General features: G+C 38.6%; 3 protein-coding genes and 1 non-coding gene across 16 annotated transcripts in view; 1 reads left to right on the plus strand and 3 right to left on the minus strand.

The window, feature by feature from the left end:
- Nucleotides 1-49,266, minus strand: part of CFAP44 (cilia and flagella associated protein 44) — a 133,832-nt gene extending 84,566 nt beyond the window's left edge. Inside the window, exons 1-15 of the mRNA XM_060298054.1 lie at nucleotides 49,225-49,266; nucleotides 44,797-44,898; nucleotides 35,719-35,874; nucleotides 35,064-35,223; nucleotides 31,082-31,244; nucleotides 29,167-29,269; nucleotides 25,262-25,478; nucleotides 23,461-23,575; nucleotides 20,401-20,565; nucleotides 11,045-11,200; nucleotides 10,174-10,221; nucleotides 9,423-9,522; nucleotides 8,651-8,745; nucleotides 5,792-6,001; nucleotides 5,058-5,168 (exon numbers count right to left, since the gene is read on the minus strand). Of these exons, the coding sequence (XP_060154037.1) occupies nucleotides 5,058-5,168; nucleotides 5,792-6,001; nucleotides 8,651-8,745; nucleotides 9,423-9,522; nucleotides 10,174-10,221; nucleotides 11,045-11,200; nucleotides 20,401-20,565; nucleotides 23,461-23,575; nucleotides 25,262-25,478; nucleotides 29,167-29,269; nucleotides 31,082-31,244; nucleotides 35,064-35,223; nucleotides 35,719-35,874; nucleotides 44,797-44,893 (1,896 nt within the window). The 5' untranslated portion in view covers nucleotides 44,894-44,898; nucleotides 49,225-49,266. The remainder of the gene's footprint in view (nucleotides 1-5,057; nucleotides 5,169-5,791; nucleotides 6,002-8,650; nucleotides 8,746-9,422; nucleotides 9,523-10,173; nucleotides 10,222-11,044; nucleotides 11,201-20,400; nucleotides 20,566-23,460; nucleotides 23,576-25,261; nucleotides 25,479-29,166; nucleotides 29,270-31,081; nucleotides 31,245-35,063; nucleotides 35,224-35,718; nucleotides 35,875-44,796; nucleotides 44,899-49,224) is intronic.
- A 3,783-nt stretch (nucleotides 49,267-53,049) lies between these two features.
- On the minus strand, nucleotides 53,050-116,217 carry SPICE1 (spindle and centriole associated protein 1). 3 transcript variants are annotated; one of them, XM_030836803.2, is made up of 18 exons: nucleotides 116,109-116,217; nucleotides 109,335-109,433; nucleotides 106,282-106,329; nucleotides 102,087-102,230; nucleotides 97,655-97,757; nucleotides 96,728-96,834; nucleotides 93,383-93,498; nucleotides 84,764-84,906; nucleotides 84,415-84,552; nucleotides 83,797-84,062; nucleotides 72,913-73,044; nucleotides 69,502-69,643; nucleotides 68,349-68,573; nucleotides 61,594-62,084; nucleotides 59,329-59,512; nucleotides 56,819-56,921; nucleotides 55,952-56,039; nucleotides 53,050-54,499 (listed from the first exon to the last, which is right to left on the minus strand). In XM_030836803.2, exons 2-18 carry the CDS (start codon nucleotides 109,431-109,433, stop codon nucleotides 54,446-54,448), a joined length of 2,583 nt encoding a protein of 860 aa, XP_030692663.1. In that variant the 5' UTR covers nucleotides 116,109-116,217; the 3' UTR covers nucleotides 53,050-54,445. The 3 variants fall into 3 exon arrangements, with proteins under 3 accessions (XP_030692663.1, XP_030692666.1, XP_060154048.1); XM_060298065.1 differs by lacking the exons at nucleotides 53,050-54,499; nucleotides 55,952-56,039; nucleotides 56,819-56,921 and adding an exon at nucleotides 56,992-57,178; XM_030836806.2 differs by lacking the exons at nucleotides 106,282-106,329; nucleotides 109,335-109,433; nucleotides 116,109-116,217 and having other exon boundaries at nucleotides 102,041-102,145.
- LOC115842177 (U6 spliceosomal RNA) lies at nucleotides 90,635-90,741 on the minus strand. The gene has a single exon (XR_004035108.1). It is a non-coding gene; the product is annotated as a U6 spliceosomal RNA (small nuclear RNA).
- Nucleotides 116,218-132,827: 16,610 nt separating the features above from the next.
- The window catches only part of SIDT1 (SID1 transmembrane family member 1), a 79,131-nt gene continuing 67,779 nt past the window's right edge, over nucleotides 132,828-144,179 (plus strand). For 4 of the 11 annotated variants that reach the window (XR_009563699.1, XR_009563697.1, XM_060298068.1 and 1 more), the window contains exon 1: nucleotides 132,828-133,647. Coding sequence is in view for 6 of the 11 variants with exons in the window: in XM_060298068.1 (XP_060154051.1) it covers nucleotides 133,435-133,647 (213 nt within the window). In the remaining 5 variants the exon portion in view is untranslated. The remainder of the gene's footprint in view (nucleotides 133,648-144,179) is intronic. The other 7 variants (XR_009563700.1, XR_009563701.1, XM_060298070.1 and 4 more) reach the window with 3 other exon arrangements.

Here is a 144,179-nt window from a genome sequence, read left to right on the forward strand (position 1 = left end):
AAAGGAAACATCATTACAGATCCTGTGACATTAAGAATATTATGAAAATTACAGACAAAAAAATTGAAAATTCAAAGGAAATAAACAAGTTCCCTAGGGGGGAAAAATGTACTTACCAAAATTAAATCAAGAAGAATACATCTGATTGGAACCACAAGAGACCCTGAATAGCCAAAACAATCTTGAGAAAGAAGTCAAAGCTGGAGGCATCACACTACCTGATTTCAAACTATACTGCAAAGCTATAGTAATTAAAACAATATGGTATTGGCATAAAAACAGTCATAGAGATCAATGGAACAGAATAGAGAACCCAAAAATAAATCCACGTATATATGGTAAATTAACTTATGACAAAGGAGCCAAGACTACACAAGGGGGTTAAGACAGTCTCTTCAATAAATTGTGCTGGTTAAACTGGACAGCCACACGCAAAAGGATGAAACTGGACTACTATCTTATACCGTGCACAAAAATTAACTCAAAACAAATTAAAGACTTGAACGTAAGACCTGAAACCATAAAACTCCTTACAGAAAACATAGGCAGTAAGTTCCTTTACCTTGTCATTGGTCCTTTGTGATGAGTTTTTGGATCTGACACCAAAAGCAAAGGCAACAAAAGCAAAAACAAAAATAAAACAAAGTGAGACTACACCAAACTAAAAAAGCTTTTGCACAGCAAAGAACTCAACAAAATGAAAGGCAACCTTATGAATAAGCAAAAATATTTGCAAATAATCTATCTGAATAGGGATTAATATCCAAAATACATAAAGAACTCATACAACTCATTAGCAAAAAAAAGCACAAAGAATCCAATTATAAAGGGGGCAGAAGATCTGAACAGACATTTTTCCAAAGAAGACATAGAGACAGACAACAAGTACATGAAGATATGCTCAACATCACTAATCATCAGGGAACTGCAAATCAAAACCACAATGAGATATCACCTCACACCTGTTAGAATAGCTATTATCAAAAAGACAAGAAATGTTGGCTAAGATGTAGAGAAAAGGGAACCCTTGTGCACTGTTGGTGAGAACATAAATCAGTACAGCCACTATGGAAAACATTGTGGAGATTCTTCAAAAACTTAAAAATAGAACTACCACATGATCCAGCAATCCCACTTCAGGGTATTTATCTGAGATGAAAACATTAACTGGAAAAGATACATGCACCCTCAAGTTTATCACAATATTCTTTACAATAGCCAAGATATGGAAACTATGTGTCCATTGAAGGGTGAATGGATAAAGAAAATATTCCATTGTGATTATATGTACACAATGGAATATTATTCAGCCATAAAAAAGAATGAAATCTTATCATTTGCAACAATATGGATGGACCTTGAGGACATTATGCTAAGTGAAATAAGTCAGGAAAAGAAAGACAAATATTGCATGATATCAATTGTATGTGGAATCTTTAAAAAAGAAAAAAACATTAGGCACAGTAAACAGACTGGTGGTTGCCAGAGGCAGGGGTTGGGTAATGATAAAATGGAGGGGTTCAAAATGTACAAATTTCCAGTGATAAAATAAGTCATGGGAATGTAATGTACAGCATGATGACTATAGTTAATAATACTGTACTGCATATTTGAATGTTGCTCAGAGTAGATCTCAAAAGTTCTCATGTATAGTAATAGATGTTAACTAGACTTATTGTGGTGATCAGTTCTCAATGTATACAATTATCAAATCATGTCGCATATCTGAGACTTATTTATGTCAATTATACTTTAAAATTTAAAAAGAAGAATTATAATCATTAAAGGCATTGAATTAATTTTTTTAAAGCACCTCAAAAAAAAAACCCCTATGCTCTGATGGCTCTACTACCAAGTCTGCCAAAAACTCAAAATTCTAATATATTACAAATTCTTCAAGAGAATAGAGAGAGAGAATAGTTTACAACTCATCTTAGGAGATGAAAAAAACCTTAATAACAAACTTGATGATGAACTATGAAGACAGAAAATATTATCCAAATCTTTTTTATAAACATAGATGAAAAATACTAATGTTAGCAAACTGAATTCAATGACACATGAAAACTTTGCTAAACCGGCTAGTTCAAGACAATACAGAGAAACCAGTACAGCCACAGCTCTAAGAGCCAAGATAGCAGGAGAAGGGAAGCTAGGTGAGGTGAGCTGGGCATTCTCTGCACTTCTTTCTCCTAAGGGCATTGGTCAACTTACTGCATGGGACCTAGAAGCCAAACAGAATGCAGTGTTCTAAAGTTTTAGGCATTCTCTCAGAGATGAATAGACACTAGCTGAAGTTCAAAGCGACAAGAAAGTTAGGACCTGATGGCACATGATACCAGAGAAAAGGGAAATGCAGAAAAGGGAGCCTGACATTCTGCTGGGCCTTTGCCTTTAAAACATTTGCACAACCCTAAGCTGCATGAGAACAGGAGTTGCTCATTTCATCCAAAAAGTCACATTATTGTTTACTTACTTTCATTTTTGAAAGATACCACCACTGGGTATAAAATTGTGAGTTGGAAGTTATAGAACTATAAACTGCTAAAAGAAGACATCTACTGAAGAAATTCTATCCATTATTAAAAATCCTCCTACAAACAACAAATCAGGTCCAGAGAATAGAAAAGACTATTTTTTAAAAAAAAAAAAAAGAGGACAGAAATACCTTGATTCCAAACCTGGCAAGGACATTACAAAAGGGGGAAATTATCACTCTGTTATGAATGTAGATGCAAAAATCCTTAATAAAATATTAGTAAACTGTGTGTGTGTTAAAATATAGTGAGTTGATGTGTGCTAGGATGACAAGAAGGAGGTCATTTTAGGCAGAGAAGATCAAGTTCAAAGCTTAATGCATGAAACAAAGAGGAACAAGACAACATAGAGGAAGAGACAGATTTAACAGATGTTTAGGGTGCATAACCAATGGGGGGGCTTGGTGAACCACCAAAGCAGGGTGGTTAGAGGTAGGGAAGAGATGGCTCTAAAGATTTTCTGGTTTAGGTAACAGGGAGAATGGTGTTCTCAGAAAAATGCAGGAGGAAAAAAAACATGTCTTAGAAAAACTCTAATGAATTTCATTTAGACACATCAAAATCACCCCCAGAAATTCAGAAGATCACCAAGTTCAGTCAATTCTACCTATCTCTTATCCACACGGTCTTTCACACTTTGGTCACATCTTCTCTGGAACACAGCTGTCCAATAGATCTACCTGCCTCTCATTTGGCTCCCTTGTAACTTCTCCACACTGCTGCCTAAGTGATCATGGTAGTGACCACTGCAGATGGAATGGTTCTGTGTGTGATGCAGCTTTATTGGAAACCAAAATAAACCAAAAAGCAGAAGCTTAATGCATTCAGAAAGGTAGGAGGTCTGACCAGTGAGCTGGTAGGGGCTAACAGCTATTGCTATTTGGACAACTGAAGTGTGCAGTATCAGTTACACATGTTAATTTACTTTTTTCCCTCAGCTTCATTGTAATATAACTGACATAACATTGTGTAAGTTTAAGGTGCGTAACGTGATGATTTGGTGCATGTATATATTGTGAGATGAGAGTAACTTACATTAGTAATTCCCAAATAATACTAGATATATAATTGCTGATTGGCACCACTGCCTGAAATGACTTTTGAATTGTTTTTTTGGGGGTGTGTGTCTTTTCTGCCTTAATTTTCGTTTTAGTTTCTTATTTTGAAGTAACTATTAATACATAGGAAGCTGCAAAGATAGTACAAAGAGGTTTATACCTTTTGCCCAGTTTCTCCCACTGGTTACTTCTTCTGCAACAATATCAAAACTAGGAAATCAACATTAATATAGAATGCGTGTATAGTCCTGTGTCATTTTATCACATGTGCAGATTCATGCAACCATCCACAATCAAAACATAAACTATCCCACCACTACAAAGATCTCCCTCAAGCTGCCCCTTATAGTCACACCCACCCCCTTCTCACCCATCGTTTCCAACCCCTGAAAAATGCTGGGTTTTTTAAAACTTTGTTATATAGGGAAATGATTGAAGGATGCACAAAATATTATATGTTGTGATACAATAGCTCATGCTTTAACACAGAGCATCCTTTGCAGCTCTCTTTCCTTCGCCTACACAACTTGCACTCTCCTCCTCTCAACTAACTCACATCATGTGTTAACTTCTCCCTTTCTTGATATTCCCTTTCTTGATATACATGCTCTATATTCACAGCACGTATTGTCTATACCACTGATATCACTGATAATTTAGTCACCCATTCCCTTGTGAAATCTTAAATAATTCTATCACAGATCAATATAACTTCTTAAACATGTGTATTTTTTTTTCTCCTTCAGAAGATACTGTTATATACTGCTTATTGAATCCATTGCCAGGGCCTAGCAAAGATGAAAACAATGAGTATTTGTTAATTAAAAAAATATTTTTTCTAGGTACTACTATATTTTTATAGCCATTTTCTTTAGAAGAGCTTAAAATAGATTACAGATGTTACCCCCCACCTCCAAAATCCTGACAGTACCTCTACACAGTTCATCAGCATTATTATTATGCTGGAACCCTAGTACAAGTACCTGGTTTAGACATTCAATCAATATTCAGGTGACTGTATTATCCTATGCTCAAAATTAGGGAAATTAGGGGCATTAAATAAGATTAGTAATCAATACTGAATCCCCAATTGTTATTAGAAAAGAGGCAACGGAAGATTAGAAGAGAAAATGGAGCTGGAATGGGAGCAGAAGGGAAGTAAAGAGATTAAACATGAGGACAAGTACACCCAACACATTCTGACATGTTGTGTTTTGGGCTGAAGTCTCCATTGTTGAAGCAAAGTCTGATACAATAATTAGATTATGGAAGAAGGAGGAGGTAATGGGAAGGGCTTGAAGCTCCTGGGTAATGCTCCACTAGTAAAGCTGAGCAGCTTCCCTGGCCCCTCACAGCGGGACCCAGGAGTGGAGCTAATAATTCCACCCACTATTCTCTATCTACCAGATCACTTCACTACGTAGTAACTGAGACTTAAACACGAAGACAAATAACTACTTACATGAGAGGCTGTAGACCAGGTTAACTGGCAAACAGGTCCAGGAGTAGTAATATAACCGATTGGCTTATAACCCCTTTCCACTTCAAAGAAGAAGACAGTTTGATCTTTACTCTAAGAAAAAGAGAGATACCGAAATATATATTATTATGAAACATATTGCATACAGTACAAAGAAGCATTTAACAGCTATATTACACCCACTGTATACGTATACCTACAATGATCATATTTCCCCAGGTTATTCTGGGAACATTCTTGTTTCAAATATTTGCTTCATTTTCCCCATGAGAACACTTGACAAACCATGTTTTCTTGTATGTGTTTCTGAAAAGATGCTCACCATACCTGTATATAAGATTCACAAAAAATTCCACAATGCATACGCTCACCTATTTATGCATAAAGCATTTACATGTTTATTCTCTTCATTTAGGCCAATTCCACATAAGAACATACCTAGGTTATAAAACGTTCATTATACATAAAACATGTTGCATGATTCCCAGTTGAACATTTCTGTTCATTTAAAATAAGCATTACAACTCAATTTGTAAGAATATTTTTAAATGTCATGCACAGACTATACTGAAAGAATCTGAATACAAAGAAAACAAAATAGGGATATATTCTCAGAAAGGAATATAAGCAAATAAGGCATCATTAAGTAGGAAGACTAACAAGGCAGGGTTAACCAGGAAAATTCAACAGGAAACACAAGGAAATCTACTACTTACCCCTGTGGCTAGAACTTCTCCATCACGATCATAAGCTAAAGCAGTGACAGGAGAAGTATGAGGTTTGAAAACCTGTTTCAAACAAATATCTGCATCTGAAACTCTCTTCCGTCCCACAAAACTTGTGAGCCCTTCTGGATCATAAAGTTCAAGAATTCGAACAACGCCATCTTCAAATCCTGCAATAATCTGTGCTCCACTGTTGCTTACCTTGGACAAAAAAGAAATGCAAGGTTTCTGAAATTAGTTGATTAAGAAAGCTGTACTACATAACAGATTTCTGTATTTTATTTAGACTTAAATTATTTAACTAAATAATTAACTAAAATAAATGCTAATCAATAATTCCTTATACTACTTTCTGGTAACCTCCATCTCTTCTATGACAGTTCCTTATCACTGCAGACCATGAGACAGGTAAACAATGACAATCCAAGCATTCAATGAGCAAAAGTTGGTGGAGCGTCTGTCTACTATGTGCCAGGCACCCATCACCAGCAACCCAAGTGTGAGCATAAACAGTCTCAACCCCTGTTTTCACAAATGTATGGTCGAGCGGGAGGACAGACATTAATCAACCGCACAAATGAATATGGAATTATGAACTGAAATAAGTAAAAGGAAATAAACATTCTGAGAGCACACAGCAAAGAAAGCTGACCTAGTCTGCAGCTTAGAGGAGAAGTCTGGGCCAGAGATATAAATCTAGCAATGTCTTAATGTACTACATCTGCTATCTCAGAAGGCATTCAGGAGAAGGGCAAGAGCCTTGGTATTCTTTAGAGCAGATTGATCATCCCTGAAGCCAGGCAATTATGAAAACCTTGGGAATAAGAAAACTATATTCCATTCAATTCCAACTGAATGTTTATGCAAACATTTACTAAGTGTCTAAATGTACCAGTAACCGTAGAGGCACTGGAAGTACAAAGATGAATAAGATATGGTGTCGCCATGAAGAACAAACAGTCTGGTGGGAAAGACAGTCAATAAAGCAAGTCATCTTAGTACACTGTGATAAGTGCTATAAAAGAGGTATATACACAGTCCTTAAACAAAAACCGCAAAGGAAGAAGTACGCAGCTCTACTTGAAGGTGGGGTCATGGAGGGCTATGCAGAGGAGATGATATCTGACCTGGGCTAAATTGTAAACAATGATGTGCAGTTTTCCAGAAAGGCAAGAGGGTATGAGGAAGGGGCAATTCAAGCATAATGTCCATATGATCAGTACGTGGATATAAGGCTAAAAAGAAAACATTCTATGGACATTGCCCAAGCATCTGAAAAAATGATTCAATTACATAGGCTGTATTTTAAAGAATTTAGGTAAGAGTGTAAATAGATTAGGATAAAGAGTGATCCGTGTTTGGTAATCTAAATACTCTGTCATTTCTACTTAATCCAGCCTCATCATTGTTCTGCTTCTATTCCCTGGCCTGAGTTCTCCTTCTGGTCTTGATCCCATCATGAAATTCCCCTCCATTCCAGCCACCTCCACATCTACTTTGGGCCTGGAACATTTTCTCTTTGACTTCAACCCAAAACAATAAGGATAAAATATTCCCCAAATATTCCCATGACACTTTAAAAACTTGGCTGCAAATTTTTTGCTATGCCTCTCATGGAGAGGTGGGGTTTAAGTCCCTCCCTCCTTGAATCTGGGAGCGGGGGGGCTTATGACTGCTTCACCCAACTGAGTATGGTACAAGTGACATTATGTGACTTCCAAGGCCAGGTCATAAAAGGACAGCAGCTTCTGCCTTATTTGCTGGAACACTATATCTTGGAGCCCTGAGCTGCCATAAAGAAGTGTGTGACTGCCCTGAGGCCACCATGCTGTGATAATGACCTCTCCATGTGGCATGGGCTTCAGGTAAGCACTGCTGTTGACATCCCAGCTTAGCTTAACCTTCAACCCAGGTGCCAGACCTGTAACAAAGAAGCCTTCAGATGACTCTAGGCCCCAACCATTCAAATCTCCCCTACTGAGGCCCCAGATACTGTGAAGCAGAGATAATCCATCCTTGTTGTCACCTGTCCGAATTCCCAAACCAGAGACTGAGCAAAATAAGATGATTGCCGTTTTATGCCACTACATTTGGGGTAGTTTATTACACAGCAATAGACAACTAGAACAATGATCTCTAAGTTTTTCCATAGCTCTTATCATTATCTAACATAGCACATAAATTTATTTATTTTGTTTTTTGTCTGTCTCTGCCTCCTGTCTCCCACTCTAGTGGGAGATTCATGAGGGCAAATATTTCTTTTCTTTTTGTTCATTGCTATATTCCCAGAATCAGGACTGGCACGTTACAGACATGCTGGAAATATAAAGAATGAATGAATCAGAGTCAGGCAAAGGACAGATACACAAAGTTCTGTCAGGTAATTACTTTTTTTTTTTTTTTTTGCGATACGCAGGTCTCTCACCGTTCTGGCCTCTCCCGTTGCGGAGCACAGGCTCCGGACCCACAAGCTCAGTGGCCATGGCTCATGGGCCCAGCCGCTCCGCGGCATGTGGGATCTTCCCGGACCGGGACACGAACCCGTGTCCCCTGCATTGGCAGGTGGACTCCCAACCACTGCGCCACCAGGGAAGCCCATCAGGTAATTACTTTTTAACATGGAACTATTTCTAAACTTTAGGTGGCATAACAATAGATTTTCATTAAAACAGAACCAAAAGCACAATAGCAAAGTCATGATATGATTTCTATCACATTCTGAGTGAACTAAAATTTTTGTTCTTCTCTAAAATCCAGAGTCATAAAATATCTGTGTTTCTAAGAAATAGCACTAATATACCATATTTACAAATAGATTCTAGTAGAAATTCATTATAACAATAAGCTTACCCGTCGTGGTACCCAAGCAAGGGCAGTACCTCCTTGTTTGAATTTCATCTGAACCAAAGGAGTTTTGCTAGCAAAATCATAGAGTCTAACAGAGCCTACAGAAAGACAGTTTTAAAAGAAACATTTATATATATATATAAATATCTTTAATAACTTTAGCTCACTTCACATTTAAGCACTAAACAAGAAACATCATAAAAATTATATCAACTGATAATCTAATGGAACTTTCTTTAGTTAAAACTTTACATGTATACCCTCAATCAGGTAATTTATAAACATGAATAATGTTTATATGCCATTTTATATATATATATATATATGCTATGCCATTTTATATAAGGGACTTGAGCATCTGTGGATTTTGGTATCAGTGGAGTCCTGGAACAAATCCCTACACAGATACCAAGGGATGACTGTAGTAAAGAAACAACTGATGACTGACTAGTGGATCAATTTCACCTTGCACAGTCCACATAGATTCACTGTAAGTCAAGAGGAAGAAAGGAGATGGAAAGAAAAGGAAAAGCATGAATGTGGATAACACCAAGATGAATGGTATTTTCACGAGTAACTTACTGATGTGTCTTTATTTTAATCTCTCGCAATAACCATGGTTGCCATATTTTGGGCCCTTTCCCCTCTCCTGAAACTCACCTCACTTGCATCAAGAAGCTTCCCTTTTGGAAAAATTCTCAAATACTTTAATCAAACACATTAAAAAATGAATTGAAAACAAAACACAAAGGTCCAGATATGAGTTCCTACTTACAGTCCAAGCCAGTAGTGGCCATGAGATAAGTGAGAGGAGAGACGGCCAAGGCTTCAATGGCTCCAGAATGGAAGGAGAAAAGGCATTCTGGATCTTGGGTCTGATAGCAAAAAAAAGATCCTATTAGAGCTCAAAGATAGGTAAAAAGATCCTATTAGAGCTCAAAGATAGGTAAAAAGATCCTATTAGAGCTCAAAGATAGGTTAACACAGAACTAAGGCCAAGTTTAAAGAAATGCAATTAGAACCCTGTATCATGTGTGACTTTATCTGAACAGAAATAAGAAAAGGCATAGTAAGATAGAAAGGGCGCTGAAGTTTGGAATTAGGAGAGACAGATGATGCAGTTGATGGCTGTGTGATTTGGCACAAGTCACTTCAAATGCCGGTTTCCATTTCTTCATCAGTAAAATGAGATGATGGCAACTGCCTGTCTACAAAACAGAGTAGTTGTGAGGATTATATGAGATAATAGACATTAAAATGCCATATGTTTATGAAACCTGTAAAGCACTGTATAATGTTAGGCACTGTCATTGCCACTTTTCTTGTAAATTCTGTTATGAGATAGATCCTTTTTTATGTAAAGTCATAACGAGAGAAAGAGACAGAGACAGTATGAATTCTTTGAATATGTTGAGCAAGTTTTTGATGACAACAATGATCAAATATGGAAAAAGAGTATCTTTTAAAGAATAACAACAAAGGTCTTTACTATGAGAATTAGAAAAAAAGAAAAATAGGCAACTTACAATATTTGAAAAGCTAAGGTCAAGCTTCCATATGGCTCCATTGGAATCCTAAAAAATTAAATACCTAATAGTATTTTGTTCATCGTTTTAGACTTTTATCAAATTAAAGGAATTTTTTTTATGATTTAGTTAAAGGACAAAACATACCAAAAACTTACACATATTTTAAAGTGTGATTGAAATTAAACAATAGCAACTTTCATGCATCTTAGAACACAACGACACAATAAATGAAGCAATCTCATAAAACTTATAGTCAACTTAACATAATAAAAATGCTAATTTGTTTTCTGTGTATAAAATACAAGTCAATTAAATATCAAAATTTATGGAACTCTTCATTGTAGTATCAACAGTAGTCTTAATAGTACAATGGATTTACAGTGACCATAAATTATACTACTATTTTAATTTTATGTCCAAATAACTTTTTTTTTTTTTTTTTTTGCGGTACGCAGGCCTCTCACTGTTGCGGCCTCTCCCATGCGGAGCACAGGCTCCGGACGCGCAGGCCCAGCGGCCATGGCTCACGGGTCCAGCCGCTCCGCAGCACATGGGATCCTCCCGGACCGGGGCACGAACCCGTGTCCCCTGCATCGGCAGGCAGACTCTCAACCACTGCGCCACCAGGGAAGCCCCAGATAACTTTTTTTAATGTATTTTTTTAAAGCCTTTATTGAATTTGTTACAGTATTGCTTCTGTTTTATGTTTTGGTTTTTTGGCCATGAGGTATGTGGTATCTTAGCTCCCCAACCAGGGATCAAACCTGCACCCCCTGCATTGGAAGGCAAAGTCTTAACCACTGGACCGCCAGGGAAGTCCCAATGTCCAGATAACTTTAAAGAGCAAAGAGAGAAGAATGCATCTTACCTGAGACAACCAAAAGTTATTTCCAATTTCATTCATTTTTATCATAGAGAAGAGTCTGACATTCTTGTCTACTTGAAGTTCATTAATGGGCTCTATCTCTAACAATCCAGTCTCGTCTATAGTATCAGCAGTGTCTATTGTCTCAAAATCCCATATCTTAAAAAATAAGAAAATACTTTAATCAATCAGCAGTTTCTGAATGTATATTTTATAAGCCAGAAAAGGCCCCATTTTTTTTCAAAAGTCATTTCTTCTTGTTTCAGGAAAATAATGAGTAGGTATAAATTAAAACACCAGACAAAATCTAACCCTGGGATTTTGCTCTGAAATGGGAATAATGAATTATTATAATTTCCTTTGTATTTATGGAGATTAGTGAGAAAATACAGACCTGAATAAGAATTCTAATTTGCCCAAAGTAAACTTTATTTCAAGGTTTCTGTCAGGCCTTACTGCATATATAGCGGCTGCAAGGAATAAATGGTTCAGTCATCCACTGAGACATCATGACGAGCCTCGTCTTACATTAGATTCGTGGGCTCCTGGAGAGGGGACACAGACCTTCTTGCTTAATGATTCAAGCACTATCTTCATTATAAGCAGAGAAAAATGGATGTAGGTAATGTCTTCATGAGATAATGTTTCTCTTCCTTATCATAGATTTAGACTGTACTATTCAGATAAGGATTGTTGTTCTTGCGATAGGAGACCAGAATAGTACTAGGGAAGGATGAGGGAGCACAGTTTCACTTTATGTGGTGAAGAGACTCGGAAGGACTTCCTCTGTGAAGTGCCAAAGCCCAGCCTGGATGGTTCTGTAGCCACATCCTGCTACGTCATCCTAGACTCAACAACTCAGACTTTGGGAGGATTGGTGGTGTCCCACAGAGTAGCATTGTGGAGGAGAGTCCCAGATCCTAGGGTCAGACTAACCCCTGGGAGTTGGAGTAGGTTTTTCCTAAAGGGTGAGAAGTAGAGATTTACAACATAGAGGACTGAAGAGATAAGGGCAGACTTTGAAAGGGGAAGCAAATTAGTGATGTCCATGAAGGGATCTTCTGTGAAGTATTTAACTTCTCTTCTCTTGAGGTTTTCCTCCACTTGGTATTTTGACATATTTGGGGGTGACCTATGCCTTGGAAGGATAGTGAATATGTTGTATGACATAATAAAGGACAAAAGATTCTCAGAGCAATGAGTAAAATAGAACAAAATTAAATTTAACATGACTCAAAAAGCCAATGGTAAGAGGACAGACTGTGGAAGACATGTCTCTAATATATTGTGGGAGCCATACATAAGCTCAGTAAGTATCAGAGTAACCATACTAGTAAAAAAAAAAATAATACAGTCTTACTTCTGATAATACTACTTCCTAAAGAATGTCCGGAGAATACTCCCTTTTATGAATATTTTCTTATGAAAGGCCCCAGTAGAAATACGTACTGTGGGGACCACAAGGCAAATCAGAAGACTGCAGGTTTGCCAGCAACAGCAGGGTACCTACACATGGGTAGGTGGGAGAAGAGGTGTGACAACAGCCAGAAGGATGGAGATGCAGAAGCAACGTCCCAGCTTAGCCCACACTATGGGCAGGACAGTGTCCACAGGTGAGGACAAGCGAGTTCACTAGTGCACAGAGCACCAGGAAGGGAGCATCCAAAGGCAAACCGTATCAGCTCACCTTTGTATTTCTAATTGGTAAACTCAGTAAAATATTACCTAACAAATGTTTGGCCTCGTTGTCCCTAGAAAATGACCCATTCACACCAGGCATTTTGGAAGGACATCTGAGTCCACTGTTAATACTGTGCTAACATGGGACGAGGGGAAGATGGCGTAAGAATAAGACACGGAGATCACCTTCCTCCCCACAGATACACCAGAAATACATCTACACGTGGAACAACTCCTACAGAACACCTACTGAACGCTGGCAGAAGACCTCAGACCTCCCAAAAGGCAAGAAACTCCCCACGTACCTGGGTAGGGCAAAAGAAAAAAGAATAAACAGAGACAAAAGAATAGGGACAGGACCTGCACCAGTGGGAGGCAGCTGTGAATGAGGAAAAGTTTCCACACACTAGGAAGCCCCTTCGCGGGCGGAGACTGCGGGCGGCGGAGGTGGGGAGCTTCGGAGCCACGGAGGAGAGCACAGCAACAGGGGTGCGGAGGGCAAAGCGGGGAGATTCCCGCACAGAGGATCGGTGCCGACCGGCACTGACCAGCCCGAGAGGCTTGTCTGCTCACCCGCCGGGGCGGGCGGAGCTGTGCGCTGAGGCTCAGGCTTTGGTCGGAGCGCAGGGAGAGGACTGGGGTTGGCGGCGTGAACACAGCCTGCAGGGGGTTAGTGCGCCACGGCTGGCCGGGAAGGAGTCCGGGAAAGGTCTGGAGCTGCTGAAGAGGCAAGAGACTTTTTCTTCCCTCATTGTTTCCTGGTGCGTGAGGAGAAGGGATTAAGAGCGCTGCTTAAAGGAGCTCCAGAGACGGGCACGAGCCGCGGCTAAAAGCGCGGACCCCAGAGACAGGCATGAGACTCTAAGGCTGCTGCTGCCGCCACCAAGAAACCTGTGTGCGAGCACAGGTCACTATCCACACCCCCCTTCCAGGGAGCCTGTGCAGCCCGCCACTACCAGGGTCCCGGGATCCAGGGACAACTTCCCCGGGACAACGCACGGTGCACCTCAGGCTGGTGCAACGTCACGCCGGCCTCTGCCACCGCAGGCCCGCCCCGCACTCCGTGCCCCTCCCTCCCCCTGGCCTGAGTGAGCCAGAGCCCCCGAAGCAGCTGCTCCTTTAACCCCGTCCTGTCTGAGCGAAGAACAGACGCCCTCCTGCGACCTACACACAGAGGGGGGGCCAAATCCAAAGCTGAGCCCCGGGAGCTGTGAGAACAAAGAAGAGAATGGGAAATCTCTGCCAGCAGCCTCAGAAGCAGCGGATTAAAGCTCCACAATCAACTTGATATACCCAGCATCTGTGGAATACCTGAATAGACAACGAATCATCTGAAATTGAGGAGGTGGACTTTGAGAGCAAGATTTATGATTTTTTCCCCTTTTCCTCTTTTTGTGAGTGTGTATGTGTATGCTTCTGTATGAGATTTTGTCTGTATAGCTTTGCTTCCACCATTTGTCCTAAGGTTCTATCCGTCCGTTTTTTTTAAAATTCTTTTTCTTAATAATTATTTTTTAATTTAATAACTTTATTACATTTTACTTTATTTTATTTTACTTTACCTTCTTTCTTTTCCTTCCTTGCCTCCTTCCTTCCTTCCTCCCACCGTCCCTCCCTCCCTCCTTTCTTTCCTTCTTTCCTTTCTTCCTTCCTTCCTTTCTTTCTTTCTTCCTACTTCTACTAATTCTTTCTCTCTAATTTTTCTCCCTTTTATTTTGAGCAGTGTGGATGAAAGGCTCTTGGTGCTCCAGCCAGGACAGTGCTGTGCCTCTGAGGTGGGACAGCCAACTTCAGGACACTGGTCAACAAGAGACCTCCCAGCTCCACATAATATCAAACGGCAAAAATCTCCCAGAGATCTCCATCTCAACGCCAGCACCCAGCTTCACTCAACGACCAGCAAGCTACAGTGCTGGACACCCTATGCCAGCAAAACAAGAACACAATCCCACCCATAAGCAGAGGGGCTGCCTAAAATCATAATAAGTCCACAGACACCCCAAAACACACCACCAGACGTGGATCTGCCCACCAGAGAGACAAGATCCAGCCTCATCAACCAGAACACAGGCACTAGTTCGCTCCACCAGGAAGCCTAGACAACCCACTGAACTAACCTTAGCCACTGGGGACAGACACCAAAAACAACAGGAGCTACGAACCTGCAGCCTGCAAAAAGGAGACCCCAACACAGTAAGATAAGCAAAATGAGAAGACAGAAAAACACACTGCAGATGAAGGAGCAAGATAAAAACCCACCAGACCTAACAAATGAAGAGGAAATAGGCAGTCTACCTGAAAAAGAAGTCAGAATAATGATAGTAAAGATGATCCAAAATCGTGGAATAGAATAGACAAAATGCAAGAAACATTTAACAAGGACCTAGAAGAACTAAAGATGAAACAAACAACGATGAACAACACAATAAATGAAATGAAAAATTATCTAGATGGGATCAATACCAGAAAAACTGAGGCAGAAGAACGGATAAGTGACTTGGAAGATAAAATAGTGGAAATAACTACTGCAAAGCAGAATAAAGAAAAAAGAATGAAAAGAACTGAGGACAGTCTCAGAGACCTCTGGGACAACAATAAACACACCAACATTCGAATTATAGGGGTTCCAGAAGAAGAAGAGAAAAAGAAAGGGACTGAGAAAATATTTGAAGAGATTATAGTTGAAAACTTCCCTAATATGGGAAAGGAAATAGTTAATTAAGTCCAGGAAGCACAGAGAGTCCCATACAGGATAAATCCAAGGAGAAATATACCAAGACACATATTAATCAAACTGTCAAAAATTAAATACAAAGAAAGCATATTAAAAGCAGCAAGGGAAAAACAACCAATAACACACAAGGGAATCACCATAAGGTTAACAGCTGATCTCTCAGCAGAAACTCTGCAAGCCAGAAGGGACTGGCAGGACATATTTAAAGTGATGAAGGAGAAAAACCTGCAACCAAAATTACTCTACCCAGCAAGGATCTCATTCAGATTTGATGGAGAAATTAAAACTTTAACAGACAAGCAAAAGCTGAGAGAGTTCAGCACCACCAAACCAGCTTCACAACAAATGCTAAAGGAACTTCTCTAGGCAAGAAACACAAGAGAAGGAAAAGACCTACAATAACGAACCCAAAACAATTTAGAAAATGAGAATAGGAACATACATATTGATAATTACCTTAAATGTAAATGGACTAAATGCTCCCACCAGAAGACATAGATTGGCTGAATGGATACAAAAACAAGACCCATATATATGCTGTCTACAAGAGACCCAATTCAGACCTAGAGACACATACAGACTGAAAGTAAGGGGATGGAAAAAGATATTCCATGCAAATGGAAACCAAAAGAAAGCTGGAGTAGCAATTCTCATATCAGACAAAATAGATTTTAAAATAAAGACTATTATAAGAGACAAAGAAGGACACTACATAATGATCAAGGGATCAATCCAAGAAGAAGATATAACAATTGTAAATATTTATGCACCCAACATAGGAGCACCTCAATACATAAGGCAAATACTAACAGCCATAAAAGGGGAAATCGACAGTAACACATTCAAAGTAGGGGACTTTAACACCCCACTTTCACCAATGGACAGATCATCCAAAATGAAAATAAATAGGAAACACAAGCTTTAAGTAATACATTAAACAAGATGGACTTAATTGATATTTATAGGACATTCCATCCAAAAACAACAGAATACACATTTTTCTCAAGTGCTCACGGAACATTCTCCAGGATAGATCATATCTTGGGTCACAAATCAAGCCTTGGTAAATTTAAGAAAAATGAAATTGTATCAAGTATCTTTTCTGACCACAACGCTATGAGACTACATATCAATTACTGGAAAAGATCTGTAAAAAATACAAACACATGGAGGCTAAACAATACACTACTTAATAACGAAGTAATCACTGAAGAAATCAAAGAGGAAATAAAAAAATACCTAGAAACAAATGACAATGGAGACACGATGACCCAAAACCTATGGGATGCAGCAAAAGCAGTTCTAAGAGGGAAGTTTATAGCAATACAAGCACACCTTAACAAACAGGAAATGTCTCGAATAAACAACCTAACCTTGCACCTAAACCAATTAGAGAAAGAAAAACAAAAAAATCCCAAAGTTAGCAGAAGGAAAGAAATCATAAAGATCAGGGCAGAAATAAATGAAATAGAAACAAAGAAAATAATTACAAAGATCAATAAAACTAAAAGCTGGTTCTTTCAGAAGATAAACAAAATAGATAAACCATTAGCCAGACTCAACAAGAAAAAAAGGGAGAAGACTCAAATCAATAGAATTAGAAATGAAAAAGGAGAAGTAACAACAGACACTGCAGTAATACAAAAGATCATGAGAGATTACTACAAGCAACTCTATGCCAATAAAATGGACAAGCTGGAAGAAATGGACAAATTCTTAGAAATGCATAACCTGCCGAGACTGAATCAGGAAGAAATAGAAAATATGAACAGACCAATCACAAGCACTGAAATTGAAACTGTGATTAACACTCTTGCAACAAACAAAAGTCCAGGACCAGATGGCTTCACAAGCAAATTCTATCAAACATTTACAGAAGAGCTAACACCTATCCTTCTCAAACTCTTCCAAAATATAGCAGAGGGAGGAACACTCCCAAATTCATTCTACGAGGCCACCATCACCCTGATACCAAATCCAGACAAGGATGTCACAAAGAAAGAAAACTACAGGCCAATATCACTGATGAACATAGATGCAAAAACCCTCAACAAAATACTAGCAAACAGAATCCAACAGCACATTAAAAGGATCATACACCATGATCAAGTGGGGTTTATTCCAGGAATGCAAGGATTCTTCAGTATACACAAATCTATCAATGTGATAAACCATATTAACAAATTGAAGGAGAAAAACCATATGATCATCTCAATAGATGCAGAGAAAGCTTTTGACAAAATTCAACACCCATTTATGATAAAAATCCTACAGAAAGTAGGCATAGAGGGAACTTTCCTCAACATAATAAAGGCCATATATGACAAACCACAGCCAACATCATCCTCAATGGTGAAAAACTGAAAGCATTTCCACTAAGATCAGGAACAAGACAAGGTTGCCCACTCTCCACACTCTTATTCAACATAGTTTTGGAAATTTTAGCCACAGCAATCAGAGAAGAAAAGGAAATAAAAGGAATCCAAATCAGAAAAGAAGAAGTAAAGCTGTCACTGTTTGCAGATGACATGATACTATACATAGAGAATCCTAAAGATGCTACCAGAAAACTACTAGAGCTAATCAATGAATTTGGTAAAGTAGCAGGATACAATTTAATGCACAGAGGTCTCTGGCATTCCTATACACTAATGATGAAAAATCTGACAGTGAAATCAAGAAAACACTCGCATTTACCATTGCAACAAAAAGAATAAAATATCTAGGAATAAACCTACCTAAGGATACAAAAGACCTGTATGCAGAAAATTATAAGATACTGATGAAAGATATTAAAGATGATACAAATAGATGGAGAGATATACCATGTTCTTGGATTGGAAGAATCAGCATTGTGAAAATGACTCTACTACCCAAAGCAACCTACAGATTCAATGCAATCCCTATCAAACTACCACTGGCATTTTTCACAGAACTAGAACAAAAAATTTCACAATTTGTATGGAAACACAAAAGACCCCGAATAGCCAAAGCAATCTTGAGAAAGAAAAACGGAGCTGGAGGAATCAGGCTCCCTGACTTCAGACTATACTACAAAGCTACAGTAATCGAGACAGTATGGTACTGGCACAAAAACAGAAAGATAGATCAATGGAACAGGATAGAAAGCCCAGAGATAAACCCACACACATATGGTCACCTTATCGTTGATAAAGGAGGCAGGAATGTACAGTGGAGAAAGGACAGCCTCTTCAATAAGTGGTACTGGGAAAACTGGACAGGTACATGTAAAAGTATGAGATTAGATCACTCCCTAACACCATACACAAAAATAAGCTCAAAATGGATTAAAGACCTAAATGTAAGGCCAGAAACTATCAAACTCTTAGAGGAAAACATAGGCAGAACACTCTATGACATAAATCACAGCAAGATCCTTTCTGACCCACCTCATAGAGGAATGGAAATAAAAACAAAAATAAACAAATGGGACCTAATGAAACTTCAAAGCTTTTGCACAGCAAAGGAAACCATAAACAAGCCAAAAAGACAACCCTCAGAATGGGAGAAAATATTTGTAAATGAAGCAACTGACAAAGGATTAATCTCCAAAATTTACAAGCAGCTCATGCAGCTCAATAACAAAAAAACAAACAACCCAATCCAAAAATGGGCAGAAGACCTCAATAGACATTTCTCCAAAGAAGATATACAGACTTCCAACAAACACATGAAAGAATGCGCAACATCATTAATCATTAGAGAAATGCAAATCAAAACTACAATGAGATATCATCTCACACCAGTCAGAATGGCCATCATCAAAAAATCTAGAAACAATAAATGCTGGAGAGGGTGTGGAGAAAAGGGAACACTCTTGCACTGCTGGTGGGAATGTGAATTGGTACAGCCACTATGGAGAACAGTATGGAGGTTCCTTAAAAAACTAAAAACAGAACTACCATATGACCCAGCAATCTCACTACTGGGCATATACCCTGAGAAAACCATAATTCAAAAAGAGTCATGTACCAAAATGTTCATTGCAGCTCTATTTTCAATAGCCCAGAGATGGAAACAACCTAAGTGCCCATCATCGGATGAATGGATAAAGAAGATGTGGCACATATATACAATGGAATATTACTCAGCCATAAAATGAAATGAAATTGAGCTATTTGTAATGAGGTGGATAGACCTAGAGCCTGTCATACAGAGTGAAGGAAGTCAGAAAGAGAAAGACAAATACCATATGCTAACACATATATATGGAATTTAAGACAAGAAATGTCATGAAGAACCTGGGGTTAAGACAGGAAAAAGACACAGACCTACTAGAGAACGGACTTGAGGATATGGGCAGGGGGAAGGGTGAGCTGTGACAAAGCGAGAGAGAGGCATGGACATATATACACTACCAAATGTAAGGTAGATAGCTAGTGGGAAGCAGCCGCATATCACAGGGAGATCAGCTCGGTACTTTGTGACCGCCTGGAGGGGTGGGATAGGTAGGGTGGGAGGGAGGGAGACGCAAGAGGGAAGAGATATGGGAACATATGTATATGTATAACTGATTCACGTTGTTATAAAGCAGAAACTAACACACCATTGTAAAGCAATTATACCCCAATAAAGATGTTAAAAAAATACATAAAATAAAAACAAATTGATATCTAAAGAAAAAAAATATTGTGCTAACATGGATATTCATTTTCCGAAGCTACTATTGATATATCAACAGAATCAAAATAACAAAAGGTCCCCTCAGAAAACTTCAGTGCCAAGATGTAAATGAATTTTGACTAGAATTTAAATATTTACCACAAGAGAAGCATTATTTAAAATGAGGTGGCCCTAGGAGTAAATGACCACTGATCTCCTTCATCAAGTGACCTTAGTGAGAAATAAAAATCTGATAAAACCCACAGGGTGATCTGCAAGGTTTTGATGTGGGCGCTACTGTCCAAGTGTAAAGAAAACTTACCCTAACACATCCATCTGACCCGATGGTGATGACTTCACCCTCGTCCAGCATTATCTGGTTAATGGGACCCTGGTGACAAGTCTTGCCTGCAGCTCGACTCAGCTCGACTTTGATGTGGCCACCTTCCCAAAGCAGCATGTTGCCCCATTCTGATCCTGAGAGCACCTGGCAGGTGTGCGGAAAGGAAAGAACGTGCATGAAGACAGACAAACGTGTATATATGCTTCAAAGAGCTGGTGAGACTTGTTTCTAAAGATTTTTCTTGGTTATGAAAGTAAAAATTTTTTTAATTTTTAAAATAATAAAATACAGCTATGAAAATTCACTACCCCAGAAACAACCACTTGTCACATTTTGACATATTTGCTCCTAGCGTTATATATAGTTTTACCTCATTGTGTATGTTGGTTAATTTTTCAAACATATCGGCAGTAGATTTCTTTGTACATCTCTTAAGGACACAACCCAGGAGTGGAATTACCAGGTCAAAATTTAGAGACATGTTTAAAGTCCTTGATAGATGAAATTCTACTTTTTAAGAGTGATAATATCAAATGTTATGTTTGATAATTGTGAGGTCAGTACTGAACTCAGCAAATTATAGCAGAATATAATTCAGTTTCAAATAAGGATGATCATCTAGAACCACTTCACATTAATGCACTTAATCCAGCACTTCCCAAAGTATGTACCACCAAACACTAGTTCTTAAGATGTTTAACTAATAAGTAATACTAATTGAGGATTGACTCCATGCCAAGCAGTGCTTGAGCACTTAACATATGTTGTTATTTAATCCTAAAAACCATATGAACTAGGTACATTTACCAAGGATACCATGTGCTGTTGTACAGGTTGGGTACTTTATTTTCCCAGAAGAGACAGTTTTTCTCATTTGCACAAAGGAACCATCTGGGCTGATGATGGAAGTCCTGACTATTACTCTACCCATTTTATAAAGTAAAAAAACTGAAGCACAGAACAGTTAAGTACGTTGCCCAAAATTACTCAGAGGAGTCAGGGTTCTAAACCACGCGCTGTGGCTCAAAACCTCCCATTCCAACTAATGCTGCCTCAAAAGACATATGCTAGGGAAAACAAAGTCAAACAAGTTTCTTTTCTCTAGGACCCCTTGGAAGCGTTTTTTTCTTTTTTTTAAAATTAATTAATTTATTTATTTTTGGCTGTGTTGGGTCCCCGTTTCTGTGCGAGGGCTTTCTCCGGTTGTGGCAAGCGGGGGCCATTCTTCATCGCGGTGCGCGGGCCTCTCACTATCGCGGCCTCTCTTGTTGCGGAGCACAGGCTCCAGATGCGCAGGCTCAGCAGTTGTGGCTCACGGGCCCAGTCGCTCCGCGGCACGTGGGATCCTCCCAGACCAGGGCTCGAACCCGTGTCCCCTGTATTAGCAGGCAGACTCTCAACCACTACCAGGGAAGCCCCCCTTGGAAGCTTTCATACGGAAGTGTTCACTGGGAATCACCATGAGAAATTTCTAGCTGTAAAGGAATTTGACCAGGAAAGTCTTTTCATAGAGTTTCTGTGCAAAAGAATGTTGCAGGCGATGCCCTTTGGGGAACTCTGATCTAATTCTTGCCTGCCTGCTCGAGGACTCTGCAGCCCCATTTTCCTCTCACCTAGAGGAACTTATGACCTGACTCAGTCTTTTCTACTTCTCCAGTCTACCTATGCTTATCTATTCTACCCATTTTACCTATTAAGCCTCAGTCCACTTGTCTTTACTTAGACTTCTTTTTTTCTGTCCAGTAACTAAAACCACCAAAAGTCACCAAAGTCTATAAGGCATTTCTTTCTGAAATGTCACTCATGTCTAGCTTCCCTCTTCCATTTGTCCTGAGTAGAGTCCAGACTCTCATTTTCTCTTCTTACATAAAAGCAGTATCTTCCTTCTGAGCTCATCTCCTTGACTCCACATTTCCCTTCTAATATGCTTGGCATTTGTGGCCAAATTTATATATAACTTCTTTCATTTGCAACTCTACTCTTCCAGAACCTAATAGTTCTGCCTGGCTGTTCCAGTCCTCATACACTAGGGCCCCACCATACTTCTCAATCTCATTTCCCACTCCTTCCCAACATGAGTACTCCAATTAATCCTCTAAATATGTAATATTTACTCCTAACTCTAAATATTTCCTTTTGTGGCTCTTTCATTTAAAATGGGTTCTTTTCTCCCCTACCTCTACACAAACTCTTCTGAACATTTTTCAGATATATCTCATACCATGTTTTTAATGATCTTTAGCTTAATTCTCACAGAATTTGAAGCTGGAATGATTTATTATCATCTTATAGGTTTGGATATATAATTTATAATTTAGCCAGCACCCAAGCCTTTTTATTTCCTACCATACACCATGATTTCAAATTAAGAATATTCCACTAGGCAATGACTAGACCACTTGGTTCCTCAGAGTAATATTTGTATGTTGGCATTTTCTTATAACTGAGATGACCACAAATAATACTATATAACTCGTCCTAATAGGGAGCCTTATACAATATTAATGGAGAACTGATCCTGTAGGCAATATGTCTATAAATTTTATAAGAAGAAGAAGAAACTAACAGATTAAAATTGCAGTGTTGTAGATGTCACTATACAGTGGCTCAATCTTCCTGAACAATAATTTGGTAATAAAAGCAAAAGCCACAAGACTGTATATAACCTTTGACCCAGTAAGTCTTCTTGGAGGATCATGGCAAAGAAGAGAGAAGGGAAAGATAAACACTATAAACATTGCAACTCCATGACATAGTTAAAAGTGACCAGTACTATGTGAATATATGAAAATGCTCACATACTTTATATGTGTATATAATATTTAGTAAAGACAAAATGGTATGTACATGTGGATTATGAAAATTTCACAGAATTAAAATTGATAATCTGAAAAGGTAAAATTAAAAGCTCATTATATTTGCAATTATAGTATCTGTTATTGCCAATACTGGCAGTGCTTTTTAGACTGCTTTCATATATATATATCACTTCACTTCATTTCAATAATTTCATTATTGTAGAATAGTAGCTGTACTCACCTTCCCATCTGGGAGCTCCATGTAACCTTCTATATCATTAGTGGCTGTTTTGCCAAATCGACCCAATGAACCCTGAAGCTTGAGGCCAGTGAATGTTAGAGCCATTTCCCAGAACCTGCCAACAAATAAGAGCCTGAATGTACCTCAAAGAAATTTTATTAATTTTAATATCACCCAAACACTTACATATTTCATAGTCACATATTATTTCATTTATCCATTCATTCAATTAAAATGTATTAAGTATCAACTACCTGTCAGGCAAAGTTCTAGGCAATATGAATTCGGCATCGAGCAAAATAGTCCAAAAAGAAAAAATTCCATGCCTTTGCAGATCTTACATTTTAGAGTTGTGTTTTCCTATGCAATAGCCACACGTTTGACTATTTTAATTTAGACTTAAAGTAATTAACATTAAATAAAATTTAAACATCAGTGTTTCATTCAGACTGACCAGTTTCAAGTATTCAATAGCTACATGTGGCTACTGTCTACTAGATTGGCCAGCACAGAACACTCCCACCCTAGCAGAAAGTTCTACTGCATAGTACCACTTGAGAGGATATAAAAGTTTTCCAAAAGTTCTAATTTACTTGTTGTGTAACTTTGAGTGATTTTCTTGATCACATTGTACTTTCATTCGCTCATGTGTAAACTGAGAATATTATTTGCACCAACCTCATGAAATTGTTGAAAAACTCTTTTAGAACAGTGCCTAGCACATAAAGTCAATAAATGTTAAGTTACTAATATTTTCTTATTCATAATCTAAACAAATGAATAGTCAGAATGATGAAAAACCATGTAGAAAAATGAAAGAATCTGGCCTACCAACTGGATGTAGAATAGATAATGGACAGTATCAACAAGCCAATAATATAAAGCCAAGAGCCTAAATGACCAACACCCTTCTCCAAGGCTGTTGTAGGTCCCCTGATCATGTTTCCATTTCCTCTGTTTCTTTTACAGCACACCACACATGAAATTGTTCAAGATCTATCTTTCCCCAAAGACATAGTACATAGAAAATATGCACTCTGGTAAACAATGGAAAAATTAAAATTTTTTAACCTATAGCCAGCAGAGAGTTAGTTGACAATTCCAAGATTTAAAAATCTGTTCAGTTATTCTATATTTCAAAAGGACCAGACTTAAATTGTAATGAAAAGAATTTAAGATAGATTAAAAAACCTTTCTCATAAAGAGACACTGGGAATCAAGTTAAGGGCAGCTCAAGAGTAGTGCTAGAAGGTTGTTAAATAAAGGACAAAATCAATTCCATCCTGAACAAAGAACAAAGGGTATAATATAGTGGAAAACACCCAGAGACCTGAGATCAAGAGTAGGCTCTGTTACCATTTAGTATTGAGGGTCCTGCATCAGGAATGGTTCTGTTATAATTCTTATTCTACAAGTGAAGACTGAGTTCAGAGACATCAAGATGACTTATCCATCTCACAGTATCACTACAACGCATTGAACAGTGGATATGAAAGTTCAATATGAACTTGGACACAGCACGCCAATGTTACTAAGACATTATACAAACTCTCTTAGGAAGTGAAGCCTACAAGAAGGCAGCAAGCAAAATTCAAAAGCCCTTCTTTTATCTATGCTGTTTTCAGTAATAAAACCTCCATACTCAACTAGAAAAGCTGCACTACAGTTAGTTTTTTAAATAACACATTTAAAAATTATCCTAATGTTAACAACATCAGCAAAAATGTCTCCAGCTGGTCAATCCTCTTAGAAAAGACCCTAACAATAAATGACTAGCACCTGTATCAGTCACGCAACCTACTTGATGTGGCCGGATCCCGATGTAGTAAGCTGCTCGTCATCTTCAGGATTGAAAGTAACCTTGAACACTTCCTGGGAAAAAGCTTTTGTCCTCAGTAGGGGCTGCTCTTCTTTCCAATTCCAGATTGTCAGTGTGTAGTCAGGGCTGCCACCAACAGAGGCCAGCAAGGTACCATCGCAGTTAAAGTCTACATATGCATAGGCCAGATCAGTCCCATCTGAAAGGATGAAAAGATGAATGCAAGTCTAATGAACACGGACAGCACTTACTTTTCAAAAGTGTATTATTTAAATTAAAAAAAGGAGAGAGGGCTTCCCTGGTGGCGCAGTGGTTGAGAGTCTGCCTGCCGATGCAGGGGGCGCAGGTTCGTGCCCCGGTCCGGGAAGATCCCACGTGCCGCGAAGCAAAAGGCCCGTGAGCCATGGCCACTGGGCCTGCGCGTCTGGAGCCTCTGCTCTGCGGCGGGAGAGGCCACGGCAGTGAGAGGCCCGTGTACCACAAATAAATAAATAAATAAAATTTTAAAAAGAGAGAGAGAACACCCTTAGTGGTGTGCATTGGTGGAAGAATGCCAAGACTCCCCTAAAGAAACAATTCCAAAATCACTCATCACCCTTGGCTGTAGAATGAACTACATGATATGGGGGGAGGGGGGAGGGTGAAGAAATCTTAATCACACTTTGCATGAGAAAAACACTTTGAGAATACATTCTACTTTATGAAGCGGGGAAGGGTGACACAAAAGCATATTAGACGGCAGAGAGAAATCAATTTAAAATCTGTCACTGAAAATTTCACGAAATAAAAATTGATGACTTCAAGTTTCTGGTTATGCGTGTGAGGAGCTAAGAAATCACCATTCCATCCTAACAACAAGTAAAAAGCTGAACAGACTGAAAAATCAACAGCTCTTCTTGGATCTATAGGAGAAGAAAGGAACCAGGGCAAACCTCTGCCCCCAAGAATGGAGAGACCACCAGGTAAATACAGGGATTTGCAACTCACCAGAGCAGAGGCTTCCAAGCAGCAACAGCCAGAACAGCTCAAGGAACCACTGCCGGTGAAGTAAAACATGAACTCTAACTGACGAATTGCTGGAGGCTCAGTGTGGACAAGTCTGAGAATTAAAAACTCCAGGGGGACCCAGTCATAAGGTGGCCCCAGCAATATTGTGAGATTTACCTCCAGGAGTTGACCAGATTCCTAAAGTAAAAACATCTAGAAAAATTCCCCCAGGCTTCCAACAGAAAGAGGGGAAAAGGAACCATTTTGAAATACCGAAGAGCCTCTGTTCTTCTTAATAAGGTCTGCCCTCAGGGGAAACTAATTAACCAGAGCCTGACGGTTGGAATGTTATCAGAGCTTAACTGACCTGGAGAAGGAAATATCCAACCCAGCCCACTCTAGCCATCCTGTCCTACCTAAGAGGGGAGAAAAATGCTGAGAAACATTTGTGAAGTTCACAGTCCAGAGGCATAGGCTCACCAAAAAACTTGAGACCTAATCCCAGGACTAGAGAATGCTTCCCCTGCCCCACACCTTACCACCAGGTGACTAAAGTCCTATTTAAGGCAGTTCTTTTTACCCAGTACATCATGTCTGGCTACCCAGAAAAAATTACAAGGCATACCAAAAAGCAAAAAAGACAGTTTGAAGACACAAAGCATGCAGCACAACCAGACATGGCAAAGATGTTGGAATTGTCATATTGGGAATTTAAAACAACTATAATTAATATGCTAAGGGCTCTAACAGATAAAGTAGACAACATATAAGAGCAGATAGGCAATGTCAGTAGAGAGATGGAAATCCTAAGGAAAGAACCAAAAAGAAATGCTAGAGATAAAAAAAACACTAACACAAATGAAGAATGCTTTTGATGGGCTCATTACTAGATTGGACACAGCTGAGGAAAGACTCTTAGCTACAGGATATCTCAATAGAATCTTCAAAAACCAAAAAGCAAAGAGAACAAAGACTGATAAAAACAGAACAGAATATCCAAGGGCTGTGGGACAAATACAAAAGGTGTAATGTATGTGTGGTGGGAATACCAGAAGAAGAAAGAGGAACATAAGAAATATTTAAACCAATAATGACTGAGAAATTTCCCAAATTAATGTCACACACCAAACCATGGATCCAGGAAGCTCAGAGCTCACCAACCAGGATAAATGCCCAGAAACACTACAGAAAATGAAAGATAAAGAAAAAAAAAATACTGGGGAAAAAAGAAAAAGAGGGGGGACAAAAATCTTACCTAAAAAACACTAACCTAGAATTCTGCGCCCTGAAAAATTATCCTTCAAAGGTGGTTGAGAGTCCGCCTGCCGATGCAGGGACGAGGGTTCGTGCCGCGGAGCGGAGCGGCTGGGCCCGTGGGCCATGACCGCTGAGCCTGCGCGTCCGGAGCCTGTGCTCCGCAACGGGAGAGGCCATAACAGTGAGAGGCCCGCGTACCGCAAAAAAAAAAAAAGGTGACAGATAAAGACTTTCTCAGACCAACAAACACTGAGGGAATCTGCTGCCAGGAGACCTGCCTTGCAAGAAATGTTAAAAGAAGATCTTTAGAAAGAAGGAAAATAATATGGGTCAGAAACTTGGATCTACATAAAGGAAGAGAATCAAAGGAGTAAATGAAAGTAAAATAAAACTTTTATTTTTCTTATTCTTGATTGATGTAACAGATAACTGTTCAAAATAAAAGCAATAATGTATTTGATTATGTATGCTTATGTCCGTGTGTGTGTTATGTAAGTGAAATGAATGCTTATATATAAGCTTATATGTAACTGAAATGAATGACAGCAACTAAAATGCCCCCTAATAGGTGAACGGATACATAAGATGTAGTACATCCAGACAATGGACTATTATTGAGCACTAAAAAGAAATGGACTATCAAGCCATTAAAAGACAAGGAGGAAGCTTAAATGCATAGTACTAAGTGAAAGAAGCCAATCTGAGAAGGCTGCGTACTGTATAATTCCAACTCTATGACATTTTGGAAAAGGCAAAACTATGGAGACAATAAAAGATCAGTGGTTGCCAGAGAGGGTAGGGCAGTTATGAATAGACAGAGCACAGACGATATTTAGGACAGGCTTTGGGAAAACTCCTATTCAGAATACTGAATGATGTTATAATGATGGATATATGTCATTATACATTTGTCTAAATGAATACAGAACACCACAAGTGAACCCTAAGGGAAACTACGGACTTGGGTAATTGTGACTGTTAACATCGACTCATCCTTGGTAAAAAATGTACCATTCTGATGAGTTATGTTGATAATGAGTAGGCTAAGCATGGGTGAGGGGAGAGGGTATGTGGGAATCTCTGAAACTTCCTCTCAATTTTATTGTAAACCTAAAAACTGCTCTGAAAAATAAAATCTTTTTTAAAAATTGACTACTGAAATTAATTATATGGAAAACAGAATTGTAAGATAATTGTGATGGTAATTTTATGTGTCAACTTGGTTGGGCTATAGTACCCAGTTATTCAATTAAACACTAATCTAGATGTTGCTGTGAAGATAGTTTGTAGATGTGGTCAACATCTATAATCAGTTAAGATTATCCTTGGTAACCTGGGTGGGCCTCATCCCATCAGCTGAAAGCACTTAAAGCAGAACTAAGGTTTCCCTGAGGAAGCAGAAGTTCTGCCCTTAGAGGTAGAATCAATTCCTTCCCAAGAATTTCCAGCCTGCTAGCCTGCCCTACAAACTTCAGATTTGCCAGCCCTCGTAATTACATAAGCCAGTTCCTTCAAATAAATCTCTCATCTATCTCCCACCAGCTGTGTTGCTCTGGAGGACCCCGACTGCTACAATAATGTTACATCTTCAAAATGTTGTTAACCTTAAACGTGAGATATTTTAAAGATTCTACTAGACTCACCTTGAAGTATTCTGTAGGGCCTCAAAGAAGGATATTCATAAATGATAATCTTGGGGAAAACTCCTTTCTCTGCTACTGTGAAGTAAGTTTTTTGGGGGTGAACCTATAAAAGATAAAATCTCACTAAAGCACTGAAAGGGAGATTATCATATAAATCACTCAGTTAATACAGTATTTAGCATCTGCTACTTTATAATTTGTTTATTAGGATCCACTCTAATAGAAAACTCAAAACTCGGCATCTAATAAATACTTGACAATGGATATAATTTAAACTGAAAACTAGAAGAATACTCATTTTAAGTTTTACTTTCACTAAGACTGTCATGTCTTAACTCTACAATTTTTTTAATTGCCATCAGAAGAGCTAGAACAGTGGTTCCCAATCTTTAGCAGGCATCAGAATCACAGGCAGGGCTTATTAAAGCACAGATTGCAAGCTTTAACACTAGAGTTTCTGATTCAGTAAATTGGGGCTGGGACCTGATATTCTGCATTTACAGTTCTAACAATTTCCCAGCTGATGCTGGTGATGCTGAATCTGGGGACAACTCTTTGAGAACAACTAAGTTAGATGAATTGCTTACCCTGCGTTTGGTGTTTTGCTTTATTTTTAATGGAGACCTAGGACAAGCAAGACATCTACTTACACTCAACACATAAATTCACCCTGTCTTTTCTGGAAGAGAGCTTATATCCCCCAAACCACATTTCTCATGGCTTTCTCATAGCCTCACAAGAGCATTTCTCATCCACAAATGGATAACTATTTCAGAAAAATTGAAGTGACATGGGCAGTGGAGGAAGGTCCCTGTCACTGTCTGGACACCAGCAGCCCCAGCACACACGGAGAAGAGCCCCACCGACACACAAGCGCTCAGGGTCCAGGAGGGTGAGGTTTAGGGTTAGCATTCTTGTTCACACTACACCCCTAACTACTGACCTCAAACCAAATTATCGTGCCACAAAATAGAAAAACGGACATTTCAAAACTATCGTTGGCCACAAAGTGATAGAAAAATAAGCAGGCTAGATATTGCTCAGTCCTCTGCAGATGCGGGGGGACCTCAGGGCTCATGGTACTTTGAGATGGTCCCGACGGACTTCCTCCACAGAGCCTTCATGTCGGGCCTGTGAATATTTGCAACAGCTGGTGCCCCCGTAGCATGTACTTGTGTATATATACCTAGCTTTTTGGTTTTGCCTCATTGTTTTTTTTAATTGGCCGTGCACACAACTTGCGATTTCTTAATTCCCCGACCAGGGATTGAACCCTCGCCCCCTGCAGTGGAAGCGCAGAGTTCTAACCACTGAAACACCAGGGAATTCCCAGAGAGGGGCCTTTCAAAATGAGAACAAGTTGATTTAGTATGCTTTTATGCTGAGGATGCCTAAGGAAGTAAAGGCTGAAGATACAAGAAAGAAAACGACTGATGGAGACAGACACCTGAGGAGGAATGAACAGACAGACTCGAAATCACACACAGATCTTTTTGTCAACTGCTTGAAACTACCGAATGTACAATTTATGCTTCATTTCCTAATGTTCAACTCTTTTATCTGGCACTTAGCTTTAGTTATTATGTGAATTATCATTTGTGTTATTCATTTCGGTATTTTTGCAGAATAGCAACATAGCATTTACTGTGAAAAACCTGCATGGCTATGGGAAAGTCACTCAACCTCTATTAGCCCCAGTTTCCTTATCTGCAAAATGAGATGATAATATTATTAATATAATATTATAATATTGCATGGAGCTAATGTCAGTGAACGTAGTGGTTGTCATCGTGAATTGAAAATGCCTTAGAATAAAGACTGCTGTGCATCTCATGTAATCCCTCCTCACAGCCTGGCTGGTCCACAGAACAAACACATGGATGGATTTTTGTTTTCTAAGTTACTAAAGGCATACCCCAATGACACCAATTCCCCTGCCACTGCTACTTCGCAGGTAGGTCTGTTCCTTGGTTTTCAAATTCAGAAGGATCAGCTGGTTCCCAGCTACGTACAACACCATATTGCTGTCCAGAAGTTGTAGGTTGGCCCGCTTTCTGCAGTCATAACCAAAGGAATGTCTGAGGGAAAGTTGCAAAGGAAAACCAGTGAAACAACATAACCATCATAGAGAGGGGAAAAGTAACGAAATGAATATATTTTTAAAACCCATACCCTTAGTTAGATAAAGATCCAGGGTTGAAGTAGTTGAATTTTATGCTGAAACTTAGAGTTATTTACTGTATTACTATTGTAATCTTGTTTTTAAATTAGGTGAAAATTCTCATACTCTGATTCAGTCTTTTAGTTTTCCTAGGAAAACCCTGAAAGCACATTAATTTTGTTTGCAATAAAAAATAAACTTTCTATTTGGGTACTATAGAGAGTAAAGTAGTCCCCTAAATAATTTCATTTTCCTCTCTCCTGCTAAAACTAAATCACATTATAATGTGAGAGAAAGTCTGTCTTTGCCATCTTTGTACTCCCAAAGCCTGTCCAGTTTGTTGACTGAACATAGTAAAAGGATCATGTAGGCCTCTTCCTTGATGCTGAAAGACAAGATGTTTAAAATTCTGACATGTTTGTGAAATTCTGACACACCAGTGACAATGTGACTACTGTAATAAATTCACATAAATATAACTGAAATTTAATCATATGAAAATTATAAAAATTGACTAAATAATACATAATATATAAGTATATAAAATAAATAGGCTAACATTTCCTTTCCAAGATCATTAGTATGTACGGGTGTGCAGATGAGTATATACGTGTGTGTGCGTTTATGCTATAGAGTATAACTGCATTAATTCAAAAGAGATTTAAAAAACTGAGCTATAAAACATTTTTTAAGTGTACTTTGTTATTACGTTCAAGCTCAAATTAATATAACCCAAGATATAAGTGTAATAATTAAATGAGATCAACCTATTAAAAAATTATAGTTTGCCAAAGAAATATATTATGTAGTGTATCTTAAGTAGATATATTCTTATTTTCCAAGAATTCATTGCTGAACACAAAAGTTGAAGGATCACTGGAGCAATCCTTATTTCTTGAGCCCTTGTTTTTGTTTTGTTTTTTCAGTCTGATTTTAGACGATTCCCCTTATTTGTAAGGAAATATTTTCAGAGAAAGAAATTATACAAAATTTTAACAAGAACGATATGTCGAATGTAAAAAAGGAAGAGCAAATTTTAATTAATGCAATTTGAATTGTGAAGAATATATAAATTATAACTAACTACAAGTAACTATACCTATCTCACTGCCTCACAGTTAAATTGAAAAAAAGAGAGAGAGAACATTTCAGGGCATTTGTACAAGAAAAAGGAATTTTATAAATTTAAAAGACATTAACGCCTAAAATGGAATCTTATATAGAAATGCAAATGAATATGTGATCCAAGATCTAGATGAAGCTATTCTGCCCTCATGGAGAATACCTGGGGCCGCCTCACAAATAAAGAGTAGGGTCTACAGCCCCTTATCTTTACAGAGCCTGGTATGGGGCAGGAAGTTTTGCCTACCCTCTCCCTAAACTACTGTTCTCACCTTTCCTTCTTCCTTCTCTCCTTTCCCTTTTCCCAGGTGCCAGTGTAATACTCTAAAGGGCTAGAAGAATGTCTAACTATGAGGGTAGAAGCGGGCTACCATCCCTTCACTAACTTGGATGACAGCAGGGAATCGGAGACATGATCATTTATCTAATATTATCATCTGTAATTTCAGGGGGAAACTCCCTCTTACTTGCTGCTGTTTTGATTGAAGGCCCTTTCAAATGCAGAAATGGGTTAGATTGTAGCTTGCCAAACACTTTCCCTCTAAATCAATCACAACCTGCTTGAGGGCAGAGACTGCTTCTCATTCATCTGTTTCCTGGAATGCCTACCACAGAGTCTTGAGCCTATTCGGTTGAATAAATGAATGAATGAATAACTAGAGTCTGATCTTTCCCTTTAAACCCCAGAGGACAAGGCAGTCCCTAAGCAGGGCTCTGAAAATGTTAAAATGTATTCTGACGTACCTTCATCTCCCTTCTGTTTTATCTCATCCTCCCTTTTGGCACCTATTCTTAACTTCCTATCAGAGGCCCAGGGCCTTCGCTGTTTGTCCATGTCCATCTAGAACCTCCACTTAAAAGTGGTATTTAAACACTGTCTTAAGTGCTGTTTAGTGTCTTCTACAAATTATGCTGTGGTTTAGGTGATATTTTATAAATTATACTTTCTTGATTGATTTAGAAGACACACATGTTAAAACTGAAGTAGATGAAGAATTAAAAGGGTATATGGGGATACATGAGAGCAGACTTCTTACAGCTTCTCACAAGAAATAGAGATTATATTTTTTCATCTCTAGAGAGTAGGACTAAGTCTAACGCAGGACAGTCCAGAAAGGCAGATTGTAATTCAAGGCCTGGAGGAGCTCTCTAATAATGTAAGCTATTCAAAAATGGGATAAGCTGCTTTGTGATTGCCCTGGTTTTGAAAGTGTTCAAGTCCATAGCTTATACAGCCACTCCTCCAGCATGAGTAGAAAGGATTCATGCACTGAGCCAAACGTCAAGATCGCTCTGACTCCCTTATTTACAGGCTAGGCATATCTCTCTAATACAGAGATCCTTGTATTCAGAAGCACCAAATCCCCAGTGTTGAGAGCTGGGAGAAGGCAGCACAATCAAAATTACCCGAGAAGCTTTTTCAGAGTACATATATACCCAAGCCCCTCTCCACGTGGAAATAATGCAGTAGGTCCAGGAAGCTATCAGAGCACGTGCATTTCAGGAAAAGCTTCTAGGTGACTAATAAACCACTTCATTTGAAAAAAATCGACTAGAAGGCCAACAGCATAACTTTTATCAGTAACCTGTCCAAAGGCCACAAAGGAAAAAAAAAGGCCCTCAAGAGAGAAAACTCCAGGTTACGAATTTCAGGGTGAATTAGTTTTAGTTACACCTGGGATCGAAATAAAGTTAGAAGATATAATAACAATAACATGTTCTATTTTTACATAAAAAGCAAAACTGGGTCAGGAAGTACACTGCCCTTCCCCTCTCAGCACCCCTTTTATAAGGGGCCAGTCAGTGTCTGGGCCATGCGGTCATAACCACTGCCCTTCTGAGGGTAGGCATGCTAAATTGCTAACCAAGGGCCTTAATGGAAATTGTCTCCTAACTAGCACCTCACAAACCTAACATCATAAAGTGATGGCAAACCCTAAATCCCCTTGTTAATCATCCCACTTTTACTTTTCTTCACAGACTTTTATTCTTCTATTAAAATGGGTTATATTGTGCCTACTTCCTCAGGGCTGTCTTCTCTGTAACTCATCTGGTAAATAATGCGAAAGCAGTAATGCCTGACAATGGCCATGTCAGCGTTTCAAGCAGGGAGATCAATGATTTTAACTTAACAGGCATTGAAAAAGGGGTGCCAATCTGGTAGAGATAAATGGGGATAAGAGGCCTCCTGGTCTCCTTCACATCACATCTCCTGAAAGGACAGCCAGAAAAGCATTATATCTCTTTATGGTTATTTGGCATCTAACAAAAGCTAACAAAAGCTTAGTTTAAATTAAGATCAAGCATTTCTATCTTAAGCTTCTTAGAATTACCTAAAATAGGGGTTGGCAAACTGTTTTTGCAAAGGGCCAGGTAGTAAATATTTTAGGCTTTGTGAGCCAGATGATTTCTGTTGTAACTACTTAAATCTGCCCTTGTAGTGTGATGGCAGTCATAGACTTCATGTAAATGAATGAGTATTGCTGTGTTCCAATAAAATTTTATTTAGGGAAAAAGGCCAGAGGCCAGATTTGGTCCATGGGCTGCAGTTTGCCAACCCCTGACCTAAAAAGCTGAAATTCCAAGATTATACATATGTAACTGGAGTGGATACACAAGTGTAAGAAGATCCAGCGGTATGTCTGAATCCGGAGTCACAAAAGGCATCGAAGCCAGCTCCATATAATCATAGAAGAAGCTTTCTGATATTTTCTTCTTAACTTCCTCCTCTGCCTCTTCTGCATCTGGGACAGGAGTTTCCATGTACTGAGAGTCTAAAAAATTAAAAATATTTTAACTAAGAAGAGTGTCTGGTCAATCCTAAAATCATATTTCATGAAGACAGGAGGAATGTACGTAGCCCATAATACTCTAGCAGTAACTACTACTTCTGGCCTGGACATAGGATGCCACCCACAAGTGAGCATGGAAGAAGAGGCAACACGCCTGTGTGCATTGGGGTGAACGCCTAGCCTTGCATGGTTCCGGCAGTCTCAAAGAACAGCGCACAGTCAGTTCTAAGGGAGAGTTAGTCTCACTAATGTGGGATAGATCACTCCTTAGACAATCCCACTCCCCAGAAAAACTCAGTATGAGAGTATGTGATACTCAGAATACACAACTCCAGAGCTGCTAAAGCACCCTATCAGGATATGTTTGATGCCCTTTCTTTTATCACCTCCACACTTCCTGCAACCATTTCTTTTATGGATTTACAACTGTTCAGTTAAAACAGTGACAAGTACTAATAGAAAACCAGTAATACTTACTTCCAATGCTTTCCACATAATCATCTTGAGATGAACTTGAACTTCCTTCCAAATGTTCCACATAGGATTCATCATCCCCTAAATATGACTCTTCCCCTTCAGTAAATGTTTCGCCTGTGGTATCTTCAACAGATTTGTAATCCTCTTTCATAGCGGCTATACAAAATAATTTGTTTTAATAATTTCTAAATTTGAATTAAATAATTTCTAAATTTGAATTAAACATTGTCTTAAACATTAAATAATTTCTAAATTTGAATTAAACATTTCTTATTTCCAAAGTACCTAATACTTCCAATTCGTTTGTGCTCTAAACTGAATGAATTTTAAACTCAAAAATTGCTACAAAAATCATTTTATTTGGTCACTCTTGCAGCTTTACAAAAAATTTTTAAAGCTTTTCCTGTGAGTAAATCTCCATTTTCACTTCATTTGCAGTCTATTTCCTATCACTGCACACTTACAAGAAAGTAAAGGATAAAGAAAAAAAGATTGGCTAGTATGTTGCTATCATTTTTTCAATTCAATTTCACTTGAACAACACGTTATTTATAAGGACCTTTTATGTCAAAGATAACGCATATTCAAGAATAAACTCCTCTAGGTATGACTATGTTTGAATGATATCCTAGGAATACATCAGACTATTTGCTTCAGGACAAGCTAGAAGAGAAAAAGAATTGGAATGGGAGTAGAATAGATCTAGGTATAAGCCAACATTCAGATCAAGTCCAAACATGGCTATGGTTCACATATACCATGTCCAGCAGGTGAAAGGGCTGGATGAACTTTCAGAATAGTAAGGCAGAAATGGTAAGTATGTCAGAAACAGAGTAGAACCACCTAGTCGGTCTATCTGAGATGAGGCTAAAAGAAGAGGAACAAGGCCCAAGACTAACTTGAATGAGGTGAGAAAGCTGGGCCAATCCAATTAGCAGAATAAGAGGACAGGGTTCTGTAGGATTCATGCATTTGGATGGAAAGAAAATAATCCTGGACACCTAAATGGGGCCCACTTCTTGAACTCCCCTAGGGGAGAGCCCTGGGTAAATACTCTCCAGTAATACCATTTAACAGATTTCTTAGCTCTTTCTTGTGACTGTTGCAATCAAACACTATATCCCCATCTCAAGATTGGGATATTATCTGCTGGCCTGCCTCTCTCTGGGAACAGAGTTCAAGCTGCCATTAGATGAGTTCAGGCTGCCAGCTAGGATGAGGGAATCACTGATAAAGGAATCAGAAGTGAATACGAATGAAGGGGAGTAAATCATTTTTCTAAAAATGAATATTCTGAGCCTGGTTGAAGGGTTGTGCCACTGAAAGGAAAAGTGGAGTTTGGAAAAAAACGAATTTAACAGGAAGTAGACACATTAAATCAGACTGGCAAAGCAGCAGATCTTAGCAACTTGGTGACAACAAAGATTTCTATACTTTTTATAATCCCAAGATAGACAGGTGGAAGGATTATGGTTTGATGTACAAATCAGCATTTGTCTTTCTATTCTTGGAAATAATCTAAAATCAACATTGAAAATGAAAGCCAAAATTACAAATGTCATTTTTTGTAGAACTAGAAGCTGCTAAAACCTCAAATCAAAAATCGATGGCAGGGCTGGCTGGTGGAAGGGCTGGCAAAATTAGTGGACACTGAACAAGGATGGGTGCAGGAGGAAGCAAAGGGAGGTAACCAAGGCGAGGAGACACCATAGCCACAGATCTGAAAAAGAGCCAGATGAAAGTTTGTTTTATGACCAAGGAATTTTACAAATTAATTAATTAATTATTTTGTCTGCACCAGGTCTTAATTGTGGCAATCTTAATTAAGATCTTTGTTGCGGCATGTTTAGCTGCAGCATGCGGGATCTTCAGTTGCGGCATGTGGGCTCTTAGTTGCAACACGGAGACTCAGTTGTGGCACGCGGACTTCTTAGTTTTGTCGTGCATGTGAGATCTAGTTCCCCAACCAGGGATCAAACCCAGGCCCCCTGCATTGGGAGTACCCATTGGACCACCAAGGAAGTCCCTGACCCAGGATTTTATAGGTGAGTTTCCTCTGCTTTTTCTTCTCTCTAGCCAATAGAAATATGAAGCTGTGGTGCCTCTCCTCACCAGCTGCCACAGAGGCAGGCTGCCTCCTGCAAATACAGCTTGCCTCTCTGGTCCTTGTTTACCTCCACCTCCTTTGTGAGATTGGGAACACAATGAGGAAGTCTGCAAATGATGTGACTGTGCACATAGAACATCCATAAGGACTCCCTATAATTATTACAATTTTTAAAAGAGTTTTGCATCGTTACTACATACAAAAACAACATACAAAAATTAATAATTGGGACTTCCATTTTGGCCATGATGAAGTAACCATGATGGAGTACCAGACTGTTCTCCTACTACAATTTTGGAATTATTTAGTTTTCCCTTTAATTCTATTTTTCTTCATGTATTGTGATGCTCTGTTATTAGATGCATACATATTTATGATAGTTATGTCTTCCTAATGTATTGCTCCTTTTATCATCATGAAATGTACTTCTTTGTCACAGATAGTACTCTTTGTCTTGAAATCTATTTTATCTGATATTAATATAGTCACTCCAGCCTTCAAATGCTTACTGTATGCCTACTATATCTTTTTCCATCAATTTACTTTTAACCTATTTGTATCATAATACTTAACGTGTGTCTCATATATCATATAGTAGGTTCTTGCTTTTATTATCCATTCTGATAATCTGTACCTTTTTACAAGACTTATTAGTCCATTAATATTTAATATAATTATTGGTATAGTTGGATTTTGATCTAACATTTAATTATTTATTTTCTGTTTGTGCACTTCCCACTCTTCCATTTTCCCTCTATTTCTTCTTTCCTATTTTTTGTTAGACCATTTATTGTTATTCTTCTAGATTATTTATTCTTTAAAATTCCATTTTAATTTCTGTTAGCTTTTTAACTACTTTTCTTTGTTTGCTTTTTAAATAATTGCTTCAGAGATTATAATATTTATCCTTTACTTCTCACGGTCTACTTAGTTAATATTATAGTAATACACATCTTTCATCAACTGATGGAACAATCAGTCAAAAACTCCATAAGATATGATGATCTGAAAAACACTATCAAACATCCCCGCCTGATATATAAAAAACACTACACCTACACATTCAAAGGCACATGGGCCATTTACCAAGAGAGATCACTTGCTGGAACATAAGACAAGTTTTAATAGCTTTTAAAAGATTGAAATAATACAAAATATGCATATTCTCTGATTACAACAGTAGTAAATTAAATTACAGAAGACATTTGGCAATTAAAAAACACACTTAAAAATAATGTATGGGTCAAGGAGAAATTAATAAAGAAATTATAAAACATTTCAAAGTAAATGATAATTAAAATATAACACCAAAATGTGTGGGATACAGCTAAGGCAATGCTTAGAGGGAAATTTATAGCTTTTAGTACATATATAAGAAAACTCAAAAATCAATGACCTAACATTCCGCCTCAAGAAACTAGAAAAAGAAAAGCAAAAAACCCCAAAACTCAGAGTAAGTAGAAGAAAGGAAATAAAAATAATAAAAATAAAATAATAAAAAAATAATTAATAGAATTGTGTAAATAATAAAAATGAAAGCAAGACTCAATGAAATAAAAAGGCAACAAAACAATAGAAAAATTATCAAAGCCAAAACCTTATTCTTTGAAAAGATTGACAAAATGGATGCACTCCTAGCTAGGCCAATCAAGAAATAAAAGAGAGACAATACAAATCTTCAGTATCAGGAATTAAAATAGATCCTACAGAGTTATGTCAACAAATTTTACAATTTAGAAGAAATGTATAACTTCTATGAAAGATACAAAGTTACAAAACTTAATAAAGAAGAAAGAGACAACCCTCTATTTATTAAGGGAATTGACTTCACAGTTAAAAATTTTTCCACTAAGAAAATTACAGGCCCAGATACTTCATTGGTGAGTTCCAGCAAACATTTAAGGAAGAAATAATACTAATTCTACACAAAATATTTCTGAAAATAGAAGAGACCAAAATACTTCCCAGTTTATTATATGAAGTCAGCAATAATTTAGTCCTTTGATAAGAATCAGAAACCAATGTCTTGGTAACTAAAGTCCTTCACCCTTGTGAAAAATGCTGCATGGTCTGGCTGGTACATTTGGTCTAAATCTCTTAATAGGACTCTGTTACAGCAGAAACTCCTTGTTGGTTATGGGGAAGAGTCTACCTTAATCTCCATACTTAGGTAGAAAACCAGGAAATTGATTCACTCTGCATGAGAATTCCAAAGGGTAAGATGTTGCTTAGATATTTTAGAAAGACTGAGAACAAGGTAAGGGCTTCAGGAAAAAAAATTCAGCTATCAGGTATGTAGCTGAACCAGGACAGAGACCTCTTCTCACAGCACCAAGGTAGAAGGTTTCAGAGTGTCAGCAGACTATTTCACGTTATCATTTGAGATCCTAAAACCCATGATTTATGAACTAATTTATGAGCTGAGGACAGGGCCAGGCCAGATTTGATAAGACCTGCCCTTAAGAAGGTCTGACATTAAAAAGGGAGGTTCAGGCAGTGCTGGACAAAGGGACATTATCATTAAATCCATCCATCCAGAGCGGGAGAGGAGCAGAGGGTGTTGGTCCCACCCACTCTGGCCCTGGAAGCCTGCTGGGCTCCCACATGGTGTCCCCTGCCCTCTGAGACTACAGGCGGGAGGCAGGCCTGGGCTCCTCTGTTCCGTTGAGCCTAAGCCCCAACCCCCCACACCTTCCAGGGCCTTTTCCAGCCCTGTGGGTCCTAAGCATAGGCCCTGCCCACTGCCCAAACCCTACCCCTGCTTAGGCTCTGCCCTCCACAGCCAAGGCCTTTTCCACCTTTTTTTTTTTTTTTCTCCTCCTCTTTCTTGTTATTGTGGTTCTTTTTTACTTTCTGGTTGTTGGTTCATCTATATTTTTATTTTTATATTCTTTCTAACATATCTGTTAGTTTCCTAGTCTAATTTTATTTTTTACTTGTTATTGTTCTCCATTTTTTTTTGCTGCCCCACACGCAGCTTGTGGGATCTTGGTTCACAAGCCAGGGTTAGGGCTGAAGTTCCCGCAGTGGGAGCTCCGAATCTGAACCACTGGACTAACAGAGAACCTCAGACACCACAGGGCATACTCATCAGAGTGAGGTTTCCCAGAGGTCCTCATCTTGGCACCAAGACCCAGCTCTAAGCAACAGCTTATAAGCTCCAGTGTTGGAAGCCTAAGGCCAAACAACCAGTAAGGCAGGAACACAATCCCACTCATTAAAAAAAAAAAAAAAAAAAGAGATGGCAAAAAACATGTCACAGATGAAGGAGCAAGGTAAAATCCTATAAGACCAAATAAATGAAGAGGAAAAAAGCAACCTACCTGAGAAAGAATTCAGAGTAATGATAGTAAAGATGATCCAGAATCTCAGAAATAGAATGGAGGCATGGATTGAGAAAATACAAGAAATGTTTAACAAAGATCTAGAAGAACTAAAGAACAAACAAACAGAGATGAACAACACAATAACTGAAATGAAAAATACACTAGAAGGAATCAATAACAGAATAACTGGGGCAGAAGAATGAATAAGTGAGCTGGAAGACAGAATGGTGGAAATAACTGCCAAGGAGCAGAATAAAGATAAAAGAATGAAAAGAAAATCTCAGAGACCTCTGGGACAACACTAAAGGTACCAACATTCAAATTACAGGGGTCCCAGAAGAAGAAGAGAAAAAGATAGGGTGTGAGAAAATATTTGAAGAGATTATAGTGGAAAACTTCCCTAACATAGGAGAGGAAATAGTCACCCAAGTTCAGGAAGCACAGAGAGTCCTATACAGGGTTAACCCCAGGAGAAACATACTAAGACACACATCAATCAAACTAACAAAAATTAAATTCAGAGAAAAAAATATTAAAAGCAGCAAGGGAAAAACAAAAAATAACATACAAAGGAATCCCCACAAGGTTATCAGCTGATTTTTCAGCAGAAACTCTGCAGGCCAGAAGGGAGAGGCAGGATATACTTAAAGTGATGAAAGAGAAAAACCTACAATGAAGATTACTCTACCCAGCAAGGATCTCATTCAGATTCGACAGAGAAATCAAAAGCTTTTCAGAAAAGCAAAAGCTAAGAGAATTCAGCACCAACAAACCAGCTTTACAGCAAATGCTAAAGAAACTTCTCTAGGTGGGAAACACAAGAGAAGAAAAAGACCCACAAAAACGAACCCAAAACAATTAAGAAAATGGTAATACGAAAATACATATCGATAATAACCTTGAATGTAAATGGATTAAATGTCCTAACCAAAAGACACAGACTGGCCGAATGGATACAAAAACAAGACCCATCTATATGCTGTCTACAAGAGACCCACTTCAGACCTAGAGACACATACAGACTGAAAGTGAAGGGATGGAAAAAGATATTCTATGCAAATCAAAAGAAAGCTGGAGTAGCAATACTCGTATCAGATAAAACAGACTTTAAAATAAAGACTAACAGAGACCTTATCTCTGTTACAAGAGATAAGGAAGGACACTACATAATGATCAAGGGATCAATCCAAGAAAAAGATATAACAATTGTAAACATTTATGCACCCAACATAGGAGCACCTCAATACATAAGGCAAATGATAACAACCATGAAAGGGGAAATTGACAGTAACATAATAATAGTAGGGGACTTTAACACCCCACTTACACCAATGGACAGATCATCCAAACAGAAAAGAAATAAGGAAACACAAGCTTTAAATGACACAATAGACCAGATAGATTTAACTGATATTTATAGAACATTCCACCCAAAAGTGGCAGAATACACTTTCTTCTTAAGTGCACACAGAACATCCTCCAGGATAGATCAACATCTTAGGTCACAAATCAAGCCTCGGAAAATTTAAGAAAATTGAAATCATATCAAGCATCTTTTCTGACTACAACGCTATGAGACTAGAAATCAGTTACAGGAAAAAACTGAAAAAACCCACAAATACATGGAGGCTAAATAGTGTGCTACAAGATAAGCAAGAGATCACTGAAGAAATCAAAGAAGACATAAAAAAAATACATAAAAACAAATAACAAAAACATGACGACCCAAGACCTATGGGGCACAGCAAAAGCAGTTCTAAAAGGGAAGTTTACAGCAATTCAATCTCACCTCAGGAAACAAGAAAAATCTCAAATAAACAATCTAACCCTACACCTAAAGCAGCTAGAGGAAGAAGAATAAAGAAACCCCAAAGTCAGTAGAAGGAGAGAAGTCATAAAAATCAGAGCAGAAATAAATGAAATAGAAATGAAGAAAACAGTAGCAAAGATCAATAAAACTAAAAGCTGGTTCTTTGAGAAGATAAACAAAATTGATATACCCTTAGCCAGACTCATCAAGAAAAAAAGGGAGAGGACACAAATCAATAAAATTAGAAATGAAAAAGGAGAAATCACAACTGACACCACAGAGATACAAAGGATTATAAGAGACTACTGCAAACAACTATATGCCAATAAAATGGACAGCCATGAAAAAATGGACAAATTCTTGGAAAGGTACAATTTTCCAAGACTGAACCAGGAAGAATTAGAAAATATAAACAGACCTATCACAAGGAATGAAATTGAAACTGTAATTAAAAATCTTCCAACAAACAAAAGTTCAGGACCAGATGGCTTTACAGGTGAATTCTATCAAACATTTAGAGAAGGAGAAAATGGACTTGAGGACATGGGGAGGGGGAGGGGGAAGCTGGGGCAAAGTGAGAGTAGCAGTGACATATATACACTACCAAATGTAAAATAGATAGCTAGTGGGAAGCAGCAGCATAGCACAGGGAGATCAACTTGGGGCTTTGCGACGACCTAGAGGAGTGGGATAGGGAGGGTGGGAGGGAGAGACGCAAGAGGGAGGGGATATGGGGATATATGTATGCATATGGCTGATTCACTTTGTCGTACAACAGAAACCAACACAGTATTGTGAAGCAATTATACTCCAATAAAGATCTATAAAACAAAATTTGAAAAAAAAAGAAAAAACTAAATCATCCAGGAAAATACTGCAAAGCACTAGAAACTAAAAAGTAGACAATCCTGTGTCAGAAACATAGGGAGTGGAAAAAAGTGGAAACGGAAAAACAAACGAGAAGCAAGCTAAAGTGTTTCAGGAGAGTGATATAATCATATTTTTTGGAAAGATAACTCTAATGGTGGTATGGACAGGAAGACTTAAGCAGAAATCCTTGTTGTAAGAGTCCAAGCAAGAGGAGATAGACCTCTAAAATAAAATACGATACGGAGAAATCATGGATTTACCAGACAGGCCTCAGATGAATTGAAAGAATTTAATGTACCTTTTGTAAATGAATTGATTTCCCCAGGACCTGCTCTCCTCTAGGTGAATAGTAAAAATTAGATTCTGAAACTATATTTAGGATTAGAACTAAAAATGTCAATATTCCACTAAGCCACCTAACACCACGATGCCCAGACAGAAAGAGCCAGTCATCTTTTAAAAATCCTATTACAAAATTCTTCACTTTCCCTTCTATCTGCAATTTATGATATCCTTCCACATATGTTATCCAATTTAATCCTCAAACAGCTCACAACGATCATTTTACGGGTGAGAAAATTGAGACTCAGAAAGGTGAAATAATTTATCCAAGATAAAGCAACTCTAAGTGGAAGACCCAGGACTCAAAACATAAGTCCAGCTCTCTTTCCACTGCACTGTATTAGAGAAGCTCATTAAAGACCTTGTAGACCCTACAGGAAGGAGCCAGACCAGATGTGAAGATGGGTCATTATCAACATAGAGATGATAGTAACTTCGGTGTTCCAGGACTAGAGATAAAATGATTAAAACACAGAATCTGCTCTTAAAGAACTTAGAGTTTAGCAAGGGAATTAAACAAGTCAACCTTTCTGTCGTATAAACTTAGATATGCACTCTTTAAAAATTATTTTACTCAAATTTAATAATCAAGACCCTAAGTGTATATTATAATCTTTACTCACGTTCTGATGCAGATCTAGAAGAATGAGACTGCCTTCCATCACTCTTTGATCTCTCTGATTTCCCCCCATCAGTATCCTGATCATCTGGTTCCTTCATTTTCTCTGTAAGCACAAAATTGAGACAGAGACAGGGATAGAGCTGTAAAATAGAAATCATTAACAGATTATTTTCCCCCTAAACAAATCCCAGGAGCACCAAACACCATGTGTGTTGACAATCTGTGTGTTTGCAAGGTATCAGAAATGACTTCACCAGCTGGAGGGCACACGGCCATCATCAGAGACCTCCGTAGAATGGCAAAATATAGTCAGATATTCCCTTCCTCCAGGCAAACTCGTCATCATGGTGCCCTCTGGTTTTCCAGAAGTCCACAGTGAAACACCACCCAAGCCTATCTTTCCTCTAAATGCTCCACATTAAAATTAACCCTTTGCCATCCTTCCTTTGGTTCATCCCCTCCTCTTCCCCCTCCCATCATCAAAGTCCCCTGGTGTTACTAATCAATTTCAATTTTTAAATATTTGTTGAGGATAACTTCTATGTATCAAATCTTATGTTAGGCACTAAATTGTAGTACTGAACTAGAAAGATACGATCCTTAACTCAGTGGAGCTTTTTTAGAAATATAGATATTAAACAGGTAATTAAAATATAATGAGTGCTACAAAAGAATAGGGTGTTGTGGGCACATACAGCAAGAAGATTAAACTATGTCTGGGGTTAAGGAAGAGGCATTTGAGACACAGGTCATGAGTAGACGTTGGCCAGGCATAAAATGGGAAAGATTATTGGCAGAGGGAGCTTCTAAGAGAGGCTTGTGTCTGTGAAGGCCTGAGAGCAGTCTATTGGCTAGAGCAGGAGAGTGAAATGGACATTGATGAGGAAGCGGGTAGCAGATCATCAAATTGTCTCTAAGCTTTGCTAAGGAGTTTAGAACTTATTTCTATGGTAGTTGAAAGCCACTGAAGGTTTTTAAGGAGGGGAGTGACACGAGAGGTTTTCTCTGTCCTCTCTCTCTATGGCAGCTCTTGTAGATGAGAACATCTACTATGTCTTCCTTCTAAGTCTTCATTTCTCCGCACTAAACATCCCGTGTTTCCTCAACATTCTATGGCACAGCTGGCAGGTAGAGTAGTAGTTCTTTTTGGGTGAGATCTGTGGTTAGATTCAGGTTTGAATCCCAGTTTTGCCACAGAACTAGCTAATTACTTTACATCAATTCCTCAATTGTAAAATGGGAGTGAAGAAAAAACTATGTATACGGCTGCTATGCGAATTAACTGAACTAGTGCATTATTACACCTTCCTGGTCTCTCAAGAAAGACTACTATGCCCAAAGCAGCCAGGATCTACACTACACGATCAGTGCATGAGAGTGCAGGATGACAACTACCCACCTTCATCTGGACATTAGGGTTTATACCCTCTGTTTCCTTGCACTGACATCATGATACCCTCTCTTGATTTTTGTGTTTGTTTTTATTTTTTTAGAATTAAAGGATTGAGAAGTTGTATTGCAACCTGATGAGGCTTTGATGTCAGAGAGACTTGTTTGGCCAAGAAAAAAGGTTTACTTGGCCAAGGGCCAAGCCCCTAGCATCCCTTAACCTGTCAGTCCTTTTATATGTACAATGGGGAAGATAAGGTTGTCTGGCAGAGTTATTGTAAGTATTAAATGAGATCTTTTATACCCACAGTTCTCAACTCTGGCTGTACTTTAGAATCACTCGGAAAACTTTTTACAATGTACCATTCTCGGGGTCTCATTCCCTATATAATTCTTTTGTGGAGCCAAAGAATAAGAACCAGAGTTAAGGACCATGGGTTTATATCAAACTCTTCGTACGTATTGGAAAATGGTAGTTTTACTATAATTACTACACATTCTCTTTAATACAGCTAGGGCTCAATAAATATGATCACAGAATCTTGAGAGTTGAAAGAGGGTTAATTTGGTCCAATCCTCCCACCCAATATAAATCACACATCTACAACTCAAGCCCAGGCTAAGAGTATTGGCTAGAATCACACTGACTGGGCTCAAAGCCTGGCTTTTCCTCTTACTATTATAGTTGTGAGGTATTAAACAAGTATTTAACCTCTCTGTGCCTTCTCATCTGTAAAGTGCAGTACCTACTTCACAAGGTGATTCTGAGATCTCAATGAGTTAATACAGTAAAGCTTTCAAAGAACAGTGCCTTGCACTCAGTAGGTAAAATAGTTGAAGGGATGAATGTTTTAATTCCTGAATAAAGGAACAAATGAAAGAACACACCAAGAGACAGTCAGCTTTAATTTAAACATTTCAGGTAAAAGGGTGAGCACATTCTGTTAATGTTCTCAGCTCCAGTTCTTAGGAAGTTCATTTTCTATTATATGAAATCTTCCTCCCTGCAACTTGGATCTATTTGGCCCTATTCTTCTGGGGACACACAGAATAAGTTTTCCTATTTACTATAGCCATTCAAATAATTAGCCAGTTAACTTTCCTACCCAGATCCTCTCTTTTCCCAAATAAAGCATCCCAATTCTTTCAACTATTTCTCACTAACATGTTTTCAACTCCTTTCAGCATCTGGATAGCTCAAAAACTTAATTCCCAATCCATCATATATCCCTCCCAATTTTGTATGTCCTTTGAAGGATCTGGACACTTTCCAGAAGATATGAATCATCACTTTATCTGTTGGGGACATTATATTCTTTCAAGGCAGCCTAATATTACATTATCTGGGGGCCAGGGTCTGGGGGGTGGGCAGGCTCCTCATATACTGACTCGTAATAATCCATTTGTAACCAGCTAGAATGACTAAACCTTATTTCTGTATACCTAACCATGTCCTATCTTATACAACTGAACTAGCTAGGTTTGGAAGTCTATTTGCAGAACTACCTTAAATCTATTTTCATTAGACTCAGGCTTATTGGTCCAGCCTATGGTTAATTCTGTTAACCAACTCATTAGGTAGACTGTGAAGTTTTGAGTCAACCCTGAGGAAGTGTAAAGAAAAAAGAAAATTATAGTACACAGTGTTGCAGAGTGTGTGTTGCTAGAAGGAGGTTGGCTGGAAGCCGGACAGAGGGCTCCCCAAGATGACATTACTCAAGATTCATTCCTTAGATTCCAGGGTCGGTCCCCACTCTCACAAACTCAAACACTCCATCTCAGCCGTGTGCCAGAGCTGGTCACGTTGAGATTCATAGAGATTCCTGTATAAAAACAGACACTCAGTTTTTACTTCACAGTGTGAAATACAACTGTGAAGAGAATAACAGCTCGTGTGTTTTTTTAATGTTTACCATGTGTCGAGCACAGTTCTGAGGATTCTACACATATTGTTTCATATACTTCTCAAAACTCTATGAGTTAGGTGCATTTTACAGATGAGATAGCAGAGCAGTTACTATTTGAATCCTTCCCTCTCACCCAACTCATGCAATTGACTTCCAAGTCCTGTTGCCCAGTGTCCAGTTATTAAGCCTTTTGAATTCATCCTCTCCCTTCTAGTCCCACTGTCCCCATCCTAGTTCTGGTCCTCACACTGTCTCACCTCTACCATTACCACAGCCTCATTCTCTCCCTTCTCTGGTCCATTTGTACACTGCCTCTTATATTCCTAAAACACAGCTTTTAATGTGCCACTCTTCTTGTTTAAAACCTTTAATGGCTCCTCATTGCCACAGAAGAAGAACTCAGATTCCTTGGTGTGGCACAGAGGTCCTTCATCTTAGGGTCTGTAATTCATCTCTTGTCACCTTCCCCTTTCCTGGATCCTCCTCAGCCCCTCCTCCTTCTCAAAAGTTTTAGTCAGTAGCCACCTTGGACAACTCACAATTGGCCGGGCATGCTGAGTACTTGTATGCTACTATATCTACTTGTATGCAACAAGGATTTATTGTGCACCTACTGTGTCTTGCATGTGCTACACACTTACTTGACCTGCATTATCCTATTTAATTGTAACAGGAACCCCATGAAGTAAGCACTACCACCTTCCCTAGTTAGGTGAGGAATCTAAAGTGCAGAAGGTCAACTTGCCAAGTGTCACACTTAACAGGTCTGGGTGGCTTGCTGACCCCAGAACCCAGGCACTTTCCCACCGACTCCCTGTTCTTGGCTCAGCCCGGTCCAACTCGGACTCCTGCCATCGTCTGTCTTCCTCCCCAGCTGGATCATGAGCTCCTTGCAGGCAGGAACAGCGTCCACGTTGTATCTACAGTGTGTTGCCCCATGCCTGAGTATGCTATCAATTCAAATGTTTGTTGAACTGATCCATAGAAAGGAGAAGGAATGTGTCTCAGCAAAGCCCGGAGAACCCTAGTTCAGCCTAAGACAAGTGCAAATAGGGTCGACTGATCCCTGATTCCCCAACAGATTTTAGGGGGGAGCTTGTGGGAACTGCCAGGCTGCTGGGGTCAAAACTTACCTAAGGCACCAACCTCCGCCGCGCGTTCCCAGTCACGGCGTCTGCCCCGGGTCTCCGTTTACTGCGGTTACCACGGCAACGCCATCCCGCCTCCCGGGTGGGCGGAGACGGGCGGGCTGAGAGGCGCATGCGCCGCCCTAAGGCCGCTTTCTGGGAAATGCCAAGGCGGTTGCAGCGGTACCCTCGATCTCGCTTGCCTTCTGGCCCGTCTATTTCGTGGCCCATGACTCAGGATCAAGGCCAAACAGAAAGCCCGGCATTCTACCAGCTTATTATCCCCGTTTAATTTTTATATCTAGTTTATATTATTATTATCCTAAGGATGATACATTGATGACTTCGAAGCTATGCCCAATAATACAAAATGACTCAAAGGTGCCCTGATCACACGCCGTCATCAGCAAAAATACGTCGCGGGGCGATTTTTGTTTTATTTATTTATTTTACTTTGTTATCTCTGTTGACTTTAAGAGTAAGTATTTTATGTTGTGGGCTCCTTGGTCACAGGACTCCAGGTGCACAAAATATAGGCCTAGCTTGACAGATTTTTTCGGTTTGGCAGTTTGCTCTCCAAACGCTCTGTGGCACAGCCAGCAATCATTATTAATTATTTTTAAGTACCTAACTAATGTTACTGGTTACAAAACATTGTTTTTAAATGGCTACAGCCTCGCAATAATATGACAAAGAATTTTGTATCCAGAATATGTAAAGAACTCTTATAATTCAATAACAAAAAAACTAACCACCTAGGACTTTGAATACCTCACCACATCAGATGTATGAGCAGTCAATAAACACATGGAAAGATGCATAACAGTAGGCCCCAGGGAGATGCACACCACAATGCACGCGTTCCATATCTACTGGAATGGGTAAAAGTTTTAAAACTGCCAGCACCAAATGTGGAAGGATGTGGAGCAAATGGAACTCTCATATAATGCTGTTGAAAATGTAAAGTAGCACGACCACTTTGGAAAAACGTTTGGCAATTTCTTTAAAAGTTAAACATTTACCAAGCGATTCCATGTCCAAGGTATCTTCCCAAGAGAATAAAAAATTTCCATCCATACAAAGCCTTATGCGTGAATGTTCATAGCAGCCATATTCACAATAGCAAAAAACTGGAAACCACCCAAATGGTCACTGACAGGTGAATGGATAAATATCTGTACAACAGAATACTACTCAGAAGTAAAAAGGAAGAAACGGATACACACAACATGGATGAATCTCAGGATGAGTGAAAGTAGACAGGCACAAAATATTACAGTGTGTGTGATTTCATTTATATAAAATGCAAACAAATCTATGATGACCAAAAGCAGATCAGTGGTTCCCTAGAGCTGCAGTAAAGGGAGAGATGCACTGCAAAGAGACAGGAGGAATCTTCTGGAGATGATAGAAATGGTCTTAATTGTGGTGATAGTTCTGTCTGTATATACAACTGCCAAAGTCCATGAATTGTTCTCTTTAAATGGATGTATGGATGTATTTTGTTGTATACAAATTATTTCTCAATATAGTTGGTAAGAAAAAAATGGCTGTATTATATTTTGTGTTTATTGGTTTCTGTAATGTTACACAACGATTTTCCAAAAACTCTGTACCATGCATTTATTGGTAATATTGAAATGTTCTCTTTAGTCAAGTATTCTCAAGGATTAAAAAACAAGACCATTATCGCGGCTGTTAATTATTAAATAGTATATCCAGGGTGTCAAAAAGCCAGAAAACATAGGATAAACTTACTTTTAAACAGTATGTTAGTTATTTTCAAATAATATGCTCAACATGTTCTATTTCAACCTCCAAACATCTTTAAAGTTAAAGCACTGGATCAAGTTATTAATTTGAGAAAAACACAAATTCACTACAGAATGTCTTTAAAAATCCAGAAGTACAGAGGGAATAGTGTATTTATTTCTACACCAAAAAGCTGGCAGTCATTACTGAGTGCTTGTAAGTCAGGTGCTGTTCTTAGCATATTTACACCTATTTACCTCACTTAATTCTCACAACCCTGTAAGAAAGGTATTATCTCTGACTTTCAAATGGGAAAAATGAGATTCATCTGCCCAAGGGACACAGCCCAAGGAACACAGATGACATATGAATCCAAGCGTTCTGATGGCAACACTTGCACCCGTAGCCACTATGCTATATTAGTTATTTCTTTTAAGTTAGTAGAAGTCCAATAATTGTTTTTAAAAAGAGCTTCAGGTCCTGGCTTTACTTCTTACAAGCACTCTGACATTGGGTAGCTTATTCGACCTCTAGAGCTCAATTTCCTCATCTGTAAGGGGGGTGGGTGGCATTTAAACACGTCTAACTCATAGGTTGACTGTGAGATTTAAATGCAATAACGGGCTACTGCGGCTTAGCACGGCGCCTGCCACAGGAACGGCTCAATAAAGGAAAGCTATTATTACCATTATGGTGCTTCCATATTGTGCACACCATAAGAGGGCAGCGCAGCATAGGCTTTGGAGAAAGACTGCCTATGTTCCCATTCTAGTGCCACCACTCCCTGGTTACGTGACCTTGAGAGAGTGCTTACCTCCTCGGATCTAATTTCCTCATCTGCAAAATAAGGATAACAGTACTTACCTCATGAAGGTGTCATGAAGTCATGTGGCTAGAACAGTGCCCGGCACTTAGCACATACTAAACCATTATTAAATTCTGCTAATCCAAATGATTCTGCTATACAGTGTAGGAGTGATTATATCATAACTGTGGATTTAGCTATCAGTCTAGTTTCTCTCGCAAGCTGCAGTTTGGAGAACTGTCAAGTTTATTAAAGTTTATTAGCACCTGATCAGCAGCTTTCTGGGACATATTGGACAAGACATATGTTAGCAAAAAACTTGCATCTAAAACCAAGAAACACAAGTAATCTGAGTTTGGACCATTAAAAGTAAATACAAATGTAATACATCACAGTCAAATACAGCAGAGTTCACCTGTCTGCAGTGCTATAGATCCATGGTTCCCAAATTTGAGCATGCCCCGAATCACATGAAAGGCTTATTAAAAAAGACACCAGAGTTTCTGATCAATAGGTCTGGGGTAGGGCGCAAGAATTTTCACATCTAACAAGTACCCCAGGTGATAATGATGCTGCTGGCTGGTGTTCACGCTTTGAGACCCACCGATGCAGCTGGCTCTGAAAGCTGATAAAGAGAAGCTAATAAAGGTAGTTTAACTTAATTTAAAACAAATATGCACTAATTTATGACTGGGGATAATAAATGTTTTTATAATGATGTTTCCCAAGCTTGGCTGTTCACTGGAATCATCTCAGGAGGTTTTTAAAATACTAATGTTTGTGTCCCGTCCCCAGGGTTTCTAATTTAATTGGTCTGGAGTGAGAATTGGGCACTGGGAATTTTAGAAGGTCCCCAGATGACTCTAATAACAGCTGAAGTTGAGAAGCACTACTCCAGAAGGCCTAAGAAAGAAAGGCTCCTTTCGCTGTATCTATTATTCTTGGAGTTTTTTCAACCTACCTTTGTATTCTATCAGTAAAAACAAAAACAAACCTTAACAGGATGAATACTTCAATATCAGTCCCAAAGGTTGCCAGTGAGCTAGTGGTAAAAGTTTTTGCATTGGTTCTCAACTCTGGCTGCACATTAAATCACCATGAGCAGCTTTTTAAAATGCCATGCCAAGGCATCTTAGAGGTTGAAAGGAATATAGGGGAAAAAAATAAAGAGCCAACCAGTTGGAGAATATTAAAGAAAATACACGTCAAAAGAACGCATTCACAAAGCAAGCAGATAACTTGACATTTCAGTAAGAGAAGGAATAACACTAAAATGGGTTTATATGCCATACAGGGATAGTATTTATTGAACACCAAGGTTTAAAAAGTGCAATACAGACGGAAGAATCTGCAATAATACAAATGCATACAGATGACTTCACATAAATAAAATCAGTGATACCAAAAGATAATAATTATTTTGCCCCTACAACAATGAAGAGGTCCAAATGAAAGCTGCATAGCACACTTCCTACAACAGTGACTTACAACTGCCCGAGGAGGGAAGGTGTTATCTGAGAGAGTTCCCCAAGGAGTTACAGTGTGCTTTCCCCTCGCCGCTCCCACCTCACTTAGGCTGAGAATTCCTATCATAGAGCCAAGGAGCAGAGACCATTCAAAAACCAAGTTTAAAACAGAAACCAATACGTGAGATCAAACAGGTGCCTTGAAGAAAAATCCACCCTGAATGCATTGTAGATTCAAGGCTGGGAAAATTGATAGCAACGTTTTGTACTCAATTCTGTTTCAAACATTAAATAAACCAATAAATCAATGTTAGTGCATTCAGATATTTAAGCTCAATCATTATTTTTTTGATATACATTACCATTACTGATAACATTTTCACATGTAAAGACTATGTAAGAATTTTATAATATATATAACCACCCTTACCTGCTTAAGCAAATATAAACAAATACTCCCACACTGACTTTTTTTTTTTTTTTGCGGTACGCAGGCCCCCTCACTGCTGTGGCCCCTCCCGCCGCAGAGCACAAGCTCCGGATGCGCCGGCCCAGCGGCCATGGCTCACGGGCCCAGCCACCCCGCGCCACGCGGGATCCTCCCGGACCAGGCCACGAACCCGCGCCCCCTGCATCGTCAGGCGGACTCCCAACCACTGCGCCACCAGGGAAGCCCCCACACTTACTTTTGAAAACTATACATTCCCTTGATGGAAAAAGTGATGGACTACAGTGACTTCTCTCAAAAGGGGGTGTAAATTTTTCTGAAAGCCAGACTTTAGTCACACCGAGTCATTTTATTGTAAGTTATATGCAAAAGCAGTTTAGTTCTTCAGAAAAAAATAAAATAGATCAACATTTGAGATACACTGGACCAAAAAAAAAATCTGAATAAAGATGATAAAGATAAAAATATATTACTCCAAAAAATCCTTGAATTTATTAGAATATAAAACTTTAATTTCCCTCTAGTCAAAATTTTATTCACAAGAGGTTATAGGTTGTTTGTTTGTCGGAAATCTATTTGAAAAGGTTAAAAATTAAAATAATTGCTTTATTTCTTTGTTCCATTAGTACTAAGTCATGAGATCTTTGTAAGTTGTATCTGAAAGAAGAACATAAAAACTTAAAAGCAGTAGCAGGGAAAGGGGAGTGGAAGCTCAAGAATATATTACTGAGAACAAACTCTACAACTCGTCCTCACTTATGACACGTGGGTAGCAAGAGCAAACCAGCCTTCTTCATTTTGTTTCTCAATCTGTTGAACAAAGATGCAGAAAGGCTTTAGAAAGTAATCAGGAGCATGAAACCACTCAAGATTTACAATTATTTATACCAAGTACATAGAACCAAAGTTATCTTACACCACTGAATGGTACTAAAAATTATTGCTACTAGCAATTTTTTTTTGGTACACGGGCCTCTCACTGTCGTGGCCTCTCCCATTGCGGAGCACAGGCTCCGGACGCGCAGGCTCAGTGGCCATGGCTCACGGGCCCAGCCGCTCCGCGGCATGGGGGATCTTCCCGCACTGGGGCATGAACCTGTGTCCCCTGCATCGGCAGGCGGACTCTCAACCACTGCGCCACCAGGGAAGCCTGCTACTAGCAATTTTTATTCTCTATCAGAGACACTCCCAAATATTCCCTGGTCAACAGATCCCCTTATTGATTTGGCAGACCTAATTTTTTTAAAAAGAATCAATCCAGTATTTTATACAAATCAATGTACAACTTTTTAAAATAACAAAAAAAGTTATTTGACCTTGGTAAATTAAATCTGTTACTAAATTCCAGAAATTAAGGGCAAATTATATAAAATAGTTTACGTTAAAGTTTTTTAAGAATATAAGAAACAACAAAGGACAAATCTTCCAGTGCTGGGCAATCAGAATATTCTGAGCTTACCGATTAATTTGGACTATAAATACTCAATGTTTATTGAGGTATTCACTATTTTGTCTAATTACTGAAGCTAGTAATAAGAATAGCAAGGAAGATCCCCCCCACCCCATCAAACAGTTGTTAGCTCACATTTGCAAATGTAATGTTTATGATTTTAAAGATACCCTCACAATTTGCTATGACTAATCAGTCAAAGGAACTATATTTTGCTGTATTACCAGCACAGAAAAACGCCTTTTGCAAAAATTGTGGATATACTGTAAGATGCTTAGTTTCTCTACATTCCTATAGCAAATCAGAACACATAAAAAATACGTAGGACATTTATTTACCCTTTGTGCCATAACCTCTCTACGTGTGGCACATAACCTCTCTGTGGCACACTCAGATACAGCACACTGGGGCAGAGTGACTGGCCCCAGGGCTCTGGTTATCCCAAGCCCTATACAGCCACAGCAAAGACTGAGGAAACCAGTATCTCAGTAAGCCCACAGCCCATTCAAGGCACCCCTGCGTGTCTTGCCACACTATTTGGAACGCTCTGCCTGAAACAATAATGTCCGATCTTTGTTGAAATCTTATTGAATTTTACCTTATTCCTTAGTTACCCTAGAAAACAAAAGACGTGTATGCTTATTTGTTTTTCCTAATGAAGGTGAATTAGTATTTCTTTTCTTCTGAGAATTTTATATTATCTTTAAGATAACAGGAATAATAATTAAGCATGAAAACTACAAAATCAGCCACCTCCCACCTTTGCCCTCCCAACCTCTAGACACATTTCACAATTACATTTTATCACATACCTCTGCTCTTGGATTAACAGGTGTCAAGTGCCCACTTCCTGAGGTGGCATTTAATGGAGAACAAGAATTACTAGTAGCCCCTGGAGATCTATTTATGAGAAATAAAAGAGAGTGAGAGAGTAATCTATTATTATTCACCTTTAAAAATTATATAAGACACAATTCTCAATACTGAGAAGAGCTTGAAAGGAATGGCTGACTTAAGTCCAAATGAGGTAAATTATTTGCAACATATTTTCACCAACTTCTTTTTTTTTTAATTAATAGATTTTCTTTTTTAGAGTATGTTTAGGTTTACAGAAAGACTGAATGGAATGTACCATTCAGTACATTAGAGGACCACACAGATAAGTTTTTAACATTAAAAGAGGAAGAATGGATGTGCAGGGATGGGGAAGAAGGTCAAGGTCATGGAAGAGTAATGAGACGTGGAGCAGTGCAGTACTAGCATGTAGAGTGGACACAGACAGCCAGGTACATCCTTGGTGTCACCATTTACCAACTACGTGACCCATGGAGGCAAATTGCCCAATTAGCTCTATGAGCTTTGGTTTCACTTACTGTAAAGGAGGAAAATACTATTGGTCAATTTACCCTGTCATATATTACCTCCTAATTTTGTAACCCATAAAACGCTCTACATATGTGCTATTATCCTATTTTTGTCTTCAATAGCCAACCCAATGCTTTTCTACTTAATTAAGGATTGTTCCTCACTCTTCTTCTTTTTTCCCCCAAAATTCTCCTCCCCAATTACTTGATTTTCTCTACATGAGTGAATCTGTCTGAAACTAAGTCAGACATTATGCACTACCTTTTTTCACAAAGAGAATAAAACACAAACCACGTTCTTGATTTTAACCCTACCTTCTTGAATTTAGCCCACTGGTAGGAGAGACAATACTGCATTTTGAGCTTTCTGGGGCTTCCGCTACTGGAATAGATACCTCGATCGTCCTCTTTCCTCCTTCTATAATATAAAAATAAACATTAGTTTATTACCTTTCAATAAAATGAAAATTAAAATTTAACTTGATTTCTGTCTTACTGCAAATTATAAAGTTGAGGGTTCTTTCTATATTTTTATCATCATGGACCACAAATACACTTCAAGGATTTTTTAAAAAATGAACTGTGGGACAAGAAACTTTAGTTCTTAGTGTCAATTCAGGAGCATGCCAGTTCCTAGAGAGCCAGAATCTTCAGACAAGTGGTATCATGTCAGATCTGCAAGTGAAAAACAGAAATTAAGAGCTAGCCCTAAAGAACAGGAGATCTTGGTGAGAGCGACTTATCTAAAGCTTTCCGAAAAAAAAAAAAATGAAAAAGAAAGAACATTTCTGGAGTTATACAGTAAAACTTTAAATCTTCTAAATCTATTACATTATTACTGTTACTGAAGACATTAAATTTGGAGGGGAAAGTTGGCTGAAGAGCTCATATGGCCAAAGGCAAGTATAATTATGTACATTTTCAATATTTCAGAAGTAGATAATCAGTCAACAAATATTTACTAAGTATGTACTCATGAAAGGCTCAGGCAGTGCTCCTAAGAATCATGCTTAAAACCAGTAATTTCTGGACTTTAAGGGGTAATGAAGCTCTATTCAATTGTATAACATATTCCTTGGTTGCCCTAGAAAACAAAAGAGGTTCTGCATGACATATGATTTATTTTTATCTTTATCATTATAGCCCACAGAGGTTCCTGTGAAACCAATAATTTTACTTAAGAAAAGAATACCTTAGACAAATAAGCACTGGAATGGAAAGAACACGGTTGCAAATCTACCAGTTTGCTTTAGAATTTCAGACAAATCACTCAACCTCTTTGTGTCTTGGTTTACTTATTTATCAAATAGTTGTATCAGCTTTGTCTACTCTGAAGGTATGTTGAAAACTAAATGAGCCAACAGAAATGAAAGTATTAACCGCAAAGAACTACTGAAATAGATGTCTCATTTTATCACAAAATTATTCTTACGAGTGATCTGCGTTATTTTTTCTTCATTGCACTTAGCACTAACTGACATTGTCTCATGTATTTATTTGCTTATTTGTATTGCCTGCTCCCCCCAGCTTGAATCCCGGAGTAGTCAAGCTGGGCAGGGGCTTGTCCTGTTCGATGCAGTATCCCCAGTGCCCAGAGCATGGTGACACATCGTTGGTATTCACATATATTGAGTGATTTCACTTATTTATTCTAGTCACAAGTTGCCTCTAGACTTTCTGACTATGAAGAACGGTAGATAAAGCTGTAATGTGAAGGAGCCTAGAATAAACAAAGAGGAAGGACCTTAGGGAAATGCGTTATCTATCACTTTCCAGTAACTTCCAGATCACTCTGTTTTCCTGTTTTCTTTTTTTTTAAATATTCATTTATTTATTTAGTTGGCTGCACCAGGTCTTAGCTGCGGCACTCGCGATTTCTAGTTGTGGAACGCGTGAGGAATCTAGTTCCCTGACCAGAGATTGAACCCGGGCCCCCGGCATTGGGAACGTGGAGTCTTAACCACTGGACCACCAGGGAAGTGCCTCAAATCACTCTGTTTTCTGGGTCTGTAATTCAAAAAGGAAATAACTTCTGAGAGAAAGAGTCTTATTGGTAGATCCTTCATAGGTAACCTACTTCAACCAGCCACAGGACATAGGAATCTCTCTAAAACAATAATGCTTGAACACCTCAGGGGGCACACCACTTACTGATACAGAGCTTTGTCTATTCCTGACAATTAGAACCTTCTCTTACACCGGGCCCAAATTAGTCTCTCTAGAACCTTCATGCAGCTCTACCCCTTGAGGGACTTAATAATTCAATTTTTGGCTAAAGAGCAACTTGAGGTCTACTTCCTTTCATCAGTACCTTTTTGAATGTGATCACTATGACAACTAATTTTTCAGTTACTTTCTATTGTTTAGAATCGCCTGTAGCTTCCCACATTCCTAAATGTAACAAATTAAATAGGAAGTTTAACTTACAAGTGAAAATGTTTTAATGGTTTTAACAGAATAATAACTTGTAATTTGTTGCTGATGAAAGTCTAAATTATTTTGATGCTTATGTTTATAAACAGCTGCAGCATACGCCATGAACGAATCATATACAGAAACAGATCCCATTTACATGTAGGGCAACTTAGGAACTCAGACACCAAAGATTAACTGCAGGCACCATGGGATAGCTTTCTAGAAGCTAGAGAGGAGACCAGCCTTCTAGTCCCATTTCTGTCACTTAGGTCTGTTTCTTTCTACATAAAATTGAAGACACTGAAATATATGCGCTCTGAGATTTCTTTTAGCTAAATATATACTTGCAAAACCAAGAAAATGAAAAATTTCATGTGTTTAGGCTTTTAAATCATGAATTTGTGACTAACCAGTCCATGCTCCGAGAGGTGACCGAATAGGTGATACTGGTGGAGAGGAAGGATTCAAACTAACAAGTTTCTGCTGCTCTATTAATTGCAAGAGTTTTCCACGAGCCTCCATACTCTGTCGATTCAATTCTGCAATCCGTTCCTCCATGCTACTTGGTGTTAGAGGTTGTACTGCTGGAAAAGACTTAAAAAAAGGACACAGACTCCATATTAAAAATAATACAAACAATTATGACCTTCTGTAAAAACGAACTCTTCCACTAAGAGCCAGCAAATTAGTATTCATAGCCTTTGCTACATGTGAACTTGAATACTGGGCAAATAGTAATAGAATTTACAAATCTCTTAATTGAAAAATAAAGGCTAAAGTAAAGGGATACTAATCCTTCTAATATCAGTGCCACATAAGCCCTCTAGTCCCTCTGTCCATGGAGAGTGTCTGTGGGACAAAGCAAAGCCTTCCTGCATCTCTTAGCGTTTGTTGAGCTTCACAAAGATCACACGAGCAAAGATACTACTCCGAGTGACTGACTTCTAACATCCCTATTAAAGGCAGGTCTGGAGTTTGAATCACAATATACAAAAGAGGACCTGCGATAGTTGAAACAGATGCTTCTATAATTATCATCTTCATACACGCACTATGAGCTATTTGGCAAAGATTTCTAGGAATCTTATCACTCCTTCTGACCATGTGTCACCCTACCCAGGCCACTTTTGGCCTAATATACCTGATTCGAGAAGGCTGGTGACTGGAAAGGAATGTGAGAGGTAGAGTAAAAAGGAGCCACCCAAGGAATATAATGTAAGTTTGATTTGAAAATTCCTGGAAGGAATGTCACTCTTAAGTACTTCATTTAGTAAATATGTCCCTTTGGGGAAAAACAATTCCTACTAGAAGTCACTAATTTGTAGCTTATGCCCGCTAGTTAAAAAAGAGATAAGCAAAACAGCATGAATTAAAACTCATGTTGTAATTCTGATTATAATGAAAAGGGTGGTGAGGGCAATAGTACTGGATCGTCCTCTCCAGCCCAACTGTTGTACTAATCGGAAAAGGGGGCAAGCTCCATTTTTAATTCTGTGGGTTTTTTTAAACCATGTTTAAAAAACATGTTTCAAATAAACTTCAAAACTCTGCATACACAGAAACGTCTCTGTTGACTAAAACTGAGGCAGCTTGTACTTACATACAACTGTAACGATCACTCCTAATCTCCGTCTCGGCTTCTTCTGCCAGTCCCTTCTGACTGCTATTTCTGTCACTCGATACCTGTATTGCCCTTATTGCCCATGAGCCAGTGCTGACAGAGATGGCCCTTACCCCCACCCTCTCCTAACCTTCCTCATGGAAGCCCTCAATCCACAGTTGGTTAAGCCCCTATGGAAGCGATCACTCTGGAACCCCTAATCCATGAAGCTGGCCAGCTCCTTCCCACGGCCCCGCCTCCCATCAGAACTCTGAGAGGCGCCACATTGGCTCATGACAGGGTAAAAGGAAGACTCTCCCGTCACTGGGATCTGCATGAGGGCGTGTGTTATCAACACTCCACAACTGGAACTTAGAATCCCTTTGCTCCCCACAAACAAGGAAATGAAGGTTCACGTTGCCAGGTCAGCCCTCAGTTACGTAACTTACAAAATTCCAGCACTACAACATGCAGACTTTTGCTCCTCAAAGTGTAATCCTTGGACCAACATGACCTGGGAACTTATTAGAAACGCACAGGTTCTACCTCAGACCTACACAATCAGAGTCTGCATTTTAGCAAGATTCCCAGATGATTAGTATGTACATTAAAGCCTGACTTTAATATTCTTTAAAACATCATTTCTAAGGGAAAATGCATTCTGTGTCCTAAAAAATTAACTACTCACGAGCTGAGGGCCAGCTACACACAATTCTCTTTTATGAGCCCCTTTAAGAGTAAAAATGATTTCAATTAAAACAGTTATGTGGTAAACTTTCAAGACATATTTATTCTATATATTTAAAACTTCATTCCTAGCTTAATTTTAGCTTTCCTACCTGTTTTACTTTTGTCCTATTTTCCTCATTCATTTCCTCATTTTAAATTTTATGTTGTACTCTTTTAATGCATGTGTGACATAAACTGATAAATAACCTCTACTTATTTTGTGATGAGGACCCGACACAGCATAAGCCATCTAGTACCAGCTTCAAGCACCAGGGTCATTTCTGGATGCTCCAGCAATATACTTAAATACCAATATGTCTGTAGGCAATCCTTAACTGGCACTCACAGAGGTCATGTTGCTGGCATGACTCGTCTCCTGTTTGTTAAACTCCCGAAGTCCATCCCCTTGCTCTCCCCCCGGCCCAATAATATTATTCAGGTGTGCCTTGATAGCTGAATTCTGCAGTGTCAACTCAGCAATTCGTGCCATGATGTCCTTTCTTTGTATTAATGTCTCATTTGTTCTAAGCTGTTGCCCATCTCCCAGTACTGGGGGTTCTTCTGAGACTGCGGGGTTTCTTGATTGCTGAGTGCTTGAACGGGAATTGCAGAGGGGCTGTGAGGGGTTAACAAAAGGAGCCTGGGTTTTGTTCTGCAAATCTTCTCCCATGTGAGAGGCCCTCCACCTCTGAGTAAAGAGATGACTCTCTTCACTTGAATTCTGAATGTCTGTGGCAGTAGGTACGGTCTTCTTTTCCCAGTTTTGTTCCTTCTCAATTACTTCCACGGTTGGAGGAATTCGTGGGGCAGGACGAGTTTGAACAGTCCTCCTCAATACTGTAGATAAAATTAAAACATAAGAAACATGTACCACTTAACCACAGTTGGCACTATAATCATCTCATTAGCCCTCCTTAGTAGAGAAATATTTCGATAGAAGGATTTGGTTTCTGAATGCCTCATTTATTTTAGCAGAGAACTTACCAGCAATACCAGCGCTAACAATGAAGTACAGAGTCTTTTATATTCCTTAGAGCTTTATCGGCATCCTTGTGAAAAACCATCTACCAAGTTCACATTTTAACACATATATTAACTCATACCTGGGAATCTTGGGGGGAGTATAGATATATAATGTAAACTGGGGATGGGCAGGGGAAGCATCTCTGAAGAAGTAAAGTTTTTAAATGATTACATATGTGACAGAAAGTAGAGCAAAGAACATTACAGTCAGAGAGGACAACATATGTGAAGACCCCAAAATAGGAAACAGCAAAGAAAGGAGGCCAGTCTGGCTGTAGCATAGCAACAAGGCAGAACTGGGAGTATATGAAACCAGACAGGCATACAGGGCCATTTCTTGCAGAGCTTTTAAAAGCCATGTTAGAAATTTTATAATTTAATCCAAGAGCAATGAAACCTGGAGGTTTGGGAATGACTCAATTTACATAATTTACATTTCTTAAATTCTGTCGATAATTGGAAGGTCCAGGAATAGAAGTAGGGAGACCAATAAGCAACTGTAGTAGTCAAGAAGAAAGATGATGGTAGCTTTGACTAAGATATGTTTGCTATAAAGATGGAGAGAAGTAGATACATTTGAGAAATATTTTGGCAATAGAACTGAGAGTGATGAACTGAAAGTAGGGAGTGAGGGAAACACACAGAGCAAGATGGCATGCACAAGTGAACGGATGGTGATGCCATTTACTGACATGGAGAAGACAAGGAGAACAGATTTGGTGGAAGGAGGATTATTAAGAATTGTTTTGAACATGCTAAGTTTAAGGTGCCTATATATCCATCCAAGCAGATGAAACATGGGTCAGAAACTTAAGAGACTATCTAGGCTAAGATCCAAAACTGGAGGTCACTGGGCATATACTGGGTTTGCCAAAAAGTTCATTCGGGTTTTTCCGTAACATCTTATGGAAGCCACAAGAACGAGTGAGATTATTTAGAGAGAAAGAATAGAGTGAGAGAAGAAACCAGTTAACAAGACACAAAGAACTCAACATTTAGAGTCAGATAAAGGAGGAGAAGCTAGCAAAGCAGACTGAAATGGAGCAGCCAGAAAGACAAAGAAATATTACAAGAATGTGGTTTCAAGGAAACAAAGAGGCAGTGGTTAACTGTGTGTAATATTACTGTAAGACCTAGAAACATAAGGACAGAAAGCGTACAGCGGAGTTAACAACACATTGGCCACTGGAGCCCTTAGCAAGAGTGATTTAGGTAGAATGACAAATATGGGAGTGAATCGGGGGAATAGATGCTTCTATTTCAAGACTACAGACTGAGCATACATTTATCTCACCTTCTTTAACTGACAGTAAGGAAATATAAACACAAATAAACTCACACCAGTAAAGATAATGGTCTGGGGAGAAGCAGTAGCAAACTAGATATTTCAACACATTTCTGGAAGACTGAGAGTGGATGGGAAGTGTGTGAAAGAATGAAATTGTGCAGAAGCCACAGTCCAGAATATGTCTATTAATTAAAAGGAAGCTACAGGTAAAGCCAGTTTCTTTTGGGGAGTACTGAAAAGGCTGCAGGCTCAAAGCTGACAGGTACAGAGAAAGAGAAAAGTAGGGCTAAACTGGGGAATTACTTGAAAGCTTGTCTTTTATACAGTGATGTCAGTCAACCTGTTGCTCACAACTTCTGACACCCATCCTTGAAAACAACAACAACAAAAAAAACAGGGTTGGGAAGAGCAAATGTGGTAGACGCAATTGGATAGCTGGATCCTGCTTCCATATGCTACAGGAAGCCTGCAGTTAACATCTCATGCCCATATGCGCAAAGCAACTACTTAAGGCAAAACATATTGGGAAAACAGACCTAGCCTTACCTACATCATAGAGGAGAAAACTTATGCCAGCTACCTATACTATTCAACCTAGTCATTTATTCTTAAATACGAATGGACAATAAAGGATGACCAGACATTGAGGAAAGCCAGCAGCACAAAAAAGAAAAGCCAGGATAGATAAATAGAACAGACTAAGAAGAGAAGAAAGAAAATTCAGGTACAGAGGAAAATGTAACAAAATTTTAACTGGTTTCCTCGGAAGAGAGTTTCTGGAAGATATTGCATTCATAATGAGCAGCAATGGAAAAAAGGACAATCAGAAAATAAGAAAGGGTCCTTGATTGGAAATTAAAAATATGGTTGGTGAAATACAAAAATGTAAAAGTCAGGCTTGAGTATAAAGTGAAAAATACTTCCAAAATATAAGAAGGAAGATATAAGGCCAAATACATGAGAAAATAATCCAGAAGGTCAACATATAATTTCCCCAAACTGCAAAAAGTCATGTCTTCTGACGGAAAGGTCCCACGGGTGCCTCACAGTAATGAGGAAAAAACCCACATTTAGATACACCCTGTGCAATTTCAGAATAAAAATAAAGGGATCCTAAAAGCTTCCACAGAGAAAGAGTAGGTCAAAAATACACAGAAATAAAATTTCGATATGAAATCAGACATCTTGACTGCAACACTGGATAATAAAAATCAATGGAACAGTGCCTTTAATTTCTCAGGAAAAGGGACTAAGGACCTAGAATTCTATTTCTAGCCAAATCATCAATCAAGTATAAGAGAAAAATGACAATATTTTCAGATTTTCAAAAACTCAAAGTTTACCTTCTATATACCCCTTCTGATGTCTTCTTTCAGAAAATTGAGGGAGAAAACCAAAAAAGAGGAAGAAATGGAATCTAGGACGCAGCAGATCCAAACCAACAGTGTGATAACAGGGACTTCCCTGGTGGTCCAGTGGTTAAGAATCTGCCTTCCAATGCAGGGGACGCAGGTTCAATCCCTGGTGGGGGACCTAAGATCCCACATGCTGCGGGGCAACTAAGCCCACATGCCGCAACTACTGAGCACACGAGCCACAACTAGAGAACCCATGCGCCACAACTACAGAGCCCACGCGCTCTGGAGCCTGCACACCACAACTCGAGAAAAGTCCACAAGCCACAACGAAAGATCCCACGTGCCTCAACGAAGATCCTGTGTGCCACAACTAAGACCTGACACAGCCAAAAATAAAATAAATAAATATTTTTTTTTAAAGTGTGATAACAGCAAGTCCCAGGATAAGAGCTGTGCAACAGGCCCAGGAAGCAATCCGTTGAGACTGGAACAGAGGTTGGTGGGCTCTGGGAAGGTATCTCTGGTGTCAAAGTGGAATGACTAAAGGACGTGCAAATGAAATGGGTGAAGGCACATTATACTTTTGTCAACAAGACGATAAAAGCAATTTGAATCTTCAGGCAAAACAAAAACAGAACAAGAAAATCACAGTATAAACACAGAGCCAAATAAAACATTCTGAGCAAATGATGAAGTGAAATAAGAATTCACCTTGACCTTCATACTATGAACTTTTTCCTTTTGTGTGGCACAAGGACTGATAGAAACAATGGACCCAAAAAGAAAATGTAATTGTTATTTGTTTTCAATGTCAGTATCCATCTATAGATGAGACAGAGAAGATATAATGGTAATGGAACATTGTAAATGTTAACAAACTTGATACTACCAAAGGAAAGGTAAAGGTGACTGAAGATGGGAGGTGGAAACAAAGGAGAGGAAGAAGGAAGGGAGGGGAGTTAGTGTTCTCCTCTCATAGCAGAGAGCTAATAGATACTGCCTGAAGTTAATGAAAAAGAAATAGAAAGTATTTAAAGTCATGAAGTTCTGCAACAGAAGAAATAAAAATAAAAACATAATTATCCAAATTAGAGAAGAGAGGCAGGTGTTAAGATGAATTAAACCCTCTTCTTTAATAAGGGAGAGTCTATAATGATTGTGTAAAGTTGATACTTCAAGAAAAGAGATGTGAAAATATTTTATGTTAATTATTAAGACCACCATCAGATAAACAGAAATCAAACTGGGATAAAAATAACTGCCTCTTGCGGTAGGCCTAGAGGTGGAGGAGGAGGAGACCCTTGTATGTGCTTTTTTTAACCACCTGCAAATATGAATTAAATTAATACTTTAAAAAGTGAATGGAAGATAAGAAAGTGAAAACAGCATATGTATACCACTCTTTCAAGAAGCATGGTTATAAAAGAAAGTAGAAATTGATTAGTAGCTAAAGGAAAGTATTTATGATGGGAAATTCTAGAACAACACTGTCCAATATGGCAGCCTCTGGTTATACGTGACTATTCATATTCAAACTTTAATTAAAATTAAATAAAATTTAAAATTCAGTTCCATCAGTCACAGTAACCACATTTCAGGTTCTCAGCAGTCCCATAAGGCTAATAGTGGCTACCATATTAAATGGGGGAGATATAGAATATTTTTTATCATCACAGAAAGTTCTATTGAACAGTTGTTCTAGAGCATAACTGAACACTGATGATGCACCCTATGTACCTCTCATCTCTGCATGTTCAGTTTAACTGAACAACCCTTTACATGTGAGCATTCCAAAGAAAATGCTGAAAAGTATGTTAATAAAACTTCACCAATTTAGAATACATATTCCAAGGTAGTTCTATCTGCACACTGTAAAAGAAATGTGCAGTGTTATTTTCAATGCAGAACCTGCTGAAGATGCTAATAAAATGTTGTCTAGAGCAATCCCTGAATAATTTGCTTTCATGAACAGTTAATATATTTGCAGAGTAAAAATATTTATTATAATTATTTCTTTAAAAGGATTTCAAGCTACCTTATCACCAATGAAAAATAATTTACAATATCTCATAAGAGATCATTAGGCAAGCCCATTAATAACATGCAAACGTTTGAAAAATTACTTTAAGGAATGAAAAGCTAACTTGCACAGAAATCAGAATTGAAATTATATTTTGTAAATCTAGCCAATGTTAATAATACTTACTAGACCTCTAAAGAGGAAATATCAAATCACAGAACTGTAGAGCTGGAAGGACATTAAAGATAAAGGAAAAGACTCTCATTTGAGAGACAGGAAAACTAAAGTTCAGGAGAGGTATCTTAGCCCTATGATGCACAGCTAGTCACTGGACCGGCAGGCCAAGATTCCAGCACTTTTGATCCTCAGCCTAGCGCTGTCCCCCTGTACCTCACAGATCTGACAAACTCTACATTTGCATTGTAAATGCTAAAACAAATTTTATAACTGCAATGATTTGTCATTTTCCTTAACCTTTTATGGTCTTTTCATGTCCTCTAAGGGAAACGAAGTACAGAAAATCTGACAAATTCTGTATGTCCTAATGACAATAAAAATTATTCTTCTGTTCCTCTACATAAAAATATAAACACTCTTTTTAAAGAAAGAAAAATTTAGGCAAATCAGGGCTGAATAACATTTTTCTAAAAACTTTGGAGGAACATCTAAGGTAGTTTTTTGATTGAAGAACTCTTCTGAAAATGAAAGCTATAGCTCCAGAAAAATGTACATGTGGACAAATAAACATAATTTTCCAAACAGTGAAGGAGTCCATGGAACGTCTGAAGACCATCCATGAGCTCCAAGTTTTAAGAATCTATGAGCGAAGGATTAATAATAAATTTTTAAAATATTATTCAAAGTTCTCTTTATATGTGCTGGAAAAGTAATTCTAAAGATACTTTTAATTATACACAGGCTTTCATTATAAAATTCTCCAAGCTGACTAAGCTAAAATCTTTTGCTAAAAAAGAGGTTAATAATCAGATCTGACTTACAAAATCCTCTAAGTCACAGTTCCTGTCTTTCCTTGGTTAAACTTTCCTTACTCTCCCGAGTACAATCTCCCCTTGTTTCTTACCCCTTCCTGTGGCCCTGGACCATAGACACAAATGGGATTCCCCTTACTCTGCATTTTATTGCTGAGGACTTTGGTCCTTTGATCTGAGTTCAATTAATATTTACAATGTCTGATGGAACAGATACATAATGAAATTCACTGTCACATTTCACCATAGGTATAATACACATGATATAAACCACCCTGAAAGACCCTCCTTCAGCTTAAAGATTAGGTATGGTAATCAGTATCTTTTAAAATTCTGTTTATCAGGGAAAAATAAACACAATATTTTACATATATGAAGCATAAAAAAACAGCTGCCTTATAGCTTTAAAAGAAGCCTGCTTACCATCCTGCAAAGGACAGGATTCTGAGTTGCTCTTCTGCCTGGGTGGTGTTAACAATACCGCTGGCTCAAATATATGCCTTGGAAAATTGCTGGCCAGATTCCCGCTTTCTGGAGGGTTTGGCACCTGAGACAGTTTAACAGGCAAATCTTCCTGTGGCAATTCAACCATATCTTCCCCTCTGAACATCAATGGCATGGAGACATTAGCATTTACAGCTGGACCCTCTGAAGAAGATGAGAGGCTATGAGTACTCAAAGGAATTATGAGCGCATTTCAGGTGTTTATACTTAGATGCATTTCCACAGAGAGCAAAATCATGGGGCCTCCGGAGCCTTCACTCTCTAGTCCATATGCTCATTTAGCAGTGACTCACAGGCAAAGCTCCTGGGGGGCCAGCACTGGGAAGAAGTGGCTGTTTTGGAGAAAAGCACTGCCCTTGAAGACCCACCCTCACCATTGAGTTTATCTCATGCAAGTTAAATTTTAGAGTCAGCCACTTCTTAGAATCCCTTCTAAGAAAATGCACCTAAATACATAAAACTCTTTCCACACAGAGACACTCATCAAAATATTACTTAGAAGTAAAAAATCCTAAATGTCCTATTCAGCCTATGGCATATAATGATGGCACATGAGGTGAAAAAAAGGTTTTCAAAGCATCACCACAAATGAACTAAAGTCATGAATTTCTGAAAGTCAGTATTTTTTTTTCTTTCCACGACCATCCCGTCCCCTTCTGAACCTGGGGCACCATAATGAAAGGTGCTGGTATTAAATTCCCACATGTCTAGGAAGCTAGTTCTTCTACTTTCTATTGGTGTGACTTTGCTAAGTTACCAACACTTTCTCTAAGCCTTAGTTTTCCCATCTAAAAAATGGGGGTAACAATGACACCTATCTCATAAGACTGAGTGAAGAACTCTTGAAAATTAAATGAAAGCTATATTATGAGGATTAAATGAGATAATACATGTAAAACACTGTAAAAGTACTTGGCATAGAGCAAGTATCCAATAAATATTAGCTGGAAGTAGCAGTGGCAAATGTAATAGTGTTAATGCTGTTTACGCATAAACAGCCAATAATTACATACAAGTTTACAGTTTTTTCTCTATAAGTATTTTAATCCCAATCTGGGATTATTCCACTCACCTGGACTGTCCATATTTCTACTTGTGGCTCCCCTTTCTAATGTCTGACCTTCTTTGTTATTTATCACAGGACAGTTCTTAATGGCATGTGTGAGTGATATAAGCTGCTCATCTGTTGTGATCATGTACTGCTGAAGTCTTGCCTAGAGAAAAACGAACAAAATAATATCATTGGCATATCAGACAACAAATCATCACCTAGGTATGTATAACTATATCATTTCAGACTTTCAAATACTAAAACAATGCATTCATTAAAACATATAATTATAAATATTTTTAAAATTCCATGATAGAAGAATGGTCTAATAAATCACGGAATATTATTAATTAATAAATACACTGCTACAACAATAAGAATTAACCTTTTCATAGGGCTTTCAATTTACAAAATCTCTTTATATAGATGACACACTACTGACTCTCGAGCTACCCTGAGAGATACATCAAGTGGAGGAAACTCAACAGAATATTATATAGACATTTAAACTGATAAACATGAGCATTATAAAAATTTATGGTAATGTATATAAAATAGTGTTAAAAGACTATATATATATACATATATATATGTATATATATATATATACCACATATGTATGTATATTACAGTTGACACTTGAACACAGGAATTAGGGGCATCAACCCTCTGCACAGTGAAAATTCACGTATAACTTTACAGTTGGCCCTCCATATTTGAGGTCCTGCATCTGTGGATTCAACCAACCACAGATTGCATAGTACTGTAGTACATATTTATTGAAAAAAATTCATGTATAAGTGAACCAGCACAGTTCAAACTAGTGTTGTTCAAGGGCCAATGGTATATACACAAACAGACATAGATATCTCCAAGATGAACAGACATTAGATAAAAATCAGATGTGGTCAGAAGTCAGAAATATTATTAGTAGGACTGCTGAATGAAGTATACTAAACATTTTTATATCCGCCCAAATTTTTCCCAAATTCCACACTCATATATCTAGTGGCCTACTCAACATCTCCACCAGGAACTCACATAGGCTTTTCAAACTTAAAATACACAAAACCAAACTCTTCCTGAACATCCTCACCTCATCAATAACAACTCCATCCTTCTAACTGCTCAGGCCAAAACTCCTGACTCTTCTCTCACATCTTCCCCTTCACCCCATATCCTATCCATTGGCACATTCTACCGGTTGACTTCAAAATATATTAAGGGGCTTCCCTAGTGGCGCAGTGGTTAAGAATCCACCTGCCAATGCAGGGGACATTGCCTACAAGCTTAAAGTGTTTACAGATTCAACATCAGGTTAAGATACATTCCTTCTGATGATGTCATATCTTCGTGAGGCTGAGTTTTCATTAGTTGCTGTGCTAAAAAGCAACACAGCATAAAAATGATTGTGAATAGGAAATAAGACTGATGGTGTCCAATATGATTCTAAGCTATGAGAAGCTGTACAATGCTTCATGTACAACATGTATACATATTCCATTAGTAAATAACTGTGGTTATTTAATCATGATAAAAATAAGACTTTTTCTATCAATTTACATGTATTATTTTTTTCACACAGCATCCAAGCTGTTAAGACATAAATGCTTATTAAGTTGTTTGAACCTAACTACTTAATAAATGGAACTGTTGGGTATTTCTTTGGTCTAGGAGTGTCCTGAGGCACTAAGGGCTTGAATGGAGCTAGGGCAGTGATCTCTGATCTAATCTCAACACAACAGCCTAGAGTGATTCTCTTAAAACTTAAGTCAGATCACATCTCTTCTCTATCCAAAACCCTTCAGTGGTTTCCCATCTCATTCAGAACAAAAGCCCAAGTCCTCACTCAGCCTGCAGGGCCCCATGTGATCTGGCTTCCCTGCTCTTGTCTCCTCCTGCGCTCCCTCTGCCACATCCCACTCCTGCCACCCTGGTCTCCTTGACGGCTTTGAGCTCAATAGCCACGCTCCTACCTCAGGACCTTTATCCTTCCTGTTCCTCTGCCTCGAGTGCTCTTCCTTCAGCTATCAGCATCCTCGCTTTCTCACCTCCTTCAGGCCTTTACTCAATGTCACCTCCTCAGACAGACATGGGCCATCCTATTTATACCTTCCCACCTTGGGCACTTCCTATGCCTCTTACCTGCTTTATTTTTCTTTATAGTACATAATAACCATCTAACTTACAATATACTTCACTATTTGGGGGTGTGTTTATTTAGAATATAAGCTCCTTGAGGGCCAAGATTTTTTTTTCGTTCATTACTGTATTTCCTGCACCTAGAACAGTTCCAGGCCCACAGTAAGTGCTCAATAAAGATTTGTTGAACGTATTAGTATACTTGAAAAGTGTACTATCTTCCTAAGAGAATTGAAAATATATGTTCACACAAATACTTGTACATGAATGTCCATAGCAGCATTATTAATTCATTACACACAAAAAGTGGAAACAACTCAAACGTCCTTCAACTGATGAATGGATAAGCAAAATGTGGTAGAGCATATATTTAGAATATTATTGGGCAAAAAAGAGGAATGTAGTACTGATACATGTGACAACATGGATGAACCCTGAAAACACTATGTTGTGTGAAAGAAGCCAGACACCAAACACCACATATTGCATGATTCCACTTATATAAAATATCCAGATTAGGCAAATCTATAAAAACATAAAGTATATTTGTGGTTACCAGGGGTTGAAGGGAGGAGAGAATGGAGAGTGAATGCTAATTAGTATGGGGTTTCTCTTTGGGTTAATGAAAATACTCTGGACTTATCTAATGGTGCTGGTACACAACTCCATGAATATACTAAGAAACCACTGAATTGCACACTTTAAAAGGGTGAGTTAAATGGTATGTGAACTATACATCAATAAAAAAAATTGCATGTCTTATATCTAATGTCCATTGACACAAACATAACTTGTCTACTAACTACTGATTTTCTAGTCTCTTTTGGCTGTTAAGTAAAAGTAATAATAACCACTATTTGAGAACAAAAAGATGAATAAAGATACTGAAGATACTATAGACAACTTTAAACAGCATATGTTATAGGAGGGTTCCTCAAAGGGTATCCTCTGCTATTTTGAAATGAAAAGTAGCTATCATAACACTCATTTCATATTTTGGATAAACTATTATAATATTGGTAGTTATCATTTAAATGTAGATTCTGTCTTCCCCAATAAATAGTTTCTTAAAGACAGTAGCCTTATTCTACACTATTTGTAGTCCAAGTTTCTACTATACTACCTCCAATATAATAAATGTGCCATAAAAGTTACTCTTGATGATAATAAAGAAGCAGTAAGTAATCATGCCAGCACAAGTAAATCAAAGGCAAAGAAGAGAATCTCATACATCCATAAAAATGCTTTATACTACTAAACACAGAAAAGTTTGGGATCTCATCTAAGTACCTGGGCAGCAGTATTTTCTTCTCTAAGGAGAAGAACTTCCGCTGTCAGAGCATCAATCAACTCTCGATGATCGCCTAATGCTTGTTCCAGTTGCTGCCTTGTCTCTACTTCTTTACGCAGTTGGAGCTCACTCTACAAAAAAAAAATGTCAAATAAACTCCTATCCATAGCATCACATGTTGAAAACTAAAAGTTTCTACTCAAAGCTGTCAAAGAAGAGAATACTTACAAAGTATATGTTATGTGACAGTAATGACAATTAAATATTTTTATTAAAAGGTTTATAGTTGATTATAATGTGCTGCTTTATCCTCTTCCCTTCTTTAAATATAACACAATGAACAGAATGGTATGTAGAATTAAACAACTACAATTTTTATAGAAGAGAGTGGAAGGAAGTACATATACATGTTGCTTGAATGTATGTAGGCCATCTCTAGAAGGGCACACTGGTATCTGCTAATGATAGTTGGCTACAAGGAAGGAAACAGGTTAAATGGAAGTTAGGGGTGGGAATTAGGTTTTTCATCGTATATTCTTCTGTATCTTTGAATTTCATACCATGTAAATGTATCACCAATTCAAAAATTAAGTTTGTTAAAATATAATTAAAAATAAAAAACAGGTTTAAATGATTTAGCTTTGTAAAGCAAGTGATTAACTAAAAAGTACATGCTTCTAAGCCTGTAATACATTCAGAGAGCCAAAAGTACATTCCTAGAGATTCCTAACTTTTGGGTAGAAGAATGGTAAGACTATCACAAGTCTGACAGTATAATAAATCTTTAAAAAGCAAATTTAGATAGATCTCTACAAGATGGTGGAGTAGAAGGACCTGAGCTCACCTCCTCTCATGAAAACACCAAAATCACAGCTAACTACTAAACAACCATTGACAAAAAAGGACTGGAACCTACCAAAGAAGATCTTCTACTTCCAAAGATAAATAAGAATCCACGAGACAGTAGGAGGGGCACATTCACGACACAGTCAGATCCCATACCTGCCGGGTGGGCAACCCACAAACTGGAAAATAATTATATTGCAGAAGTTCTCCCACAGGAGTGAGAATTCTGGGCCAAGGTCAGGCTCCCTGGTCTGGGTGTCTAGCACTGGAAGGAGGAACCCCCAGAGCATTTGGCTTTGAAAACCAGGGGGGCTTGATCACAGGAACTCCACAGGACTGAGGGAAACAGAAACGCCACTCTTGGAGGGTATACACAAGGTCTCGTGTACACCAGGACCCAGGGGAAAAAGCAGTGACTGCAGAGGAGCCTGCGCCAGACCTACGTCCTGGTCTTGGAGAGTCTCCTGGGGAGGTGGGGGGCAGCTGTGCCTCACTGCGGGAACAAGGACAAGGACACTGGTGGCAGAGGTACTGGGTAATCATTGGCATGAGCTGTCCTGGAGGCTGCCATTTTGATGCCAAGACCTGGCCCCACCCAACAGCCTGAAGGCTCCAGTGATGGGATGCCTCAGGCCAAACAACCCACAGGGCAGGAACACAGCCTGATCCATCAGCAGACAGGCTGCTTAAAGTCTTCCTGAGCCCACAGCCACCTCTAAACACACCCCTTGACACAGCCCTGTCCACAAGAGAGACAAGACCCCACCAGTGGTCAGCACCAGTCCCTCCTACCAGGAAGCCTGCACAAGCCTCTTAGATCAGCTTCATCCACCAGCAGACAGACACAAGAAGCAAGACAAACTATAATCCTGCAGCCTGTGGGATCCCAAACACAGAAAGTTAGACAAAATGAGACAACAGAGGAATATGTTCCAGACAAAGGAACAACATAAAACCCCAGAAGAACAACTAAATGAAGTGGAGATAGGCAGTCTACCTGAAAAAGAATTCAGAGTAATGATAGTAAAGATGATCCAAGATCTCAGAAAAAGAATGGATGCACAGATCGAGAAGATACAAGGAACGTTTAAGAGCTAGAAGATATAAAGAACAAACAAAAAGAGATAAACAATGCAATAACTGAAATGAAAAATACACTAGAAGGAATCCACTGAAGAATAAATGAGGCAGAAGAACGGATAAGTGAGCTGGAAGACAGAATGGTGGAAATCACTGCTGCAGAACAGAATAAAGAAAAAAGAATGAAAAGAATGGGGACAGCCTAAGAGACTTCTGGGACAACATTAAATGCACCAACATTTGCATTTTAGGAGTCCCAGAAGGAGAAGAGAGACAGAAAGGGCCTGAGAAAATACGTGAAGAGATAATAGCCGAAAACTTCCCTAACATGGGAAAGGAAACAGTCATCCAAGTCCAGGAAGCACAGAGAGTCTCATACAGGATAAACCCAAGGAGGAACATGCCAAGACACATGTTAACACATTACTGACCAGGGGATTTTTGCAGAAGCTAATGCTGGTGGCTGGCAATTTGTTATGTTAGTGAATATGGAAACACTAGCATTTGGGTAAATATTGACAACTTTTTTTTACACTTAATGTATTTATTTGAAACTTTGTACATGTCTCACTAAAGCATTCTAATATTTTGTTAGAGTGTGATAGGCAGTATAGCAGGCACCTCTGTGCAGGGGAACAGAACATCTATTACAAACATACTGTGTTTCACTGTGCTTTCCCCTGAAAGAGCAGATGCTACACTTTCTGGCAGCACTTCTTTTTAGTCCTGTGGGTATTATTTCCTCTAGAATATGTTTTTATTTTACCTGATAGTTGACAAGGTGGATCTTTGCAGGGGGCTCTTTTAGAAACGCCACAAGAAGGACCAGGTGCGGGACTACCACTACATTCACCAGAATGGTCAGTTACCCATTGTCTAGCTAATAAAAATTACTTGTAAGTCATTTTATTCTGTGCATTAAGGCTACAATAAATTTTAAACACATTGAATAAACTGCAATTACTCAAAAGAAACCCAGTTTCTTATACCATTTTAGAGTTTTCCAGAGGACACTGAAGTTGGACAGATTTGATCAGATCGATCAACTCCTTTCATATATTTATTATACTCTATATACAAGTGGGCTTAGTTATCTGATGGCCAGTCCTCCTGTCTTCTTTTCCTGTAGATGCTAGGGAGGCGTCATGAATAGTTGTCACCATGCGGACTAGCCTCTTGTCTTTCCATATAAGAAGAATCACTTCTCTCTTCTGTAAGAATGTCATTTCTCCCATCTGTAGATTTTTAGATTTCTCCTTTAATTGGTTTAATAGACCACAATTCTCTCTTATAGTCCCACAAACTCTGGTTTTATTTTTCAACAATATTTCAGATGTGGACACAGTTGTAATAACTGTCTTTGTAAATATGGTGCCATGAACCAAGATAAGGTTGTAGGACCAATAATATTGTTTCTTGCAGTTTCTTTCCTTCACCCATGTAAATCTCAAGACTGCATGTATATCCAGTTTCACTTTTGCTAACCATCCTGACCAAAATTCCATATTTTGTAAGTTTTCTGGGATTATAGGTGTTTTTTTTTTTTTGCGGTAAGCGGGCTCTCACTGTTGTGGCCTCTCCCGTGGCAGAGCACAGGCTCTGGATGCGCAGGCTCAGCAGGCCCAGCCACTCTGCGGCATGTGGGATCTTCCCGGACTGGGGCACAAACCCATGTCCCCTGCATTGGCAGGCGGACTCTCAACCACTGCACCACCAGGGAAGCCCGGACTATAGGTTTTGAATCCGAGTCATCCTCTCCACTTTATCTTTGCCTCCTCAAGTCATAGCTCTTGTTTGGGTACATAGATCGATTGAAATTTTGGTAGAAAACAATCCAAAAGAGATTTAACTTTTGAAATTCTGTCTGCAGGACGTGGAGTTTCCAAGTTATCATTAAAGTGAAGAAATGTCATTATTTGTCTGAACCTTCTTCTCGTCAAAATCTTTGGAGAGATAGGTGTTTCAAGCAAGGGGTCAGTTGACCAATATTCTTTCCAGTGTGACTTTCTTATTTGTTCCATCAAAATTATTAATCCAAGAAACTTCTTCATGTCACTATTGCTTACATCAGTCCATTTTAAAGCCTTATCATACTTTTTATGATTTTTCATTCTGTTGGTGATACAAGTTTGTTTGAGAAGCAACCAACTTGAAAAAGTCGTTACCAAAAATTAATTCTGCTATTTCACTGATACTTTGTGGGTTATTACATTCAATAGTTACAGCTGACACACCCGTAAAGTCTTCTAATTTTTGTGAAATGTTGCCTTCAACCCACTCTTCTGTAGAAGCAAAGAAGCATTCTCCAGCAGTGTGAGTTTCATTGTCATTTTCTGTATCAGAATCAATCACTAAGGTTTTTTGTCTTTTTGTTGGTCTAATATTCACATCTGCTGAATCAGAACTATATTCTGAAGAACTATCAACTCCTGAGACACTAGTATATATGTCACTAGAAGAATCAGAGAAAGTATCTGCATAAAATTCACCGAAAAATTCTTCTTCACTCAAAATTTCATGATGCATAATTTTTGAAGATTTTACGATAATAAACTTGCATTTATAATTTACACAATGTTGGAACAAAAACCTAATGGAGCAAAACGTGAATAATAATGACAATCGCAAGTTGTATAATGAACCCTTGATCAATTTTAAGCCCTAACAACTTCACACGGTGATATTAATTGTATCACTTTCTAAAAACGTACTGATACGTCTCTGGTCAATAACGTTCAGGTAACAAAAGATGTATTAATACATTGCCCGTCAATAAGTTGTTAATCAAATTGACAAAAATTAAAGACAGAGAAAATATTAAAAGCAACAAGGGAAAATCAACAAATAACGTACAAGGGAATCCCCATAAGGTTATCAGCTGATTTTTCAGCAGAAACTCTGAGGCCAGAAGGGAGTGGCAAGATATACTTAAAGTGATAAAAGGGAAAAACCTACCACCAAGAATACTCTACCCAGCAAGGCTCTCATTCCAACTCGATGGAGAAATCAAAAGGTTTACAGACAAGCAAAAGTTAAGAGAATTCAGCACCACCAAACCAGCTTTACAACAAATGCTAAAGGAACTTCTCTAGGGGGAAAAGAAAAGCCCACGACAAGAAATGAGAAAATTACAAATGGGAAAATTAACTGGTAAAGGCAAACATACAGTAAAGGTAGGAAATCATCCATACACAAATATGATATCAAAATCAACAATCATGAGGACAGTATAAATGCAGGATATTGGAAATGCATTTGAAATTAAGAGACCAACAACTTAAAACAATATTGTATATATATAGAGTGCTATATCAAAACCTCATGATAACCACAAACCAAAAATCTACAATAGATATACAGACCAAAAAGGAAAAAGAATCCAAATACAACATCAAAGATAATCAAATCACAAGAAAAGAGAACAAAAAGAGGAAGGGAAGAAATAAGACCTATGAAAACAATCCCAAAATAATTTTAAAAATGGCAATAAGAAAATACATATTGGTAATTATCTTAAATGTAAATGGATTAAATGCTCCAACCAAAAAACACAGACTGGCTGAATGGATACAGAAACAAGACCCATACATATACTGTCTACAACAGACCCACTTCAGACCTAGGGACACATACAGACTGAAAGATATTCCATGCAAATGGAAATTAAAACAAAGTTGTAGTAGCAATACTCATATCAGACAAAAGAGACTTTAAAATAAAGACTGTTACCAGAGACAAAGAAGGACACTACATAATGATCAAGGGATCAATCCAAGAAGATATAACAATTGTAAATATACATGCACCCAGCATAGGAGCACCTCAGTATATAAGGCAAATGCTAACAGCCATAAAAGGAGAAATCTACAGTAACACAATAAGAGTGGGGGACTTTAACACTCCACTTACATCAGTGGACAGATCATCCAGACAGAAAGTCAATGAGGAAACACAGGCCTTAAATTATACATCATACCAAATGTACTTAATTGATATTTATAGAACATTCCACCCGAAAGCAGCAGAATACACATTCTTCTCAAGTACACACAGAACATGCTTCAGGATAGATTACATAGTGGGCCATAAAGAAAGCCTCAATAATCTAAGAAAACTGAAAACATATCAAGCATCTTTTCTAAACACAACACTATGAGATTAGAAATCAACTACGAGAAAAAAACTGTAAAAACCACAAACACGAGAGAGTGGCATGGACATATATACACTACCAAATGTAAAATAGATAGCTAGTGGGAAGCAGCAGCATAGCACAGGGAGATCAGCTCGGTGCTTTGTGCCCACCTAGAGGGGTGGGATAGGGAGGGTGGGAGGGAGATGCAAGAGAGAGGAGATATGGGGATATATGTATACGTATAGCTGATTCACTTTGTTATACAGCAGAAACTAACGCAACATTGTAAAGCAATTATACTCCAATAAAGAAGTTAAAAAAAAAAAACATGCCACCTTTTTGATCTATGTACTCAACCAGGAAACAAAAACATGAGAGGTACATTCATCTAGCTGATAGGCTTCTGCAGTATCTCTTCAAGCCAGTAGGATCTGTGCCCTGCAGAACAATGTAGTCAGTATGTCTATAGGCCCTGATAAGCTTGAAAAATTATCCATACACTTTCTACATACGAGACTAACCAGAGCCAAGGGGAAAATCGTGTCCCTACTTTGGTATTATCTGTCTGATAAGTTTAAATGGGAAAAATGCTTTTCAATTTTTTCCATAGTCATTGAAACTGATAGTTTAATCTAAATAGTAACGTTAACATCAGCGTGACATTCCAGAGCTACTCATGTAGTTTTAATTTCCCCCCCCACTTTGGAGAAATGACCTTGCACTACTGTGTTAAAAAGCAAATAGCTGCTTCAATATTTACATCAAAGTGTTTGCTCAATACATTTCAGTATAATAAATACAAACAAGAAGAGAATGCAATTTTGCATATCTAAGTGTCTTCTGAAAGTCACTAAAAATCCTATATCAATCTAGACACTGATTATGTCCATTGTCTCTTTTATGTAATATTTATTTTCACAGAAATGCCTCAGGTGAATACAACTCTTTCCAGCTTGAGCTTTGTATTTTGGGAAATAATTCACAGAGTTCAGTGCTTCCAACTTTGATAGATTTATTGTCATGGCAGTGCCAAACATCTTTTTCTGATGCTTGCTTACACATAGAGACTCAATGGGCCAAGTGATGAGAACCAGAAGTTTAGTGCAGGTGCTTGTCCTAGTTTGCACATATTTGGTATTGAACTCCTGGTAATAATGTTTACTTGCATGATGCATTATTGTTTTTCAGAGAGCTACCATATCCATTTCTCTTTGTTACAGACCTGTGGCTGTAATTTCTGAATTACTCCAAAAGGTGTCCTGCTTGAGAATGTGTGCACTATCACTCCTGCTAGAACTGCATATCTTCGGACATTGTTATTGCTTCTAGGTAAAATAATAGGGAGAGGAGATATGTTCAGGTGTAAGAATTGAAGAAATATGTTCTACTTAACAAAGATCTCGTCAGCAGTCCAGTGGAAATCCGTGATTACATTTAGTGAAAATTCTTCCCCAGGTGGAGCTTCTGGACCTAATGAAGGTGGAGGTATTTTTCACTCCTTGCTTTTTCTCAGAGAAAGCAAAGCCATTATTCCTTGCAATGATGTGGGGAAAGAACAGTGGGAGCTCTGCTCTCCTACAATGAGTCCACCATGCAGAACCTGGATAGGTACAGTATGTTAATCCATTTGTGTCATTCCTTTGTTGAGGACAGGTCAAGGATTTCCCTTTGCCTGCAGAGTAAGTAATATTTATGGTTCTTCACATGGCCCATAAAAAAATCCTAAAGATGCTACCAGAAAACTACTAGAGCAATCCATGAATTCAGTAAAGTTGCAGAATACAAAATTAATACAGAAATCTGTTGCATTTCTATACACTAACAACAAAAAATCAGCAAGAGAAATTAAGGAAACAATCCCATTTACTATCATATCAAAAAGAATAAAATACCTAGTAATGAACCTACCTAAGCAAAAGACCTGTACTCCTAAAACTATAAGATGCTGATGAAAGAAATCGAAGATGACACAAACAGATGAAAAGATATACCATGTTTTTGGGTTGGAAGAATCAATATTGTAAAAATGACTACACTACCCAAGGTAATCTACCAATTCAATGCAATCCCTATCAAATTACCAATGGCATTTTTTGCAGATCTAGAACAAAAAAAATCTTAAAGTTTGCATGGAAACACAAAAGACCCTGAATAGCTAAAGCAATCTTGAGAAAGAAAAATGGAGCTTGAGGAATCAGGCTCCCTGACTTCAGACTATACTATAAAGCTACAGTAATCAAAACAGTATGGTACTGGCACAAAGACAGACTTATAGATCAATGGAACAGGATAGAAAGCCCAGAAATATACCCACACACCCATGGTCAATCAATCTATGACAAAGGAAGCAAGATTATATAGTGGAGAAAAGACAGTCTCTTCAATAAGTGGTGCTGGGAAAACTGGACAGCTACATGTAAAAGAATGAAATTAGAACATTCTCTAACACCATACACAAAAATAAATTCAAAATCGATTAGAGACCTAAATGTAAGACCGGATACTATAAAACTCTTAGAGGAAAACTTAGGCAGAACAGTATTTGCCAAAAATCGCAGCACTATCTTTTTGGATCCACCTCCTAGAGTAATGAAAATAAAAACAAACAAATGGGATCTAATTAAACTTAAAAGCTTTTGCACAGCAAAGAAAACAACAAGCAAAACAAAAAGACAACCCTCTGAATGGGAGAAAATATTTGCAAATGATGTGACCAACAGGGGATTTATCTCCAAAATATATTATATAAACAGCTCATGCAGGTCAATATCAAAAAAACAAAAAACCCAATCAGAAAATGGGCAGAAGACCTAAATAGACATTTCTCCAAAGAAGACATACAGATGGCCAAAAAGCACAAGATGCTCAACATCGCTAATTATTAGAGAAATGTAAATCAAAACTATAATGAGGTATCACCTCACACTTATCAGAACGGCCATCATCAAAAAGTCTACAACCAATAAATACTGTAAAGGGTGTGGAGAAAAATGAACCCTCCTACACTGTTGGTGGGAATGTAAATTGGTATGGCCACTACAGAGAACAGTATGGAGGTTCTTTAAAAAACTAAAAATAGAGCCACCAGATGATCCAGCAAGCCCATTCCTGGGCATATATCTGGAGAAAACCATACTTCGATAAGAAACATGCAACCCAATGTTCACTGTAGCACTATTTACAATAGGCAGGACATGGAAGCAACCTAAATGTTCATCAACAGATGAATGGATAAAGAAGATGTGGTATATATATACAATGGATTATTACTCATCCATAAAAAAAGAATGAAATAATGTCATTTGCAGCAACATGGATGGACCTAGAGATTATCATACTAAGTGAAGTAAGTCAGACAAAGACAAATATCATATGAGAGCACTTGTAATGGAATCTAAAAAACATGATACAAATGAACTTATTTACAAAACAGAAACAGACTAGCAGACTTAGAAAACAAACTATGGTTACCAAAGGGAAAAGGTTGGTGGAGGCGGGTGAGGGGGCTGGGGATAAATTAGGAGGTTGGGGTTAACATATACACACTACTATATATAAAATAGATAACCAACAAGACCTACTGTATAGCACATGAACTTATTTATAAAACAGAAACAGACTAGCAGACTTAGAAAACAAACTATGGTTACCAAAGGGGAAAGGTTGGCAGCAGGGGCTAGGGATAAATTAGGAGGTTGGGATTAACATATACACACTACTATATATAAAATAGATAATCAACAAGGACCTACTGTATAGCACAGGGAACTCTACTCAACACTCTGTAATAAACTATATGGGAAAAGACTGAAAAAGAATAGACATATGTACATGTATAACTAAATCACTTTTCTGTACACCTGAAACTAACATAACATTGTAAATCAAATATACTCCTACATAAAACATAAAACTAAAATTAAATTTAAAAATATAAAACAGAAGTAAACATTTTAATTAATTAATTTTTTAAAAAGAAAATTTAGGAAGACATCTCCAGAGAAATTGATACATGTAAATTAGGTTGGTGAATCAACTTTTTTTAAATGATAAAATTTCCTTAAACAGTTTTTGGTCATATTTGCTTAACAAATTTAAATATATAAAAAATAAATAACAGTTTAAATAGGTTTTTTAAAAAGGTATAATACCTTTATAAATACCTTCTAATACCTTCTAAATACCTTCTAATCCCACAGCATTCTGAGGACTGATTATTATTCACAAATGAATTAAAGATACAATTCTTTAAAGATGTAAAAAAAAATAAATAAAAGATACAATTCTTGCTTGTCTTATAAATTACTTTTACAACAATAAAATGTCTCCCATTTCAAACACTGAAGCAAAGCCCAAGTTACCAGTGATACAAATAATATGAAGAATTTTCCTAATCTGTGTCTACAGATTACAGGCATACCACTCTCCAAACCGAACTGAAGTGGGAATAGCAAGCAGAGAAAAGCAGTAGAATGAGGACATGTTTAGTAGTTCTCATTAACCTGTAACTGCCAAACAGTAATATGAAGTATTAGCACAAGATATAATTTTATTTATAGCAGATTTACCTAACTAATTATATTTTACTAAAGCTCATATTAAAATCAACATCACTTATCTGATGTTATCTGTATAAGGATGTAGAGGAAAATTAAGAGGATAAACCTTTACTACAGATCATCTAAAGCTGAGGTATTTTAAACAAAGCTATTCAAATTTGACTATACTTTATTTGGAGATTGCAATAATTCAAGTGTAGAGGGGAAAAACCTACTCATTTCTGCCATTAGTCTGGCAGAAGAGAAGACTCTAATAACCTCACCTCTTTAAGGTACCGAACCAGGCGACAGAGGGAGCTCACGAGCGACAGGGTGAAGCCGGTGAGACCCTGACTGTTCTGGAGCCCCCGGACCTCGCGTCCTGTCCACCGCTCATATTCTTCCATTTCATGTTCCACTTCATGTATCATGTGTTTGAGGACATCTAGGCTGGGGTTACTGCTATTCGGTAAGTCTGTGGAGGCTGTGCTGGCTGATAACACGCTATTCTTCTGTTTTGAAGGAGCACGCAAATCTGGTTTTCTTTTCACTGATAATGACAGAAGTCATTCTATGTTAAGACTGGGAAAAACTACAGTAGAAAAACGTTTGACTGTTGTTCACAATTTATAAAAGGTTTTTTATTGAAGTTATCATCATTTTCTCATAAAGAATCTATACTGTTTGAACCAGATTTACACTATCTATAATGAATGGATGAGAACCATCCTTCTAGAGTTACATGGAATAAAAGGAGGCATTGCCTGGCTACCATTCAACAAACTCTTACTTAGTAGGATCCAACTGGATGAGTTTAAGGGAAAAGACATGCACTAATAAACTAAGATAGCTGTGTCAAGTTACATGTTTAATAACCCACTTTGTCAATTAAGAGACTGAACCTTTATTTAGCAGCTGTTTTTGCTTCCTTGAGTTCAGCACTTGTCTCACTACATAGCTTGAGTCTAGAGTCTCAGTAGATTCTTCCAGTTGAAGCCTCGTATGGATTCTCTTAACAGCATTGGTAGCATTCAGAGCAGCTAAAAGGGAGAATTTTTCCAAAAGTATCTCAAGTGAACAACAACAAAAAAACTTTAAGCATGTCAATCGACAGGTCAATGAGTATTTACTCAACCAGGCTAAGACAGTCAAAACTCAAGTAATGTTCCTTTAAAAAATTACTGTGCTCAAGAAAGAACATAATAAAGTAAGCTACTACTCTGGGAGAACTAATACAGTCAGGAACCAAACCTTTTTGTTCTCCTGATGGAGAAGCAGATGATGGAGTTCCTGAAGAGGTTGTTATTTGTGATTGTGTTGCTGCTTTCTGCTGAATATCAGTCCATAGTTTATTAATTAACTCGGAATTATCTTCCGTTATTTTGTGGAGAAACCTATAAATTATGGGACAACAAGCTATATTAGAATTAATAAGTACTATCATTTAACTTGTTCAACTGTTTACATGTTTGATTTGAAGAAACTTTTAATAATTCATAATCAAAGAGAAATATGTTTTGCTTTAAGTTATAAGATAAAAATCTAAAATGCCAGTCTTCTTGGTGTTAGAAGGAATCATTCCATCTCCCTCCCAGTTTCCTAGCTATGCTGGCTCCTGAACCAGGAGCGATTTGCCCTTTCTGAAGTTTTGTGCTATAGGTTATGTCCTCCTCTCTCTTTCTCTAGAGAAAGTACATGGTTTCTATGAAGGAGCTTGTCCTCAGAGCACAGTCTCTGCTCATCACTGAAGTAAAGTGACTGGAGCAGACTCTGCCCCTGTGTTTCAGGGAGGCGGGGAGAGGGAATGAGAAGAAGAGCTACAGTGTAGGGGGTGAGAGAGATAAGCCTTTTGCTGTAATCAGCTTTATCATTGATAAAGCTGATTTTTCAATCTTCAGTTGTCTGATTTCTTTGTCTATTCCCCAACTAGACTAATATTTAAAAGAGGTAGAGGGTCTAAAAGTGGAAACAACCCAAATGTCCACCAGCTGATGAATGGATAAGTAAAATGTGCTCTATCCACACAAAAGAATATTATTCAGCCATAAAAAGAATGAAGTGCTAACATGTTACAATATGGATAAATCTTGAAAACATGTGACAGACCCCAGACACAAAATATCACATACTGCATGATTCTATACAGAGGAAATGTCCAAACAGGCAAATCCACAGAGATTTAAGACAAAAACAAAAAAACCCAGATTCATCTAGCAAATTAGATTGGACTGAAAGGTTTGGGAGAAAATAGGGTCTGACTATTTAAGAGTATAGGGCTTCTTTGAGGGTAACGAAAATGTTCTGAAATTGACTGTAGGTTGAACAATTCAATGAATATACTAAAAATCTGAAGATCTTTGAATATTATGCTTTAAATGGGTAGAGTGTATGGTATGTAAACTATAAATCAATAAAACTGTTATGGGAAAACAACAACAACAATGAGAGAGGAAAGGGGAAATCTTATTTAGTGGCTCTATAAACCTCAACCTAGAGGAGTTGCTTTAAAGCAACCTGTGGACAGCACATTGAACACTAGTTGCTATTAAGTTTAGTTAACAAAAGGCTGTAATGTGGTCCATTCACATTATGGCTAGTTATCAAAGCATCAGAAAGACTCCTCTGTAAGACAGTGTTAGTTAGGACTAAGTCCAACCTTCAGGATAAGTCCTAAGAAAAGTGTCATAATGAGATTTCTGTACAAGTTGGGAAAATCCAAACCAGTTTGAACTCCTATTACCACCTCTAATGTTTATACTTTTAAGAATTAGGTTATATCAAATAACAACAACAAAATAAGACAATACTATCTATGGTAGGCTTAAGAATGGCCCTCCAAAAGATACTCATAACCTAATCCCTGGAACTTGTGAATGTTACCTTATCTGACTAAAAAGGGACTTTGCAGATGGATTAAGTTAAGGGTCTTGAAATAGGAAGATGATCCTGGACTACCCAAGTGGGCCCTGAATGCAATAATATGCATCCTTAAGAGAGAAGCAGAGGGAGGTTTTGACACACACAAGTGGAGAAGGTGATGTGAAGGTGAAGGCAGAGGCTGGAGTGATGTGGACACAAGCCAAAAACACACCACCAACCAGCAGAAGCTGGAAAAGGCAAGGCGTGGATTATAACTTAGAGTATCCAGAGGGAATGTGGCAATACCAACACCTTCATTTCAGTCTAGTGAAACTGATTAAGGATTTCTGGCCTCTAGAACTGTGAGAGAATAAATTTCTGTTGCTTGAATAATAAACGTAATTCTGTACAAGGTTAGTTATATTTAGGTTCTGAAAGAAAAAGTACTTAAAAGACGATACATATTTCCAGGTATTCCTAACAAATGGTGACCAGCTAAATTTGAATTACTCTACACATCCTACAAAAAACTATACAGTGAAACAAGAAAAGCAAATAAAACAGCATATAACCCATACCTTCTATATTATTGGAAGACAGAGAATACTACTAACTTCAAACTACCTGTAGGTAGAAAAATAAGCGTCAAATTCCAGCAAAGATATTTCTTGAGCTCCTGTAAGAAGCCTTTGCAAAGAATGGGGGCAGTTCAAAATAACTGCACAGAGAAAAGGAAAGCTGAGAGCCTAATGGTGACAAAAATCACCTCTAGAAAGAAAAAGTCCACTCTAAGTATGTAAATACTTAAAAAAAAAAAAAAAAAAAAAAAAAACCTGGGCAATCATACGCCACCAAGAAGTTTGTAGAACCCAAGGTGGTAGTTTTGGGAAGGCATCACTTCTTAAGGAGAAGAGAGTGAACATGAAGGGAGTGGTACCCTTTGGAGGCTGAGTGCTAAAGAAGAAAAGATGTAAAAGTCCTTCAAGACAAAAGAGAACCATGATATTGGAGAACAAGCCAACTTTAACCCACCAATGCTTTTTTTTTTTTTAAAAAAGGCTCTAAATAAGCTGTGCTTCACCATAATTGACAGAAGAATCACCTAAAACTCCCAAACCTCTCCACAAAATGTACAGTATAACAAAGGCAGTATATCAAAACAGAAAACTGAAATTGAAATATTTCAGCTAATTAAAATTCCTGCCCCCAACATGCAAAAAAAAGAAGAAAACTGGGCTTCCCTGGTGGTGCAGTGGTTGAGAGTCCGCCTGCCGATGCAGGGGTTACGGGTTCGTGCCCCGGTCCGGGAAGATCCCACATGCCGTGCAGCGGCTGGGCCCGTGAGCCATGGCCGCTGAGCCTGCGCATCCGGAGTCTGTGCTCCTCAACGGGAGAGGCCACAACAGTGAGAGGCCCGCGTACCGCAAAAAAAAAAAAAAAAAAAAGACATATAGATGGCCAATAGGCACATGAGAAGAAGCTCATCATCATTAATTATTAGAGAAATGCAAATCAAAACTACAATGAGGTACCACCTCACACCAGTCAGAATAGCCATCGTCAAAATGACACAAATAATATATGCTGGAAAGGGTGTGGATAAAAGGGACCCTCTTACATTTTTGGTAGGAATGGAGATTGGTGCAGCCACTATGGAAAACAGTGTGGAGATTCCTTAAAAAACTAAAAATAGAATTACCATATGATCCAGCAATCCCACTCTTGGGCAAATATCTGGACAAAACTATAATTTGAAGAGATACATGCACCTCTATGTTCACAGCAGCACTATTTACAATAGCCAAGATATGGAAGCAACCTAAATGTCCATCGACAGATGAATGGATAAAGAAGATGGGGCATGACACATACACACACACACACACACACACACACACATAAGAATACTACTCAGCCATAGAAAAGAATGAAATAATGCCATTTGGAGCAACATGGATGGACCTAGATATTATCATGCTAAGTAAAACAAGTCAAACTGAAAAAGACAAATATCATATGATATGTGGAATCTAAAATATGACATAAATGAACTTTCATGAAACAGAAACAGACTCATAGTTGCCAAACGGGAAGGGAAGGGAACGATGGACTGGGAGTTTGGGATTAGCAGATGCAAACTATTATATACAGAATGGATAAACAACAAGGTCCCACTGTATTTTATATATATATATATATATATATATAAAATATCCTGTAATAAACCATAATGGAAAAGAATGTGAAAAAGAACACATATGTGTATAACTGAATCACTTTGCTGTACAGCAGAAACTAACACAACACTGTAAATCAACTATACTTCAATAAAATAAATAAATTTTTAAAAAAGAGAGAAGTGGGCTTCCCTGGTGGTGCAGTGGTTGAGAGTCTGCCTGCTGATGCAGGGGACACGGGTTTGTGCCCCGGTCCAGGAAGATCCCACATGCCGCGGAGCGGCTATGCCCGTGAGCCATGGCCACTGAGCCTGCACGTCCAGAGCCTGTGCTCCGCAACGGGAGAGGCCACAACAGTGAGAGGCCCGTGTACCGCGCAAAAAAAAAAAAAAGAGAGAGAGAGAGAGAAGCCACTTTTGGCCTAAGCCATTTTGTGATCTAAGCCCGACCACAATTCTTGCCCTTGAACCAGTCTCGGTAGTTAATGATCTTAAGGGAAGTAAGGGAATTCAGTAACAAAGAAAACACAGTCAAGAAACAAAAGTTCAGCAATAAAATGAGTGCTAATTGCTCCTCAAGGGATATACATAACAATCTGATACAGTTTTTGAGCTCTGCAGGAACTAAGGCCCCCACCTAGGTGGAAGATGGAATGATGATGTTGACCCTCCTGACTTCAATCAACTAAAGCTTGGACTCTGCCAACGTTTGTCCCAATTCTATGCTGAATTCTCCTCTGCTCAAGCCTCTTCATGAATATGCATGTACTCTTAGCTTAAAACTTCCCCAATTTTACTGTTTGGGGAGACACTGCTTTGGGAAATATCCCCCGAGTTCATCTTACTTGCTGCAAGTAATAATAAATCCTTCCTTCTCTCAAAAAATAAATTAATAAATAATAAAATAAAATAGTAACCAACAACAAAAATACTCAGGAATAATTTTAACAAGAAATGAGGAAACCTATATGAAAAAAAACATTAAAATACTCCTCAAAAACAAAAAGGTAGACATTAACAAATTGAAAAACATCCTTTGTTCTTGGATAGTAAAACCCAGCATAATAAAGATGTCAGGTCTCTCTAGTTAATTTATTAATATAACAAAAATATCAATAAACTTTTTTATGATGCTAAATAAGTTGACACTAAATTCATACAGAAGAATAAACATGTAACCATCATTATGAAAACTCTGAACTGGAAAAGGCTAGGAGGGAAGTCTATTAAAACAATATAAACTCTAATTAAAACAGTGTGGTGGGCTTCCCTGGTGGTGCAGTGGTTGAGAGTCCGCCTGCCGATGCAGGGGACACGGGTTCGTGCCCCGGTACAGGAAGATCCCACATGCCGCGGAGCAGCTGGGTCCATGAGCCATGGCCGCTGAGCCTGCGTGTCTGGAGCCTGTGCTCCGCAACGGGAGAGGCCACTACAGTAAGAGGCCTGTGTACCGCAAAAAAAAACAAAAAAACAAACAGTGTGGTATTGGAGCATGACTACAGAAACAAGGCCAGTGGACTAGAAAATTCAGAAGTAGATCCAGGTACACACGGTAATTAATGTATGCAGGCAGAATCTCAGATCAGTGGGGCAGTAATAAATGGTGCTGGGGCAATTGGTTATCAATTTAGGAAAAGGTAAGAAGCAGAGCCATACCTCATACCACATACCAAAATAAACTTCCAATGGATCAGAGAACTAAATAAAAAATAAAACCACAGAAGTATCAGAAGAAACATGAGTGAATTCCTCTAAAATCAGTTTTAGGAAAGAATTTCAGAGTATGATTCAAGATCCACATGTAAAAGCAATGAATGATAAATTCAAACTATATATATATTCTTTTTTGTTGTTGTTGTTGTTTTGTTTTTGTTTTTTTTTGCGGTACGCGGGCCTCTCACTGTTGTGGCCTCTCCTGTTGAGGAGCACAGGCTCTGGAAGCGCAGGCTCAGCGGCCATGGCTCACGGGCCCAGCTGCTCCACGGCATGTGGGATCTGCCTGGACCGGGGCACGAACCTGTGTCCCCTGCATCAGCAGGCGGACTCTCAACCACTGCACCACCAGAGAAGCCCTATATTCTTTTTTTTGAAACATGGAATGCATCACAAATTTGTGTGTCACCCTTGCAAAGGGGCCATGCTTATTTTCTCTGTATTGTTCCAATTTTAGCATATGTGCTGCCAAAGCGAGCACTATATATATATTCTTAACTCTTTTACTTGTTAAAGAAATTCAAAAGACAACGAATTGGGAGAAAATATAACATATTACACAGGTAAAAGACTAATATCCTTAATATGTAAAGAATGCTTACAAATTAATAAAAAAAGGATCAAAAACTTAAAAGCAAAATGGGCAAAAGACATGAATAGACAATTCACTGTAATGTCCCTTAAATATATGACAAAATTATCAATTTCACTTAGAAAGGCAAAGTAAAACTACGCTGAGATCACATTTCTCACCTATGAAATCAGCAGAGAAGTCTGACAACACACTCTGGTGCAGACACTCTTGTAAGTTGCCAGTAGGAGTGCAAAATACTACAACCCTCATAAAGCAGAATTCAGTAATTTTAGAACAAAATTACATAGCATTTACCTTTTAATCCCAAAATCCCACTTCTAGTAATTTACTCTAAATACACACCTTCAACCATACAAAAATACATATGCATAAGTTATTCACTGCAGCATTTTTTAATTGAAAAATATTGGAAACAACTTAAATACTTGTGTGTGTGTGTGTATATATATACACACACATATAGCATTGCAAAAACTGGATAAAGATGTGCAAAAGAATGAAATTGGATCCCTACCTTACACCACTCACAAAAATTAACTCAAAATGGATTAAAGACTTAAACATTAGACCTGAAATGGTAAAAATCCTAGAAGAAAACATAGGGGAAGCTCATTGACATTGATCTTGGCAACAGTTTTTTGGATCTGACACCAAAAGCACAAGCAAAAAAAAATAACTAGAACTACATGAAACCAAAAAGCTTCTGCACAGCAAAAGAAACAATCAACAGAATGAAGAGGCAATCTATGGAATGGGAGAAAATATTTGCAAATCATATATTTAATTAGGGGTTAATATCCAAAATACATAAAGAACTCATACAACTTAATAGCAAAAAACCCAAACAATCCAATAAAAAAAATGGGCAGAGGAACTGAACAGACATTTTTCCAAAGATGACGTACAAATAGCCAACAAGTACACACATGAAAAGGTGCCTGACATCACTAATCATAAGGGAAATGAAAATCAAAGCCACAATAAAAGCAAAACCAAACAAAAAATAAAACAAAAGTAAAAAAACAAAGAAAACAAAAAACAAGAGAACCAAACAAAAGAACCAAAAAAAAACAAGCAATAAAAACAAAACAAAAACAGAAAGCAAACTAAAAAAAGCAAACATAAAACAAACACATAAAAATGATTAAAAAAACAAACCCACAATAAGGTATCTCTTCACATCTATAATAAGAATGGCTATCATCAAAAAGTCAAGAGATAACAAGTGTTAATGAGAATGTGGAGAAAAGGGAACCCTTGTGCACTGTTGGTGGCATTGTTAATTGGTACAGCCATTATGGAAAACAGTGTGGAAGTTCCTCAAAAAATTAAAAATATAACTACCATATGATCCAGGATTTCCACTTCAGGGTATATATCAAAAGGAAATGAAAACAGGATCTCAGAGAGATATCTGCACTCCCATGTTAACTGCAGCACTATTCACAATAACCAAGATATGGAAACAACCTAAGTATATGTCAACATATGAATGGGTGAAGAAGATGTGATTGAGATACATAGATATGTATCATATTCCACTGTATACATATACAGTGAGATATTATTTAGCCATGAGAAAGAAGGAAATCATGCCATTTGTGACAACATGGATGAACCTGGAATATATTACATTGAGAAATACAAGTGAGACAAAGAAAGACAAATACTGTATGATATCACTTATACGTGGAATCTAAAAAAGCTGAGGGGACTTCCCTGGTGGCGCAGTGGTTAAGAATCCGCCTGCCAATGCAGGGGGACACGGGTTTGAGCCCTGGTCCAGAAAGATCCCACACGCCGCAGAGCAACTAAGCCCATGCGCCACAACTACTGAGCCTACACTCTAGAGCCTGTGAGCCACAACTACTGAGCCCACGTGCCGCAACTACTGAGGCTGCGTGCTGCAACTACTGAAGCCCACAAGCCTAGAGCCCGTGCTCTGCAACGAGAAGCCACCACAATGAGAAGCCTGTGCACCACAACAAACAGCAGCCCCCCCCTCACTGCAACTAGAAAAAGCCCATGCAGCAACGAAGACCCAATGCAGCCTAAATAAATAAATAAATAAAACAATTTTCAAAAAACTAAAAACTAAAAAATATATAATAAAAAAGCTAAACTCATAGAAACAGAGTGGTGGTTACCAGGGGCTGGGAGGTGGAGCAAATGGGAAGATGGTAAAAGGGTACAAATTTCCAGTTATAAGATGAACAGCTTCTTGTGATTATAGCTAATAATATTTTATTTTATACTTGCAAGTTGCTAAGTGAGAAGATCTTAAATGTTTTCACCACAAAAAAGAAATGGTAATTATATGATGTGACAGAGGTATTAACCATCCATCACTTAATGCTATGATGGTAACCATTTTGCAGTATATAAGTATATCAAATCAACATGTTGTATGCCTTATAAACTTATACAACATTATATGTCAATTATATCTCAATAAAGTAGGGGTGGGGGAAGAAATGGCCTTGGAAAAAAGGGAAGCATCTTAGATACTTATGCCATCTATACTTACGTGTCCGCATTTGTGTTTGACTGAGAGCTTAGAGAGTTACCCAACTCATTCTCACTTTCTTCTGACTGGCTGTTAACAGTTCCTTCTCGTTGGTCATCATCTACTTCATTAAGAGCCTTTATCAACACAACAATAAAATAATAACACAGGTTGGTTATATACACACTCATCCTTTCTTTTTGTCATAACAGAAGAGAGATCCCTCCTTCTAAGGCTAATCCCTCCACATGTGGTCTAGAACCCAAACCCTCTTACCTCTTTCTAGTCCATCAATTGCCGCTTCTCTCTCCTGCATCTTCAACTTCTCCTTACTGGCTTCAGCTCATCCACATTTAAATCTAAGTCTTTGCCATCTTATCCGTACCCTATACTCACCTCGAGCTACCATCTACTCTTTCTGTGCAACAAACTTCTTGAAAAAGCTGCCTGCCACTTCTCATTCACCATTTATGCCCTGCAACTTTGCTTCTGCCCTGCCACCCCATTTAAGCTGTTCTCTACATGGTCAACATCAACACACCTGTTCCCAAATCAAATGGTTATTTCTGTCTTTGCCTTCCCTTACTTCTGACTCATTAGACATCAATGACCACTCATTTCTTTCCCTCAAAATCTTCTTTTGAGGAAGATAAACTTTTCTTTTCCACTTCCATGATACCAGATTTTCTTGGTTTTTCTTCTTTTGGCCATTCCTTCCCAATCTCCTTTATTGGTTCTTTTCCTACCCTTCCCTTTTTCTGATGTCACTCAAGGTTCTCCCTTTGGACCTTTTCTCCTCTCATCTGACTCATTTTCTGTATGATTATATCTAATTCCAAGGTGCAATTACGAGCCAAATGCTGTTAATTTCCAAATTTCTAGCTTCACTCAGATCTCTCTTGAGCCCTCAACATTTATATCCAACTGCCTAAAAGATACCCCTAGGAGAACATCCTACACACATATACTCAACATGTCTAAAATTCATCATTTTCCTAAGCCTCTACTATCATTCTTCCAGAAACCTTGTTCCTGTCATGTTACCAAGACCATAAACAGCATCACTATCTACTCAGGTTCTCAAGCCAGCAAACTGGAAATTATCCTTCTTCCTCATCCATCACATCCAATCAATCACCCAATCCTGTCAATTCTATCCCTTCTTCATCTCTCAAATCTATCCCTCTTCCCCACTACCTTCTTCCCTACTGCCACTGCTTTGGGTCAGTCCTCACCACTTCTCACTAAGATTCCAATGTGAGTCTTCTAACCAGATCCTCTCACCAGTCTTGTCCCTCCCTCCCCAATCCATCTTCCACGTTACTGTCAATTTTGCCATGACTGTGCTCTTCTTAAAATCCTTTAGTGGCTCTACTCTTGCTTTCTGGTTCCTTAGCCCTTCATAACCCAGCTCCTTCTTGTCTCTCTTACCTTGCCTCTTGCCACTTCCCAACCTTCATCATAGAGACCATGATCATTTGAAAGCTAACTTTTTTTTTTTTTCCTTTGCGGTACTTGGGCTTCTCACTGTTGTGGCCTCTCCCGTTGCAGAGCACAGGCTCCGGACGCGCAGGCTCAACGGCCATGGCTCACGGACCTAGCCACTCCACGGCATGTGGGATCTTACCAGACCGGGGCACAAACCCATGTCCCCTGCATCGGCAGGCGGACTCTCAACCACTGCGCCACCAGGGAAGCCCAGAAAGCTAACTTTTTAATAAGTGCCAAAACATACATGGCTTTTGGCTAGGGATATGGCTAATGGACTTTGGCTATTAAAAATATGTGTAACATTCTACTTAATTGCCTTTATAAGTAGAAAACGGTATATTTATATGATTCTGGACCTTGTAATTCCCTAGGATCATCCATCTAATTGATGATTCTCCTTTTTTTCATAAAAGATACAAGTAACTTAGGAAATTGCATTAAACAGGTACTGAGACCTAGTCATTCTTAAAAAGTTGACTTATTTTAGTATTCAATTCTTCATGGGCTTTTAAAAAATGTTTCCTATCTCAAAATTCTAATCATTTTGATTAATTAAGAGTTCCAATTAGATTAAGACACAGCTAATGAATGTTTTACTATTATACTTTTCCCATGTAACTAGTCAATAAATTCAAAGTTTCTTGGGTAGCTGCTTTTTAAACATACTAATACATTAGAACTAATTCACTGATTTTCAGATATCTAAAATATTCTTTTGAGGCTTCCCTGGTGGCGCAGTGGTTAAGAATCCACCTGCCAATGCAGGGGACAGGGGTTCGATCCCTGGTCCAGGAAGATCCCACATGCCGCAGAGCAACTAAGCCCGTGAGCCACACCTACTGAGCCTGTGTTCTAGAGCACCAGTGCCACAACTACTGAAGCCCGCGTGCTCTAGGGCCCATGCTCCGCAACAAGAGAAGCCACTGCAATGAGAAGCTCCCAACAAAGAGTAGCCCCCACTCACTGCAACTAGAGGAAGCCCACGTGCAGCAACGAAGACCCAAAGCAGTCAAAAATAAATAAATAATATAAATAAATTTATTTTTAAAAAAAGAAGGGACAAAGATTTAATGAAGAACTAATATCTGGTATTATGCTCAACACTTTACATAACCTATCTGAGCTGATCCTCACAACAACCATAGCAGGTATATTCTATTCCCATTTAACAAAAAACTCTCTGAGCCAACTCAGATACCTTGAGAAATCAACTCAACATCGAACAACTCCTAAGTAACAGAATATGAACATAGATTCACCTGACTCCAAAGTGGGATGTGGAAAGACTCTCTTGCTGTTTCCATATTTGTAGATGGTGCACAGTCTTTTTTTTTTTATTTAATTTTATTTACTTATTTTTTACATAGCAGGTTCTTATTAGTTATCTATTTTATACATATTAGTGTATACTATACATGTCAATCCCAATCTCCCAATTCATACCACCACCACCACCACCCCCAACTTCCCCACTTGGTGTCCATACGTTTGTTCTCTACATCTCTGGGTGACAGTTTTATGGAGCCAGACAGCCTAGATTTGAATGCCATCTCTCATGCTAACTAGCTATGTGATCTTGGACAACTTACTTAATTTTTCTGAGCCTCAGTTTTTCCATCTGCTAAATGGGGATAATAGTAACTACCTCCTAGGTAAGCACTCAATAAATGTTAGCTATTATTATCTAGTCCTATCTTGTTTAGTACAAGCATTACTCACAGAAAGTGCACTATGCTTGAGTAAGAACAATTCTAGCAACCACAACTTGGTATTTAGATAGTATAAAGCTTTTGAAATGTTTACCACTATGCCTATCTACATCAACTTAAACTGAATTTCAGCATGAGCATTATGGCTGTGAGCAAAGCACATTACCTGAGGCTCAATAACAGATTCACTAAGGATGGCCTGGGTGACAGGGTCTTGATTTACCACAATGGGACCTTGAGAGGAATCAGGAGCCATTGTTACATTCGGAAACCCTGCAGAAGGAAAATAAGTCATGATGACTTTGTTTCATTTAATTAAATTGACTTCACACATACTATACACTGCCATAGGTCTGAATTATCATATGAAAATCTTAAATAATAATAATAGCAACTTGCACTTAAACAGTGCTTACTATATGCCAGGCATTGTTCTAAATGCTTTTACATATATTAAATTGTTTCACCCTCACAAAATCCTATGAGGTTATTAGTATCATTATTTTACATATGGGTAAACTGAAACTCAGAGACGTGAAGCAACAGGCACAGAGTCACACTAGCGAGCGGCCAAGCCAGGATTCAAACCTTAAACTAAAAACTAATGATCTGTTTTTAGGGATTAAGATAAACAACAGATTATATACACATTAAAGTGAATAATGTTGTGCATCTCACAAGAGGCAAAGTTCCTTTTAGAGAGACACTGAAGTTGCTTTAGTTTTCAAATTAAGCTTCACTCAAATTACATACAAAGCAGATACTTTAATTATACAGTAATTTAATATTAATAAGCTGAAAATGAAATCATACCTTAAATTATGAAATCTTATACATTTCACAAAATGTTTTAATACATAATAACAATTTACCTTTCCTTAACTTGAGTAATTTGTAATAGTTAATATTCTTAGTGAAAAGCAAATAAATTGTAATAAATCTATGTCTAACAACTCTTGTATGCTATCCACCCTAGAACACATGTGATAGAAATAATATGATGACTGAGAAAAGATTTTAAATTCTTTCAAACAGCCAGATGTGGGCTTTGATGAATAAGATAAAGAAATTTTGTTTGATGTGACTACTTTACCTGTGCGCCTACGAGGAAAATCAACAAACAGATCTTTTGCTGTAGCCATCAAATGATCAGATTTTTCCAATACATCCTGCATCTGGTATTGATCATTAAGAATCTAGACACATGTTAGTGATAAATATTATTATTCAGAAAAAATATATATACTTAATAAATCACAAAGGAAAAGTCCATACAAAGGCAGGAGCTTAAAAATCATCTCAAATCCTTCAGCGGCAATATCATTAAGTACCAGTAGATGGAGCTATTATAATAATTAGTGGATTTCAAATGCTTGGCTTTGATCCAAAGAAATACATTATTAAATTATGACCCAGTCCACACACAAATGTAGACAAACACCAAAATAAAAGCTTTGCTTAAACTTACTCTTTGATAACCACTCTGATATTTTCTTTTTAGTTTCTATTCTATTTTTTCAAATGATGGTTGCAATCCACTAACTTGATTTTACAATCCATTAAAAAGTTGTGATCCACAGTTTGAAAAACACTGATTAAACATGAATCTCTGAGCCATAAACTCAGATGTGTGCCTCTTTGGTGTTTCAGCCACTAAAGTGATTTCATAATCCACTAATGGGTCATGACCCACAACTTAAAAAACACGGCGTGAGACACGACTTTGGGGGCATTAAACAAAAAAGTGATGCTTCTGCATTTATAAACAAGCTCGATTTTTATTCTGGAAAAATGAGAACTCAAAAAATACCAATACCGCGGTGTCTCTGATTCTACACTTTCAACTTAGGAATTTTCCCAGTTACAAGCAAGGATGCACGGGCTAGAGTGAAACCAAGTCAACACCTACCACCACCAGATCGCATTCTTAGGCCGAAAGGAGTCTCAAAATTGGAAATTTTCCAGTTTCCAACACTGACTCAAATCAAAACATCTGGTAACAAATGCTCTTACCAGAATTTCTCTAGACTATGGAAACAAGCATACAATGTGACCTCAGTTACTGTTTTAGGACATGAAGAAAAATAACAAGAGTCACATTCTGACTTTTTTCCCCTTCTTCCCCTGCTAAAGCCAAACAGGTTGGCTGGCTCTGTTAGTGAGAATAAAGTCCTGAATCTGTTCTCTCCACAAAGACTTAGTTTTGGAATGGCACAGGACAAAGAGCACATTTGGAGTCAGAAGACTGGCATCCTAGGCCCTGTCAAGAGATACAGAAGTGTATACTAAATCTGTATACAATTCTAGAGACATTTGAGAATGTTGTTACAACTTAAATTTTCATCCCTGGTTAGCCATCTTGTAGCACATGCCATTAGAGTTTAGGAGAGAAAGTAAATGGAGCACTATAATCTACCATTTATACTAGAAAAATTATACAAAATATATTTCCTAGCAGCAGTTTTGTTTACTATTTTTAAAAAAGGTACTGACTTCCTATCAAAATGAAGAGATATAAATTGAAAGAAGCAGATTGTGGAGGAATAATTTTATCATATCAAGACCTGATACTAATTATAATGAGGTCTCCAGAAAACCCACTGCCCTGCAGCCCTCTCCCTTCTAGTCCCTGCCCAGGCTCCTTGGGGCAGACAGCTTGAGCGGCCAGAGGTCAGAGCATTGGCTTTCTGTTGCTCCTTCTGGATTTCTTTATCACTCCTCTATGATAAAACTCATCCTCATGATAGGCAAATCAATCTCTGCAGGCCCATCTGTATATATTAATTCCCCAGATGGGTTTGCAGAGCACAAAACCAAACTTAATCCAAGAATACATCTTGGATTTTCAAAAGATCAGTCAAGGTCCCTTCAAAAACATTATTAGAAACTTCTCATGCTAGCAGTTTTGCTCTCTGGTAATGAAAACCAGACAGAATTGGGAAAGTACAAAGAGACTAGGTTAGTTAATATACTTTTAAAATTTACAAAATCTTTATCAAAGCCTCCCTCTCTCTGATTTGGATTTGGACTCTTATTTGCTTGATTCCCATGGCATGAGTGGATCATACAGCAAATGAAATCTAAGACTATGCTGGTCAAAGAGCTTTTTTCTTAATTTACGTTAATCTAGGAGCCCAGCTTCTGGGGGACGGGTCCTGGTAGCTCTAACACATAATGATAAAACCTAGGTGGATATGCCCAAGGAGGACTCTTCCTTTGGTCCCCTCACATACCTTATCACAGACATTACAAATATAGCAACACTGAAATAATAGATGTACGAATCCTTTGACTCAGCAATTCCACTTTTAAGAATTTATCCTACACATATATTTATACATGTACTCAAAAACATATTCAAGGATATTCATTACATCATTTATAGTGACAAGGCAGGAAATAATCTGTCGGTGGCAGACACTGCTACTTATCCACCAATAGCTTTTCTTTCTGTTTTCTCTTTAACAGCAGAACTCCCAAGTTAGCCAAATACATAGCTAATTTCCCAACCACCCTTGCAGGTGACAGTGGTCACTTGATGAAGTTCTGGACAATGGGAGAGAAGCCAGAGCTTCTGGGTGATACGTAAAGGGAGTAACGTGCATTCTCTTCCCCACTTCATGCTGCCTGGGAAACATCTGAAGGAAGCTGGAACAGCCACTGCAAACTCAGACATGGAAGCCCTGTAATAAAGGACCAGAGCTCCCCCTACCACTACCATGTATATCTGAGCTGTTCCATAAAAGTGAAATAGATTTCTATTTTGTTTAAACCAGTATATTCTGGGGTCTTCTTTTTTTCCAGGTGCTTATACCATGCTCTGATACACATCCCAAATGTCCACTAATAAAGCACTAGATAAATAAATTGTGGTATATCCATATACTACCTGGCCATTAAAAAAGAAGAGGTAGATTTCTAAATACTGACATAGCAAAACCTCCAAAATATGTTGTTAAAGGGAAATGCCTAAATCCCACTAATAGCAGAGGTTCTCAACCCTAGCAAAATATTAAAAATTACATAGCAACTGTCTTAAAAATACCTAAGTGGGGCTGCATCCCAGATCCACTGAATTAGAATACCTGAGTATAAATATGTCTGAGTCCAGATACTGTTTTTTTTTTTAATGGGAATTTTTTTTTTTTTTTTTTTTTTTTTGCAGTACGCGGGCCTCTCACTGTTGTGGCCTCTCCCGTTGAGGAGCACAGGCTCCGGATGCGCAGGCTCAGCGGCCATGGCTCACGGGCCCAGCCGCTCCACAGCATGTGGGATCTTCCCAGACCGGGACACGAACCCGTGTCCCCTGCATCGGCAGACGGACTCTCAACCACTGCGCCACCAGGGAAACCCAAATGGGAATTTTTTAAATGGAAATTAGAATCAGTCAGAGTTGATAAACACTACGCTAGGGCATGAAGAAGCCGCATTATAGAAAGAAGGCAGAGAAATTTCACCCACCTTCTCTTACCACTCTTCTTCAATCCCTAATTCTACCACATCTACAAGGTATAAGGGATTCAGGACATGAGCAGGGGCCACTAGGGAGGGGAAACTAAAGCCCAGAGTCACCTCAAAGGGGCTGCCTTTTTCCCTGGCCAGATCTGTGCTCTTAGGCCTTTCATGGAGAATTACCATGTAACATTTAAATGTAGGTGACTTGCCTAAGATCACCAAAAGATACGTACCTCTAAAGAACCATTCTCTCAATCCACTGTTCTTTTTACAAGCTCATGTAAACATTTATTTGGGAGATATACTTCTTCCTCATGATATATAAAGTTATGACTTTCATATTTCACTAAAAAGCCTAACAAATTCCTCAAAAGACAGAATGTGACTTAAAGCTGCAGCAGGTCACCCAGACAGCCACGTGCCATAAGCTCCAACACTGAACAAGAAGAAAACAGGCACTTCTTTTACAATGACTTTAGCCCAAATAAAAGAAGAGTTTTGCTGCAGTTTCCTCTTATTTTCCATAATATGTACTCCTACCCACTCTGATTACTTATTCAAACACCCTACATCTGACAAAAGATTAAGCCAAAGACAAGTGCCTTACTAATTTGTTGGACTAGCACACATTTTTTTTTTTTGCAAAGTAATCTAACAGCATCGTTGTTGAACTGAGAAAAATAATTATAGCAGCTTTATATATATATATGACACTAATTATGTGCCAAGGACTGTCCTAATCACTTTAGTAATATTTTATCACTGAAATCTCCTAACAGTACAATCAGGCAAATACTGTTACTCCAGTTTAAAGATAAGAAAATTCAGGCTGAGAAGTTAACAATTTAAGGTCACCTGGCTAGTAAGCTGAAGAGCGGGAATTCAAATCACAAAACTAGACTATAATCGTCACTCTGCTCCTTTTTCCAAAGTCTACCTGTAGATCATTGCGTAAGGACACGATAATGATCAGAGTCTGTCCAATGTGAATCAAATATGCGGAAAAAGAGAGACACCTATTTACCTCTTCTTTTCTTTCTAAGTCTACAGATGATGCAGTTTAGCATTACCTCCTTCAGGATAGACAATCTCCTTTTCTCAAGATTAGAAATTTCTGGTTTCTGCTTCTTCCATTTTCTCTTCAAAGCTTTTTCTTGGAGCTCCCAGTGTACTAATGCTCTATTCTTCGATTTGTGTATTTCATGACGACGGATCTATATGGAAGAAAAAATATATAAAAGAATGTTTCAGGAACAAGGAACTTGCCTATTCAGATGGTAGGACAACCTAACCTAGTTCATTTTTTAAATTTTTTCTAGTCCAGTATATGTATATATATATTATATATATATATAATATATATACACACATATATATTCACAAAATTTTCACCATCTCCTAAATTTTCAAAAATGATTTTTTTTTTTCAAAAATGATTTTTTGAAAAAGAAGTATCTAAAACTAGTAGACCTAGGGAGTTCCCTGGTGGCCTAATGGGTAGGATTCTGGGCTTTCACTGCTGTGGCCTGGGTTTAATCCCTGGTCGGGTACTGAGATGCCACAAGTCATGTGATATGGCCAAAAAATAAATAAATAAAACAAACTAGTAGACCTAGCCAAAACACAAAATGAAAGAATATTAATTTCTACTTCTTTTGTACAAGACTATCCAATAAAGTAGTGTTTTGCAAACTGCATCTTGGGACTCACTTAATGGGTGGTAAAATAAATTAGTGGATCAAAACCAACATTTTTAAAAAATAGAATATAGAATAGAAAATATTAAGAACACATTGCACATAATAAAAGTTAAGAATTCGTTTGTTGGGGCTTCCCTGGTGGCTCAGTGGGTGAGAATCTGCCTGCCAATGCAGGGGACACGGGTTCGAGCCCTAGTCTGGGAAGATCCCACATGCCGCGAAGCAACTGGGCCCGTGAGCCACAATTACTGAGCCTGCGCGTCTGGAGCCTGTGCTCCGCAACAAGAGAGGCCGCGATAGTAAGAGGCCCGTGCACCGCGATGAAGAGTGACCCCCGCTTGCCACAGCTAGAGAAAGCCCTCACACAGAAACAAAGACCCAACACAGCCATAAATAAATAAATTAAAAAAAAAAAAAGAATTCTTTTGTTAAATTTTTCAGTTACATATGTGTGTACATGTACAATTATAAACACACACACACACACACACACACACACAGACTGAGTATGACATAAAAGGCACAAAATCCACTGAGTTATCTCTGGCAAAGGCACACCCATTCCATGATATTCACATCACCACCAAGAGCTCACAATGCAGTGTTTTTATAGCCCTGCAATGGCTGCATGTGGAAGTGGGTCCATGGAGATGCAGGACTCCAAGGAAGTGGAATTCCAGAAGCAGAAGCAGAGATATGAGCCACAGCTTAAGAGTTAGAAGGGAGGAGTTCACTAAGGTGGCTAAGGAACAAAAGCAGATATTGGCTTTACAAGCACTCTAGTATTCAGAACTATGAATATGAACAAAACCTGTATGTCATCTGATAAAATGTACTACTGAGTGTGCACCATGTAAATATGAAATCAGTCCATTAAGAGACTAACAACCAAATATTATGTAAGCATTCTGATTCACAAAGAACAAATGAAGATGACATTTTTGAGACAATCGGGGAAATCTGAATATGGATTGGGATTAGGTAATACCAAAATAGTAGTGTTACTTTTGTCAGGCATGATAATGGTATTGTGGTTATATATGAAAATATCTATTTTTTTTAACGTAAACTGAATATGTAGACACAAAATGACATGTCCTCTGGGCTTTGCTTTAAAATGCTCCAGTGAAGAAGCAAAGGGTAAGATAAATGAAACAAGTATGGCAAAATTTTCATAACTATTATATCTAGGTGAACAGTATATGGGAGTTCTTTATACTTTTGTCGCTATTTTCACATGAGTTTGAAATTTTTCATAATAAAAAAATTTTAAGTCATCTGGGCATCATTATTATCCTCAACAAACATTTAATGAGTACATACTACGATTAAGATTCCTAGGCCCACAAAGACATTAAGATACGGCCTCTATCCCTCAAAAACATTAATAATCTGCCCAGAGATTGGACATATGCATATAAAGATAAATGACATGCATTAGATGGCATATACTCAATGCCTTATGTAGGTAGTAAGTACAACAGTTCAGAGAAGAAAGCAACTGTTAGGCAGCTTCAAAGAGTAGGACTTCAAACTTACTACAATAATCAAGAGAGTATGGTACTAGCATAACGATAGACATACAAATCAGTGGAATAGAAATGAGAGTCCAAAATAAACCCTTATCTTTACAGACAATTGATTTTCAACAAGGGTGCCAAGACAATTCAATGTGAAAAGAACAGTCTTTTTAATAAATGGTGCTTAGACAATTGGATATCCACTTGCAAAAGAATGAAGCTGGACTCCTACCTCACACCATACACAAAAATTAATTCAAAATGGATGAAAGGCCTAAACATGAGAGCCAAAACTTTAAAACTCCCAGACAAAAACATAGAAGTAAATATTTGTGAACCTTGGTTAGACAATGGTTTCTTAGATATGACACTAAAGCTACAAGTGACAAAAGAAAACAATTAGATAAATTGGACTTCATCAAAATTTAAAACTTTTACGTTTCAAAGGATACTATCAAGAAAGCTAAAACACAACCAACAGAATGGAAGAAAATATTTGCAAATCATATATCTGATAAGAAACATATCCAGAATATATAAAGAACTCCTACTACTCAACAATAAAAACACAAATAATCCAATTTTATTTTTATTTTATTTTACTTTTTGTGTCCCTCTCTTCATCAAGCCCAGTTCATAGTTGTCACATATTTCCTATGGAAATTTTCAAATAACTAAGAGACTTGAAGAGACATTCCTCCAAAGAAGATACTACAAATGGCCAATAAATATATGAAAGGATACTCAATGTCATTAGTCATTAGGGAAATGCAAATCAAAACTACAATGAGATTCCACTTTATACCCCCTAGGGAACTAAAACCACAAAGATGACAATGACAAATGCTGGCAAGGGATGTGGAAAAATTGGAACCCTCATACATGCTGGTAAGAATGTAAATGGTGCAGCCACTTTAGAAAACAGTTTGGCAGTTCCTCAGAAAGTTAAATATAGAGATATCATATGACTCAGCAATTCTACTTCCAGGTATACGCCCAAGAGACTAAGAGCGTATGTTCACACAAAAACTTGTACATGAATATTCATAGCAGCATTATCTTTAACAGTCAAAAAGTAGAAACAACCCAAATGTCCAACAACTGATAAATGGATAAATAAAACACGGTATATCCGTAAACAAAATAGTATTTGGCAATAATAAGGAATGAAGTACCGATACTACAACATGGATGAACCTTGAAAACATTACGCTAAAAGAAAGAAGCCAGATATAAAAGAATACATATTATATTGCATTTATATGAAACGTCCAGAATAGGCAAATCCATAGAGACATAAAACAGATTAGTTGTTGCCAGGGATTGGAGGGGTGGGGCACAGAGAGTGACTGTTAATGGATAAAGGGTTACTTTTGGGGGAGTGATGAAAATGTTATAAAATTAGAAAGTGATGATGGTTGCATAACTCTGTGAATATACTAAAAAGCAATGAATTGTACACTTTAAAAGGGTGGATTTTATGTTATGTGATTTATATCTTAATAAAGCTGTTTAAAAAAACAAACAAACCTGTAATAAAAGCTTTTTTTTTTAAAGTAAAACTTGAACTAGGATAAGGAAGCAAAGTAAGATTTGTAGAGGAGGAGAAGAAGGTAGGGAAACTGTTCCAAGTAAAGAGGATAGCAGGAACTGGGGCTCAAATGTGGAAATGTACATGGCATGTTCAAGAAATAAATTATAATGTATGTTTTTGTATAGGGAAGTAACGGTAAATAATGCTAGTGATATCTACAGATAGGAAAAGACGATAAATGTGTACAGGAAAATACTGGACTAGAGAGATTTGAACTGTAAACCAAACCTATCTAATGAAATTATAATGCATGCTAACTGATATGCCTAAGTAAAATAAGGAAGCCCAGGACATACACTTTTTGATTTTATACAGACATAAGCAAGATTAAAAATAACTGAACAACTTCTAAGAAGTGCCTCTGGTTTCTATTCTGTAGGTTAGAAGTATCAAGTATCAAATATCAAATAAGATGATGAACAAACGACTTAACTTTCAATAGTAAACTTACCAGATCTTCAGGAGTTGCCCGATGAACTGTTAGATCAGTTACAGTGTTCTGCAAAAAAAACAAAGGATGAACTTTCTTTAAAAAGCAAAAGGTTTCTTACAAAATATTAGTATATGCTGAATTTTAATGGCTGAAAATGGATTCAAAATCCTGAGACCAAAAAGTCTTTCCTTGAGAATTAAATTCTCAATTTAAATATTAACATGGATTACTTTTAGGTGTCTTGTAGAAAATAACTGACTATTTTTAAGTGTCTCACAGAAATTAAGCACTAAATTCACCAAGCAAGCATACATTATATTAAAATAATGAAAACAACCGGGTAGTACATAATTCAAAAAGTAGAGGTTCAATTTGTGCCCATGCCAACACCTTAAGCATAGAACCTATCATAACGAGAGACAAATTTTGAGGGTATTGTATTATTTCATAAAATGTGAAAACAGTCACTCAAGTAAAAAGGCACTAAACCAAATGGCAGGGCTTCCACATTGCACAACTCAGGTGGTTCCGTTGATATCACAGGCCATGTAAATAGTGCCCCTTGGAATTGTGCAGTGCACAGCCTGCACAGCTCTGAGTAGCAGCCCTGCAATTTGGTCCTTTCTAAAATGACTTCAGCCATTTGTGTTATACAGATTTGGTAAGGCAGGGAAAAAAGCAATGTAGACTTTTAATTCTAAGAGAAATATACAGAACTGAGCCTAGTGAAATAGCTTCTGATGTATTCAAAGACTTAACCTTTGGGCCATAGTTTGTATTTAGCTCAAGTCTTTTATATACTAAAACTGTTATTCCTTCCATATTGATTTATTCCTTCCATATCTTACAAGATACAACAGTAAGATCATGAGAATTGTTTTTTTGGGGGGTTTTTCTGGCCATGCCACGTGGCTTATGGGATCTTAGTTCCCCGACCAGGGATTGAACCTGGGCCTTCAGCAGTGAAAGTGCCAAGTCCTAACCACTGGACCATGAGGGAATTCCCGAGAATTGTTTGTAATAATCATAATAAAAATTTAGGCATATAAGTGATATGCTTGGAATTAGCTTTCATGGGAGAAAATATAATTTCATTTATACTACTATTGCTTAAAACTACAGGTGACTCTTGAACAACATGGGTATGAACACAGGTCTACTTATGTGTCGATATTTTTCAATACATACTACAGTGTGACACAATCCACAGTTGGCTGAATCCATGGACGCAAAACCACAGATACAGAGGGCCAACTGTAAAGTTATACGTGGATTTTCGACTGTGCAGAGGGTCGGTGCCCCTAACCCCCATGTTGTTCAAGGGTCAACTGTATTTTCTTCTGAAATTGCCTTTAAATCTAATTTACAAGCCATTTCAGAAAATGCCTCAATATTTTCATCAAAACAGTATTATTCAGTTGATCTCTCCTTCCTCATTTACCATTCACACCAAATGAGCTATAACTACTTTCAAGTTCCATTTACCTTCAGAAAACAAAGTTTTTTCCACCACTGGAGATAATATAAAGTAAATGAGGAAGGTTCTGAATGCAATTTCAAATAATGGTTTTCAATTATGTTTTGAGCAACAGCAGCATAGCAAAATAAATATGGAACTTCCCAAAGTAACCGCTCTGAAGGGGACAACTTATGTTATCATTTTTTCATGATAACATAATGTTAACATTATGATAACATAAATGTTAAGGTGTATTTTTTCACCTTTTAATCAGTATCATTACCTTAAGAGTCATATCCTTATACTATTTTATAGCCAATCACATGGCAACAAAGCAATCTAAACATAGAGAAATCCCCCTGCCCCACTTTCTAAGGCTGTCAGTTTTCCCAGGATACCTGGCTAAGGTGGTTGGCCACAACCCAGAAGGTTCTAAGTCCAAAAGAATCCGTAAGATCCAAACTAGTCCCTGACCAGTTAATCTTCACAACAGAAAGTAAAAGTACCCAAAGTCTCATGGTCCAAACCAAAGTACCCAACTCCAAAAGATAAAAATCCCCTTGATAATACCAAGTGGTACTCAGGGTAGGAGCCAGGGATCATGTCTCAGATACCTGAGACCAGTCTTACATCTTAGGAGAACCTTTGTACTGAAATTGACAAATCTCTGGAGATGAGCAAAAAACAATGTGAGGGGTAAGACAGCAAGGATCACCCACTTTTTCAGTCAAAAATGCCACTCACATGATTATGATATCACAGATTGCTATGGACAAATCTAAAATATGTACCAAAAAATTTCAGATTTCAGGTTAACTACAGTTGCCTTAAAGCAGTGAGTTCTCAAAGTAGAGGTGAGGGACTTTTTAAAAACACACTCCCCACCCACTTAAGATTTCAGGTGTTTTTTTTTTTTGTTTTTTTTTTTTTAAAGGAGAGAAGAGAAAGGAAATCCCTTCCCTTCTTTTCTTTTTTTAATTAATTTATTTTTGGCTGTGTTGGGTCTTCCTTTCTGTGCGAGGGCTTTCTCTAGTTGTGGCAAGCGGGGGCCACTCTTCATCGCAGTGCGTGGGCCTCTCACTGTTGCAGCCTCTCTTGTTGCAGAGCGCAGGCTCCAGACGCACAGGCTCAGTAGTTGTGGCTCACGGGCCTAGTTGCTCCACGGCATGTGGGATCTTCCCAGACCAGGGCTCGAACCCGTGTCCCCTACACTGGCAGGCAGATTCTCAACCGCTGCGCCACCAGGGAAGCCCCAAGATTTCAATTCTTAAAAAGAGGTAGAGCTATAGCCTCAACATGCATATTTTTAAAAAATTCCCCAAAGGCATCTGCTCTTCCCTCCAAGACTTAGGATATGGGATTGGCCAAAAAGTTCATTCGGTTAATGAATACGTTGTTCAATAAAGTTCTTGGTGAAAATGAAAAATGTCTTTTATTTTTACTTAAAACGAAACAAACGTTTTGGCCAACCCAATAACATGCCCAGAAACCCATTCCACCATATCACATGCTAAGCCCCATTCAGAGCACCATCCTGAGTGACTAAGGCCATGTCATCACACTTATTCCTTCCATGTAACGTTATACCGTGTATTATCCCACCTAGACTTACATCCCATTCTTGCTTTACTGACGTTTTCTTCTTCTTTACTTTCAGTGCTTTCCTTCCTCCTCCACGGGGACCGTAACGGTTCACTCTGACAAATGACATCTAGGAGTAATAATCATATAAAATTTTAAAAATACATGAAAAAACTAATAATTAATCATCACCAGAGAGGGAAAAAGATATCTAAGAAAATAAATTTTAAAACATCAGACGAGAACTTTAAGTATACTGAAAGGAACAGGCTACCAAAAGACTTGGTTCTTTCACTTCATAATTATTAGAAAGTTGATACTGATAACTATGATAAAAGAGGTTTCAAATCAACAAATTAAATATATGTGATTAATAAAGAACCCTAGGAATGAAGCAAGTAGGACCTAAGGCAGAGATCTATCTGACAGCAGTCATAAGCATTGTCACCTGCTACACAAATTCACAATGAATAGAGGAAATGTCAATCACATGTGAACAATGTGAATGTAAGAGAAGGAGAGCAAGAGATAGTTGGGGTTCTTTTTTAAGCATCTAACACTCAAAGTCACTACCAGACACATACGTACTTACCTTAAAATAAAGGTGGCTAAAGTTTAGAGAATGAATGAGTTATGATACGATCTCTAGTATATTTTTCACATAATACTAAATGGGGGTGATTATTGATACTAAACTAGAATATGAAAATGGCCAACAGTTGCTTGGCACTTTTAAAATGCAATGCTAAGGACATTAGACTAAACATCATACAAAATTAGAAAAAGACTCACAGTGCCTGAACACTAGGATTTGAGGATACACATGTTTTAAAAAGCAACACATATACATGACTCCAATTCCAGAACTTCTTTAACACCTAAATAATTACAGAACTTTCCAGCTGACCCCCTTACTCCAAATTATCCTAAAACAAAGACTCTAGTATTTTCCTTAAGTACATCTTTGAAAAAAATCATTTAGTCTACTGTGAATAAAGATGACTAAATGCAAGTATTTCTCAGGAATTGGCCCTCTGTCCTATAACTCTTAGCAACCACATTCACTCTTTAAGCATGGTATCTAATTTCAGAACGTACAATCCAGCAAAGGAGATAAGTCACATACAAGTTAGAGAATAACATTTAAGTGTTATCATAGTGATGGTGATGATGGCGATGATGATGATGACAGTGGTGGTGGTTATAATGATGGAATTAGCTACTAAGTACTTTCTTCAAGCCAGGTACTGTTCTAAACTCTTCCCATATATTATCTCCTTTAATCCTCACAATAATCCCATGAAGTATTTACTATTTGTTACTCATTTTATAGATGAGAAAACTAAGGGACAAAGAGTTAACTGACTGGGAAGGTCACACAGTAAATTGCAGAGCCATATATGCCATTTTAAAAGATATGGAATGGAATAGAACCAAGAGTCCAAAACAAAACTTTAAACTTATGGTCAGTTTATATTCAACAAGGGTGCCAAGAAACAATTCAATGGGGAAAGAACAGTCTTTTAAATTAATGGTGCTGGGACAACTGGATATCCATATGAAAAAGAATGAAGTAAGACCCCCTACTTCACAACATGTAAGAAAAAATTAACTTAAAATGAATCACAGACTTAAATGTAAGAGCTAAAAGTACAAAACTCCTAGAAGATAACATAAGCATAAATCTTCATGAACCTTGGGTTAAGCAATGGTTTCTCAGAAATGACACTAAAAACACAATCAACCAAAAAATAAATAAATTGGGCTCCATCAAAATTTAAAACTTTTGTGCTTCAAAGGACACCATCAAGAAAGTGAAGAGACAACCAAAAGAATGAGAGAAAACATTTGCAAATCATATATCTAATAAGTAACTTGTATCCAGAATATATAAAGAACTCTTACAACTCAACAACAAAAAATCCAATTTTAAAATGGCTAAGGGGGCTTCCCTGGCGGCACAGTGGTTAAGAATCCGCCTGCCAATGCAGGGGACACAGGTTTGAGCCCTGGTCCAGGAAGATCCCACATGCCACAGAGCAACTAAACCTGTGCGCCAAAACTACTGAGCCTGCACTCTAGAGTCCGCGAGCCACAACTACTGAGCGCATGTGCCACAACTACTGAAGCCTGCGTGCCTAGAGCCCATGCTCCGCAACAAGAGAAGCCACTGCAATGAGAAGCCTGCACACCGCAACGGAGAGTAGCCCCTACTCGGTGCAACTAGAGAAAACACACGCGCAGCAACGAAAACCTAATGCAGCCAAAAACAAATTTTAAATTTTTTAAAAAAAAGAAAGAAAAAATAAATAAATAAAATGGCTAAGGGATTTGAATACACATTTCCCCAAAGAAGATACTACAAATGGCCAATAAACATGTGAAGAGATGTTCAAGATCACCAGTCATTAGACGCAAATCAAAACCATAATGAGATATTACCTTACACCCACCAGGATGGTTATAATCAAAAAGATGTAAATAACAAGCTTTGGCAAGAATGTGGAGAAATTGGAATCCCTATATATCACTAGCGGGGTGCAAAATGGCATAGCCACTTTGGAAAACAGTTTGGCAGTTCCTAAAAAAGTTAAACACAGAGTTACTACATGACTCAGCAATTCTAGTCCCACATATATAGCTGAAAGAATTGAAAACTTATGTCCACACAAAAACTTGGACATGAATGTTCATAGCAACATTATTCTTAATAGACAAAAAGTGGAAACATCCCAAATATCCACTAACTGAAGAAGGGATAAATAAAATATTGTATATTCATATTCTGTAATATTATTTAGCAATAATAAGGAATGAAGTACTGACACATGCTACAACATGGATGAACCTTGAAAATATTATGCTAAGAGAAAGAGGCCAGACACCAAAGGTCATAAATTATATGATTCCATTTATATGAAATGTCCAGGATAGGCAAGTCCATAAAGACATAAAGTAGATTAGTGGTTGGGAGGGTCTGGGGGGAGGAGGAAATGGAGAGCCACTGCTAATGGGTACAGGGTTTCTTTTGGCGGTGATGAAAATGTCCTGGAATTAGATAGTTGTGATGGTTGCAAAACTGTGAATATACTAAAAAACTCTAAACTGTATACTTTAAAGGGCTAAATTTTATGGTCTGTGAGTTATATCTCAACAATGCTGTTATAAAAAAAGATATGGAAAAATATAATGGTTATTCAAAAAAGCTTTCTTATGTATTTTACTCTTTAACCACTTAGATCTTCGATTTACTTGGCAGAAACAAAGGGGAATCATAAAATGTCAGTATGTCTAAATGATGAATTATGTATTCATTAAAATTACATTATGAAGAATGTAGGAAAATACATAGAAAGTTCAGTGTAAAAAGTAGAATACAGGAGCTTCCCTGGTGGCGCAGTGGTTGAGAGTCCACCTGCCGATGCAGGGGACACGGGTTCGTGCCCCGGGCTGGGAAGATCCCACATGCCACGGAGCGGCTGGGCCCGTGAGCCATGGCTGCTGAGCCTGCGCGTCCGGAGCCTGTGCTCCGCAACGGGAGAGACCACAACAGTGAGAGGCCCGCATAACGCAAAAAAAAAAAAAAAAGTAGAATACAGAACTGCGCATATAGTATATTCTCATGATGTTAATACACACACAATACTAATAAAGCACTTACCTGTGCTAAAAGCTTCACATTTAATCCCACAACCCGATGAGGCACATACTATCCTGAGACACACTGGAGCATAGTAGTTAAGAGTACAGTCTAAAACCAGACTGTCTGGGTTCACATCCCAGCTCTGCCACTAGCTGTAAAACAGAACTAATTAAATGCACAAGGTGCTCAGAACCCCTACCTAGCACACCCTAAGTTCTACTTAAGGATTACTAATGATTATGTCAGCAACAATTATTAACCCCCTTTCCCAAATGAGAAAAGTGGTGCTTTTGAGGTATTGCTCCAAGTCACAGAAATAATAATGCACAGAGCTGGGAGCTGACACTCAAAACCAGATCTGCATAATTATGACTAATTATAATAATGCATATTCTAGAAAACATTACTAGAATTAAGTTATCTTTGGTTGGTTCTATATTTTCCAAACTTTCTACAATGAACTCATGTTACTCTTAAAATACTTTATTTCAAGTTATTTAAAATATTATACTTTTCCACCAGTCTCAATTCTGAAAAACCATCCCTGAATCTTAAGTACGCAGAGGTTAAGTTCACAGTGGTGTAACAAAGCTGCTATCCCATCTCTGACCTTCCCTTCACCAACAAACTTCATGAAGGAGAGGCCTATTTAAGCACTTATATTTACTAAGCCCCAGTTATACTTCAAACTTTTATAACACAGGAACCACCTATGCACTGAAAAGTGTTCTCTTAAACATCACCAGTAAAGGTGACCATATTTTTCTTGACCAAAGATCAGACTTCGTGGTCTGACGAAGGGATTTTGTGCCACTTACAGGAACCAGGTATCATAAGGGAGCTATAGTTTACATGCTGAAATGTGAGACTATAGAGATAGTCTGATGGTTTACAGTGCCAAGATGTCAAATAATAAAATTAGCATAACCCAGAAAATCTAGGCTCGTTGGGAGAAAATCTAAAATACTAATAGCTTCCTAATTGCTAAAATTATTGGTCCCTTATTTCTCAGGCCCTTTCCATCTCTAGAGATGCCCACTCCTGGAAGCTCGCCCCTCCTTTGGCTTCCATAACACTCTTTCTCCTGGTTTCTCTCCTATTCTTTTCTCCTTTTCAGGCTAAGACAATATTCACATACTATGTAATCAAGGATCTTCACTCAGTTCTATCCCAGTCTTCTTTTCTTTCCATTGGACACCCTCTCTCTTTGTCCAATAATTGTTTTTGAGAGTCTACCACATGCCAGGCACTGGCCGGGCACTGGAGATACGACAGTAAACAAGTCTAATATGGCACCTGCTCTCGTGGAGCTTACTTTCTAGATCACCACGTGGAATTCACATCTTCCCTTAGTGATCTCACCTACTCCCTTGAGCAAAGCTATCAACATACTGGGAACACAAATACACTGTGAAAGTTAGTCCCAAATCAAGGATGCGCACCTTTCCTCAAAACACCTAACGCTCATTTCCAACTGGCTTCTGTGCATGCACATCTCTCAAATATCTCAAATACAGTATGGCCAATATACAGCTTAGCATCCATGCCCCCTCCCCACCAATGTCTAGTTCTTGATATATAACTGGCTTGCTCAGTAAATGTCTGCTGCATAACGCTGAAGTACAGAATTACCTTTCTTCCAGTTGCTCCAGTTTAAAACCTTAGCATCACCTTCTCTCCCTTCTTGTCTCAAAGCTAATCAGACACCAGAATCTATTCATTCTTTCCCTCAAACACCTCTCTCATGTCCCCCTTTTTTCATCTCTACTATGAATGTTCTTGTCCAGGTTCTCATTATTTCCCCTAATTAATCTTCCTTTCACTCATTCACTCTCCTACTTCAACATCCATCTATTATTTCAACAAGTATTTTGAAAGCACCTTCCAAGAGCTTGGCACCAGATACAGCAAGAAAGTAGAATAACTCTGGACCCTCAAAGAGCTTAGCTTGTCCGACCGCAATTAAATAAGGAATTGCAATAAAAGGCTAACGTTGGAAGTAAATTCAGTGTCATAGAAATACCTATCTTACTCTACACAGTGAGAAAAAAGGCCACCTCCTCCCTCTAATTCCCCTAAAAATATTGAAGCTGAGAGCGGAACTATGAATAAAAGTTAGAAGCTGGGGAAAAAATGCTCCAGGTCGGGGTCGGGGGAGGGCACTTACAAAGGGTTTGAGAGGTTCAGTTTGACTAACAAAGATTTGAGAGGGTAGGAAGGCTAGAAAAAGGATAAAAAAGAAAGGCAGAGGCCAGATTATGGCCTTGTGAGCCACAGCAATTTGAACACTAACCTAAAGACCTATAGGAAGCCACTGAAGTGTTTTAAGCAAGGTCAGTTACGATGGGATTTAGTAAAACCACTCTGATCAAAATTGATCAAAGGGAAACAAGACCTCTTTCCAAACACTATCCCTCCAATCACTCCTACCCAGATATAAGGATAGAGGATGGCTCTCAAAACTTTACTTCCTTCCTCAAACGATTTTAACAGCGCTCCCCTGCAGAGAGGAATCCAGCTCAGCTCGGCACTCAATCTCTCCGCTCCGTGCGACCCAGCTGACCTTTCTTTGCAGTCATTTCTCCTCTCACATCTCCCACACATCCTAAAACAAAGCTCTCGCCTTCCCATACAGTTCCAGCCGTTCCTTACGCTCTGCTTGGAACACCCGTCACACTTCCACTCCCTTTTCCACGGGGTTAACTCCCACTCACTCTTCAAAACTCATTCAGGCGGGCCTTCCTGATAACCCCTTTCCTAACCTTCAACTCGACTTAAATGACCCTCCCTGTCCCCAAGTACCCCGGGTAGTTTGTCTCTCTCCCATGAGACCGGAAATTCCTTGAAAACTACATTAGGGTACCCCAATTTCTAGCTCTGCGCTAAGTGCCCGAAAGCGGTGCGCACGCGCACACTCAGGATGCTCCTGGGAGAGCGCGCTAAACACAAACACACCCAGACAGGCATCCTGACACGCACACACACTCGCAAAACACACGGAGTCGCGGGTGCACTTTCCGTAGTAGGGATCCTCAACCCAGGCGCCTGGATACCCAGGGAACAGAGAGGAAGACGCCACGACCGTTCGCCCCGCCCTGTAGCCCCTGTCCCTAAGATTCTGTGGGGCGGGCTGCAGGCCTCCGCCCCGTCGTCGCAACCTGCCTTGCAGTTTCCTGACTGCTGCCTCCACCACGACTAAAACTCCAGGCTCCAGAATCGCACAGCCGGCCACAACTTAACACAGCCCGCCGCTTCCGGGATGTTGCCTAGGTTACCCCAGCCCCGCCCCATTCCCTTGCGTACATCCGCCGAGGCCAGTGCGCAGGCGCCTCCCAAGATCTGGCTTACGCTATGAGATAAAAAGGCTCTTGCGTGTCTTCCCTTGGCTCCCCTGTCGGCAGGGTTCCGGGCATAGCTTTGGAGGATAGGCATGTATCATTAGCCAGGTTCTTGTGAATTCTCGGAAAGCAAGATGTTGTTCCCCACACCAAACTTGACATGTCACGCTTGCTTTCACCTCTGTGAAGATATGTTTATTAAAAAATATTTATTACTGGGCTGCTCTGGTGGCGCAGTGGTTGAGAATCTGCCTGCTAATGCAGGGGACACAGGTTCGAGCCCTGGTCTGGGAGGATCCCACATGCCGCGGAGCAACTAGGCCTGTGAGCCACAACTACTGAGCCTGCGCGTCTGGAGCCTGTGCTCCACAACAAGAGAGGCCGCGATAGTGAGAGGCCCGCACACCGCGATGAAGAGTGGCCCCCACTTGCCACAACTAGAGAAAGCCCTTGCACAGAAACGAAGACCCAACACAGCAAAATTAATTAATTAATAAACTCCTACCCCCAACATCTTCTTAAAAATATATATATATATATTTATTACTACCTACCAATGTGCCGGAGACTATGTTATATTCAGCGGACTCTTAAAACAGGCGAAGTCCCTGTCCTCAGGAAGCTTACTGTGTAATAGCAAACAGTTACCAACAATACAAATGTCAAATTAAAACTCTTACAAGTGCTAACAATTAGTCATACTAAATAGATACTAAACTTACAGGAATATTTGAATTACTAGGAAAGCTGAAAAGCAAGGATGAGTAAATTACCAGGAACAGGTAAAGCCTTCCTGCAGAGGAAGCCACATATGCAAAGGTGTGTGGCAAGTGCAAGGGAGTGGAAGAAGTCCAGTACCTCTGGTGTTGGTGTAAGGAAGGCTGACCTAATTGGACGGAGCCAAGACAGGCAAAGCTGCGTATCCCATGTTAAGATCTTCACAGAGCATTTCACTGGAAAACAGAGTTAATTTGCTCCAATAATACAACCTCCTTCAGGTCCTGGTTTTCTACTGTTAAGACATACCCATACATGGGCCAGCAAATACACATTCAACACCTTCTAGATGCAAAGAACTGCCTTCTAATAGTTTCCACTCTGATTGAGGAAGTTTGATGTAGTTATATTCAATGGTCAGTCAATATAATCATCCCCTGCATACATCTTCAACTCCCTGCCCCTCTCTGAGTTACTGTAAACTTGGCAAAACCACAATCCTGGCCATTTCAACACTGTATTTACTAAGTGCCTGAACCCTTCCAGATAAAACTGGAAGGAGAAAAACACTCAGCCATGCTGACTTTAAATTCATGATAACTAATTTTAAGCGGGCCTTTAAAAATGACTGAAGACCACAGTACCTTTCCCTGCTCTATTAATTCTCCTACCCTCCCAAATGACAGCTTTATACCTTCTCTCGTGCTCAACATCTCTTCCTCTGTCCTCAGTCTCAGCCAGTGACCTTGCTCCCTACTTCATTGACAACACTGAAGCAATCTGAAGAGAACATCCATAAGCTCTCATCACTAATTCAATCCTCCTATCAGCATCGTTACCCACCAAGCTGCCTTCCAGAAGCTCAACAAAATCCAAACATGAGAAACATGAAGAACATTACATCAAGGTACATAATAACCAAATTCAGTGACAAAGAAAAAACTCTTAAAAGCAGCCAGAGGGAGGACATTACAGAGGAACAAAAATAAGGATAACATCATATTTCTCATCAGAACTATTGCAAGCAAGAAGACAGTAAAACATCCTTAATGTATTAAAAGAAAAATACATGTCAACCTAGAATTCTATATCTGTCAAAAATATATTTTAAAGATGAGGATGAAATAAATATGCTTCCACACACAACTGATAAAATTTATCACCAGCAGACCCCCACTATGAGGAATGTTAAAGTAGGTACTTCAGGCAGAAGGAAAATGATACCAGATGGAAATCTGCATCTACACAACGACAAGCACTGGAAATAGCTACAGGAGTAAGTATATAAGATTATTTTTCTTATTATTTAAATCTCTTTAAAAGATAGTTGACTACTTAAACAAGTATAATAAAAATGTATTGTGATGTTTATAATATATGTAAAGGCAAAATGCATGGCAACAATAACATAAAGTCCAGAGGAAGTATATTGTTGTAGGCTCTTATACTATTCTGATGTGTTATAAAATCACCTGAAGTTAGACTGTGACAAGTTAAAGATGTATTCTATAAACCCTAAAGCTAACACTAAAGTAGTAAGAATTACAGCTAAAGGAGATATGTATAAAAAGAGATATTATAAAAGAGATAACAAAAAATAGTTGATTAAAAGTAGGCAGAAAAGTGCAAAAAAAGGAAACAAACAACAGATGAGAGAAATAGAAAAAAACAGCAAGGTGATAGATACAACTCAATTATTACATTAAATGCAAATAGTCTAATCACCTCGATTAAAAGCCAGAGATTGTCAGATTAGATTTTTTTAATTGCTGCCTATAAAAAGAGACAGACATTTATCAATAATATAAAAACACAAGTAAGTTTAATGTACAAGGATGGGAAAAGATATATCATGCTAACACTAATCAAAAGAAAGCTGGAGTGGCTTTATCAATATTTGATGAAGTAGATTTCAGAGCAAAGAATATTACCAGGGGTAAATAAGATCATTTGATGATGGTAAAGGGGCCATTAAATCAAAAGTATACAACAATTCTAAACATTTATGCACCTAATAAGAGAGCTTCAAAATAAATGAAGCAAAAACTGATAGAACTGCAATGTGAAATAAAGTCCACAATTATAGTCAGAAATTTCAATCCCCCTCCCTGAATAACCTATAATATAAGTAGGTAGAAAATCAGCAAGGTTATAATAGGCTTGAAAAACATTATCAGCCTGATTACATACATAGAATACTACTCCAACAACCAGCAGAATACAAATGCTTATCATATGTATACAGAATTTTTAGCAAGATGGACAATAATCTGGACCATAAAGCAAGTTTCAATAAATCCAGAAGGATTCAAGTTATACTAGCTATGTTCTCTGACCACAATGGTTAAATCCAAGGAGGAAAGAAATAATAAAGATTAAAGCTGAATCAATAAAATAGTAAAGCAAAAAACAATAGAGAAAACCAATGAAACTAACAGCTGAATCTTTGAGATGATTAATTAAATTGATGAACCTATAAACAAATTGATCAGGGGAAAATTACATATAAATTACCAATACTGGAAATGAGAGAGGTGACAGATTCTACAGATACTAAAAGAATAATGTAATATGTTGAACAACCCTATATAATAAATTCAACATCATAGGAAAAAATGGACAAATTCCTTGAAAGACATAAATTACCAGACTTTCTCAAGGAAAAATGGATAACCTAAATAATCCTATATCTATTAAAACAGTTAAAGTTGCAATTAAAAAAAAAAAGAAACCTTCTCACAAAGAAAGGTACAGGTCCAGTTGGCTTTACTGGTGAAGTCTATCAAACATTTGGGGAAGAAATATTACCAATCCTACAGAAACTCTTTCAAAAAAATTGAAGAGTTGAAGAGGAGGGAATAATTTCCAACTCACTCTATGAGGTCAGCATTATCCTGATATCTAAATCAGAGAGAAGTTTACAAGAAAACTACAGACGAATATCCCTCATGATTATAGATGCAAAAATTCTTAGCAAAATTTTAACAAAACTCATTTAATAAAATAATTATGCTGAGTGAAAGAAGCCAAACAAATTTTAAAAAGGGTATATACTGTGTGAGTCCATTTATGAGGCTCTAGAAAATGAAAGTTAATGTAGTAACAGAAAACAGACCACTGGATGCTTGATAATAGAAAGGAAGCAGAGAGGAAGCAGGAGAGAGGTTTAAAGGAAGAAGAAAACTTTAGAGGATTTTGGATATGTAGAAAATGGTTTCATGAGTATGTGTGTCTATAACACAGGTGATATATACGCTTTAAATATGTGAAGTTTGTTGTATGTCGATTATACCTCAAGAAAGCTATTTATTTAGCTTCTCTGGTCAGTCCAAATATGAGCCAGATATGCTCCCCCATCCATAAGATGCTCTACTTCTGCTTAGTCCACCTCCAGATCCCCCATCCCAAATTCTCATCAGAGTATTTCTGAAGTCTTCCCTTTATTTACTTTATAAACCTTTCCCACTCCCCTCTTGTCTTTGAGTCTCCGCCAAATGCAGGTGATGGTGGATGATCCTTCCTATATCAAACGCTGAATAAATAGTTTCTGTTTATTCTCATGTCAATAGTCTTTGTTTCCACAACTGCTTCCATTTTTTATGACACTGATTTTTTTTAATATGGGGAAGATTCGTCTTCAGTACTACTATGAAAAGAATCATACTTTTCATATATTCTGATTTTCGAAATGTAAAAATACCTAAACTGGGATATAAATCATATAGATCTCTGGTTGGTTATGAGGAACAAAAAATAGGGAAGCTGGCAAACATGACCAAATCAGGACAATTCTGGGTTGATTGTTGCAGAGGTTATGGTTTGGCTTCCTGGACTGACTGCTGCAGAGATTGTGGGTCAAGTTCTATTGTTATATATCATCTGCCCATTGTCTGTTTGAATATTCAGTCACAGACACCACCATGACTAGCAAACAAGAGATCAAGAGCAATGCAACTGTCCACCACTGCTCATGCCAATGAGTTGAGACTGATTCCTATTCCTTCTAGAGATTAGGTAGTATCATTAATAACTTCTGCCAAAGTTAATGATAACTTCATCTTATAGTCTTTTCTATTTGTACAATTCTCACCATTGAGAAGATTGCTCTGATTATTAGGATAAACAATGAGTCAGCAATTCCTCCGGGTAGAGTACCTGTACAATCAAGGGTGGTCTCCTTTTGTAGCTTGCATCTGAGTCAGAATTTCCATCCTTGGTGGTTTATAGAATTAACATCTAGGTGTATAAAGAAGTCTTGGGATGCTATTACTAAATTGGATAAAATCTTAGTCTGAGGCAAACAAGACCATGTGTTCTGCCTGCAAAGGAAGTAGTAGCCTATAGGGGCACATGGAGATCAGAGAAAAAAGATTTTATCATAAAATGAAATCAGAACCAAGAACTTACATACTTAGACCTCTATTAGTCTCTTCCAAGTGGCAAGTATTTGGCCCATCACCCTACAAAGTTTGTTGAATTCAAATTTAGAATTACCTGGGGTCTGATCAATAGATTGTACTAATTGATTCTTTCTCTGGGAGAAAGAAAACTAGCAGAGTCACAGGTTAATGTGTTTAATGTAGTTTGTCCATGTAGGTGCAAGTGGAATAGCCATTGGCTATAGTTCTCCGTGATCTCATTTGATGCTAGCCTATACGTTTTCATTGTGAGAATCCAATGATGAATGGCGTATCCAACAGTCAGTAAGGCTGAGGGCAGAGGGTCCTATCTGGGGCAATCTAAGAAGAGTGACTATGTCCTGATCCAACAATTATAATAAAGAGGGGGGAAAAGGAGAGAAGGGAGCATTCTGGGTAGAAAACATCAGTGATCTATATAGTAATAGAGAAGGAGAATATCAGTAAGTCAGTCAAAAACAAAACAACAATTAGACAGGGGTCCTGGTACAATGTCTTAGTTGGAATCTGTCCACTTTCCAAGGCCATGTGCTTATTCAGTCCATTGTCTATTTCCAAAGATCAGATGCTTCTAAAGAATCTGTGATAATCCTCAGCTTGAAGTCCCCTATTGGAGTAGATTTCCAGTTATATGGAACTGAGTTGCTTATTTAGCTGTGAAAAGTTGTCAAAAATTGACTTACTGGGCTTCCCTGGTGGCGCAGTGGTTGAGAGTCCGTCTGCCGATGCAGGGGACACGGGTTCGCGCCCCAGTCTGGGAGGATCCCACATGCTGTGGAGCGGCTGAGCCCATGAGCCATGGCTGCTGAGCCTGCGCGTCCAGAACCTGTGCTCCGCAACGGGAGAGACCACAACAGTGAGAGGCCTGCGTACGGCAAAAAAAAAAAAAAAAAAAAAAATTGACTTACTGAAGTTTCACTAATATATTTGTTGTGTTAAAAAATGATTAAAGAAGACAACTTAGGTGATACAAACAAACTTTACTTAACACTTCATGAAGTAGACAATCTCCTTCTGGAGAACTGCAAAATGGGGTAGAAGGAAGGAAGCTTTTACAGGATAAAGAAAGAAAAGGAAAGAGAAAAACAGAAAATATCTGATTGGCTGGGGCCCCACTGTCAACCATGTTTGGGTGAGAAGGCCAAGAGCTGGCTTGCATTTGGGGACTGACCGACTAAATATACTGCATTTCTGGTCAAGTAGAGCATTTAAAGGGATGTGAAAGTTATCTAAGTTTCAGTTTACTAAATGTGGCACCCCAGGCAGGAGTGGCTCCATCTTGGGCCTAGAAAGGTATTTCAACAGTTGTTAACAGTACCTAATAAGGTCCCTTCCAGTGAAGTTCAAGAGAGGTTTTTCCCAGTGTCTCTTCCAATAGATGAAATTTCCTAGTTGATGATCACGAAGAGCCAATTTAAGAAGCGTCATGTGAAGCTGGCCTTAACATGTCCATTATAGGACCTGCAATATTTTGCCACATCTGCATGCAGCGGAAAAGAGTCTAATATCAGGGGTGAAATTTCTAAAAGTATGTGCCTTCCTGTTAACAGTTCATAGGGATATAACCAATGTGTCGCTGAGACATACGGCCAAAAGGGCTAGTGGGAGTACCTCTAGCCAAGAGAGCTCAAGAATTTCTGAAAGTTTTGCTAATTTTAATCTTATTTTTTAGTTTTGCTAATTTTAATTTAATTTAATTCCATTGGTTCTTTTCATCTTTCCAGAAGCTTGTGGGTGGTAAGGACAGCATAGTTTTTGAGAAAGAGTGATGCCTTACAAAGTTCTTTTATAGTAGTTCATGTAAATTGTATGCCTTGGTCACTCAATATAAAAGCTGGTATACCCCAGATTCGAAACACAAAATCAAGCAGCGTTTTAGAGACTGCAAAGAATGTCCAGCAAAGAAGATTTTCAGCAAGAAAATGCTGTAACCCATCCTAAAAATACATAAATCCCATGGAGAGTGGAAGCTGGATAAAATCTATCTGAAGGTGTTCAAAGGGTCCTGGAGGTTTTGGTTCCTGGCCATGCCTCATCTTTACAGTTTTTCCAGGATTATGTTGTTCACAAGTAACACATGTCCCCAAAATAATCTCAGCTGTCTTTTAAAGTTTTCCCACCAACATTGATTTAAGATAGTAAGCAATATGTCTTCACCATGATGCGTAGTTTCAAAGAGAAATTCAGCTAATATCCATTTGAAATCATCTGGTGCCATCAATCTGTCATCTTGAGAGTCTCAAGGATTATCTAAGTGAAGTATACACCACACTTCTTCCATTCTTCCTCTTCCAAATCATGGGCTGGATTTTTGATGTGGATATTTGATAATGGCTTCTTTGTCTCAATCCAGAGATTTGTCTTTTAGGGAATAAGTTAGTGTCACAACCTTGGTTAAGCCTGCTTGTTTGGCAAAATTATCTACTAGAGCATCTCCTTTAACTTCCATTTGATCTTTTTGTCTCTGTTACCATGGGCCTCAATCTTTACAATAGCCATTTCACTGGGAAGTTGAAGTGCATCTAAAAATTTCTTAACTTGTCGTCCACTTTTGATAGGGATTCCAGCAGAAGTGAGAGAATCTTTTTGTTTCTAAAGCAGCATGTACTACTCCAGAAGCATACCTGCTATCTGTATATGCATTTATTCTCTGGTCTTCGGCTAACTGACAAGCTCTAATAAGTGTTATAAATTCTGTCGTCTGGACTAACTTTCCCTCAGGTAGAGGACTCTCCTGTAATGGAGAGTTGAGATTAGTGATAGCATTAATGATGGCATGGTAATCTCCAGTTTCGATTCTGAAGTATGATCCATCAACAAATACTATTCTCAAAGGGAGAATTCTCAAAGGGAGAATCCTCTCTAATAAAGCTGAGCGAGGTACAGAAAGTCCCTAGCTGAAGCAAGACGATTGTGAGGTTCCATTTCTAGTAAGGGCAGGAGAGTGGCAAAATTCAGGGTGTTGTGCAGTTAATAGTAATGTGAGACGGAGAAGGCAACAGAAATTCATAAGGGGTTAACTGACTGACTTAAAAGTGTTGTGTGGAGATTGGTTCAAGATAGCGGAGTAGAAGGACGTGCTCTCACTCCCTCTGGCAAGAGCACTGTAATCACAACTAACTGCTGAACAACCATTGACAGGAAGACACTGGAACTCACCAAAAAAGATACCCCACATCCAAAGACAAAGGAGAAGCCACAATGAGACAGTAGGAGGGGCGCAATCACAATAAAATCAAATCCTATAACTGCTGGGTGGGTGACTCACAGACTGGAGAACACTTATACCACAGAAGTCCACCCACTGGAGTAAAGGTTCTGAGCCCCACGTCAGGCTTCCCAACCTGGGGGTCCGGCAACAGGAGGAGGAATTCCTACAGAATCAGACTTTGAAGGCTAGCAGAATTTGATTGCAGGACTTCGATAGTAATGGGGGAAACAGAGACTCCACTCTTGGAGGGCACACACAAAGTAGTGTCCGCATTGGGGCCCAGGGGAAGGAGCAGTGACCCCACAGGAGACTGAACCAGACCTACCTGCTAGTGTTGGAGGGTCTCCTGCAGAGGCAGGGGGTGGCTGTGTCTCACCATGAGGACAAGGACACTGGCAGCAGAAGTTCGGGGAAGTACTCCTTGGCGTGAGCCCTCCCAGAATCCACCATTAGCCTCACCAAAGAGCCCACTTAGGCTCCAGTGTTGGGTTGCCTCAGGCCAAACAACCAACAGGGAGGGAATCCAGCCACACCCATCAGCAGAAAAGTGGATTAAAGTTTTACTGAGCTCTGCCCACCAGAGCAACACCCAGCTCTACCCACCACCAGTCCCTCCAATCAGGAAACTTGCACAAGCCTCTTACATAGCCTCATATACCAGACGGCAGACAGTGGAAGCAAGAAGAACTACAGTCCTGCAGCCTGTGGAACAAAAACCACATTCACAGAAAGCTAGACAAGATGAAAAGGCAGAGGGCTATGTACCAGATGAAGGAACAAGATAAAACACCAGAAAAACAACTAAATGAAGTGGAGATAGGCAACCTTCCAGAAAAAGAATTCAGAATAATGATAGTGAAGATGATCCAGGACCTCAGAAAAAGAATGGGGCAAAGATCAAGAAGATGCAAGAAATTTTTTTTTTTTTTTTTTTTTTTTTTTTTTGCAGTATGCAGACCTCTCACTGTTGTGGCCTCTCCCATTGCGGAGCACAGGCTCCGGACGTGCAGGCTCAGCAGCCATGGCTCACGGGCCCAGCTGCTTCGCGGCATGTGGGATCTTCCTGGACCGGGGCACAAACCCATGTCCCCTGCATCGGCACGCAGACTCTCAACCACTGCACCACCAGGGAAGCCCTGCAAGAAATATTTTAAGAAGACCTAGAAGAATTAAAGAACAAACAAACAGAGATGAACAACACAATAACTGAAATGAAAACTTCACTAGAAGGGATCAATAGCAGAATAACTGAGGCAGAAGAATGGATAAGTGACCTGGAAGACAGAATGGTAGAATTCACTGCTGCAGAACAAAATAAAGAAAAAGAATGAAAAGAAATGAAGACAGCCTATGAGACCTCTGGAACAGCAATAAACGCAACAGCATTTGCATTATAGGGGTCTCAGAAGAAGAGAGAGAGAAAGTACCCAAGGAAATATTTGAAGAGATTATAGTTGAAAACTTCCCTAACATGGGAAAGGAAATAGCCACACAAGTCCAGGAAGTGCAGAGAGTCCCATACAGGATAAACCCAAGGAGAAACACGTCAAGGCACATAGTAATCAAATTGACAAAAATTAAAGACAAAGAAAAATTATTGAAAACAGCAAGGGAAAAATGACAAATAACATACGAGGGAACCCCATAAGGTTAACAGCTGATTTCTCAGCAGAAACTCTACAAGCCAGAAGTTAGTGGCATGATATACTTAAAGTGATGAAAGGGAAGAACCTACAACCAAGATTACTCTACCCAGCAAGGATCTCATTCAGATTCGATGGATAAATCAAAAGCTTTACAGAAAAGAAAAGCTAAGAGAATTCAGCACACCAAACCAGTTCTACAACAAATGCTAAAGGAACTTCTCTAAGTGGGAAACACAAGAGAAGAAAAGTACCTACAAAAACAAACCCAAAACGATTAAGAAAATGGTAATAGGAACATACATATCAATAATTACCTTAAACGTGAATGGATTAAATGCTCCAACCAAAAGACACAGGCTCGCTGAATGGATACAAAAACAAGACCCATCTATATGCTGTCTACAAGACACCCACTTCAGACCTAGGGACACATACAGACTGAAAGTGAGGGGATGGAAAAAGATATTCCATGCAAATGGAAATCAAAAGAAAGCTGGAGTAGCAATATTCATATCAGATAAAATAGACTTTAAAATAAAGAATGTTACAAGAGACAAGGAAGGACACTACATAATGATCAAGGAATCAATCCAAGAAGAAGATATAACAATTATAAATATATATGTACCCAACATAGGAGCACCTCAATCCATAAGGCAACTGCTAACAGCTATAAAAGAGGAAATCGACAGTAACACAATAATAGTGGGGGACTTTAACACCTCACTTACACCAATGGACAGATCATCCAAACAGAAAATTAATGAGGAAACACAAGCCTTAAATGATGCAATAGACCAGATAGATTTGATTGATATTTATAGGACATTCCATCCAAAACAGCAGATTACACTTTCTTCTCAAGTGCACACGGACCATTCTCCAGGATGGATCACATCTTGGGTAACAAATCAAGCCTCAGTAAATTTAAGAAAATTGAAATCATATCAAGCATCTTTTCTGACCACAACACTATGAGATTAGAAACCAATTACAGGGGGAAAAACGTAAAAGACACAAACACATGGAGGCTAAACAATACGTTACTAAATAACCAAGAGATCACTGAAGAAATCAAAGAGGAAATCAAAAAATACCTAGAGACAAATGACAATGAAAACACGACGATCCAAAACCTATAGAATGCAGCAAAAGTGGTTCTAAGAGGGAAGTTTATAGCAATACAATCCTACCTCAAGAAACAACAAACATCTCAAATTAACAAATCTAACTGTACACCTAAAGTAACTAGAGAAATAAGAACAAATAAAACCCAAAGTTAGTAGAAGGAAAGAAATCATAAAGATCAGGGCAGAAATAAATGAAATAGAAACAAAGAAAACAATTACAAAGATCAATAAAACTAAAAGCTGGTTCTTTGAGAAGATAAACAATATTGATAAACCATTAGCCAGACTCATCAACAAAAAGAGGGAGAGGACTCAAATCGATAAAATTAGAAATGAAAAAGGAGAAGTTACAACAGACACTGCAGAAATACAAAGCACCCTAAGAGACTACTATAAGCAACTCTATGCCAACAAAATGGACAACCTGGAAGAAATGGACAAATTCTTAGAAATGTATAACCTTCCAAGACTGAACCAGGAAGAAATGGAGAATATGAGCAGACCAATCACAAGTAATGAAATTGAAACTGTGATTAAAAATCTTCCAACAAACAAAAATCCAGGAGCAGATGGCTTCACAGGTGAATTCTATCACACATTTAGAGAAGAGCTAACACCCATCCTTCTCAAACTCTTCCAAAAAATTGCAGAGGAAGGAAAACTCCAAAACTCATTCTATGAGGCCACCATCACCCTGATCACAAAAGCAGACAAAGACACTACAAAAAAAAGCAAATTACAGACCAATATCACTGATGAACATAGATGCAAAAATCTTCAACAAAATACTAACAAACAGAATCCAACAACACATTAAAAGGATCATACACCATGATCAAGTGGGATTTATCCCAGGGATGCAAGGATTCTTCAATATACGCAAATCAATCAATGTGATACACCATATTAACAAACTGAAGAATAAAAACCATATGATCATCTCAATAGATTCAGAAAAAGCTTTTGCTGAAATTCAACACCCATTTATGATAAAAACTCTCCAGAACGTGGGCATAGAGGGAACCTACCTCAACATAATAAAGGCCATATACGACAAACCTACAGCAAACATCATTCTCGAAGGTGAAAAACTGAAAACATTTCCTCTAAGATCAGGAACAAGACAAGGATGTCCACTCTCATGACTATTATTCAACATAGTGTTGGAAGTCCTAGCCATGGCAATTAGAGAAGAAAAGGAAATAAAAGGAATACAAATTGGAAAAGAAGAAGTAAAATTGTCACTGTTTGCGGATGACATCCTAAATATGCTGCCAGAAAACTACTAGAGCTAATCAATGAATTTGGTAAAGTTGTAGGATACAAAATTAATGCACAGAAATCTCTTGCATTCCTATACACTAATGATGAAAAATCTGAAAGAGAAATTAAGGAAACACTCCCATTTACCACTGCAACAAAAAGAATAAAATACCTAGGAATAAACCTACCTAGGGAGACAAAAGTACTGTATGCAGAAAACTATAAAACACTGATGAAAGAAATTAAAGATGATACCAACAGATGGAGAGATATACCATGTTCTTGGATTGGAAGAATCAATATTGTGAAAATGACTATATTACCCAAAGCAATCTATGGATTCAATGCAATCCCTATCAAACTACCAATAGCATTTTTTACAGAACTAGAACAAAAAAATCTTAGAATTGGTATGGAGATACAAAAGACCCGAATAGCCAAAGCAGTCTTGAGGGAAAACAATGGAGCTGCAGGAATCAGACTCCCTGACTTCAGACTATAATACAAAGCTATGGTAATCAAGACAATATGGTACTGGCACAAAAACAGAAACATAGATCAATGGAACAAGATAGAAAGCCCAGAGATAAACCCACACACATATGGTCACCTAATATACGATGAAGGAGGCAAGGATATACAATGGAGAAAAGACAGTCTCTTCAATAAGTGGTGCTGGGAAAACTGGACAGCTACATGTAAAAGAATGAAATTACAACACTCCCTAACACCATACACAAAAATAAACTCAAAATGGATTAGAGACCTGAATGTAAGACCAGACACTATAAAACACTTAGAAGAAAACATAGGAAGAACACTCTTTGACATAAATCACAGCAAGATCTTTTTTTCTTTTTTTTCTTTCTTTTTTCTTTTTTTTTTTTTGCAGTATGCGGGCCTCTCACTGTTGTGGCCTCTCCTGCTGCAGAGCACAGGCTCCGGATGCGCAGGCTCAGCGGCCATGGCTCACGGGCCCAGTCGCTCCACGGCATGTGGGATCTTCCCGGATCGGGGAACGAAACCATGTCCTCTGCGTCAGCAGGTGGACTCTCAACCACTGTGCCACCAGGGAAGCCCAGTGAAGCAATTTTGAACAGAGTTTCATTTCAAGGTGTCTGCAGACCAGTAAAAAAAAATGCTGCCCATTGAGTCTAAGAAGTTTATTCTCTTTCTTTTCTAAGGCACCTCTCAGATGAACAATTTTGTTCAAGCCCATTGTTCCACACGGTGGCCATTGAAGGCCCAGATCATCCTTGGGGAAGTTATGCCATTTGAAACACAGGTGCAAGAATTAGAACTGTAATGAGTCGACATATAAGAAGTAGGAGTTCTTCCAGAAGGAAGAGAGGAATTAGACTTAGCTGACCCCATAAGAGCTGGCAACAAACAGTCCATTGAAAGTCATGCTGTGCACTTTGAGTCTTGAGCCCCCAGTGTGATGGTAACTGCCTCCAAATGTAGACCCAACAAGCTACACCTCCAGGCAGGTGTAGAACCAGAGAGGAAGCTCTCTGTGGATCAAGGCCAAACTCTGGGGACCAAAAAAAAATTGAAACACTAGCATAGTCTTATCTAGGCTAAGCAACGTGTGTCCAAAAGGATGCCAGGCAAGTGAGAACCATACTGGTCTGTGAGACCAGCTTAAACAAAGAGCTTAAAAGGCCTATGCCTGTGTTCTACTCTGTGATAAACAACACTTTTAGATGACATAACATAAAACAGAAGCAGAAAAGAGAGCAAAAAAAAAAAAAGGATAGAAAGGAATGACCTGACCCCACCAGAGATGCCAAACAAATGGGAACCAATAACAGAACCGGGGTATCAAACTGAGACTCGATAACCAAAGAACTCAAAGCAAAGGGCAGAATTCAGACCCAGTGCTGACTTACTTACCATGTCAACGCCTATAAGTGGACTCGGTGGGTACTGCACCTGGTTGAAGGCTGGAGTCCGTGATGACAGGCAGTGCAGACAACATCTCAATGGAACCTTCAGGAACACTATGGAAATAAGGACCACCCAAGGAAAACAACCAGAAGTTATTTATTCAGAGCTTGCTATAGTAAGCCACCACTTGTGTTTGGCAGAGACTTGAAGGCAGGGGAGTAGGAAAGCTTTATAGTGAAAAAAAGGGAAGGTTTTCAGAAGTGCTCTGATTGGATCTTGGTGGCATGGAGAAGCTGGAAGCAGGCGCATTTTATGGTTTGTAGAACATATTTGGTTTCCCCTGACTGATCCTAAGTTGGAAGCAGGAGCAAAAATTGGAGAAGCTGGCAATCACTGACCAAGTCCTGACTGTTCTGGGCCATTTGCTACAGAGTTTGTGGTCTGGCTTCCTGGACTGGCTGCTGCAGAGGTTGTGGGTCGGGCATCTGTCATCATACATGGACTGCGCATTGTCTGTTTGTGTGTTTAGTCTCTCACAGTGGAAGCTGGGCATTGTAGATATCTTTAAAACCTGGCTGATGGACCATGTTTTACTTTTTAGCTATTGAACAATATAGTCAGATAATAATATTTGGTCGTATAACATTTTATGCTTTCTAATACTGACACAATTTCAAATACATTCTTCCCTCACCCCCCTTTTATCCTTACAGCGATCTTGTAATCCTGGGGAGGTTAATTACCGAATGTCATTCATTGGATTTGGACTAGAGTTAGGAGTCAGTCACAGTATAGCCTGATTTGCAATGTAACACTCAAATTGTCTGGTATAGATATCATCTATAATGGCTTTAAAATAAATATTTTGGGCTCTAGGGGATAAAGGGTCTGTTCCAACTGTTTCTAAATTCATTACTTAAAGTTAGGATAAATGATTGAAGGGTCATAGCTCCCTTCAAATCCCTACAAGGCTGTCATGTGGAAGAAGGATTAAGTTTATTCCTACGGCTCCAGACGGCAGAACTCACACCAGTGAGTGGAAGAGAGGCAGATTTCAATTTAAAATGTGAAATATCTTTCTAATAATGAGACACTTGCCCCCCAAAGAAGGGGTCACCTTGTGAAAGGGCCAGTTCCTCACTCCTCTTAGTGTTTGAGTAGGACTCCATGATCCTACTCCTCTAGAAAGTGCTTGAACTGGCCAGGCCAGCTAATCTCAAAGGACATCATAAACTTCAAGTTCATGAAACTTTTTTAAATTATAAAAAGAGGCATAGACATTTTAAATACAGCAATTTAACATCATTCAAATTCTGGATGAAATTATCATGCTATGTTTCTCAAAAACAATCAGTTCTATTTTAAACTTTACCCCCAGACTCTTCTTTAAATCAGTATTTTTGTCCTCATGCCGATATATTTTCAAAAACATTTTTTTAAAAGTAAAAAAAATTTAAATTCTAATAAAAGTACTAATAGGAAGTCATCTAATTCAATCGCCCATCTGCATTGCTTTCTGATTGTGCGCTTATAACTTTATACCAAATGTATTGCGCTCATTGTTTTTGATGTTTTAATAAATTGTAGTAATTCAATAAGGTTAAAAAAAGAGAGAAACACTTCCCATTGAATGGTAAATGCTAGGATTTTAATCTGTAATTCTTTGAACATGATATTTTTCCTTCTTTGTGGCTTCTTTTTTAATGTTCCCTCAGGTTGAACTCAATTATATTCTTTTCTAGTTTACAAATAACTTGAAGCTGAAAGAAAAGAGTCCTTCTGACTTGTGACTGATGTTCTGCCAGGACTTCCGAGGGATCCTCTTCTCAACCCACCCTTTACCTGCCTCTTCAACTGTTTAAATTGACTCCCCTAATTTTTTCCTGAAGGGTATCTCCTTTTGATTTGGGGCTGCGGTTTCTCTCCTGAAAAACAATACAGAATCCTGGGGATTCTGCTAAATCTAAGAAGTCATTGCAGAGGTAAAGTAGACAAGAAGTTAGGGCAGAAGCTGTGCCCTCTGCACAAAGCCAGCTGCTCTGGGTCGTCTTTGACAACTTCCGGGACTAGACTTGAGGCGGTGTTCGAAATTGTTTTCTTTACCATATCTATTTGTTTTTTTATGACTGTACATATTTACATACGTACACGTATGGCGAGGGAGAGAGAAAGTGATGACGCGAGGCTCCTTGAGATTAGGAGGTGATAAGAAAATAAAGCAGGTGGCTGGGAAGGGAGAAGGGAGAATTCTGTTAGAGAAGGGAGAATTGAGAGTTAACCGTCATTCAGACGAGCAGGAGGTCTCTGCAGGTAGCAGTCTGGAAATGCGAACTTGTGCACCCTCTTTGGGGACAGGCTCTGTTGCTTTCTATTTCTTCGCTTGCAGCCGCGTGCCTATTTATTTGAAACTGACTGAATTTCCTCTCAATGGCTGGTCAGGTTGATTCTTCAAGACTAGTGGATATTTCTTTTTAATGTCTCCAACGCAATTTTTTTCTTTCTTTCTTTCTTTTTTTTTTTTTTTTTGAGGTTTAGGGGGAAGAGATGGTTGAAATTCTGGCTGGGTAAGCTGGGGAATTCTCAGAAATGAGAAAGGGGGAAGGAAACGGACTTAGAAGCCGGCAAGCAAAGCAGCAGCCCCCGGTCCCCCTATCTTCCGCACCCCCTACCTCCGCCCCGTGACCTTCCGTGGAGACCCCAGGAGGCTGCACCAATATTTGATCAGCCTTTCGCCAGCGCGTTGCCAGCACTCGTCGGCAGGGCTTGCCGGGCATCGCCTGCGCTGCGCTGCGCTGCAGCCGGCGCCGGGGCCCGCAAGGGGCTTTGGAAGGAGCGGCTCTTCGCTCGCCCCCTCCCCTGGGGCGCGGCGCCCACCATGCGGGGCTGCACGCTGCTCTGCGCGCTGCTCTGCGCGCTGTCCTGGCTTCTGCCGCCGGCTGCACCCGGGCTCCCCGCGCAACCCTTAGCGCGGCGCCACGACCCCCGCGACCCCGTCAGGGGCGCTGAGTTCGATCGCATCTACAACGGGGTGGTGAGCCTCAGCACCGAGAACATCTACTCCTTCAACTACACTAGCCAGCCCGGCCAGGTAAGACACTCGCTCCCTTCGCTCCCAGGAACTTGCCAGACCCCAGAGCCCCGTCGCTGCTCTGGGTCCCTGGGGAATCGACCTCGGGAGACCACAGGGACCAAGGGACCCTCGTTCCCTTTCTCCTTCAAAGCAATCACTGCCTTGCCCAAGCTGCCGCATCCTCCCCTACCGGCCTCGGGGACACCTTCGCCTCCTCTCGCGCCTTCCCGGCCTGGTCTCTAGCATCTTTGGGCTTTGCAGGGGCGCTGGTTCCCCGCACCGTCTGCGGGTCCTGGCCCCCTGCTGGGCCCTTCTCTAGGGAGGTCACGATTTCTAAGGCTGAGGAGGGAAAGGACTGCACTTCTGTTCCTAATCCCCTGCGGGGAAGGAACCTCATCTCTTTTGGATGATTCTGCCAGACTTCTATCTCATAGCACATGGGGAGGGAGAGCTGCTCAGAATCTAAAATGGGAATGTGTGAGAACAGACCAAGCTGCAGAACCTCTGTGTGTTCAAGAGTCACTGTCTGTGTTTCTGTACCGTTGTCACACGTTTGTGCTTCAGAGAAGCCAGAAGACCCGGCCAAAGATATTGGAACTGCAGCCATCAGCCGATTTATCGAGGTTTTGATTTTATACAAGGATGGATAATTGAGTGAAAGTTCTAGACCTATTTGTGACAAAACTTGAGCTGAGACAAGGGAAGAAAAGGACTATTCCAGCAACTACCCCCTTTGACACATATACTCTGATTGTATAATGTAAGAAAATGCATACAGTTAGCTTTTCCCCTCTAATAGGAGGCACAGAGAAAAGAGAAAACTCCCCAGTGTACCTGCCTCTAGATCTTCTTCCCAGGAATGTATGTGAATGAATGTGTATATATGTGTATACATGTGTATGAATGTATATCTATCCCTTACTATGCCAGCATTCCCCACTCACTGGGGAAATTCCAGAACCAGATGATTGGGATACCATGATATGCCTCCCTAACTCTCACTTAAGATCAAAACTCAGAAACCTGGTAGCTTGGGGTAGTATTTAGCCAAGAGGGACCAGTGTGCCCATCACCACTCCCAGACATTTCCCAAGTGTGTGTACTGAGCAAGTGCACCATCTCCAGTCTGGCACCAGATCCTAAGCTTGGTCTTCACCATGGACCACGTCACCATATTCTTACCCTGTCCTGTCCCTCGCTGACCTTTAGGTTGTACTCCTGAAGTAAGAAGAGTGACTGTGTGCAGAGCCATTCCACTGTAGACAAGTCGGGGGGGGGGTGTCAGTTTTTACTCCCTACATTCCTTGTAACCCACCTTTTCCAGTTCTGTGTGCTGTATGGACCAGCTGACATTGTACCTGAAGTGTGTTCCCAGCCCTGTTATTGGCTCAGAATAAATAAATGTCTGAAAAACCCCATGATCTCTGGGGTGTACTGCCAGTTTCCCCCTAAATCATTGGTAAGGAAACTCAAATGATGTGTGCAAAGTAAGACCTTACATCAGGCTTTAGTATTTCTTACACTGCTGCTTAGAGATACAGTGACTGCTTTTTTACTGTTCTTTGGACCTTTTTGGCTGCAGTATTCAGTGAGTTCCTCTACCTTAGCACATGTTGCACTGTTTGCAGTTAGGGTCACCTACTTGACTTTCCCAGAAAACCGTGAGATATTGAGGATGGGGGCAGAGTCATGTCCATCTCTATACCCTAGTACCTAGCACAGTGCTTGACACATAACAGGTTTACTAATGTTTTTGAAAAAATGAATAAATAGTTGAAAAAAGATTTAAGGATTCTTTAAGCTAAACCTAAATAAAATATACTTTTTAGTAGGTTGAATGTGAGATCATTTCAGATAAAAACAAAATTTTAAAAAATTGTTCTGGGATTATGCTCTTTCCATTTTGCCTGTATGTATGTTAAAATGCTCTTTATTTTATGAAACAATGGTGATAATTAGTTTTTAAAATATCTTTGCATAATACAATAAAAAGCTGACAGTCCCTAAATTTTACTAGTCTGAGAAATATAGTTGGAAACCTTAAGACTAGCAGAAAACTCAAGTGTTTTAATTATTTTAATGCCAGTATGCAATAATATGAACCAGATGTCCTCAAATCTTACAGCCTTCTGAAACTTCTCTTTAATGTGCAAATAAGACAGTGGAATCCTCAATCAATTTACTTTGGAAAATTGCCCTTCTCTCCCTCCAGTCCTGTATTCCAGTTGCTTTCTCCAGAAATGGCATTGTTCTGACCTGCCCATCCAAACCATTATTCTGTTTCTCTTGATGGCCTCCTCTCTTCTTGGTTCCTTTTGCCTCATGTTGGAGACCAGCGCCCCCTCCTTCTAATACCATGAACACAATCCTGTTGGATATAGCAGAATTTTACTGAAGGTCTGGAGTAACATAAGGGAATTGCAGAACAGCACAGAGTAGGTGATAGATTAAACCAGAAATCTAAGCAACACTGTCATAACAATTTACCAGCTATTCCTCCACCAGGAGAAATATCAGGATGGTGGCACTATTTTTCAGGCCCTGTCTTGTCACGATCTTCTTGGCCACCCCTCACCCCAAATGTTGTGCTCTCAGTCTCTAAATTTTTGTTATTCTCTCACGTCAAGCAGTTTTGCCTCCATGACCAACCCCAAACTCACTAAAGAACTCTGCTAAATGAAGAGCTATGAGCCCAAGAGCAGAACCTTTTTCCTTTAACCTGAGCAAAGTCTCGGTCAGGGCTCTCTCCCCTGCACATGTCATTTCCCATCTACCTGTCTTCAGTGCAACTAAGAATTTGGTTTAGACATAGGTGTATTCTTAATTGGAAAACTGAAAAATATTGAATGAAATACATATAACAGGGTTTATATTGGCACTAATGGACATGTAGCACATGAAATCATTAAATTCACACTACAGAGCATTATAAAAAGAAGACTTTCCTGAACTCTTTTTCAAATGCTTCCCATTTCTTTTCCAATGAACACAAATTTTATTTCCTAATTTTCACGTAGCATCTAGCTCTCCAGAGAGCAGCTCTCCAGAAATCTTGACTTCACACAAGTTTTTCTCAATTAAGTACATTTTATTTAAAGATTTTTCTTTTGGAAAAGACTAATCATCATTAAAATTACACCGGATGTTTCATATAAAGACACTGTCTGCAAATACTGACTATAATGCTGTAAGCAAAGGAAGAAAAAATTAAAACAATGTGGATAAGTGCATTTTAAAAAAAAAAGGAGAAAAAAGAATTCGGTTTAGGAAAAAAAAGACTAATTTTTTTCGTTTTAATCTTTTTCCCTTTTCGCTTCAAGCCATTGGTATGTTTGCCATTCTTTTTCCTTCAGCTTGGAGGAGAAAGACTATTCTAAGTTTAAGCTTTGGTGCAGAGAGGAAACCTCTGTGGGAGACTTTGTTCCTAACCTCTCCTGTCAGCCACTGCATCTTCCATACCAAACGCTGTCTTGGAGAACTATTTAGCCAAATGTGTCATGCTAATTAGCTAAGCTAGCACCTGGAAAAGTCTCACATGCCTTCCAGGCTGAGAGTAATGTAAATACGAAGTTACCGTTAAAAGAAAAATCCCTGAAGGAATGGAGTGACTGGTTTAAAGAAGGATAATGAAAATAACGATTGAAGGTACAGGTCAGGCAAGATTGTGGTTCATTTCAGTCCCTGGAGGGGAAGTGTCTGGAGACTCCTTTCAAGGGGCATAGGGTTTCATTGTGTCAAGGGCTGGGACCAAACTAGAAGGAAATCACCTTGTTGAGAAAATTGTCAGGGATGGGTTTGACTGGGACAGAGGGCATAAAAGCAGGTTTATTGGGAAATGAGAATACTCTTGTAGAGACACGTGGCGACAATAATAAGATGTTTATATTTGAGCTAGATGTTGATAAGAAGCCCTTAAATAAAAATCTAACCATGACCCAGCAAGAGGTCCTCTCTGAGGCTTTCAGTGACAGAATTCATTGTTTGCCATAGATTTTTGAATTTGAAATGTTTCTCTGGACTTATTTCTTTTATTTTGTTTATTACACTGAGGCATTTATCTTTTAATGACATATAGTTGTCTATGCCTAAGGAACAAATCTTGGCTTTATTAATATCAACCAGTATCTAGAATCAGTTATACCAGCCTGTCAGATACAGACTGAAAAAGCCTATCCAGTCCTCATGAACAGGACATTCCAGGGGTAACTTCTAGCTGTATACATTACTACTTAGAAGAATTAAAAATGTTGATGCAATAGCCTCAGTTCTCTCCAAGTCGTAGGTACTCTCCCCGTTTTCTTTACAAAATGAGGCAGAGGAACCTCCTCTGCTGTCCTCCCACATCTCCTTACTGAACTGGACTGGTGCTTGTTTGGGAAGAATCATCTCATTAGCACATTACCTGGGTGGTTGGTTACTGTCTCAGTCAGTTCAGCCTGTTAGAGTACCATAGACTGGCTGACTTAGGAAACAAACATTGATTTCTCACAGTTCTGGAGGCTGGGAAGTCCAAGATCAAAGTGTCAGCAGACCTGTATCTGGTGAGAGCTGGCTTCTGGGCTTGTAAACAGCACGTACAGATGTGTCCTCATGTGGCCCAGAGAGCAGAGAGAGTAGCCAGCTCTCTCCTGTCTCTTATTATAAGGGCACTAATCTCATCACAAGAGCTCCAACCTCATGATCTAATTAACTTCCAAAGGCCCTACCTCCAAATACTATCACCCTGGGGATTAGGCTTCAACATATGAATTTGGGGATGTGGGGACACAAACATTCAGTCCGTAGAGTCACCTCTCACATTTTCCTGCGTGGCTCTGAGAAAAGAGTATTGACATGTCATAAGGGTATTTAGGGGCTGACATTACTCCAGTTATGAGTCTGATTTTATGCACGGCCCATCTTCTGCCTGCCCTGACCTGATAATCATATGCTAAACTGTACAATGGACCTCTACCTTTGCTACTTGTGCTGAACTTGTTTTTCAATTCCTTTTTGTTTCTTGCTGAGTGCCATGTCTATAAGCTTGCTGTAGTGTTGGGTTTGGTTTTTCAGTTGTTATTTTGTTTTGTGTAGATTTTACTGCTGTGATGGTCCCTTCTGACAGGGTGTTTTAGGTTCTTATACAGTTCATCGAGATTTTCAGCCTTTCTGCCTTTCCTGATTTGGTTTCAATGTGTTACCAGATGTATCTCCTATGTCATTCCTCACTGTTAGCTTGAATCTTAAAGACCAAGGGACTTGAAGATACCGTGAAACCTCTTTGCTGCTAGAAGTGCCAGCATTTCTTTCTTCATTTCAGATAGAAGTAACCACACCCTGTTGATGTTATAACACGTTGCCATGCAGCACCCCGGAGTATGTTAGCCAGCTCTTCCTGCATTGTTTAACGCTGGAGCTGACTGAAGTTCATGTCAACACACCAAGATGGTGCGTTGATGATTTAAAGGCACATCGAATGAGCTATTGGAATTAGGGCCTCACCTTCCTTTCTGCTTATTTGCTAAGAAAAATATCAAATACATCATGGGCTGCCAGACAATATAGTCTTTTCTATTTTGCTAAAAAAAAAAATTATAAACATTGATCTTTCTTTTCTTTACTTGGACATTTTGAAAATGGAAACTTTGAGGTCTTCCAGTACATTAGTTGGCGATGCAAACCAAAACAAAACCTAAGGACCTGTATTTTGCTTAAAACCTAAGGTCAGCAATAAGAATAACATTGTATTCTATTAAGTCCTCAGCCTAAGATCCTTCGGTTTTTATATATAAGAATGTGTGTAAAAATTAGATAGGAGAAGCAGTTGATTTACATGTTAAAAGATAGTGCTCCATTCCTGAAAAGCAAAGCTGAATGTTATATAGCAAATTTAAATTGTATAGTAAATGTTATTAATAAAATTAATTTGCTGTAATAATTAATTACTTCAAATTCTTATTCCCCTCATCCCCTCAGTTTATTTGAAGTGACAGTAATAGCCAAAGAAATTGATTTTACTCTTGGGAAGAAGTTATACGCAGATGTTAATTTTGCTACAAGATTCAACAGGGGATTTTTCAGTTAGTTTAACAAGAAGAGTAAAGGTGGCTTGAAGTTGTCTTATATTGAAAAATGTGTCCAGTGAAAGTTGAATATGAGTTTTCTTTCCTGATAAGAAAGCTGTAGGAATCCACTTCCCTGTCACAGCTCCCAAGAAGTGGGAAATTTTCTCTTATTTGGACCACTGAAAAGGTTTTGAGGAGCTAGTTTTCAATCCATAATTTTAAGGAACTTTATTTTGGACCCAGCCTTCTACAGCTGATCCCAAGGATGGCCAGGGGCGTCACTATGTAATTATGAAAGTATTGGTTATTTAAAAGTGAAGATCACCTATGTTTTGGTTAGACTCTTAAGTGTTTGAATAAAATACTTAATTTCCAAAAATGGTGGCAAAATTAAAGTTTATCTAACATCATCAAGTAACATGTTGTCCTGAGTAAAAACATCCTTTGGCTACCTGGGAACTTACACTTGATACTGTGGACATTTAAAAGTATAGATAAAAGTTCACCTCTCCCTCTGCCTAACCTTGGCTGCAAAAGATTTTCAACTTTGTTTGCTTCCTCACTGTCCCCTATATGTACATATTTTTAACAAAACTTTATTCTTCAAAGTAGTTTTAGGTTTACAGAAAAATTAAGCAGAAAGTGCAGACAGTTCCCATATATCCTCTCCCCACCCTCCCCCATTCACACAGTTTCCCCATTATTAATATCTTGCATTAGCGTGGTACACTAATGATGAACAAATATTGGTGTAATATTGATATTTTATTGGCCTTTATTATTTACTAAAGTCCACAGTTTACATTAGGTTCACTATTGGTGTTGTACAGTTCTATGGGTTTTGAGAAATGCATAGTGTCATATATCCATCATTATGGTGAGTTATATAGAATAATTTCACTCCCATAAAAATCCCCTGTGCTCTACCTATTCATCCCTTCTTCCTTTCTTTCACACCCTAGCAACCACCAATTGGTTTTTTTTACTCTCTTTATAGTTTTGTCTTTTCCAGAATGTCATATTGTTGAAATCATACAGCATGTAGCCTTTTCAGACTTGGCTCTTTCACTTAGCAATATGCTTTCAAGGTTCCTCCATATCTTTTCATGGCTTGATAGCTTATGTCTTCTTAGTACTAAATAATATTACATTGTCTGGATATGCCATAGTTTATTTATCCATTCACCTATGAAAGACATCATGGTTGCTTCCAATTTTTAGCAATTATGAATAAAGCTGCCAAAAACATTTGGGTGCAGATTTCTGTGTGGACATAAGTTTTCATCTCATTTGGGTTTATACCAAGGAGCTTAATTCCTAGATCATACGGTAAAAGTATGTTTAGTTTTATAAGAAACTGTCAAACTTGTCTTCCACAAGGACTGTATCATTTTGCACTCTCACCAGCAATGAATGAAGAGTTCCTGTTGTTCCATATCCTCATCTGCATCTGGTGTTGTCAGTGCTTTAGATTTTAGCCATTCTGATAGGTGTAGAATGATATCTTGTTTTTTGTTTTTTGCGGTACGGGGGCCTCTCACTGTTGTGGCCTCTCGCATTGCCGAGCACAGGCTCCGGACGCGCAGGCTCAGCGGCCATGGCTCACGGGCCCAGCCGCTCCGCGGCATGTGGGATCTTCCCGGACCGGGGCACGAACCCGCGTCCCCTGCATCGGCAGGCGGACTCTCAACCACTGCGCCACCAGGGAAGCCCTCTTATTGTTTTAATTTGCAGTTTCCTAATGGCATATACAGTTGAGTATCTTTTCATATGCTTATTTGCCATCTGTATATCTTCTTTGGTGAGGCATCTTTGCAGATCTTTTGCCCATTTTTAAACTGGATTGTTTGTTTCCTCGTCGTTGAATTTTAAGTGTTCTTTGTAGATTTTGGATACCAGTCCTTTATCAGAAACAAGTTTTGCAAATATTTTCTCCTTGTCTATGGGCTTGTCTTCTCATTCTCTTAATAGCATTTCTCACAGAGCAGACATTTTTTAACTTAATGAAGTACCACTTATCAATTTTTCCCCACGGATCATGCCTTTGGTGTTGTATCTAAAAGTCTGCCATAAAATCTAAGGTCACCTAGATTTTCTCCTTATATTATCTTCTGGAAGTTTTATAGTTTTGAATTTCACGTTTAGATTTCTGATTCATTTGGGATTCGTTTTTGTGAAAAGTGTAAGGTCTCTGTCTAGAATTTTTGTTTGGTTTTTGTTTTTGTTTTGCATATGATATCCAGCTGTTCCAGCACCATTTGTTGAAAAGGCCACCCTATATTTTTAGTATTATAGTACTGCGTACGTGTGTATACATTTATAGCCTATCTTGGACTAAAGAGTTTGAAGCAACTCTTTATTGGGGGCTCATTGTTCTTACCATTGTTCCCAACCTTCCCCTCTGTTACCACCATCTCCGATCTCTACCATTCTCTTGTTGCTCCTTTTTTCTATGTATCTTTTGTCTCTCTGCTTCTTCCATCCCTTTTGTCTTTCCAGTCTTCTGTGAACACTGTCAGTCCATCAAGGTTCTTCCTGTTCTCTGGTCGTTTGAAGCTTTGCTACTGGCAAAATATTATTTCTTCTTCATCTCAGGAGATATGTTTTGTTCCTTCCTTCCTGATTCAGAGCCGGTCTCCCAGTTTTTAAGGTTTTGCTATAGAATGTTAATAATACCAACAGTGGAGGATGAAGAGCATACATTATTTGGGCAATCAGTATATATTTGTTTTGACTTCATGTACCATTATTTCCTTTTTTCATGTCAAGATTTTCTTTGTCAAGTCTGCTTAGCTACAGAAGTGTGTCATTGGGCTTGCATTTGTGATGTTTTTTCTATTTTTTCTATCAATAAAAGAAACACAAAATATCCCTCAAGGGCTTCCCTGGTGGCGCAGTGGTTGAGAGTCCGCCTGCCGATGCAGGGGACGTGTGTTTGTACCCCGGTCCGGGAAGATCCCACATGCCGCGGAGCGGCTGGGCCCGTGAGCCATGGCCACTGAGCCTGTGCGTCCGGAGCCTGTGCTCCGCAACGGGAGAGGCCGCAACAGTGAGGGGCCCGCGTACCACAAAAAAAAAAATATATATATATATATCCCTCAAAACCATAAGAAAGAGGTAATTGTATTTTAAACTTAAGAGCTGAAAGGACCTTTTAAATTACCCAATCTCCTCTCTCTTAAAAGGAGAGAAAACAGAGCTGGTAAAATAAATTACTTGTCCAAATTATACAACTAGTTTGAAGCAAAGCCAGGAACATAACTCAGGTTCCTGAGGACATTTCCTCGGATATTTCTACTAAACCTCCCACAAGAGCACATCTGTTATGCTTATCAACAACAATAAAAGTGTTTAAATACCATAGTCATAATTCCACAGTCAGGTTGTTTGATCATACAGTTTAAGAGCTTTATGTCTGACTCCCTTACAGTTACTGAAAGCTGAAACAAGAGGATTTTCACTTCTGTTTTTCCTCCATGGATCATCCAGGCATCCATTTGCCTGTGTTAAGTCAGGCAAGCAGAGTTGACACTAAGGAAAACGGTGAATGTGACAGATTTCCTTCAGTGTTTCACAGAGCCACAGGCACCCACCACCCTGTGGACCAGTCTTCATCTCTTTTGTGCTTTATTGTCATTAATGCTGGGTTCCTTCTTTGTGCCAGACATAGGGCAGCTTGGAGACCTAAGCAGTTAACCTATATGTTCCTCTAGGGCAGTATTAATCCTGAGAACTGGTATTTCTGGATCCCCACTAAATAGCTATGAAGATAAGCCATAGCAAACAAGAATGACTGACTCTTTCTGTCCCTTTAGATCTAACTGCCCTTTTGTGGACGAAGTGACTCACAACTATTTTAATTTGTGTAACTGGGGGTGTACGTTATGCTCCCCCCAAAATTAGCACGTAAATGCTCACAGTTTTATTTTATCCTCTCTAATACTTGCAAAAAAGGAATCCTGTATTCGTCCCCACTCTCTCCCTGCACGGTCTTCACCAGAGTGGAGGAATTATAGGTTTCTAGGAGAAGGACAATGTTTATCTGGGTAATAAAGGGATAAAAAGTGGGGGATAAGGAAACAGGCAAACAGAGTGAAGTCTGGGTGTGCAGAGATGGTTTGGGGAGATCTGTGGACAGTAAGGCTCAAGTTAGCTGTGGGCTATGAATGAAGTAGACAGAGAAGGAAAGAAGGTGTGGGGTCAGGCAAGGTTATTGGCTGCAGGCAACAGAAATCAACTGGCTAACATAAGGAGAAAAAGAATTTACTAGAAGGATATTGGATAGCACCCAACCTGAGTTCCTAAGCTCACAGTATGGGGACCAAGAGAGAATACACTGCAAGAAATTATAACAACAGTCATGCAGCAGGAATGTGTGGCCAGGATGCTCACCTAGCCACTACCACCTCCTCTGCCATTAGACATGGTCACCCCTGGGCCCTGCTGTCATGGTCCCTACTGATGTCACCATTGACAGCGAGTGTTAAACTCTTCCTTCATCTTTGT

Source organism: Globicephala melas, chromosome 4 (assembly GCF_963455315.2).
Source record: "Globicephala melas chromosome 4, mGloMel1.2, whole genome shotgun sequence".
Lineage (NCBI taxonomy): Eukaryota > Metazoa > Chordata > Mammalia > Artiodactyla > Delphinidae > Globicephala > Globicephala melas.

Coding starts and splice junctions, on each gene's coding strand:
- SPICE1 (XM_030836803.2), bottom strand. CDS start 109,433: ATGTCATTTGTCAGAGTGAACCGTTACGGTCCCCGTGGAGGAGGAAGG. Junction 102,231..106,281: donor GGGCAACTCCTGAAGATCTG/GTAAGTTTACTA, acceptor TCTTCCATATAG/ATCCGTCGTCATGAAATACA. Junction 97,758..102,086: donor GATTGTCTATCCTGAAGGAG/GTAATGCTAAAC, acceptor ACATGTGTCTAG/ATTCTTAATGATCAATACCA.